The sequence below is a fragment of the Xenopus tropicalis genome, chromosome 2 (assembly GCF_000004195.4).
Source record: "Xenopus tropicalis strain Nigerian chromosome 2, UCB_Xtro_10.0, whole genome shotgun sequence".
Taxonomy (NCBI): domain Eukaryota; kingdom Metazoa; phylum Chordata; class Amphibia; order Anura; family Pipidae; genus Xenopus; species Xenopus tropicalis.
This window is the reverse complement of record NC_030678.2, coordinates 134,912,454-135,034,414: the sequence shown is the minus strand read 5'-3', so window position 1 is coordinate 135,034,414 and position 121,961 is coordinate 134,912,454. Positions and strand designations below refer to the sequence as shown.

General features: G+C 38.7%; 3 protein-coding genes across 3 annotated transcripts in view; 1 reads left to right on the top strand and 2 right to left on the bottom strand.

Annotated features, from left to right (window-relative positions):
• Positions 1 to 9,800: 9,800 nt before the first annotated feature.
• Positions 9,801 to 105,099, bottom strand: rb1 (retinoblastoma 1). The gene is made up of 27 exons (NM_001282525.1): positions 104,712 to 105,099; positions 101,933 to 102,050; positions 100,026 to 100,138; positions 99,723 to 99,857; positions 97,712 to 97,750; positions 96,657 to 96,718; positions 95,440 to 95,550; positions 93,477 to 93,625; positions 90,364 to 90,441; positions 90,059 to 90,168; positions 87,987 to 88,061; positions 85,809 to 85,896; positions 82,210 to 82,326; positions 80,166 to 80,222; positions 80,040 to 80,071; positions 79,702 to 79,778; positions 77,485 to 77,684; positions 27,715 to 27,833; positions 22,490 to 22,626; positions 22,005 to 22,150; positions 21,052 to 21,156; positions 20,569 to 20,682; positions 19,500 to 19,657; positions 16,823 to 16,853; positions 15,771 to 15,913; positions 15,597 to 15,646; positions 9,801 to 12,466 (listed from the first exon to the last, which is right to left on the bottom strand). The coding sequence occupies exons 1-27, from the start codon at positions 104,774 to 104,776 to the stop codon at positions 12,393 to 12,395; spliced, it is 2,703 nt and encodes a 900-aa protein (NP_001269454.1). The 5' UTR covers positions 104,777 to 105,099; the 3' UTR covers positions 9,801 to 12,392.
• lpar6 (lysophosphatidic acid receptor 6) lies at positions 45,586 to 48,229 on the top strand. Its single transcript, XM_002935103.5, has one exon. The coding sequence runs from the start codon at positions 46,280 to 46,282 to the stop codon at positions 47,309 to 47,311; it is 1,032 nt and encodes a 343-aa protein (XP_002935149.1). The 5' UTR covers positions 45,586 to 46,279; the 3' UTR covers positions 47,312 to 48,229.
• Positions 105,100 to 116,434: 11,335 nt separating the features above from the next.
• Positions 116,435 to 121,961, bottom strand: part of itm2b (integral membrane protein 2B) — an 18,150-nt gene continuing 12,623 nt past the window's right edge. Inside the window, 4 exon segments of the mRNA NM_203910.1 lie at positions 116,435 to 117,944; positions 119,587 to 119,737; positions 120,524 to 120,634; positions 121,235 to 121,435. Coding sequence (NP_989241.1) covers positions 117,856 to 117,944; positions 119,587 to 119,737; positions 120,524 to 120,634; positions 121,235 to 121,435 — 552 coding nt within the window. The 3' untranslated portion in view covers positions 116,435 to 117,855.

Here is a 121,961-nt window from a genome sequence, read left to right as displayed (position 1 = left end):
ATGTGCCCATCTGCGCCACTGCCACGCTGTGTGCTCACTAAAGTTCTCTTTTATGGGGAAACCTTGCCAGAGGCCAGAGGGCTGTTTCTCTGCAGACAGAAAGTGCAAGAATGAAACATATGAGACTCTTTAGGAATTTTAGGGAAGAATCTATAAAGCAGCAGGAATATTTTTTTTTCTGTTTGGCAGAGGTATTTACTAACTTTGCATGACACATTCTGTGATATGACCATCCCTATGTGCAAGGCAGGTTTGGGCTGCTATTGAAAGCAGCTTCTGTCTTGTTTATATTCTCTGCACTACGGGTTCTGATTCCTAAAGCAATGTAGCAGAAGCCAGCTGATTAACAAACTAGTTGAAACATACATTAGACTTGCAGCCTCCTGAGCCGATGTGGCCCCATCATTTCATTCTAATAAACTTGTTTGGCCGTCTGCTCTTTTCCTTCATTTCATGCCGACACTAAGGGGAAGTGTAAGCCAGTGGTCTGGAGTATCCGTGCAGCCAGATCTTCTGCCTTGGCAGCTGGGCTTCTTCTGTCCCCACTTCCTGCAGTCTGTGGGTGCTGTCTCTTTGGGACTAACGAAAACAATGTTTAATAATACACGTGTGAATGTTAATGAATGGTATGGGTTGTACAGACAGACATGGTTTGGGGGCTGGCGTGGGAGTTATAGGAATGGCACATTGCTGTATGTGGGTGTTACAGGGCAATAAACTGTACTGAGTACATTGGGGGTTACTTGGGGTTTATATGGGTGTTCTGGGAGTAGCTGTAATGGGGAGAGCACGTGAAAGGAAATGGGAGGTATGGGTGTGGCAAATAGATATATTTAGTTGAGGGTGACATATGGGTGTTACAGGAAAGGCATGTTTATATGTGTTATTGGGTGGCATATAGGAATACAAACAATAGGCAGCCTCACACATTACATTTTTTTTGTGCACACAACAATAGATATAGCCTAAATTTTAGAAAAATGTACCATACCAGAAGGACAGAGATACCGCAGTGCTCCATGTTTCCCGAGCTCCTCCCTCCTAATGTGATTGGTGTCATTGGACACTTCATCCAAGGAGGTGGGTGAAAGACACAGGGCTAAAGGTCCCCATACACGGGCCAATTGTAGCTGCCGTTATCGGACCCTTGGACCAATTTGGCAGCTTATTGGCCTGTGTAGGGGCAGGAACGACGGGCATGCCTGACCGATATCTGGCCTAAAATCGCCCAGATATCGATCAGGCAGGTTAAAAAATTCAGGTGGATCGGGGACCGCATCGGCTCGTTGATGCGGTCCCCAAACCGACTGCGCCTATTCCAGATGTCATAATTTGAACGTTTGGCCCCAGGGCCAAACAACCGAATTAGCCTAAATTCCCCCGATATCGCCCACCTGTAGGTGGGTATATCGGGAGATGATCCACTTGCTTGGTGACCTCGCCAGGCGAGCGAATCTTTACGTGTATGGCCACCTTAAAGGAGAAAGAAAGGTAAAAACTAAGTAAGCTTTATCAGAAAGGTCTATGTAAATACCAGGGCTGTGGAGTCGGAGTCGAGGAGTCGGATGCAATTTTGGGTACCCGGAGTCGGAGTCGGCAAAAAATTCTCTGACTCCTACTAAATTTAAATGGGAATAAAAAAAAAAAATAAAGCAAATTTAAATGTCCCAATTCACAAACAGTGATAATTAATGACTTCTCTGCTATAAGAATAAAGCCCAATGCACGCAGTGCATAAACGAACACGCTGAGTGACCATGAAGCTTTTCATTGACTGTATGCTTCACTAAATGGGACGTAACGCACAGTTACGGTGCGGCAGCTCCACTGCGTCGTGTTCCTCTGTTACAGGGAACCCAATGCCCACTGGGAACCCAGCCTAACTCTCACTCTCATGTTCCTCTGTTACAGGGAACCCAATGCCCACTGGGAACCCAGCCTAACTCTCACTCTCATGTTCCTCTGTTACAGGGAACCCAATGCCCACTGGGAACCCAGCCTAACTCTCACTCTCATGTTCCTCTGTTACAGGGAACCCAGCCTAACTCTCACTCTCATGTTCCTCTGTTACAGGGAACCCAATGCCCACTGGGAACCCAGCCTAACTCTCACTCTCATGTTCCTCTGTTACAGGGAACCCAGCCTAACTCTCACTCTCATGTTCCTCTGTTACAGGGAACCCAGCCTAACTCTCACTCTCATGTTCCTCTGTTACAGGGAACCCAGCCTAACTCTCACTCTCATGTTCCTCTGTTACAGGGAACCCAATGCCCACTGGGAACCCAGCCTAACTCTCACTCTCATGTTCCTCTGTTACAGGGAACCCAATGCCCACTGGGAACCCAGCCTAACTCTCACTCTCATGTTCCTCTGTTACAGGGAACCCAGCCTAACTCTCACTCTCATGTTCCTCTGTTACAGGGAACTCAATGCCCACTGGGAACCCAGCCTAACTCTCACTCTCATGTTCCTCTGTTACAGGGAACTCAATGCCCACTGGGAACCCAGCCTAACTCTCACTCTCATGTTCCTCTGTTACAGGGAACCCAATGCCCACTGGGAACCCAGCCTAACTCTCACTCTCATGTTCCTCTGTTACAGGGAACCCAGCCTAACTCTCACTCTCATGTTCCTCTGTTACAGGGAACTCAATGCCCACTGGGAACCCAGCCTAACTCTCACTCTCATGTTCCTCTGTTACAGGGAACCCAATGCCCACTGGGAACCCAGCCTAACTCTCACTCTCATGTTCCTCTGTTACAGGGAACCCAGCCTAACTCTCACTCTCATGTTCCTCTGTTACAGGGAACCCAGCCTAACTCTCACTCTCATGTTCCTCTGTTACAGGGAACCCAGCCTAACTCTCACTCTCATGTTCCTCTGTTACAGGGAACCCAGCCTAACTCTCACTCTCATGTTCCTCTGTTACAGGGAACCCAGCCTAACTCTCACTCTCATGTTCCTCTGTTACAGGGAACCCAGCCTAACTCTCACTCTCATGTTCCTCTGTTACAGGGAACCCAATGCCCACTGGGAACCCAGCCTAACTCTCACTCTCATGTTCCTCTGTTACAGGGAACCCAGCCTAACTCTCACTCTCATGTTCCTCTGTTACAGGGAACCCAGCCTAACTCTCACTCTCATGTTCCTCTGTTACAGGGAACCCAGCCTAACTCTCACTCTCATGTTCCTCTGTTACAGGGAACCCAATGCCCACTGGGAACCCAGCCTAACTCTCACTCTCATGTTCCTCTGTTACAGGGAACCCAATGCCCACTGGGAACCCAGCCTAACTCTCACTCTCATGTTCCTCTGTTACAGGGAACCCAGCCTAACTCTCACTCTCATGTTCCTCTGTTACAGGGAACTCAATGCCCACTGGGAACCCAGCCTAACTCTCACTCTCATGTTCCTCTGTTACAGGGAACCCAATGCCCACTGGGAACCCAGCCTAACTCTCACTCTCATGTTCCTCTGTTACAGGGAACTCAATGCCCACTGGGAACCCAGCCTAACTCTCACTCTCATGTTCCTCTGTTACAGGGAACCCAATGCCCACTGGGAACCCAGCCTAACTCTCACTCTCATGTTCCTCTGTTACAGGGAACCCAGCCTAACTCTCACTCTCATGTTCCTCTGTTACAGGGAACCCAGCCTAACTCTCACTCTCATGTTCCTCTGTTACAGGGAACTCAATGCCCACTGGGAACCCAGCCTAACTCTCACTCTCATGTTCCTCTGTTACAGGGAACCCAATGCCCACTGGGAACCCAGCCTAACTCTCACTCTCATGTTCCTCTGTTACAGGGAACCCAATGCCCACTGGGAACCCAGCCTAACTCTCACTGATAACTAATTAAGTAAAAATAAATTGCAGGACTAGAAATACTTGTATACGTGAAGGGAATGGATAGTCAATAGTTTAAGACTGAAGCTTTAAAACATTTAAAAAACTGCTGTAATTCAGCTGTAATGTTAACTTAAACTTTAAACATGACTATGGGATTCTAGGGAAATCATTAGGAGTAGGAGTATAGATACAATTGTCTATCAGTTTATTATCAGTTCAGTTGTGTTTTAAGTGAATGTATAAAATATATTAGCATATTAAAAACAGAGGAGTCGGAGTCGGAAGTATCAGAAACTGAGGAGTCGGAGTCGGAGAATTTATCTACCCACTCCACAGCCCTGGTAAATACAGCCATAAGCACTTACAGAAACGCTGCACTGACTTCTCTGTCAAAAGATTTGTTGTGTCTGTAATTCCTGTGCCAGAGACATGCAGAATTCTGTTCTCTGCTCTTTCCTCAAGAATGCTAAGAACTCACTCCCCCCCTGGTGGTGAACAAAATGCTAAATAAGTAAAAAACCGCAAATAATAAAAAATGAAAACCAATTGCAAATTGTCTCAGAATAGAACATTGTACTGAAGGTTAAATTAAAGGTGAACTACCCTTTTAAAGAGCCCAGTGAAAAGCAAAGTTGGCCAAACCATGTTATGCACACGTCTTATAAGAAGTTTTCTGTTAGTTACCGCCGCTGTCTCTAATTATTCCTTGATTCGTTTGTCTGTATCAGTGCCACTTGAACTAGAGGTTAAACACGATGGGCTGTTATACACACATCCTCTATGTAACTATATTTTGCTCTTGTACTGGGCAGTGGCACAGAAAGGGTTACAGACTGCAGGCGCTGCTGTGGGATAAAACTTGAGTTGTTTATACGAGGGGTGAAGCTGCGCCAGCAGGAAAATCCTTTCATGAACAGTTAATTAAAGCTCATGCAGTCATGGCGGTGTAAGTTTCGCGCAGGCTGCAACAGACGTAGATTTATGCTGCTAAGAAACTTACATACAAGCACATTACGGTTTAGTTACTATTCTGAAAAAGCCTTTTTGCTGTATATACCTGAGATCTGCGCCTCGTAATGCTCCTGCAGCGGGTCAGGGTCCCATGGAATACTCACAAAGCAGTCAGGACTTGGAATATCCTTGGTGCCCTGACTGTGTGGGCTGTCTGTGGGTACCCTTTGCTGTAGTGGGGTGGGCTATAGGGGGACATTTAGGGAGAACCCCCCCAACAAATGAGCTTTTTCAGTGTTTAATGATTAACATGTGATGTAACTTCCGGTTTACATGACATCACTTAAAGTTTACACAGTGCTATATACAGTGGCTTGCAAAAGTATTCGGCCCCCTTGAACTTTTCCACATTTTGTCACATTACAGCCACAAACATGAATCAATTTTATTGGAATTCCACGTGAAAGACCAATACAAAGTGGTGTACACGTGAGAAGTGGAACGAAAATCATACATGATTCCAAACATTTTTTACAAATAAATAACTGCAAAGTGGGGTGTGCGTAATTATTCAGCCCCCTTTGGTCTGAGTGCAGTCAGTTGCCCATAGACATTGCCTGATGAGTGCTAATGACTAAATAGAGTGCACCTGTGTGTAATCTAATGTCAGTACAAATACAGCTGCTCTGTGACGGCCTCAGAGGTTGTCTAAGAGAATATTGGGAGCAACAACACCATGAAGTCCAAAGAACACACCAGACAGGTCAGGGATAAAGTTATTGAGAAATTTAAAGCAGGCTTAGGCTACAAAAAGATTTCCAAAGCCTTGAACATCCCACGGAGCACTGTTCCACCGATCATTCAGAAATGGAAGGAGTATGGCACAACTGTAAACCTACCAAGACAAGGCCGTCCCCCTAAACTCACAGGCCGAACAAGGAGAGCGCTGATCAGAAATGCAGCCAAGAGGCCCATGGTGACTCTGGGGGAGCTGCAGAGATCTACAGCTCAGGTGGGGGAATCTGTCCATAGGACAACTATTAGTCGTGCACTGCACAAAGTTGGCCTTTATGGAAGAGTGGCAAGAAGAAAGCCATTGTTAACAGAAAACCATAAGAAGTCCCGTTTGCAGTTTGCCACAAGCCATGTGGGGGGACACAGCAAACATGTGGAAGAAGGTGCTCTGGTCAGATGAGACCAAAATGGAACTTTTTGACCAAAATGCAAAACGCTATGTGTGGCGGAAAACTAACACTGCACATCACTCTGAACACACCATCCCCACTGTCAAATATGGGGGGGCAGCATCATGCTCTGGGGGGGCTTCTCTTCAGCAGGGACAGGGAAGCTGGTCAGAGTTGATGGGAAGATGGATGGAGCCAAATACAGGGCAATCTTGGAAGAAAACCCCTTGGAGTCTGAAAAAGACTTGAGACTGGGGCGGAGGTTCACCTTCCAGCAGGACAACAACCCTAAACATAAAGCCAGGGCAACAATGGAATGGTTTAAAACAAAACATATCCATGTGTTAGAATGGCCCAGTCACAGTCCAGATCTAAATCCAATCGAGAATCTGTGGCAAGATCTGAAAACTGCTGTTCACAAACGCTGTCCATCTAATCTGACTGAGCTGGAGCTGTTTTGCAAAGAAGAATGGGCAAGGATTTCAGTCTGTAGATGTGCAAAGCTGGTAGAGACATACCCTAAAAGCCTGGCAGCTGGAATTGCAGCAAAAGGCGGTTCTACAAAGTATTGACTCAGGGGGCTGAATAATTACGCACACCCCACTTTGCAGTTATTTATTTGTACAAAATGTTTGGAATCATGTATGATTTTCCTTCCACTTCTCATGTGTACACCACTTTGTATTGGTCTTTACATGGAATTCCAATAAAATTGATTCATGTTTGTGGCTGTAATGTGACAAAATGTGGAAAAGTTCAAGGGGGCCAAATACTTTTGTAAGCCACTGTATATATATTGTAGCGCAAGTCTTAAAGAGCAGTTAAACCCTATATATGGAAGAGCACAATAAGTAGGTACAGTAACTCTAAGGGCTCGCGAGTCTTTTTCGGCGATTTGCGCGAAATCGCGCCGCCGCGTCTGCCATCCCGCCGGCGACTTACATGTTCGCCGGTGGGATGGCAGGGGAAGGCAACTTGGGGAGATTAGTCGCCCGCGAACAGGGAGTTTTGCCGCGGGCGACTAATCTCCCCGTGTGCCAGAGCCCTAAAGAGAGGCGGGGGGGGGGGCTGTTTATACAAGGGAAAAGGCAGTTACTTACAAAGTCTAAAACAATAAACATTATGGCTGCTGCAAGATACAGTGAGTCTTCCACTGGGAAGTGTTCATTGCTTTATTTAGCCCTTGGGATGAAAAGAAATTAGATATTTTAGCGGATATTTAGTTCTGGATCAAGTAGATTAATAGTTGCATCATGAGCTTGGACAGGAGGGAGCAAGATATTCAGTTTTCCTTGGATATTAACCTGGATTTATTACATGCAGAAATGGGAAAGGCCTGGATTGGATGGGGGGACTAGACCAGTTTGAAAGGACCCTGCCATTGCCAGAGTGCAGTGTGAGAACACTACAATAGGCAGGTTGGAGGCTGCCAGGGGGCCTGTACAGACAAGATACAGACATCAGACAGACTGTGGGTTTAGCCACTAGTCGCTGTTTATGTGAGTGTTACATGCTGTGTGCATGAATGGCGATGGGAGGCTTCTCCATACAGGTGCCAGCTGTTTGCTTAGTGAGGGATTAAAGGCTGAGGCACAGGGATGTGTATCTGCTTGTGTCAGTGATCAAATCATTTGTATTCTCTGCTCAGCACTCACTCAGCATCTGTGATCTGTGCCCAGGAACCCAAGCGCATGTAGCTTTACTAAGGTGCACTGTAATGCAGGGACTGCTGTACTGGATATACTGTGTAAGTGCTGGAGAATTACAAATATAAGGTTGAGCTGTAAAAAGTTGTCCTTTAACCCTGCTGTGTCCAGCAGTGGCAAACAAAACTAGCACCATGTGTTTTTCCCACGCAGGAAGCATGAAGAGCAGAGATTATTGCACTGAATTTGTGCCATGCTGTGTCAGTGAATGAGCGGTACAAGGGAGCTGAACTAATTCTGGGGGACAGGGGTGCCCATGGGTTGCACAGTCACCGCAATAAAACATCTCTCCCATTCAGTGCTTTTTATCTCTTTGCAGACAACATTAAAGTGGGGAGAAGTCAGAGAATTACACTCAATGTGTCCTTGGCCTCAGGGCTGTAACACACAGTGCCGCTTGTCACAGCTACTAAACACCAGAAAATCCCCTGCCATAGACAATACTGAGAATTGCCTCTGCTAGAACACACGTAGAGACATTTATCAGTTTTGTTTATTTTGTAGCTGCGACAAGTAGCTCAGTGTGTCATTGCCCTAAAGCTGCCCATACAAACACCAATATAACTGTATGAAACTAAGTGCAATGTCACTGGGTGCAGACACATCAAGAAGCTTTTAGGAGTAGGGGTGGGTTATTTATCTGCCTTTCTCTACAGGCCCAAGAATCCACCACCTGTGGCAGTAGCCTAAGATTTATCCATGCCCTTGTCCAATCCCACCAGGAATACGGCAACTTTTTACTAACTGGCCTCCCTAACTCCCATTTTTTTCCCTTGCAGTGTTTATCATGACTCCCCATTAAAGAAGAACTAAACCCTACAAATGAATATTGCTAGAAATGCCATATTTTATATACTAAACTGACTGCACTAACGAAAAGTTTCAGCATCTGCTTAGTAGTAATGATAAAGGTCTTTACAGTTGTCAGAGGAGGTCCTCATCTTGGATTCTGTTAGAAATGTCCGGGACAGTGCACATGCTCAGTGAGCTCCGAGCGGCTGTTGAGAAGCTGAGCAGAAATTGAGGCTGGCCTGTTATATAAACTGAGGCTACAGGGCTGATTTTTAAATTCTGATGCTAATTGAATTGGTTTCAGAGATGCCAAGTTATGTGAATTCAAATGCATCACTAATCGGCCTTATACTGTGACATTTATATTCTATATATACAGTATATTGTGAGTGGGTCCCTAAGCTCAGTAAGTGACAGCAGCACAGAGCATGTGCAGGGAATCAGCAGACAAGAAGGAGCTACTGGGGCACATTCAGAGGCACAGATCTTCCCTGCTAAAGGGCTGTGGTTGCCTTGGGCTGGTACAGAAGCACAAAACATAATGAATAACATTTCTAGCTTGTTTCTTTAGTTAGGCTTTAGTTCTCCTTTAAGCAAACAATAACTGCCCCTTGTATCATCTCTCCACTTGGATACAATCCACTCCCAACTACACTGAGCTCTCCTCGTCTAAAACTGGGGCTCATCTCCCAGGACACAGAGGATGTGAAAATTCAGACCTTGATAGAAACTATGCTCCTCAAAACTGTGGCAAAAACTGGGGAACCATTAGCATGCATATATATATATATTATTTATTTATTTTTTTTTTTGTTACGCAGTTATTTAAAGGAGAAGGAAAGGCAAAGTCACTTGGGGTGCCAAAATGTTAAATCACCTACCTTTTACCCCAGCCCGGGGTAGCTGCAGCGCTTCCTCCTTCCTGTTCGCTCGCACGCATGCGCAGTAGAGTGAAAAAGCGGAGCTTTAACAGAGAAGTCGGCTTTTCACTCTACTGCGCATGCGCCTGTCGTTAGTCCTTCCAAAATGAAGCAGGAAGGAGGAAGCACTGCGCTCCAGCTACCCCGGGCTGGTGCTGTTTTCTCCTAACAGGGGCACCAGCCCGGGGTACAAGGTAAGCGATTAAAGTCACTTGGGGGTGCCTAACATTTTGGCACCCCGAGTGACTTAGCCTTTCCTTCTCCTTTAAACAATTTAAAATAAGAACCTACCCATGAACAAGCAGACACCCAACGTGACTGTAGGCAATAAGGAATAATGCTAGTGACACTGGGTGCTATGTATGGTCCTGGCTTGCAACAAATCAGAGAGAAGGCAGCAACAGACTAGGCCTTTATTAAAACCATCATCCAACCAGAACCAGATGCAAATATTATTAAGGTTTTACAGAATGTGAACATAAAGCTTAAACATTTCTACAAACACAGCTGAACTTCTGTATTGTTTGCCTGGAAGTGAGCATCTTGTTTGCTTGCTGTTCCTTTGGGATCATGGCGGCACTGTGTATAAGAGTGAATGTATGAGAGTCTGGCTGTACGGCACTGGGGGATACATGTTGGCAGAGGGATGGAGAAGTTGGTGTGTGGTTTCTGTGCCAGAATGATGGAGACGTTACTGTTCTGTCAGGTGCAGAAATGGGTGCTGAGCCCTCTCCAGGAACCTGACATAACACAACCAGTAACATCACGTAACAGAGTCCTGAAAATGGAAATTCACCTTCACAAAACATTTTATTTGAATCAGAAACTACAAATAATGATTTTTTATTTTTTAATGGCTTCCTGTTTTTTTCTGGTTTTCTAAAATGTATGTTTTTAAAATAAATGAATGAAGTTTCCCAGTAGCAGGGACTCTATAAACTGTTACAATGTGATCAATATAATTCTCTCTTTTCAGCTTTACATTACTGACATAGAGCAGCAGTTATAGTTGCGTACATTAGGTTCTGGCAAAGCCTATAGGCAGAGAGTATGATAAGCAGGGGCTATTGAAATAAATTGCCAAGTTGTAGTAAGCGATATATTTTGCAGTGGTGGAAGAGGCGCCATGTTGTCTCCCAACAATACTCAAATAATATTGATAAAGAATAGATACAGGCCCATCTCCAGAAATGTGTAACTTGCAGGATGAGCAAATGTGAGAGCTGAACCTCATGTCCTATGTGCAAAAACAGATATATGTCTGTATAAAGAGAGGGGTTATGGTAAGTATGGCACGCACACCCTATTCACTAAAAGGCACAGTACAGTTGTGGGAACACTTTATGAATGAACCTGAGTGCAAGTATGCAGGACTAGAATTGGCACAAGAAATCCCACTGTGTATGTGTTATGTGCCTGTCTCTGGGACACAAGAAGGCTATCATGGGAGCTGTTAGGGCAAAGGGATATGAAGAGTCACCAACATGGCAAGAAAACAACAAACTACATTTGATTGTTTCCCAGCAATGTGATCTCACAGTGCAAATGGGTAGAACCCAATACAATACGATGCAGAATTTCCTGTTTTATATTCTCATGCCCTTTTATATTCTGCTGCATTCCTTAATTCCTATAGAGCACTACTTGTGACTCTCTCCGAACCTGGCTGGGGCTGCTGGAATGGCAGAAGCTGGATATTCCTTATGTGTCTCTGTTGTGAAGCTAGTGCAAAGGCCACATGGGGGTTCCTGAATGATTCCCCTGGAAGTGTACAATATATGAAAACTGGTTTATAAACAGCATAAACTTTTTTTTTACATGTATGTGTATTGCCACAAGCAAAACTTACCTATATTGTGGCACAGAAAAACTGCAGTGTCTGGACACAAAACAAGGCAAAGCTAAACTATTAAAAGATGTTGGAAGTTAAAAGCACAATAAAATAAAAGACTCTGTGGGGTTAAAGGTACCAATACAGGTTATTTCAGTACCTCATTAGAAATGCTTCCATCTAACAGTCAGAGTGCAGTCAGTAAAAGTGCCCTGGGCATTGCTCATGGATGCTCTTCCCAGGCCTTTTGCAATCTATATATTATTTTCTTAGATTTCATTTTATTAGGAGTTTGTTAATATCACACATGCGTGACCTAAGTACTCCCTGCCTGTAACTTAAGTATGAAGCGTCTCTTGACACTTCCCTGCTCAGTTCTATTGCTCAGTGTGACAGCAGGAGATCCTTACTGCTTCAGTAAATTCAGGTTTTGCTGTTCCGCCAGGGCCCTTGCCAGCACCAGAATACAGTGGGCACACAGGTAACACATTGATGATATAAGCAGTGTAAAAAAAAACTGCTAATATCTTGAAATCTAAAGAGCAATTTAATATTGATTTATATGGTAGGGGTTATGCCCTCTATTCAAGTTTTTGTGGATTCTTCCACTTTAGTGGACGTTCCTAAATGATTACTAATAACTCGCAGGGTACAGTGAATGCTGAGTTGTTGCATACGTAATGGATTTGTGTAACTCCCATCATACCCTTCTGTGCCAAAGGGAAGCACATACACACATATATATACATCATGAATTATAACAAGGAAAAAGGAGTATTTTGTTCAGTAGTCTGGCTGTAAGTGAAACTGACAGTTATCCTGTCTAGCTTGATAAATATGCGCACACTGCTCAGACAGTAGCTCAAGTATCAAATATCCCAAGTTCCCTTGGGAGGAATAGTGCACATCAGTTTCACCCCCTCAGAAATCTTAAATACACAAAGAATGAAAGAACTGAAACTGTGACTTATTAAACAGATTAAAAGTCTATAAAATTTTGTATAATTAAAACAAAAACTGGTAAAAAAAAAAATGAACTTGCGTTCTTTAGAAAACAATTCCAATAGAAAGCCAAAAGCTTTTCCATTAAAATCAACTGGGGTCAATTGGAGAGAAATAGGAAATTTAGGCACAATAATAAACATATCAAAAACTGCTTCACTTTTCCTCTTTTTGGGGAGATTCCAGCGATTCCTCGAGCTTTTGCTTCTGCATTCTTGTTCTCGTGGATGCTGAAGAAAGACAAATACCAGAATATCAATGTTAAAAATCAGATTTGTCGCTGCAAATTTAGAAACAGCACCCCCCTTTAATTTGTGCCCATATCCTTTTTTATTGGTGATAATTATAATTATTCTAGTTATGAAGCCAGAATCAGAAAGAGCCGGATGCGCTGCCATACGCACCTCAGTGAAACTGCACTCACAAGCCTCCTCTTGGTTTCACTGAGCCAAGCCAACTGGGGATTGGCCTGAAAATACAAAAGCTGGCAATTTCGGGCTGATTCCCTCTCTTCTCCCTTTGTGTAGCGGAGCAGAGAGGGAAGCTGTACTTGTCAGTGCAGTTATACTGAGGGATATATGGGAGCGGATCCGCATCTCTCACCCTTCCTGAGTGCAGAGGAGCCAACATCCTGTGTCCCTTCAGCGTATTCTCATTTCAGCAAATCACTAGAGCCCTTGAAAGAAATGTAACCCAAATAATCCTATAACCAGAATTAAAGTTCATCATCTTCTCAGTAACAGGCTGACAACTCCACAGCCCCCTGCCAAAGCACAACAGCCAATCTGAACTGCAAGAAGGAAAGTGTCATAAAGTAATACTGGCCCATATAATAGTGGGATAAAGACCCAGACAGGTTTAGCTACAAAATAGCAGTACATTGAAAAAGATACTTTGTCCAGTAAAGATAATAGTTCAACTATTGTACAGCACTCTGCCTGAGCTGTGGGTGCTTCCTTGAAGCTGTAGGTATGGAGTCACTGGCCAATCAGTTTTTCTTGCATTAAGGATTCCCAAGTATGAAATAATACTTTTTGTTGCTACATTTGACTTCAAGTTTGTTTGTCTAGTGAATGGGAACGAAGCCTTCCTATAGGTGCACCTCACTGTGACGTATGGCTATTGATAGCTGCTCAGTGGGAATGTGTTACAACAATACATGACCCTATGTACACACTATAGCGTTCCAGTCACAGAACTCTTTCAGTCTGCCGCTTGTTATTAGTCTGACTTGTGAATACCAGCTTAATCTGCAAATATTTACTCATCTCTAAATTCCAAAATAAACAGAGTCTGACAAATAGTGGTGAGGGTTTAACAATATTAAATGCAACAAAAAGTCACTTAGTGTTAATATTCCTGCACGCGCAAATATGAACTAAAGGAAAAAGTAAAATAAAGCACCAATGCCTTACACCGAGTTGCACCCATAAAGGCTGTGCAGCATACTGATGCAAGGCTACAGGCTGAATAACAACTGGGAGTAACTGCAATTCCTACTGGGAACACACAGATTTGTGAGGCCAGATACAAGTATGGGATTCGTTATCCTGAAACCCATTATCAAGAAAGCTCTGAATTACATAAAGGCCGTCTCCCCTAGATTCCATTTTATTCAAATAATTCAGATTTTTACAATTGATTTTCTTTTTCCCTGTAATAATAAAACAGAACCTTGTACTTGATCCCAAATAAAGTATAATTAATCCTTATTGGGTGCAAAATAATCCTATTGGGTTTAATTATTGTTTTATTCATTTTTTAGTAGACTTATGGTATGGAGATCCAAATTACGGAAACACCCCTTATCCGGAATACCCTTGGTCCCGAGCATTCTGGATAATGGGTCCTATACCTGTACTAGCTATTTGCCTCCTGCTCAGATTTCCCCCTGCGCTCACACTCTCGCACACTGCCACGATGGAGTAAGATAGTTGCAAAATTGCTTTTGCCACTTGTACCACTCATTTGCTAACCTAAGTGCTTAATTACACCAGTGCAATTTCCCATACCAACCAATGTACAAATGCACTTGTGCAATTCAGCACCTATGTTTGTAAATGAGCCCTCTGTAGCAATAACACTAAGTGCTGGTGGCATAAATACAGTGAAACTAGGTGAGCTCTCAGGGACCTGATATGGGTACTGAAAATGGACCCTTATGAACAGTGCAATGAGGATAGAACTGCTCTGTAACAAAGCACCTTTTTAAAATCCTTAGTGTTCCAGCACTTGCAGCAGGAGATTTTATGTATAGGCCTCAAAGACCCTTTTCATATGATTTTTGTTTCCAGAAGCTAGTCCCATTTATAGTGACTGTGCCACTGGAGGGGCAGCTGGTTCCCATTTAGAATGTTCCTGTGGACATGTGCTCCAGATATAGTGAGACCCTGAAAACACTATCGTTCTCACTACTGAGTCCCTGAAAGTGAAAGTTTCATGAGGGAAGATGAGCTTGTGAGAAAGAGTAATTAGAACAAAGTCCAGAAAATAAATATATAATAAGTATTTCTTTTTTTTGCCATATTACAGTAAGTGCCATGTGGAGATACACTATGGGATATATGGCTATAGTAACAAAGTGTACCATCTAAACCAAAACCCTTCCGGAATCAGTGAAGTTTAAAACGTACTCCCAGAAACTACGGGACTAAAATCCATAAACCTCTCTCATGACCTGCATTCAAACTAAAGATTCTGTCCACCACAAAGTCTACCACACTTTTTAGTGGACTAAAAAAAAACCATTAGTTGAGTTATACATGAATTCCATATGAGTTATAGAAACATCCAGAGAAACCTGCTCAGTCTAAATCCTGCTTGAGCTGTCTCCAGCACTCAGCATGTACGCCATATAATGCTAAAGTCCTACAACTGGACCCCTGAGCAGCCCATGGCCTTGTACAGTGCTGAGGAGTGTATGGCAATTCCTATAGTAGTGATATGTAACAAATGATACATCTTGAAAGCTCAGATCTTGGGCATCTATAATGAGAAAAAGTGTACTTCCACTTGCATTAAAAAGTAGGGCATCTGTAATATGGCAAACCATGTGTCAAGTCTAATATTATTTCAACGAATAAAATTAAAAAAAAAAAAAAAAAAAAAGGCCAAAGAGTTTTGTTGAAATATGTTTCTATGGAAAAGTATTCAGGGCTTTCTTTATAAAGGGTTTGCAGATAATAGATCCCATACCTGTATGACAAAAGGCAACATACTCTTGTGAGTGTGGTACTGTTTGCCGAATGCACACATCACTACATATATTTCCATCTATTTCCCAATTATGTGCCCAATACAGATAATTTTAGGGCCACCCCATGGTTGAACAAGCACACACGTGTCTCACAAAATACTTACTCATTTCTGCCAGCTTTTGGTGAAATTTGGATTCTTCAGATATATGTTTGCTAAAGAGAAAAATTTGAACTCATTAAAAATAAATTCACTGAAAACCGCAAAACAATTACAAATTGTAACTTTCGTAAAGAATGAGAATAACTTTGCCCAGACACTCCCTAGCTACCAACTAACCTTCCATCAGCTTCATCTTGTCCATCTGTATCAAAACGAAGCTTCTTCAGGGGCTTTGGAGCAGCACCAGTATCAGCGCATCTTTTTATTGGTCGCTCACAGCTGTTAAGCATTTGGTTAATTTTCTGAAACCTGTCAGGTGACTGAATGGGAGAAAACATTAGACATAATAACCACACAATGAAATCGTATAAAGTTACAGAGATCCTTAATTACAGGAGTGAAACCAAGAGGCAATATGGGCTCCTACACAACTCTGCAGTTTCTCACTTTATTCACATAGTGGGCCAATGTACCAAACGTTTAGAAGCCAAACCAACTGGGAAGTCTGGAGGCCCTCGAATCTGTTGGCTCAAGTTATACAGCTCTGTTCTACAGCATTTCATACTCTTCCTGGGTAGGACAAGAAACAAGATTTTGTTCCTGATCTGTCCCAGTTGTAACAGCGGGGGATCAAGGATTCTCTCCTGTTTCTTTTCACTGGAAATTGGGGGGAAAGTTGTCAGTTGTGTGCTTGTGTAGTGTCAGACTGGCCCACAGGGATACCAGGAAAACTCCCAGTAGGCCCAGGTGTCAGTGGGCCCTCCTGATTCTAACAATTGGGCCTAATTTATTGAAATTCCCTATTTCTTTATGGGAACAAAGAGACTAAATATTAAGAATAGATTATAGTATGTAAAGATAAAAAAAAACTATGAAAATATAGCGGTTGAGTGAGAAGTGACTGAAAAATAGTTTGGAGCGTGGGCCCATAATCTAGGATTTTCTGGTGGGCCCCTGGCATCCCAGTCCGACACTGTGCTTGTGGCACCCAAGTAATGACACCAGCACAAATGGCAAATTGTGCTGCACACAGAATGTTCTGCTCCTGACCATCTGCAATTGTGTAATTATACCATTATATAACTCACTATCCCTGCCAATGGTTAGAGAAAGCAGCAGAATCATTTTATTTGTTTCAGTACTGACAAAATTCTGACACTGGATGGACTGAACACCATACAATGCAACACAATCATTTAGATGTACTTATGTATAAAAAACATACATACCCTAAATGTTTCGCCAAGTGAAATAAGGAAACTGCAAAACACAAGTAATGGATGTAGGTAAATACAAAGTAAAAAAGAATCAATTAATTCTCAGCACAAAAATGTATAGGATAACGAAACAATTGCACTAGTTATCCAAAGATACATTACACCTTCATTAGTAGGGATATAATTTAGAACTGCTTCTGGACTGCCACCTTTTCCTATCTCTTCCACCTCTCTCTACATTAATATGCAGTTATGAAATCTAAAAATCTAAAACAAAACTATATATCCATATATATATATATATATATATATATATATATATATATATATATATATATATTTATATTTTTGTTTGTCTATATATATATTTATATATATGTGGTCTTGATAATGGTCTTAGGAGGAGACCGAAACGTTGGCCTGTTTTAACAGTATGTTTAAATAAAAGTAACGTTTTAACTTTAAAAAATATCCTGGTGTGCACCCAATTTTTGGACTTATATATATATATATATATATATATATCTATAAATAGGCAATGAAGGGAAAATATACTTGATTTACAATAAGTATTGCATTATTGTAGGCAGCATTAGATGAGGGTGTATCATTAGCAAATCCTATCTAGAAATATCTTCAGTTAGTCACAAGAGTGGGTGCTGCTTTACAACAATCACCATGGGTCTGCAAAAAGGTTCCCAAAATTAATTTGCTGTATCGTGCACAAGACAAGTGTATGTGGTCAATGAAGGCAGAATTGAAACTCTGAGGTCTAAATGCAATTTAATGTGTATCTAGTATCCATCCAGCAGTGTTAGTAAAAAACAAAACAAGCTTCACCAAAATAAACAAAAATCAAGTTAACATGAAGAAAAAGGAACATTCTCTTTTTGTTGTAAAACAAAAAATGGCTAAAACTGTCATCATACTAGAAATTAATTCAGGCGAAAGCCACATGTGCTTGAGCAATCAATATGTATAATATATAAAGTCACAGACAGTGGCACTGTACATTAAATGGTAGTATACAATGAACATACAAGGTTACATACAAAAACCAGAGCTGTGGAGTCGGAAGCAATTTTTGGGTACTGGAGTCAGCAAATATATACCAGGTTCAACACCTAATAAATTTACATTGTAATGAAAAAAAAATACGTTGTCCTATTTCACAGAGAATAGTCATAATTAAGTACTTCTCTGTTGTAAGAATAAAGCCCAGTGTGTAGTTGTTTCACTAGTGTTAAGTCCATCTCAGCTATTATAACCTTATTGTTTTCATTTTTGTCTTTTGTTTAAACTTTAGGTTTAAGGACTGTTTTTAGTTTCTTTAATAAACAAAATAAAAAGCCATGATATAGGCTTGGTTAAAGATTTAGATCCAAACTTGAACAGTATCCCTATTCGTGTTGGCAGTGCCAGGCTTGTATGGCCAATAGCTTTAAAATAGCTTTGGCAGTGATGAAATGCCATGTATGTTGTGCAGGGGTCTCAAACTCGCGGCCCGCGGGCCATTTGCGGCCCTCGGTACAATATTTTGTGGCCCGCACCAACGCCTTCTCAAAAGCAATGAATAGATCGCGATTTTTATTGCGATCCAAGGGATAATGCAAGGCATGGCGGGCGGGCGCTGCTGATTGCAGAAATGACGTTATGCCATCATAACAGTTATTATGGGAAGACGTTCTGTGTGCACAATTAGCTGCTAAGGAGCTAACTGTGCACACAGAACATCTTCCCATAATTGAAAGCCAATTTTTTGTGAAATCCCTTATGCAGCCCAGCCTCATCCTGACTTTGCCTCCTGCGGCCCCCAGGTAAATTGAGTTTGAGCCCCCTGATGTTGTGCATGTTGTGTCAATCAACATGGAAAATACATTAGTATATTAAAAACAGGGGAGTTGAAGTCAGAAGTACCATAAACTGAGGAGTCGGAGTTGAAGGATTTATGTACCCACTCAACAGTCCTGAAAAAACAACCAGTAACCAATACAAGAGCTAAAGGGGAAAGAGCACAAAGGCCCGGGCCTAGGGCAGCATGCCACCCAGCCGCATGTCAATTTGGTCGTTCTTACAGACACTCGGAGCAGCAGCGTCTGGATGCGCTTAAGATTCTGAAAGTTATTTGGATCTCCAGAGCCCTGTCTGGGTGTCTGCAGGCACGAGTGAGTGCACAATGCGTGTGCTATGGGGTGAAGGAGGCATCCTAACTTTATAATAAATCATACTTTTGCCAAATTCCATTTCAACATGTCAGTTATAGCTTCTAATGCTAACGGACTACTGCTGCACAAATATGGCAGCCCCCCCCCCCCCCCAAGAGAAAAAACATGCGGAACCAGATAGATGTTAGAAAAAAAAAAAAAAATAATTTCTGGTTTTGATTTTTCACAAGAAATCTTGGTGTTGCGTTCTTTTTTAAATAATATATAAATCATGCACTATGCATCCGAGGCATATATTGTAGTGGTGGTTGGTGTATTTTATTTATAATTGAGCACTGCCATGAATAAAGGTATTATCCCATGGCCTATTTCTCCTTTACTAGTTCCCATGTTTCTGCCAACTGCTTCATGTGCCTGAAAGTTTCCCCATTAGGTACAATATATAGGTGACCAAACACTAATATGTTCTCTTAGTTTACCAATTTGCATTCCACTTGTTCCTGACTAGTGGTGACACTACTAACCTTGTTTTTGGAGTCATCTTGCTGGGAGAAAGCAAGCCATCAGTTGTTTTGTATGGGGTTTTTAATGGTGATACATAAATATTTCCTGGAACCTTTGGAGAATTGCCAAATCTGTAAGGGCTCCTTGGGATGTGAGGAATAGGAGACAATGTTGGATGCTAGAGAACAAAAGAACAGAAACTTAGCCAAGTACATCAAGAGAATTATATAATTATACATAGCCTAAAAGGGACTATGTTACTGAAATCAGCCTAGTCATTCGTAGGGCACAGTAGTATTTGTTTATTACATTATATGGGGCCCCAAACAACCTGCTTATTTGGCCACTCATATTTCTGTAAGCAGGCATCATTTTTTAATGTGTAGATAAGTGTTGTCCTTGTAGTACGTCAATTAGATTTCATACAGCATGGGTCCCCAACCTTTCTTACTCGTGAGCCACAGTCAAATATAAAAAGACTTGGAGAGCAACAGAAGCATCATAAAATGTCATAAAGATGACAAATAAGGTTGCAAGTCACCATCATCTTTTTTACCCACAATGCCTCTTGTGTAATTAGGGATGATGTGTTTAAATGAGCTCAACTGTGTGTGCATGTTGACATAAATCAGAGACACTGAGCACAACTGAGCAGAAGTGCTACGAGCAGCGTTAGACAAACGTACCTTTAATGAATGTGTTTTTTCACAACCACTGTGCCTAAAGTTGCGTTAGTTGACTACAACTGCACTTGCTGGTCAAAAATGGGTCAGAAATTACCCCACTTATAATTGGTTATGCCAGATACTGCAAATCAATTTTTAAAGTCTAATGCCATAAACATTTGGCATATCTTGTACCATATGGCTATATCTTGTAGCCCAACTGGGTTACCTAATGCCTTTATTTCCCATCATGTATTGATTTAATGTCAGGAAGCTAAAGAGCTCTGTAGTATACATTTGTGTTTGTTCCTTATGCATTTAATCAGAGTAAGACCAAAGTCAACAAATACAAGAAGCAGTATTACAAAAAAGAGACTATTTTGAGAACCTCTGATGTATGTAAAAATGAGAAAAAACATCTTACCCGAGCTGATCCGTACTGTAGGATATGGCTTTTTAGTTTCTGCATGAAGACTAAATTATAAAAGACAATAATAGAGTCATGCTGCCCATCTCGGATCAGTACGTGTTTGAATGTCTGTCAAGCAATTATAAAGGAATTTAGGACAAATAGAAAACATAATGTTAACTCTCGCCATTCAAAATCAAAATTTACATACTACAAAACTGGATATGCTAAAATGTTTGGATATTGTTGGTGTTAATTTAGTTGCTTGGTTTTTGGAGAGTCTGTTATTACATTACAGTGATACTGACACATTGCAGTGTTGCTGTATACATCTCGCTATTTCATATTAGCTGGTGAATGTCCTCATATATTCCACACATACAGGAAGTCAATACAGACAAATATAAATTTCTTCAGCCAGCACTGCTAGAAGATGTAGTAGTATTGTTATAGATCTTTATTTTCACTGTGTAACTATTTTTGCCGTTTAAGTCTTACCTCCTGGTTTGTATTTGTGAGTCCCTTGTAAGCTGTTACAATGGTTTTAAATCTTAGATCAATGTTCTTTGCTTTGCATATCCCATACATAGAACACATCATAATCTATAATACAGAGAAAAAACTATTGCAGAATAAAAAAAATGCAGAAAACAATGCCTGTATAAAGCAGTACGTAGTTATCAAAGCAGCTAGCAATGTTACTTCCTGGAGTTGTATAATATAGTCTCATATATATACTTAAAAGGGTGAGCCCCCCCCCCCAAAGGAAAAATCTTTAGGGTGGCCCAATGCATAGAGCTCCTCACCACTAAGTGGCAGAATGGCCTGGGGTGGGGGACTACCCATTGTGCAGACCCACACTCTGAGAGCCCCCCTCCATGGTTGTTGGCTCTGTTGAAGGATAATTAAACCACTGGTTAATTGATACGTACCCTGAAAAGTGCCTTAGCACTAAGAATTTCCAATTCTCACCATTTACGTTCCTGAATGTGTAAGAATTATTGTAAAGGGGAAAGCTGTTCTGTTGTTGTTTTTTATGGTTTGGATTAGGGCCCCAGTAAAAAAACAAACCTTAGCACTATGGTATACACTCGGGAGAATTACTTGATTCCTCTTTCTGCACAAAAATTAAGAATGCTCATGTATACTAACAATACTTTTAATGGTAGACAAGTAGGTGGCAAGATCATTTTGGTAATATTGTGTATGTAGAGCATGGGCCAACTAAATAGGGCTTGTAATGAAAATGTATTCTGCTTATGGTTTTATCTAAACAATAAAAAAAAAATTATTTTATTTAATTATTGTTAGGTCTTATTATACAACTCCAGGTAGAATGCATTACCTATACTTTAACAATGAACAAGGAAACACATGCCCTTTTCTTCTCTGCAAATTAATTATAAGTAATCATGGAGTGTGACAAAACAATAAATATATTAATACAGTACCTGGTCTAAATGTCTGTCACGCATAAGTTCATATTCATGCTGTAGTGTGTGCTGTAAAAGTGTCCAGATCACCTGTTCAAGTTCCGGATGGTCAGAGAGAAGGCTGGAACAGAGACTGCTAAGCCGCTTATATGCCAAAAGATACACTAGATTAAAACAGGAACAGCAATTACCACAAAAAAATAAAGATAATACTGTCACGGCAATACAACATTTTTGGTTTATATATATATTTTGCACAAACGTGATATTCATTGGAGTGGATTGAGACTAAAGCTTTAAAATCTCAGTTGCAGAGGCCTCTCATGCTCTGTGAAAAATTCTGGGGCTTTAGGAATAAATTTATATTCCAAACAATACTTTTAATAATCATTTTGTTATCATTATCATTCTCCTTTAAAGCGATCGTTTTCAAATGTAGTACCTTCTGTAATATTCTTTACCCCAATAAGTGCCGTGCATTAAAACAAAACCAAAAATCATACCTTTTTTGTAAAAGAGTGACAGTGAGGTTGATTTCTGCTGAACTGGTTGTGAGGGTGAAACCTGCCCATTAGTAACAGATGAGGTGCGCACACTAGTTACAGGACATTGATGGGATGATCTTGAAGGTGAGAGATACCTAAACATTACAGAACAAAAAACACAAAAATATACATGGGTTCATTAATTACTTTGGGTCTTCGCCGCCCCCCCCCCACCCCAAAACAAGAAAAGTAATGCAAAACTCTAACCAATTAATACATTAATGATCACCTCATCACAAATAGACACATTTATTTTTGCATGAGCCAAGTATTGTAAACTACCCAGGCAAGTGCCAGCCAGGAGTATCAGGTATGAGATTAAAGTCTCTGGGGGTGCCTAACAACTTGTCCTTTAGGGCAATGACAGGCTGCGTTTTGTTGCCACTTACAAAGCGCCAGAAAATATTTAAAAATGCCTTTGTATGAACTTTTGAGCATTTACACAATTTGAATGTTTTAGCAGAGACAATTCCCAGTACTGTCTATGGCAGGGTTTTTGCTGGTGTTGTGTAGCTACGACAAAACACAGGCTACAAATAGCACCATGTGACATTGCCCTTAAATTTGTCTGTCTGTATGTATAAATTTGTATAAAACTGTCTGTATGTATGTATGTATGTATTTATGCAGCACTGTACATTTTGATACTATAGTGTGAGATTGGTTCTGCTGCAGTGCGGGGAAATTTGTGTGACTGTAAGCACTGGTGTATGTGCAAGCAGGCCTGAACTGGCAATCTGTGGACTCAAATTCCAGAGGGGCTGCTGTAAGATGTGGGTCTCTGTGTACTTGAAATGCCAGGGCCTATTTTGAATCCCAGTCCAGGCCTGTTTTATTGTGTTTATTTTTTTTTTATTGTAAGCTCTTTTGAGCAGAACCCTCTTTATCTCTTGAATCAGTTGTTGGTTGTTGTTGTATTTAATCTGTTACATTTTTAATATTGTGTATATTTTTTAGATTGTAAGCTCTTTTGGGCAGAATCCTCTTTACCTCTTGAATCAGTTGTTGGTATGTAATCTTGCATGTTCAATGTATACACGTATTTAATGTATGCTCAATGTATACACCCATTTACTGTACAGCACTGCAGAATATGTTAGCGTTTTATAAATATGTGTTAGTAATAATAATATTTCGCTTCTTTTCCTGCTTCCCATAAATAAAACATAAAGGACAAGGGAAGGCTAAGTCACTTGGGGGTGCCAAAATGTTAGGCACCCCCAAGTGACTTAAATCGCTTACCTTGTACCCCGGGCTGTTGCCCCTGTTAGGAGAAAACAGCACCAGCCTGGGGTAGCTGCAGCGCTTCCTCCTTCCGTCTTCGGTTGCGCACACGAAGGTCGCGAGAAGTCTGCTTTTCACTCTACTGCACATGCGTCTGTCGTTAGTCCTTCCAAAACGAAGGAGGAAGCGCACCCATACAGGTACCCTGGGCTGTTTTCTCCTAACAGGGGCACCAGCCTGGGGTACAAGGTAAGCGATTTAAGTCACTTGGGGGTGCCTAACATTTTGGCACCCCCAAGTGACTTTGCCTTTCCTTGTCCTTTAATTTATAACTGGATATCTACCATCTTGTTTACTTGCAGACACAATTTTTTTGCCAAAACACCATTGTATTAGATACTTGATGCATGTAATACTGGTATAGTATTCAAGCAAAATATATTTGTGTATTTAGGCAAAGTTATTCCATGCCGGCTTCTGAGATACAGAAGCCCAAAACATCAATGTTCAGCCTATTTTTTGAAGTTGTTCACACACTTTTAGACCAAGCGTAAGCGGCATAATGAATGTGGCCAAGATGCACCTGCATTTAGCCTCTAGGTTGGTGCCTCTTATTCAGTGCTGGTCTCACCTCTGTGGTTCATATGTAATGTTACAGCAAGCCTCACATAGTATTCGCAGTGTGTGATCATGATTTGGCATAGAGAACCTCACTGCAGTGTCCTATCTATTAGATTGTGTAGATCAGCAGGAACATTCATGGAAGCCAATAACAGAAATAGTTGGTACATGATTTAGCAGGACTAGACAAAAGAAGGACATGTCAGAATGATGCCTTAACAGTTGTAGAGCTGCATGTGTCAAAGTTTTTTTTGGACTATTTGTTAACAGAATCCCCAGTCACCAAGTCTCTTTGAAATAAGAGCAAATAGTTTGTTTTCAAAGGAAACGGAACTGCTTTTATCTCATACCACAGGCTGTAACATTAGGCATTTTTTCTCAATGTGAATGGCTGGGTGCTGTAAGATACATAAAACTGCAAAACAATCTCATGTATCTGTTTCTAATCTTCTGATTATTTCTGGAAACATTTATCCTTTAATGTATAACGTATATACTTGCAATAATATTCTCCTACTTCGATACAGGAAATATAGGGACTTCCTTTACTGTAAATACCCCCTATCTCTACATTGGGTTTACTTAAAGGAGCAGTATGTCACCATGGGTTCAATAATTAGGGCTTGTGCTGAACATACGTTTTTTCCTATTATTTTAATAAGTGCAAGAACTTAAAAAAAAAAAAAAATACAAAATCAGAATCTGAAAGTTAAGTCACATTCCACTTCCTGACTCTTATGAACACAAAACAAATCAACACTCCAACTAAGTAGCTCTTTGTACAAACAAACCCCTCCCTTCATCAGCTGCAGCCTGCTAAGCTTTGAGAGATACAGGGCAGCTCATTTTCTTAGTGGACTACTAGTTTGTTTTAATTCTTGTCATATGAATTAGGAAGTAGCATGTAGCAGTTTCAGATTTTGCCCTGTTCAGTGAACCTATTTTTTTTTTTTTTAAATTAAAGTACGTTCAGTACAAACCCTACTCATTAAACTAGTGGTGTACTTACCCATTAAAGGAGGCCTAAACCTGTGATATTCAAGAAATATACTAGAAGCATTTAAAGGGTATTTCACATTTACATACTTTGTGTTTTACAAAGGTCTTCTGTTAGAATCCATTAAGAGAGTCAAGCTTGCCATATAGATACCGTATATACTCGAGTATAAGCCGATCCGAATATAAGCCGAGGTACCTAATTTTACCTAAGAAAACTGGAAAAACCTATTGACTCGAGTATAAGCCTAGGGTGGGAAATGCAGCAGCTACTGCCAAGTTTCAATAATCAAATAAATAACAGATAAATAAGTAATAGATAACTAAATACTTCAGTTCCTGTTTGATACCTTGTTTGGGTCACCTTGGGTCATCTTGAAAAGCTGGGGAAATTGTGTCATAGTTTGCTGGTGCCATTATATCACATAATGCTGGGGTCAATGTGACGTGTTTCTGGGCCACTGAGTAAAGGAGAGTTATATTGCTGGTCTGTGCAGTGAGTGACAGTGCTTTCCAATGTGGGGCATGCTTAACTAAAAGTTAACTAAAAGGTGGCCTCTCTTTAATTCCCAGTCCAATCCTGTGCACTGTGGTTAAAGGAGAACTAAATGCAGCAGGGATGTTCAAGAAATGCTCACAAGCACAAGCTCTAAGGGTGTATGAGCCTGTGTCAAACTGCTTATTCTTTGATACTCACTTTAATTATTGTTGTTTGATAAATTACTTCTGTGGTTAAGAACAACTGAAGCCTAAACAAGTAATATATTACATCATTTGGGTTACAAAATCTTTGCACTTTGCAAAGGCCTGACTTAGGAAGGGGTGTTGAAATGTAATGACCCCCCCTATAAAGTTACAGTACTGTACTGCCTTGAACAAGTTGTAATTTCATGGTTCCCTTTGTATGTGGTGCAACTAGGCACTTCTTTCACCCATTAAATAGCCTGCATACACCAATATTGGAGCTGCATACTCTGGTTCCAATATTAATGCCACCACAACTAGCATCAGGTTTAGCGTATGGGCATATGCATGGCTTTCTGCTTGCCTTGCTTATGAGTAAGTTTGCGGGATACATTCACAGGATACTGCTTATTTATATGAACTAATTATCTTATCCTCGTGGCACAGTCCCATAAATAGATTGTTTGTCTGATGTATAACCTACATGCACAAACTAATTAATATTACTTCCAGTTTAGTTAGTAAACTGATATATTTTGTTCTCTCCCTGACACTGTCATTGAGCAAAGTTATCAGAGTATTTATCTGAGTATTTTCTCTACACAAATATATGAAATAACAATGGCAGCTCAAATGTTTAATTTGTACTCACTCTGCAAGCCTGAGGTAACGCACACTAGTACTGGAACACCCGCGCACACGCGCATTTCTCCCCAGACGCTGCTCCTTGCGTGCTACCCTCCCCGTGCCAGTGTGTAGCTGCGGTCACACGGTCGCGTATGCACGCGAACAAACGTGGCCGCGCGCGCACAGTTACACACAGGCACGGGAGCAGCATCTGGGGACAAATGCACACTAAGTACCAGGTGCCGTATATATTCGAAAAGCGCGCGCACAGTTACACACTGTGTCCGTCGGGGGGGGGGGGCTTGCGAGCGAGGAGCAGCGACTTTGGACAAAAGCACATGTATATACTCGAGTATAAGCCGAGGGTTACTTTTTGAGCCCATTTTTAGTGCTGAAAAACTCGGCTTATACTCGAGTATATACGGTATTTTATGTTCATCTATGGCTTATTTGATATAGCCTCCAGTGGCCCAACAGCATTAGGCAGCCCCAGCTCATATACCTTAGAGTTAGGGCTACCTAATGCAGCTTGGGGGTACAGAAGACTATACCTAATCAACAGTAGAAAAATAATAAATTTGCAGAATGCATCTGTTAAATGTAAACATAAATTTAAGTGATGGGTTAAAAATATAAATAAATAATACTAAACAGCATGAAGGAAAAAAGTAATAGCCTCTCTGAAGGCTGAAGGTTTGCTGTTTCTGTGCATATGATTTCATGTAAATGCAAGAATATGCAGCCCACCGGTAGTATCTGATATAAAGACAAATTCTCAGTGCAAGTAGAAGTTGAGTCAATACTGCGTTCATTCTGACACAGTTGGATCACATACCTTTCTACTGTGTATTTTTGTCTTATTAAAAAGGGAATAAATTTTGGGAGTCAATTCTTAGGTTAAAACTCCTAATAAGGAGGAAGAAAAATAATTCTAGTATTGTTAATTAAGGTTTCTAGCTTGACAATAGTTTTATTAATATACTGTTTATGTTAATGATATATATAAAGCAGACAGGTCGCATTCTACTTACAAATCTGCGGCTGTATGATTGTGCTGTACCGGCTGCTGCAATGTGCTCACCAGTTCTGGATGATCCACTAAACCCTCCCGTTCCCTTGTTTGTCTGATTAGATCAAACAGTGGTGAATCCTATATTAAGCAAAAGTTTGTAAATAGCAAATATTCACTGTTAGCCTTTTAATAACAGAATTCTATTTATATGGAAATAAATACAAATTAGTGATGATCTGCAGTTATCTATTGCACAATTCAACAAAAAGCTATCGGATTTCTGTAAAATTAAAATAATTGTAAAGCCACTTAAAAGAGAAGGAAAGACAAAGTCACTTGGGGGTGCCAAAATGTTAGGCACCCCCAAGTGACTTGAATCGCATACCTTGTACCCCGGGCTGGTGCCCCTGTTAGGAGAGAACAGCACCAGCCTGGGGTAGCTGCAGCGCTTCCTCCTTCCGTCGCGCGCACGAAGGTCGCGAGAAGTCGGCTTTTCACTCTACTGTGCATGCGTCTGTCGTTAGTCCTTCCAAAACTAAGGAGGAAGCGCTCCCCTACAGGGGGTAGCTGCAGCGCTTCCTCCTTCCTGTATTGCCGCGCGCGCATGCGCAGTAGAGTGAAAAGTCGAACTTTAACAGAGAAGTCGGCTTTTCACTCTACTGCGCATGCGCCGCTCGTGGGGTCCCGGCAAAATGCAGGCGGAAGGAGGAAGCGCTCGCTCAAAGGTACCCCGGGCTGGTGCTGTTTTCTGCAAACAGGGGCACCAGCCCAGGGTACAAGGTAAGCGATTAAAGTCACTTGGGGGTGCCTAACATTTTAGCACCCCCAAGTGACTTAGCCTTTCCTTCTCCTTTAAACAGGGTTTATTTCAAGTATACTTTTTATTAATGCCAGCTTGATTACTTACCATTTTAAGTAACAAAATGGCATAACAGGGTTTGACAACAGGGTTTGTGAAAAAATATATAATATATAATGTTAAGTTGAGAAACAATGAATAAGTGTCTAAGTACTTTTCCACTTGAGGCCAGTATTAAGAGACTAAACACTGACTAAACCACTTCTCAGAAAGGAAACTGTTTAGAATACAGACACATTTTTTAATTGCTCAACTTAGCAAATAGAGCTGATTTACTTGCATCACCTCCGTTTGTGGCTTAGCTATAAATAAAGACCATTTCCCTATTTCTCAAGTAAAGAGCCATAGCATAGAATGTGCTCTTCTAAATTGGCATAGATGGCATGTGATGACAGTATCCTATTAAGATTATGAAAACAACTTGTAAACATATGCAAACTTTATATATATTCTTTAATTGTTATTTTTATTAACAACGTTTGCATATTTTACAATCTTAATAGGATACTGTCATCACATGCCAACTATGTCACTTTCCTAGTTCAACACAAACACAACATCTCAGCACTAGCAACTAAAAATATATAAAGTAAATAATATATATTATAGAATTATAATTAAATATATATATATATATATATATATTAATTAAATTATATACTAAAAAAAATAATATTTTTTTTTTTTCCTAAAACAGAGTATTTATCTAAATGCATTCAATAACACCGAACTTTATGCCAGATATTCTTTCGTAAATGCAGGAACATATTTTACGCAATGCTTTTTTAGGGCTCTGTGTGAAATGCCGTTCTTCCTGAAAATACTTCCTGTGCAGACAACAATGGCATGCATATAGGTTCAGTTATAATGTTTTAAATCAACATTTAGGAAAACTGAAGGCTGAAAATGAAATTATATGCAAGTTAGTCAATATCTTATACAAAGTCAGTCTTAGGCCTTCTGCCTTCACTACCTGTGGGTAGGGTTTGCTTTAGTTCTAGTAACAAATCAGCATGTAGCATGCAATAGCCCACTGTATTAAAGAAGACATCTGATTAATTTCTATTGATTATCAGACCTAGACACAACTATACAGCTTTTGCTACATTACCCCTATGGCACAATGAAAAACACATCAATCTTACACAGTTACATATAGGGGCTAATCAGTCCCAATGAGCAAAAGACTTATAACCATAGCCAATTATACTGGCACTTTTTTCAAATAATTCAAGTTACTTTAATATAAATGAATCTTACAGAACGTAAGGTAGCCATACATTGGCCAATACAAGGTGCCAAATCTGTCCCTCCAAACTGCATTAGCAGCTTACTGGATTGTTATAGGTGGAAAAATTGGGAAGATTTCAATCTGACAAAAAAAAAAACAAGGAGAGCATTGGTGGGTTGATGCTGTCCTTGTCTGACAGGCCTGCGTAGGCCCCAGTGAATAAATTTATGGGATCAACCTGATTTAGCCCTGTATGCAAAAGTGGCCAATTGGCCCCAAATCTGCCTGTGACAAAAAGTTCAAGTTGCTACATATTTCATTCAAATTATATATGATAACCCAAGATGAATAAAAAATCCCATGTGCAAAATTCAGGGAGAACGTTTACATTTTAGAAATCTCCCCTATAGGATTACAAGCTTAATTAGATTATGTAAAATAAATGTTGCTCAGTTTAGTGATTCTTTTGTACTGGAAATGAATCCTGCTGGAAGCCCTTTTTTGAACTAATGTAGTTTGTAAAGACAGTATGGTAATTAAACTAACAAAGCTTTAACATAAAAAAAAGTTCTAGGCACACAAATATTAAGAAAGGCTGTAGCAGGAAATGTTTTGAAGGCAAGCTGTTTCATGTCAGTTCTTATCTGCAACAATTAGCTGTCAGCAGAAAAGTCTCCCTGGTTAGCAATTATTTCTCTAGAAGCCCATGTATTTCAGACAAAAAGTCTAGGCAGAACTAGCCTTCCTAATAATCTTCCTATTCTTTAACATAAACAAAATAAAGAGAAATATTAATTAACCTGCTAACTGACCATTTAACTACTTTACTTATTCCCTATATTCCCAAATAATGTACAATTTTCTAAGCCGAAGATCTGTATATACACATGAAAATTGGATTAAACCACCCTACCCTGTAATTATGCTAGCGAAATGCACTGCAGTTCTACCCACTTCTTCGTCTTTCTTGAGGCTCATAACTTAACAGCCAGTTGACGTCATGTCACGTTTTTGATACTCTGCACAAGATCACATTGGAAGCCGATGAAAACCAGTTGGCTTTCAGTATATAGATACCAATGGAGAAATGCACTGCCTTACTAAGTAAAGAGTTCAGGGTACACAAAGCCAGGGCCGCCATCAGAAATCACGGGGCCCCTCACAACAAGATTTTCTGGGCCCCCCCTCCTCCCACACTCCCAATGGCCCCTCCCCCAGTGACCCCTCCCATCAATACAAAGGACATACAGACATTGGTAGCCAGGGCCCCCCTAAAACATTGGTGGCCAGGGGTTACGTTTTACATTGGTGCCAGGGCAGGTACCCCCTAAATCAATGCTGGCCAGCCCAGGGCCCCCTAAAACATTGGTGCTCCCCCCAAATTACTCATACTATGGCCTGCCCTCTGCTGCTTCCTTCCGCATCCTTCGTCTCCCCCCCAGCGTCCTCCTGTTTCTTCCAAGGCCACCCAAGCATTCTCCTGCCCCCCCCCCCCCAGCATCCTCCAGCATCCTCCTGCTTCCCTCCAGGCCCCTCAAAGCATCCTCCTGCTCCCCCCAAGCATGCTCCGGCTTCCCCCCAGGGCACCCCCAGCATCCTCTGGCTCCCCCCAGCATCCTCCTGCTTCCCCCAGGGCCCCTCAAAGCATCCTCCTGCTTCCCCCAGCATCCTCTGGCTTCCCCCAGGGCCCCCCCCCCAGCATCCTCCGGCTTCCCCCAGCATCCTTCAGCTTACCCCCAGGGCCCCAAAGTATTCTTCAGCTTACCCCCAAAACCCCCCAAGTATCCTTCAGCTTACCCCCAGGGCCCCCCCAAGTATCCTTCAGCTTACCCCCAGGGCCCCCCAAGTATCCTTCAGCTTACCCCCAGGGCCCCCAAGTAACCTTCAGTTTACCCCCAGGGCCCCAAGCACCTAACATTTCCTGCCACCCAGCTCGGCGATGTCCTCCTCTCTGTGCCGCGGCTCTCTGCTACTTCCGTGCTTTTATAAGGTTGCGGCCCTGCGTGTGACGTCAGTACGCACGGGCGCAACCTTATAAAAGCAAAGATGCGGCAGCGAGCCGCGGCACAAAGAGGAGGATAAAACTAAAGACGGGGCCCGGGCTTGAGGAAAGGGGGCCCGAGCTAAGGAAACTCTAGCGTGGCCGGGCCCCCTTTAAAGCTCGGGCCCGGGACGATCGTACCCCCTGTGCCCCCCTGATGGCGGCCCTGCACAAAGCATATAGGGTGCTAAATGAGTTTGCCATGTGAACCCATGCTTAAAGGGACAGTAACACCAAAAAATGAAAGTGTATAAAAGTAATTACTATATAATGTAATGCTGCCCTGTACTGGTGCAACTGGTGTGTTTTCCTCAGAAAGACTACTATAGTTTATATAATAAAGCTTCTGTGTAGCCACGGGGGCAGCCATTTACAGGAGAAAAGGCACAGGTTACTTAGCAGATAACAGATAAAACCCCATTATATTCTACAAAGCTTATCTGTTATCTGCTATGTGCCTGTGCCTTTTCTCCTTTTTCCCAGCTTCAATGGCTGCCCCCGTGTTGACACAGCAGCTCATTTATATAAACTATAGTAGCGTTTCTGTTGCAAACTTACCAGTTTTACCAGCGCAGAAGCCTACAGTATGTTCCACAATTGTCTCTAAGGGGCATATTTATTAAGCTGTGTAAAATGAATTCCTTGAACGACGTAAAAAACTGTGTAAAGTAAACGGAGAAGATTGCTGTCCGAAGGCCAGATTTTATGCCGTTATTTCCAGCAGAAGAAAAAACACGTAAAAAAATTACGCCGTCCAAATGCCACATTTTACGCCGTTATTTTACATAAGTTCCAGCAGAAGAAAAAACGCGTACAAAAATTACGCTGATTTAACGCCGTTTTTTACACAGTAAAGCCTGGCTATTTGTGGCGAATTTTCTTGCTGTTTTTTACGCAGCATAATAAATAAGCCCCTAAGTCTTGCTCATAATACATTTGTTGACCTATAAGGGTATTAATGAAAGAATCAGCAGATGACAATTCATACAAGCCCCATGATGTGCTTATGTGTTACAGGATTTCTCCCTTAGGCTCATGCCCCACTAGTCTCTCTCTCTACTTGTCCAAATCCGTTCTATGATTGTAATAAATGATATCTTAAACATCCTCATTTCACTGCAAACGCAGCTAGCTGAATGCAGGGGCTGATAATGGTGTACAATCGCTGTAAAGTTCTGGCAATAAGTTGTCACTGTACAAAAAATAAGGAAACCCTGTTAGTAATACATGCATAAGGCAAATGTAAATTGCAGGGCCCACCTTTGTAAGCAACATTTTACATACATGTGATTTTGCACTTTGTGGTTACATTTGTAAAGGAGCCCTTATATCTGCAAGGTAAGCGAGTACAGGTATAGGACCTATTATTATTATTATTATTATTAACATTTATTTATAAAGCACCAACATATTCCACAGCGCTGTACAATAAGTGGGTTACATACATTGGACATACAGAGTAACATATAAAGCAATCAGTAACCGATACAAGAGGTGAAGAGAGCCCTGCCCAAAAGAGCTTACAATCTACAAGGAGAAAGGGTTGAGACACAAGGTGTGGGAACCTATTATCCAGAATGACCGGGACCTATTATCAAGAACGATCGGGACCTGGGGCTTTCCGGATAAGGGATCTTTCCGTAATTTGGATCTCCATACCTTAAGTCTACTAAAACAAATCCTTTAAACCCAATAGGATTGTTTCTCCTCCAATAAGGATTAATTATATCTTAGTTGGGATCAAGTACAAGGTTCTGTTTTATTATTACAGAGAAAAACTAAATCATTTTTAAAAATTCAAATTATTTGCTTATAATGGAGTCTATGGGAGATGGCCTTTCCGTAATTCGGAACTTTCTGGATAACCGGTTTACGGATAAGGGATCCTATACCTGTAATAGCTGAAAGTGACTTCTCCTTGACGAACATTCACATGGCCACAAGTAAAACACATAACTTGTGGTAATCTGGCTTAACTGAAGGAAAGTGCCCTCTTTCCCAAGATTAAGCCAGATCATCACTAGTAATGAGTTTTACTTTCAGCAAACCAAAGGATCATCCCGTTGTTTTAAGTCAGACACAGAGAACAAAAGGGCTAACACTTTTACAAATACCTTTAAAGCCACTGAAAATGTTTAATGAATAACTACTGGAAAATTATTTAAAACTATATATTCTATCATTTTGGAAAAATCAGTTTCTAAATAAACATACAGTAATCCCTTATCTGTTGGGATCCATTGGGTTTCCCACCAAGTATGTGGGTTTCCCCCAGGCACACTGTGCTTCAATTTCTCCCACACTCCAAAAATATACAGGAAGGTCAACTGGTTCCTAATAAAACAGGGCATTGATTGTAAGCTCCACTGGGGCAGGAAATAATGTAAAGATTTTAGGATGAATCAATGATGATAATAAATCCCATAGCTGTTCAAAAAATAAGCTCTATTAGGGCTATTAGGGCTCTCTATTTAGATAAAGTGGAAAAAATGCAAAATAATTTCTTCATATTGATATTTTTGCATTTTTCATTTACTTTAAGGGCAACTAATAAATAATTTCATATTATGGAATGTATGCCAGCACATCCCTTTAGATTCTTTAAAGCAAGTTGTTTACGGAGGACCTTTACCTGAACAAAGCGCTGGAACATAAATAGTTCTGTAAAGAGCTATCAACCTATTTAGAATGGTGGAGCAAAATATGGTGGAACACATAGCTTAAAAATTTAAGAGAAAATCTAAACATGTGTTTGTTTTTTTGGGGCTTCAGAGAGTACTTGCAAAGCCTATACTAGGAAGGATGGAAGTGGTCAAACCCCCATTTTACAAGGATAGTACAAGCATATACACAATCTGCTCTTCCATTAAAAAGCCAATCAATTAGTTACAGCAGCCAGAAAACAGAATGTTTTATTCCAAGACCAGGGGCACAGAGTGCAACCCACTGCCCCCTGGCACTGGCCTGTGCAGACAATAGGCATAGAAAGGGCAGAAAAAGGCATCTGCAACAAGAGCAAGAAGAGCCATTACTCAACCTACATTACCATTACTCGACCTTGAGCCAACTGTAAAAGGACCTGGGCTTGCTGACAAAGGCAATGAACAGCACAGATAACTTTTCTTATATTTGTATTTGTTTTCTGGAATATTGAATAGTAACTGGAAATTACCTAAAAGCTGGAACATAGCAGATAGTATTAGCACTACAGATGGTGTGTGGATGAGTTAACTTGCATACTTAATACTCAGGTGCAGGCCCTTTCTGTCAATAATCATGTGCCTTTTAAAGGAAAATGTAGTATCTATACAAAACCTTATAAATAATTAACTACACGGCTCAGTTAGCGATATGGTCAGCCAAGATAGCATTTTTAAACAGTACTTTAAACCTCTCCATTGCTTTCAACTAGTTATTTTCTTTGGCGTTTACAACTTTGTCTTTCTTTGGGTTTTGTTTGCATTTTTCTATCTTTAGGGTTTATTTGGATAAATCTCTCCATGGGATGTTAAATGTTTACCTGGTTAAAATAATTCCAAAGTGTAAAAATAATCTTTAATTAACACCTATGTTTACAGCCTTATGGGAAAATCAGACACAATAATGCCTAACTAATACAATACAATATTGTATTAATGCTTATAAAGTTTGAAGACGGTTATTGAAAAATTAACATAATAAATACTATTTGTCACATTTGTTTGATTAGAAAGAAAAACTTTTTTTTTGTGAAAGGGATCAGATATGATCTTTCAGTGCCTAGTGGCACTCTATGGCATATGCTCTATTCTCAATATGCTGAGCAATTCCCCCCCAAAATAACACCACCTTTCAACTGTATTAAAATCCCTGGGAATCCAATAGGCTGGTATAGAAGCATACAGCTGCCCAAATGTAGTACACTCGGGTGTCTGAAAGACTGTTATACTGTACTAATACTAGAATACTTGTACTGCACTGAAAGTCCTATTGATAACTGTATATGCAAGTTAGTATAAAAAAAATAAATACAATTAGGGTAGTACATCCCAACGGAGGTGTATGACAAGAGTCTTATTTATCCTATAACTTTCTAGAATGGTCAATATTAGAAATAGAAAATCCACCTGAAAGCATTATGGGAGGATTTAACTGAAACCTGCAGTTCCTCTGCCCAGAGTAAAATATACATGTGAAAGACTTCTGTTATGGAAGAACTGGCTGGATTTTCAGGCAAAAGATACAATGAAACTAGACTGGCTGTATAGACTCTAAATTGTAAAGCAGCCCCTTTTTCAAAGAAAATATAAAGAATGTGCAGTCCTATTCATTCATTATTTTTTCTTCTAATATATTTTGGTGAACATGGCAAACAGGATGCATATCAAAAATAACAACCAGGTCCTCACTACTGAGAATTTCTGTCTCTATTTACAATGACACATGCAGCATGAAACCACAGAATACACTAAACTCATTTTAGGCGGCAGAGTGTTAAAGGAAAACTTCACTGGGTTTGCCAGGAATCCAACAACACTACATTTACTTTGCACAGAGACATAGTTTCCTTAATATTGAAAAGCAGCTAAATGGGGCAAACTGTGTGCCCATTCCTGGGTAGGTGGGGGGGAAGTTTTTTTTTCTTCCCTTTTTTTAGAAACCCCCTTAAAATTCCAGTATGTCTATAGTGTTAAAAGTTGTGAATTCCCAAAGAACAAAAATACAAAGAAGTGTACAATAGGTACAGGATAAAATATACTACCGGTGTTTGTACATTATATATACTTTGGATGGTTTTAAACACTGAAACTTTACATGTTTAGTTGTGCATGTAACTACCATGTGTGTAAACTGCTAATGTGCAATACGTCAGAGCACCAAATCAGAGTAAAGGAGACAGAGTCAAGCTGGCCATAGCTTACTGGCCAGTGTATGGGTTCAAAATTGGTAAAATATCAAATCTGCCAGATTTGAAAATCCTTTCTGATAAGAACCACATCCATTGGCATAGATGCTGCCCTCGTTTGACAGGTCTCTGTAGGTCAGTGCTGGAACTTGGGGAGAGTCAAGTGCCTCAGGGGCAACTGTGCGAGGTGGGGCTATCCCGAATTTTTATTCCAGATTCTTATTGAAAAATCGCAAAAAAAAGATACCAAGTTTCTCGATAAGTGGGCTTCAGGCAGAGAGCCTAGAATACTCAACCCCTGCACTTAGACAGAAATGTAACTAACAAGACAAACGCGGGAACGGAGACTTACAGCTTAAAGGACAAGTCAACCCAAAATATAATTATTTGCCTAATAAATAAAACAAATTCAAAGCAATTTCGCAATATACATGCATTACAAAGTTGCAATGGTTTTTGTACAGGTACGGGATCCCTTATCCAGAAAGTTCCAAATTACAAAAAGGCCATCTCCCATTGTAAGCAAATAATTCTAATTTTTTTTTAAAAATTCCTTTTTCTCTGTAATGATAAAACAGAACCTTGTACTTGATCCCAACTAAGATATAATTAATCCTTATTGGAGGCAAAACAATCCTATTGGGTTTATTCAATATTTAAATGATTTTTAGCAGATTTAAGTTATGGAGATCCAAATTACAGAAAGAACCCCAGGTCCCGAGCATTCTGGATAACAGGTTCCACACATGTATATATAATTGCTATTAGAAGTAGAGTTTGTCTGTTCTTTTATATTCTCTGGTGGCTCTGACTGTTGAACCAATGTAACACAGGCAGCAGACTGACAGACATGCCTTGCTGGAGGAGACTGACCTTTGCAACATTCTTTAAAAAATAACAAGCAGGAAATGCTGCTTTCAATAGCAATTACATTTACAAATAATTTTTAGAGCACTAAACGTTTTTAAATAAATTCACATTGGAAAGTTGCTTAGAATTATGTTTTCTTTTATTAGGCAAAAAATATTTTTGGGGTTGACCCCAAGTAATTTCACCTTTATAAGCAAAACTGTAATAACACATAAAACAAGACTCCAAACCCCCCCAAAATGTGTTCTAACTTGACATAACCTGGTAAATTTTGTATGGGCAGTGTGGTAAAAAAAATTGCTGCGATACGTGCATTTCTTTTTGTCCCTCTTTACATTTTTCAAATGTTGGAAGGTATGGGAGTAGTGTGCACAGGATGATGGAGCAGCTGCAATTGGCATTGAGCATGGGTTGGTTGTGTCTTGGGCACAAATAGCGGATGACCCAGCACTGCCACAGGCCCTGTTATATGATCCAATCGGATCAGCCCAATTTAGTCCAGCTTGTATAAATCAGGTTAAGATCTGCTCATCTGGTAACCTCTCCAAAAAAAGGAAATCTCACATTGTATGGCCACCTGAGTTTTATGATTTAGAAAAAGGCCAATTCTATAAATGCTTCTCATCGTGAAAATTTCATAATAAATGTAAAAACAAGGTTCCTGAGATGCATAAGATGTGAATGAGCCCATTTTCTGTAAAGCTCTGCTTAAATGTGTCGGCCATATGTAAACAACATATATATAAATGAGGAATGGATAGTAAACCGATTTATTTGCAAAATAATAACACCACATTTGTTAAATCTCACACATTTAGGCTGGCATTTATAAATGTAAAACTACTTTAGTCTCATACAAAAAAATTGCATTCCATTTTCTAATTAAAGGAATGCTTGTTTGGATTTACTGAGCAATATATAATCAACTGACCGTCTGTCAGACGTGAGGAAACCTATATTTTACTCAGCAAGAAGATCCATGTGTATTGGCCTTTGCTTTCTAGTCAGTATAGTGTCCCTTGATTTAAACCATAAATATTTATCAGAAATGAGAAACAAAAGCTAAGGTGGGGTCCTTTCACGTGGGATAGCTTAGGAGTTTCGCTGAGGTGACAGTGCCTTTTGTTCTATCTTTTGAGCTTGGTGTGCATAATCAACAAGTGAGAGGGCAGGGCTCTAACCAAACTGATGCAAATTAGTATAGCATTCAAGAAAAGAGAGCTGCTAACTGCAACAAAAAGAAAGCAAGACATATTCAACTTCTTCTGTATAAGTTAAAATGCCTTCTCTAGGAAACTATACTCCTCTAAAACCAATTACACATGGCCAACACATATGGAATTTGGCTATGCATCTCAGTGGCCATACTGCATTTATCTGACTTACTGTCAGACGGACCTGCAGGCTGATGCATCATATCCATATAAAAGTGCTTCTCGTTTAGTTTTGGCAGAAATTACCGTAGTTGTTTTCTAGCACAACATATATAAAGCAAATTGGTTTGTATATAGCACAGTTCAGTTGGTGCTCTTTATTTTACAGCACCAATAGCAGCAGTATGGTAATTGTTTCACTGGTGAATAAGGTAGAAAAAACAGGAGATATGAGTGAGGTGAGATGGTGGGTGGTTATTGCGGGTTGGGGCAAAATGAATAACACAGGAAGATCCTTTAGAAATACCTTAAATTATATTTCAGAATGTAAGTGTATATTACCCAATTAAAATGAGGGCATATAAACCAGAATAACAAGTGAGACAAACCCTACTAGCCAAGTAGTAAAAAACGTTTATATGTATAGCAAGCATAAACCCTTGTCCCAGAACTAGTACAGACTAGCAGTTCTATTAAAAATGCAAGAGTATTGAGATCAACATTTGCCTTTTAATAGTTGGCTCCTCCTGAATTGTGCCAGAAGAAAGGAAATTCATTCTTCTGGTCGATTTCAGATAAAAATAATTTGCACTAAAATGCATTCAGCACTGAGAAAATGTTTGTGTATCCTTTGCCACACAATGAAAAAGGATAGAAATGTTTGTACAAACACAGGCTTAGCATATTCATGGTATATAAAACAAGCATTACCTACCAAACAGGTAGGTATTTCATGAACAATGTTTATAGGAGAAATATACAATAATGACAGGAATATGATCTCTTAATGTCTCTAGAAATATTCCCTGAAAATGATTAGCACAAGTCACTAACACTAGCATTTCCATTTGTTCTGTTAAATTAAAATGTCAACAGTGAAAAAGTGAATGAAATGAAGTCTGTTTGTGAAATCCATTATTTGGTTGTATAACAATCTGCTACATGTGCCAGTTCAAAGTTCACACAGATAATAGGTAATCATGGATATAGGAAATGTGTCAGTGCAGCATTAATGACAATGGCACAATGGGCACTGAGGGGCAGAACCGTGACATTCAAAAAGCCCATGTCTAAGGATAAAGACACAATGGGCTACTAGTAAAAGCAACATTTTCAACATAAAAAAAATCTACACACAATCTAACACTAATCTTTGCCTGCAGTCACTTCATAACTACATTGGAAGTAGTCCCAAGTATGGGGCCTGTTATCTGGAATGATCGAGATCTAATGTTTTTGAGTTAAACTTTTTTGTAATTTGGATGATCACAGCTTAATTCTTCTAAAAATCAGTTAAACATTAAAAAACCCAGAGGACTGTTTTGCCTCCAAGGATTAATTACATCTAAATTAGGATCAAGTACAAGGTGCTTGATCCTAGGACACAAGGATGAAATGGGAATTATTTGATTATTTATTTGATTATTTGAGTCAATTGGGAGATGGCCTTCCTGCAATTCAGAGCTTCTGGATAATGGATTTCTCAATAACAGATCCTATACCTGTGTTTACAAACCCTCCCTTCAAGCACAGGTTTTTCTACTAGATATTTAGTGATATGTACAGGAGTATCCTGATACAAAGTGAAATGAAATACACCAACTTAAATGAAAATAAGCTCCAAATGCTGCTACTTAAAACAGATGGTAGAATGTCTTGCCTTTACCATGGCAATGGAAGTGAGCTCTTCTCACATATGACAGTGCCTTTACTAGAGAACATACACAAATAATATATTATTTGTAAAACCCACACCTGGTCTGTATCAGGTCCCTTTTTACAGTATTTACTTACAATGCCCTCTCTAATTTCCAGGTTTCCAAAAGGAGTCTAACTTTATATTGTACCAACTATGTTAACAATATACTAGAACCTAAAAAGGTTTTACAAAGCATTTCCTCCAAAGAAAAGAATCTCTTCTATGGGCTATGCAAAATATTTATTTCCAGCTACTGAAAGGCTACCTGGCACAAAGGAAGTGGCACAATGCTCTCTTACATACAATACATACTCATGTGCATAGAAATAATGAACTGGATTACCACTCAAATCACCTGTAAACAAATCATTGTATCCTCTATTCTTATGTATTTTTCTTACATTAACATGTTTTGAAAGCAATTTCCTAGTTTTTGGACCTAGGTGATTACATGGTGTATAGGTGCAAATCACCCATGGATTGTAATCCATTTAGTTTTAGAATTCCATGTTTGCTGAAGGTAAAGTTCAAACTATAAACTAGGTGCTAAACTAGATGTTAGAAACACGGGTGGAAAGAATACAGTTTCTACTGTCCAATAACACCATTAACCAATTGTGTATCAGATTAATCCAACAGACTAGTGGTTAAAAAAACAAAAAAAAAACAGGTTCACATTTAAAGGAACATATACACACGCATTCCATACTTGTGTCCTGTATATTTTCATGAAATCATAAAGGCAAGTTTTTTTTATGCATCTTTATTTATCAACCCATTTGTACTTATTAGTATGTGTGGAAACTGCATTAACTACAGTGTCCCCACAGTGAATGGATGTATTTGCTTTTATGGATTTCACTAGCTATACTTTGAATAAGGCAGAAATCAAACATAATAACAATTTCTACAAAGTGCCACAACGTAGTGTATTGATTAATACAAATTAGTTACATATGCAAACAAAAACAAGAGCTGTGTAGTTAAATTGTATCAAAAATGTAATTTCAAATTTACAGTTGAAATAAATATGTAATAAATGTTCAAGTGAAAGATATTTAAGGATACATAGGTGTTTCCAAAGATAAAAGGGCTGTTCTATAGCCCCAGAAATTTATTTCAGGTCTTCACACCATTTTATTTTGACCTCTGCTTAGGACTCATGTAAAACAGCAGATTAGTATGTGTCTAATGGCCCTACACATTTCTGTGCAAACCAAACAAAATATCTGGCTTAGACACATTAGATCAGCAGCCTGGATGTAGATCAAGATAAACTCCCATGTACTGAAAATAGAAATACTTGAGTCAAATATCTCATACAGTTGGGTGAGACTTCCATGTGACCAAAATACACCAAGTTGTGCGGTTAGCTAAACTTTCTTTACTTAGCATCATGTATGTATAGCAGTTCCCTTTACAATGAGCTGCACTTAAAGCAGAATATAATGTACTCTTTCACAGATAAACTTCACACCTTGGGAAGCAGTGTACAATTCTGGTATATATTAACCGCTGTCAGGCTTACACTTTGCAGAAATAAATAATATACTTTATTTTAGTAGTTTGTCCATTTTAAGTTCAGTAGTTGCCCAAGTTTTAAATCTGATGCTTACCAACTTGGCATTACTAAAATTATTTTAAAGAAGTCTATGGAGCCCTTTGGCCTTAATCTTTTATAGGACTAATCAGAAACCCTAAATTTAGATATTTTAAGCCGGTGCTTCTTATTAAAATATAATAGACTAAATCTTGTTTCCAGTGGTTACAAAATCTTATGCAATCAGCTTCTTTACACATACTTGGCAACCCACACAGTGATCAAACATTAGGATATCCAATAAATCCGATCAATTAGGTTTCATATTTACTCAAAAATGGAGGGCAGTTTGATTTTGTAGCTTCAAAAATTGCGATAGGCCAAAATAATACAGAATTGTGTAAAGTCCCAGCAGTAGCCACCTGTGGATTCTGGCAAATGCCATAGGAGCTGCTGTAAAATCCCATAGATAGTGACAGTTTAGTGGGCTAATGGGGTATGGGCCCTTGTGTACTTGAAATGCCATGGCCTATTTTGACACCCAGTATAGACCTGCCACAAAGAAGTTGCAGCCAGCCAGTGACATTTTGGTGACTGTTCACATTCTGAGTATGATGATTTAATAATAGAATAAAAATCGGATCTGAGTACCATTATGTATAGATACAGATTTTGGTGCAGAATAAACTGTAGCAATAACTTGTATTTAACATATGACAAAATATTAAATCTTTCTAGTAAGATAATGTGCATATAACCTCTCATTATATACAGGGACAATTTTCCCCCATTGTTGATCAAACTAAAACAAAACCAAATCTCTATGATGAAATCAAGGTGTGAAAAGAGCTTCTATGAAACTGGCACACAGACACTTCCTCTCTAGAAATACTACATATATATCACTTGTATCTATGCTTGTGGCAGGATAATTAGATTGTAAGTGTCATGGTGTCAGACTTTTGTAAATGGTAAAGCATAATTATACTTATACAACTATTTAAGGATTCTCCGTAATGTCCAAAAAAAAGGGTTAGTGAAAAAACCCATTTTATTGTCTCACTGACAGACAATAGAGGAGTTCTGACATGCTACAGAGCAATGACTCAAGATGTAACCCAGCTGTAATGCTGGGAATTCCCTGCAGATCATACAAGACGCTACCTCACATTTCTACTCTATTAGTGACCAGATTTCCCCACAGAACATAGCTCAGCTTTTAAAGTCAGAAGTAAACAATAAAAAATAGCAAATGTAAAAAATGCATAATAAAAAAATAATAATTTTGCAATTATATAAGTTCATTTTACAGTTTATTAATGTTATTGTTATTCCATATGGCATTGTATTGCACATGCAATATTAGCAAAACATTTAATCTTTTTTTCCCACTGGTGGTCGTCGCTACATGCTCCTAAAACATTTATCAACTGTTTTTTTGGGTTGCACCTATTTTGTATCTGTTACTCTCTTTTTTTCATTCCCCCAAAAGACCATTAGTAGTTTGCTTTTCCATTTGCTGAAAATTTACTCCATTGGCGTCTCAGGTATTTTCTGTCAAATGCAAGCGCTTTGCAGTTGGCAGAAGCCAAACTCCACCGCAAATCAGGCAGAATGTTCAAGTAAAGGGTGCATTCCCCATCATTTTGATTTCCCACTTCAAAATATTAGTAGCCTGTGTTCATAAATGTTCCCCATGTCCTCCCTAGCACAGTTTTGTCAGTTTTTGCAGTTGTATCTCTAAATTCAGACAGTTTACGTAAGTGTCTACTTCTTTGTAAACAAATGTCATGGTTTGTATTAAAACTGACAAAACATTTCTACTGTGGTTTTGCTGACATATACAACTTTTGGATGTGCTATTGAAAAAGGAAAACAAGAGCCTTAAGGAGTTTAACAGAAAAACAAAATAATTAATTGGTAAAAGGATACTTTTTCATGAAATCAAGGTTTAAAACGCACACTTAAATACAGCTTTGTTCCTGAAGTTTAAGAGCCACTAACCCATCTGCAGCTAAATACAATTCGGTCTCTCAAGACAGGACAAAGAACCTGGCTGCAGTTTGTAAGCTGTAAAACATGTGGCAATGTGGTTTTTCCTATTAAAAGCTTACTTAGTCAAGTATATTATCACAGCAAATAGTTGTCAAATCACAGACATATTTCATGTTAAAAGAAAGCTGTTGTATAAATCATGGCCCTAGATTTGTGCTTCAATACATGACCCAGCTGCTTTCAAGCCAGGTGATAAGTGGACTGTTACTCAGGAAGGACACTGGGGTCAGTGTGGATCTTATCTTGTCAGGATGGTATGTCTGCTGCTTTTTTTCTCTATTTCAAAACAGCATAGCTGAAAAGAAAATACTCCCATCAGACAGTAAAGTAGCATAGCTTTAATTATGTATCTAGCTGTTTGCTATAGCTAAATTTCAGCTATATACATGAATACGTAAATTTCTCAGTAGACAAAACTTTCTCTGCTGCCCGACCTAACCATTAGGGGTGCTGTCCTGCTGCTTTATTTTAAACACCTAAAAAATGCAACAGTTCCTATATATTTTACATACATATATGTATGTATGACAAAGGCTGGCGTTGCAGCCGAAACATCACTTTTCACTTCACTTTAATAAAGTACCAAAAATGAATTCTAAGTCCTGTGTGAGCGGTACCTAACCATCGGATTCTATATATATATATATATATATATATATATATATATATATATATATATATATATATATATATACATAAAAAAAAAAAATATTTAAAAAAAAAATAGTGATCATTATTATTAATTTATTTATAAAGCACCAACTTATTCCGCAGCGCTGTACAATAAGTGGGTTTCATACATTTGACATACAGAGTAGCATATAAAGCAATCAAAAACAGATACAAGAAGTGAAAAGAGCCCTGCCCAAAAGAGCTTACAATCTTAAGAAAGTTCTGCTAAAAGAAGATGATTGGGGGACATTCTGTGCACACAAAGATAACATGCTGCTACATTTGAAAATGGCCAAGAAACAGTAGCTGTAAAATATTTTATTATATCTTTGAGAACCTTTGACAAAATATTCCTTCTCACAGACAGCCACCGTTATATGCTCTCTTGTTAATAAACTTGCATTAACCTTCAATATCCTAATAACATATATTAAAATAATGCAATTTCACTTGATAAGGGCAGTTGATTTGGCAAAATGCTGATATTAAGCTGGATATTGAACAAACTGAATGCAGTGTGGAACTTAAGAGAGTAAATTGTTTTTAACTTTATCTTCTGTAGGTCATTTGCAAGCCTCCAAGGTATATTCCCAGGAGACTTTATCAGATTGAAGGCACAGCAAGCCAACACACTGGGCTGAGTCTATTCTTTGTTGAAGGACAGCCTCTTCCTGTGTTGTTCAATTACAGTGTTTGTGTGTGTGTGTGTGAAAGCACACAGAGGCACGCACTTCTGGAACCAGAGGAGTCTGTTGCTTCAGAAGGGACAGAAAGAAAGAGAGATCACTCCTTGGATTTATATTTGTAACAAAGGACACAATTTCCTGACCCACCAACAGAAATCCAACTAAAGCTGTGCTGGCAAGGAGAAAACTTGATTATCTGGATTGCCCAGGAGTTATTACACATGCTTACATGCTGCATACCGACTAAGAATGCAAGATTCTAGCAGCTTATTCTTTCCAGACAAGGTAAATGTGGTAACGCTGCTTTGTTGCTTTGCTGGATAAAAGGTGGATTACTTTCAATTTAGCAACAACCATGCCTTACAACGGTGGATTTTGAGGAAGCAATAAAAGTGCTGTCTGCATGGGAGCAGACGTTTATTGCTGTACATTTGCAACGTGCTGTTAACCTCACTGGGAAAAAAAGGACAGAAAGGAATGCCTTGCAAGTGATGTGCCAAGCTCTCAGAAAGATCCCTGTTCCACCTCACACCTCTGAAGGACAAAGGGAAGTACTTTAGAGTCTGCAGAAAGGCACATGAATTCTACAAAGGATTTCTGATTCCCGACTCAACCCTAAATACAAACAAGAAAACCCTGTAAACTTCCTCAGCTTAACAGGAACTCTGCTATAATGGTAAGCAACAATAGCTCAGATTGCATCGTTGATGACAATTTTAAATACACCCTGTATGGGTGCATGTTTAGCATGGTGTTTGTACTTGGACTGATAGCAAACTGTGTTGCCTTATATATCTTTGGCTGCACCTTAAAGGTGCGGAATGAGACAACAACATACATGATAAATTTGGCAATATCGGACCTTCTGTTTGTATTCACGCTGCCATTCAGGATTTTCTACTTTGTGGCTAGAAACTGGCCTTTTGGAGATATACTGTGCAAGATATCCGTCACTCTGTTTTATACAAATATGTATGGAAGCATCCTGTTTCTGACTTGCATTAGTGTCGATCGGTTTTTGGCCATTGTCTACCCTTTTCAGTCAAGAACTATCAGGACGAAAAAAAATGCAAAAATTGTATGTCTGGCAGTGTGGCTCACTGTGATAGCAGGGAGTGCACCAGCAAGTTTCTTTCGTTCTACTAATACAAGCACAAGCAATAATACAGAAACCTGCTTTGAGAACTTCTCCAGCGACACATGGAAAACATACTTATCTAAGATTGTTATCTTCATTGAAATAGTGGGGTTCTTTATACCCCTCATTCTCAACGTGTTCTGTTCAACAATGGTTTTAAAGACTCTGAAAAGGCCGATCACTTTAAGCAGGAGCAAATTGAACAAAAAGAAGGTGTTGAAGATGATTGTCGTTCACTTGATGATCTTTTGTTTTTGCTTCATTCCATATAATATAAACCTGGTGCTCTATTCACTCATGAGGACTCAATCTTTCAGCAACTGCTCAGTAAAGGCAGCAGTAAGGACTATGTACCCCATCACATTATGCATAGCTGTGTCCAACTGTTGCTTTGACCCTATTGTTTACTACTTTACATCGGAAACTATTCAGAATTCAATTAAAAAACGCAACAGACCAAGTAGGAAAGATTCACGGTATTCAGACACTTTTGTTACTGAAAATTTTATCCAGCATAACCTACAGTCACTCAAGGCTAAAATATTTGACAATGAATCTACAATATGATGGGTGTGCTGCTTATGGCTTGGCGTAAAAAATGGTTGCAAATGAATCTTAACATTTAAAATGTGAATGCTGTAATGTTTACCCCTACTGATACAAAAACTTGTGTAAAGAGCATGGGGAGAACTGGAATGTGGTGATAAAAATTAATATTAGTGTTCTGGCAATCTGTGGAGTAAAATCTTGGATTATAGAGAAATATAGAGAAGCAATACCAAAATGCAGGGCACTGCCCCCCCTACCCAGTTGCCAAGAACTGCAACTCCCAGTATCTAACACCTGCAGCAGGTCTGAATGCTGGGAAATGCATCTCTTTGTTAGATTTGCTCTATTCATACAAATAAAAAGTAACTCTTAGTATTAATGGGTATTTGGTGAACAAAATGTCACCTTTTTCCAAGGAGTTGTATTTACATTTTTGTATGAAAAAAAGTAATTCCAGCTGATGAGAGAGAGAGAGAGAGAGAGAGAGAGTGAGAGAGAGAGTGTGTGTGTGTGTGTCATATGTCTCCTTTACCTTCACTTTCAAAATGATTCCACTATATCTGGCATAACATGTAACTTCACTATATTTCTAATTCCAGCCTTGGCTATGTGTTTATTTATGGCTGCTGTATGCGTGAAATACTGTAAGTGGGTTTATTTTTGGGAGGCACAAAGGTTTCCAAAGAGTACGAGCCGAATTAATTTTGAATTTCCTTCTTATAGAAGGCGCACTACCAAAGTATATTACTGAAACTAAAATGTTAAATATGCTCTTCATGAACACTGCAAATATATAGCTAACTATTGTGCTCTGTAAGGACACTTTTTTAAAACCATATGAATGTAAATGAAAGCAAATATTTTTATAAAGTTGGCACTTTATCTGAGATGCATGGGTCAACTTTTTTTATGCTATTAAAATATTGACATTGTGAATAGTTGTTGTTTATCATTATTTTGAATATTTGCTTAAGGGCGAATGCAAGTCAAAATTTAAAAAGCATACTGCCCAATAGTCCTCCTATTGTTTAGTAAAAACGCCACACTTTTGGCTCACCTAATCAAATATTTACTCAGTCACACCATCTCTAAAAAGGTATTCTCCCTTCCTTTCCCTCCTTGCTTCATACTGCCCATGTGTTTCATTCCCTCCCCCCCTCCCCTCTGGCAGATCCGCTTCTGATTGGCTGGTGGGCATGTGTAGCTCAGAACAGCAGACAGGATCAAGTTACACACATGCTCAGAGAATAGGAAGGTTGCCGCTGGCACCTACAGGAAGGACAGAGAGATTTCAGTGATGTCACTGTAGGCTTCACACTGCTGTAGGCTGCCAGCCCCATATCTCAGAGAAGCAAGCAGGGATCTGGGAATTTAGATATGCAGTAAGTACTTAAAAAGAATGCCTTTAGACTTACTTTTAATTTATATTAACCTTTCATTGTCCGTTAAGATGGTAATAAGTGAATACACGAAACATATATATTAAAACAAACTATATTAACCTATTTACCTGCATCAGTTAAGGCTGTGACAGACGGGGAGATTAGTCGCCCACCACAAATCTCCCTTGTTGCGAGTGACTAATATCCCCGAAATGCCACCCCACCGGCTAGAATGTAAATCGCTGGTGGCATGGCATACGCGGCGCGGTGATTTGCCGAAGTTGCCTTGAGAGGAAACTTCAGCGATTTCAGCGCTGCGTATGCCATCCCAACGGCGATTTACATTATAGCTGGTGGGATGGCATTTTGGGGAGATTTGTCACATGGCAACTAATCTCCCCGTCTGCCACAGCCATTAGAGTGGGAATAGCTATGGTTAATCTCAAGAGGAAAGCAAATTTAAAAATCAAATGAAATCATGCCCTCTGGTGTCAAAATAATGCTAAATTTATCAATTATCCTTTTGAATACTCAGCATGTCATACACATCAGAATAAGCCACTTAAGTAACTAAAATAATAACTCATTATTACTAAATAAACCTTATGCAATATTTACAGATTTCCTGTATGTAAGAGACTTTGCAACTACATGTTGTCCAGTGTTGTGCTAGAGGCTATGCACAATTGTCCTTCCACTATCATGGCCTCTAAGGGCTCTGGCACACGGGGGAGATTAGTCGCCCGCGATTAACTCCCTGTTCGCGGGCGACTAATCTCCCCCGTGTGCCAGAGCCCTAATAAAGGAGAAATATTCCTCCTTGATTAACATGGGATGTGCTTGACCTGAACATACCTTTGTATGGTTATTTATTGAGCTAAACAGAGAAATGGAAGATTAGTTATTGAAAGTTTGATAATTAGATCACCAATGCACAGATAATCCCCTGCATAACAGACTTCTGCTATATATGTACCGTATATACTCGAGTATAAGCCGATCCGAATATAAGCCGATGTACCTAATTTTACCTAAGAAAACTGGAAAAACGTATTGACTCGAGTATAAGCCTAGGGTAGGAAATGCAGCCGCTACTGCTAAGTTTCAATAATCAAAATAAATACCAATAAAATAACATTAATTGAGGCATCAGTGGGGTATATGTTTTTCAATATTTATTTCAAAGAAAAACAGTAAACTAGCTCTGTAAGTGGAGAAGAGGGTCAACAAAAACAATAGGCACTGGAGGGTCTGGTTGCAGGTGGCCTAATTTGCACACAAAAGAGAGAGGGTGCTAGTCTAGAGGGACCCATGGCACCCGACTCGAGTATAAGCCGAGGGTGACTTTTTCAGCACATTTTGGGTGCTGAAAAACTAGGCTTATACTCGAGTATATACAGTACTTATAGCAGGGGTCCCCAACCTTTCTTACTCGTGAGCCAAAGTCAAATATAAAAAGACTTGGAGAGCAACACAAGCATATAAAACTTCATGGAGGTGCCAAATAAGGGCTAAGATTGGCTAATATGTAGCCTCTATGCACAGTATTAGCTTACAGGGCGCTTTATTTGGTAGTAAATCTTGTTTTTATTCAACCACCAAGTCAGGAATTCAAAAATAACTACCTGGTTTGTGGGCACTGAGAGCAACAGCCACTGGTTGGGGATCACTGACTTATAGTATAGTTATTTAATTATATACCCTTCAAGAAGCCAGTGGGAAGGCATGCATGTTACTTCATTTTCCAAAGTCGCGCAAACTACCTGCAGGAAACTGTGTGTGACATTAGTTGCCCCCAGTAGCTGAGATTTAATTGTCCCCTAATCTCCCCTGTGCCCCCACCTTAAAGCAATTCTACAGGAACAAAGGGACCATAGAAACACCTCAACTTTAGACAATGATTTTCCCTTATACACTATTTGTCAGAAGAATGTACATAGAATGAAGTGATAAAAATCACCCTGAAGGACTACATAGGGATTCAGTACAACCCTACAAAAATAATTTTTATAGACGTGTTTTTTTTTACCAGATGTCTGGCTTATTCCACTGAAAGAATATGTGAAGGACAAATAAAGTTTTCTTCTATGACTATGAATAATGGTATCTAACACCAGTATTAAGCAGAATTAAAATGTGTTTTTTTAAAACTGCAAAAAAAAAAAAAAAGTTGGTCACTATGTGAATACATGTAAATAGAAAAAAAGCTTCTGATTATAATAGGTTCTTAGTAGATTTAACAGTTTCAACAGCGCATGGCATTGTATTCCTTTGTATCAGGTAATAAGGGATTCAAAGTGTTTTATCTAGTGGCACTTTTAAAAGGTATTCCATCCACACTACACTGTCTGTTGAAGTTTATGAAATTAACTGTCAGCAGTTTAGAATAAATACGTTTGTAAAGGAGGTAAAGGGTTACTCAGAGAACTTGTGCTCTGTTAAAACATGCCGAAGCTGCATTATTAGTACATTCAAGCACTCCTTGTCCTCAGGGTGAATGGGAAAGGGCTGATTGCATGTTGCTGTGATGTGCACATGCAGGTCATTGCTAAAGTGGTTTATTCAGCTGAGTTCTATTTCCTTACAATCCACCCATGTGTTTGCACTAATCAGTTCAATACTCCAGTTCTGAGAATAAAAACTGTTGCACTTTAAAACAAAAGCCTTAGTGCTTTAGGGGATTCATTTTTCCAAGGATAAAAAGACCTTGGCCTATCTGTCTTTGTGTTTTGTTGTGCCACGAAGAGTATACACAAGATTATTTTGCAATTCAAATTATTAACCAAACAGTAAAGGTCATTTATCAAGGCAATACCAGAGACATATAAAATCTGCATTAAAGATACTTAATTAGCAGCATGCGAATATTAGGGCTGTGGCAGATGGGGAGATTAGTCCCGGATATGCCATCCCACTGGCTTGAATGTAAATTGCCGGTGGGATGGCATATGCGGCGCCACGATTTCCCGAAGTTGCCTTGAGAGGAAACTTCCACAATTTTGGGAAATTGCCATGCCGTGTATGCCATCCCACCGGTGATTTACATTCAAGCTGGTGGGATGGCATTTCTGGGAGATTTGTCGCGGGTGACTAATCTCCCCATCTGCCACGACCCTTAAATGTCTAATTTTATAGGGAAACATGCACTAATAATTAACTAAACGCTTTAGTTAAATGCACATAAAGCAATAAGGACAGCTTCGGTTTCCTTTAGAAATATGGCCCTTATGATGAGATTTTCGAAAGGATATCTTCAACTTGTTATTCAACAGGGGTTGCAGCAACTCCAATGATGCTAACAGCTGACGTTCTAATACAGCAAACAGTTGGTGAGCTTCTGAGTACAAGCATTGGTTTATTAAGCAAAGTGCACTTAGGAACATAATAGCCATATAGCATGTGCATTCAGCTTCCCACAGAACAGACCTGCCCTTACTCACGCTTCTCCATATAATTAAAAATATGTCACCTAGTAATTATAGATTCTAGAAAGACAAGTCTAAAGGCATATACACACACAACTTTCACAGCGCATTTGCCATGAGATCAGCATTAAACACAATAAAACGTGAATTGAATTTATTAGTGCCTGGGGTGGATAAACAGCCACCATACATAAATGAACACCAGCCTAATCAAGGCAGGAGAAATTACTAAAAAAAAAAAAAAAAAATCCCACGCCCTAAAATTCATAAATGTTAATTGTACTGTTTAAATCTAAAATAAGTGGCTGGCCAGCCTACTTACTACCTAATACCCACAATCCATAAATTACAGACTAAGCCCCAAATATCAGTTCCAGAGTTCAAGCATAGTTAAACCATAAATATGGCTGTGCACAGAAACAATGAACCAAACAACTGTCCCAATGCACACTGGGGAACAGGATTTGATGGTGCAGTGGTACTCAGAAGATTAGGCACAAACCTTTTTTTTTTTTTTTTTTTTTACAATGAATGATGTCTGTTTACGAATTAATATACGGTTCTAACATCTGTTGTTTATTTATTATTATGTAGTAGGCCGTCAGCCCCTTTTTAGATTTACACAATAAAATACATATTTATGAATTTTAGGGTGTGAGTTTTGTATGCTTTTTCAAATAAAACATCAGAAAAGTTAAAGCCTCAGGTAAGTGACAGAGAGAAAATAATATTTCTGTAAAAAGACTAAGACCAAAGAAAAACATCTCTATTGGGGGTTGTATAGAAATATCAGCACAGTTGCTTTTTTGATGGAGTATGTTAAAGAGTGTTAAGGCACGTACGTGTGCTGTATGTTGGTGGCCAAAGAAATGTATTTAAATATGTGCAAAGTCCAAGCTACTAATAGATTTTAAATCAAATATCAGAGTAGTTTTTCCATTAGTAAATGTATCTGAAAGCATTATACAGTAAACTAAACAGAAATATTTCAGCCCCCTCAATACCTCAAATAGTTTGCATTCTTACTCTGTAAAAGTAAGAAAACCTAAATTTGCATAACTGGTGTAAGTTTTAGAATACTTTAAGGAGATGGAGGTCAAGGCAGTGCTAGCTAACGGGGCTTCAAATTTGAATTCTGATAAATGCGCCTCAAAATGTATTATTAGTGGTTAAAGCAGAAACAGCTGTACCAATGGTCTTTGGACAAATGATCTGATATTCTAGGTTACAGGCTTAAAATGACTCTACTTCCATTTTAATATAAATTAACATTTAAGCAAGCTACTAAAAGTTATACAAATGGATACCACTTCTAAAGCTTCACCTTGTACAGTATATGAGCCATAACAATCTTGTTTGTACTTGAACAGAAAAACACTAGGATAACCACACCTTTAGTTAGGTTGAACACAAATGAGTCAGTGCTATGGCAAAAAGTGCAAGTTGAAACAACTTAATATTCTGTAGGTTGGTTATTTTGACAAAACAATATTATTCAGAGATAATGATTAACACTAACCAGTAGTGGATAGAAGAGATACAAAAACAAGGGGACTGATTGGCACATTCCCCCTATGTTCAATTTTTTATGTTTGATTAGGTATTTTTTTTTTCTGTGCCCAAAAAAAATCAATTGGAAGAATAAAATTAAGTTGAACTAACGTTCTTATCACCTAGCATTTTAATATAAAGTGCCAATGTCATGGCGAATTACACTGGTTAGGAAAATATACCAAATTTTAACTTTTGCCAGTAAGCAAACTGACTGCATCCTCTGTCTTTTAGAGAGCCGGACCATCCCAATTTGGTCTTTATGTGGGTTGCCAAAATCATGGAAAACCTGCTCGCTTGGTGACCCTGCCAAATAAGTGAATCTGTACTTGTGTACCCTAGTTTAACCTATGCTGAAATCTTTTAAGTAGATGTGTGTGTGCTGGGATAACTGCAGAATTAAGCAGATATCTTCTAACGGCCAAATTTTATATGTGGAAGCTAATTGTTTTATTAATATTTATAATGTTTTTACCAATACTCATTATTTATATAGCCTGTCTTAAACGCATACCCCTTCCACAATTTACTGCACAGAACCAGTATTTTCCTACATACTTTCCTATTAGAAACCTTCTAATATCAGAGAAATAGGCACATGTAAAAAAAAAAAATAAAAAAAAATCCCCATCTCTATATATTGTCTGATTGTTCCATGAACTTGAGTATTTTTAAGGGATATAATGCCCCCCTTGTTCCACATATTGCAATGAATAGAGTTAATGCCAAAGATAAAAACAAAAAAAACCTAGGGTTTTTAGTTATTGTTTGAGCTAAACATAAAAAAATAGGGTAACTGACTGAAGCTACTCCATGTTTGGTTTGTGTACAGCAGGGGGTCCACAAACTTTCTGACCCGTGAGCCACATTTAAATGGAAAAAGAGTTGGAAGCAACATAAGCATTCAAAAAAATTCCTGGGGGTGTCAAATAAGGGCTGTGATTGGCTATTTGGCAGCCTCTATTTTGTAGCCTATAGGAGGCTTTGTTTGGCAGTACACCTGGTTTCATGCAACCAAAATTGGCCCCAAGCCAGGAATTTAAAAATAAGCTCCTGCGGCACTGGGAGCAACATCCAAGGGGGTGGTAAGCAACATATTGTTTGTGAGCCACTGGTTGGGGACCACTGGACACCAGAGAAACCTCCTGCATAATGGACTCCAGCTAAAAATACAGTAACAAAAGACGGACAGTGATAGAAGGGTGGCTGTAAAATTGTAATCTATCTACCTTACAAGAATCAAACAATGGAGAGCTATAATTTTCCTTAAATAACAAAACGTATGTTTGGAACATGCCCTATTTAGTGAACTAATGTTAAACAAGTGGGGGTATACTGCCCCTTTAATAACCCAGTTGAGAGCAAAAAATTGAACGACTGGAAACATGTCATTTTAACTAAGGAATTTGTTAAAGGACAGTCTCAAACAAGGTATACTGTCAGTTCCTAGTGACCCTAAATGCCCTGACTGTTGTAAAACACTATTTATCTCAGTAATCCCAAGGTGAGTACAGTATGTAAATATTCCTATTTGCTTTAAATGTTGCATATTGTGCTAGTTCACTATGTGATAAACAGGGCTACTGACTAATAGAGCCGGTGTAGATAGTTTTTTGAACTGTTCGTTATTGCAGAATTTTAAGTGGGTTCACACTGAGGTTGTAAATACTCTATTTTAGTAAAATAAAGAATTCAGTCAAGCGCTTTTGCAAATGGGTAAAAAATATTTGCACAGCATGATTAGAATAAGCCCCACCCTTAGCCAAATTGCCAAGTAATCCTGCACTGATTATACAATAATAAGAGCACTGATATTAACACTGCACCCATGGCACACCCACATCTAAATAATTACTAGTTATGCCCTTGTAACTGTTGTGTCTTTACACTTTAAATCAGGGATATATAAATGTTGCAGTTATCAAGGTTTATTCAGGCATCCCCAACCAGCTATTTGGGAAATTATGTTTTTCAAAAACCATATGAAAAGCAAGGTTGAAATAAATGCTGCACAGTAAAATAAAGCAGTTTAGCTCCAATGTACATAAATGCCTTGCTATTTTAGGATGAAGACACATGGGGCTACTAGTAGCTACAGTAGTCACTACTTGTCATGGCTACAGAAATAGACAATACTGATTACTGATAAGAGAAGAGAAACATGTGGGACAATACCAAAGGGTATAGCAAAACATGATGTGATATGGTTAAAAAGGCCCCAAAAGACCTCTGTATGACAGGAATTTTAATAATAGATTTAATTTTACTTATTATACAAGAAAGTAAAACAACAGGATACATTTTAGATTTGCAGCAGAATATGATGGACTTGAAATGTTGTCAGCCTACAAATACAGCAAAGCAAATAAGTTTTTTTTTTTAATGACAGGACATGTCTGCACTGTGTAGGAATAAATACATTTAGGTAAGGGGCACATGGGGTGCCATGGACTGCTCCCAGTTGCCATCAATTGTAAGCACCTATGTGTTCCCTGACAGTCACAGCTTTCAATGTTAATCTGTGAAAAGTACCTTGTCTGACGTGTGTTTTGACCTCTGTTGTTTTCAGCCCCATGGCGTTAAAGTCAATACATGGTATTAGCCTTTTAGTATCAGTTTTATCAGTAGAAACGTGTAATACATTTTGAAACCTCACAAAAAGGCACTTATGATAAGCGTCCTTTACAGTAAGGGGTATATTAGATAGATATAGGTAAAAGAATCATGGCTCTATAAAGCTTACTAAACATGATGAACTTTGAAGTACTTCAATAAATGGAACAGAGGTGTTTATAAACTAATATGGCAGATCCTCAGACTGTAAAGGTCCCCATACACCGTAAGATCCGCTCCCTTGGCGATGTCGCCAAGCGAGCGGATCTTCTCCCGATATCCCCTACCTACGGATGGGCGATATCAGGAGAATCAAGGCTAATTCGATCGATTACAATGATGGGCATAGGAAAAGTCGGCCCGGGGACCGCATCAACAAGCCGATGTGGTCCCTGATCCGACTAGATTTTTAAACCTGCCCGATCGAGATCTGGCAGATTTCAGGCCAGATATCGGTCAGGCAGTCCCGTTGGTACTGTCCATACATGGGCCATTTAACTGCTGAATCGGTCTAAGGGACCGATATCGGCAGCTAGAATCGGCCCGTGTATGGGGACCATAACTCTCGGTAAAAATACAATTTGCTTTGGGAAGATAAGTCTAAAAAACAGAGGTGTCTAGTCTGTCAGCACCACCCAGGTAAAAAAAGACCAGACCAGACCACGGTGCTTTGCTTCAGAGTGAGGCAGAGCCATCTTCCAGGCAGTCTCAGGCCTCCACTGCAGTGACTTTTTTTTTTGCAACACCCTTATCCTTCCACATGTACTGTATAAGCACGTGCCCAACACAAGAATCCACAGGAAATTTGCCATAGCTAACTTTGGTCAACTTTGGACAGCCCCCCCCCCTAGAGTTTATGGCTTTACTTGTCCTTTAATGCGCCTGTTTTGCAAAAAGTCAGTGGACCCCTCCACTTAATTTATCTGCTGCAAGATCAAATTGCTTTTCGCAACAGTAAGATTTGGAGATCATTTAGTGAATAAATGGTGCCCCCAGCTGCCCCAAGGGACATACCATCAATATACCTAGATAATATATATTTTGGCAGAAAAGGGTTAATTTCCTAAACTGTACCCTAATCACTCACAGTGAATACAACCAAACAAGTTCTAAAGATATAAATGCACCATTAAGGCAACCCTATAAAACATCCCTGGAGCAGGGAAAAAGTCAACAAAATTCTGGCAGCACATTTTAGTAGTCTACCTTTGTGTCTGAAACAGTAGCCTTTCCGTGCATATGACAGACACATCAAAGCAAAATCTTATGTACACTCACCTACACACTGTGCACAATGCCATTCAATCAGGCAAAGCGTAAGGATTATAGTCACTCACAATTAGTATAGATCAGTCACTAACAATTAGCAGAAAGCAGACTATGTATATATCCTTTCACTGTAAAGTTGGCTAAATTGACAATATTCTTGTAACTGAGATATATTTCTGTCAGGTGAATTGTATCCGTAAACAATATAAAATACTCCCAAAGCATAACTGTGGTATAATTAAGAGGAATGGCAGAGGAGGAATGCACACATGCCAAAGCTTGCACTGCATTCCAGCAATGAGAGGAAATGGGGGTGGGGGCTTCTGGCAAGTTAGTATCATGCATGTTTTCTTAGCAATGAAAATCAATATACAGACAGACAACAGATATTCTTTCCTCCATGTGTGTTGTAACTAGTCAATATCAACAAAATGTAAAATTCATGACAGTAAAAAAAGTAATCAAGAATGCTATAATAATATAAGTTCCATGTCCATATAAAACCACAAGCCTAGGGTCTATATCCTATTATTTTTTAAGGGGGGTATATTATTCATTGTAATACACAAGTTTCAGTAAGTGATGTGACAAATTACATCACTAAGCACCAACTATAACTGATGACACCACTAAGCATCCTTTATAAAGATATCATTTACAAGATATTCATGGCTCTTGTGTATTTTATATATTATTTCATATAAATAAAATTGGTGTCCAAGGCAAAGGGAGCAGATTTCTAATCTACCACACAAAACAGTTAGTGAAATTATTTTCTGGTTTGTTATGAGTGCTGGTACTGTCAAGCAAGCTAATAACACATGTACTATTTACAGAGAAGCCTTTGCAGGAACTGTTGGAAACATCTTAAGCAATGTGTTTCTCTTAGATGCAGTAGAACTGGCAGGAAATTAATACAATGGGGAGGACAGGCCCTGGCCTGAAAAGGATGTCTCCTGTTTGTGTAAAACAAGCTACGGAATTAACCTTGTGCTCTTTTATTGAAAATTACCATAGATGCAAAAAACAAATATATCTGACTATAGCTATTGTCTAACTAAAGATCCGTGGCTTTGGCATTGCATCAGTACTACATGGGCCTACAATAAAAATATGGTAGAACATTTTACAAAATTTATGAAAACGCAAGTTTCAGGTACTGTATTTTAGACTGCCACAGGGCATCTTAGCTTATTATGCCACAATCAATAAGACATGCATACACACTCGCCCCTTTAGATCAGTGTGAGCCTGTGAGTATATGTGTGTATAGATAGATAGATAATTCACTGTAAAATTTAAAATTTTATTCTTGAACCAACAAATGTATTTTTTTAAGCTGTAATATTGTTGTGTAGGCAGCCATCTCAGTGCATTGTGCCTTGTGAGGGGGGGGTGATATCACTCCAACTTGCAGTTCGGCTGTAAAGTGTGACTGAAGTTTAACAGCGCACAGGTCACATGGCTGTGGCACCCTGGGAAATGAAGAATATGGCTAGCCCCATGTGAAATTTGCAGGATTCTGCTGGAGAAGCTCTATTAACTGATGTGTTTTGAACATGTTTTCCCATGACAGTATTCCTTTAAGAATACAGAAAATGATAATATACGTCCCTTTATGCTTTCATTCTTTTTTTTATATGTTGTATATGAAAGAGGTGATTTCCATTTTTATACAGGGTAGCGGGCAGTTACCAGGAGCAGCAAAAAGCCGCCTCTGGTAGCTTTAAGAGCCAAAATTTCATTTTTTTTTTTTTTTTAATGAAGATTTGGCTCTACTAGTGCAGAGAGAGCATAAAAGTGCTCTCTACACTAGCGATGCAGCCCTCTCTGGACTCACTCCAACACTAGTTGTAAGCCTGGAGTTGGAGAGAGGGGGTGGCATCGGGGCTGCTCCTTATGGTCAAATTGTTGATCCAGAACACTTTGTGAACCTGGGGAGGTACAACTTACACCAATCTTACCAGTCTACTTTTTTGGAAATATTAACTCCATCTTGCTAAATGATACAGGTAAACTAAAGAAACTGTTTTACTCCATCTTTTTGACATTGAAAAAAAACAAAACAATTTAGAGTGGTAAATGTCATATAATGATTTCCTGCCGTAACTGTAAAAGAGGTGTTTGTCCAATATATGGATAAAAAGAATTTCACATTAATGGCTCAATATTGTTTATTGAATTTACACAACAGAAATAAGCATTTCATATTGCATTTACTCAAAATTACTTTGATCAGACTGTGAGTAAGCCACTTGAAATAGATAAACATAAGTTGATCTTGTTCTCACAATAGCCATGTTTTTCCCCAAAGAAATCAGTTACCGCTAGGGCAGTGGGTGGAGATTCTGCTACAGGATGCTAGTGTTGCTATTTTAGAAACACATTTCCCAATGACAATTTATACATAACATCAAAAAGCTAAATAAATGCCCAATGGGAGAATGTAAGATTGTTCAAGTGAAACATCCACATAGCATACAGTAAATAAAGTATTTTACTACCTAATAAACAGTGTTGTCTAAAGGTATGGGAAAAAAAAATTAAAACTGTGAATAGAAATTAATCAGACATGTAAATCACCCCATTACTAGCATGCGTGTCTAGATTGTGGTCAAATGAGACTTATATTTCTGTCTACTCCCTATTTACTCATCTTCTGATGTAAGGGGATTACTAATAATCACTGAAAGGTACGTGTAGACGACTTGCTGTGTTGTGAAACAATTGACTAGCAACATGACATAGAATGGGAGGTTAAAAATCTAAAGTACGAAGTAACTATACTAATTAGCAGAAAGATGGATTGCTCAGAGGCACTGAAAAGCTGCAAGACTTGCTCCATTTTGAGGGATCACTGATATGTAACTGCTGCTATAATTGTAGTGGCATTTTAAAATATGTGGCATTTCATGAAAAGTTTGTAGATTCTACAGATATTTGTTGCTTTAACATAATTCTGTTTTCCTACCCAATGCAACAAAATTGCCAATACAGCAAACACAGAGCCAGCAACATGGTTAGCCACCTTTCCTTTCAAACCACTGACACCTGTGGTAACAGCTCTATTTACACCCCACCTCTGTCACTACTACTACAAACAGGGTAGAACAGGGGGGTTGTAGGGCCCACTAAACTGCCACCCCAGGGGCCCCCGCTGCAGACTTACCACCAAGTGAGCGTTCAATGGGTAAGGGAGATCATTGGCCTGGGGAGCGGGAGCGTTGGTTGGGTCTGGGCTGCCGGGCCCACCAGGTTTTTTCCCGGTGCCCCATCAGCCCAGTCTGACCCTGACTACAAAACAAATGCTGTGGTTCTACTCCCTCCCCCATATTAGGTAAATCATGTTATGTAAATTTGTCCCAAGGCAACAAATTACTCTCTACTTCTAGGTTTAAAAATATGGCATAAATGTGCATTAGTGGTGTCTGAATAAAAAATTTGGTGCAGGTTTAAGAATACTGCATTTCATTTCAGGGTAAACTTTGAGCTTAATTTCTTTTGTATTAAAGTGATACTGACACTAAATAAAAACTACTCTTCATGGTACCCCCCGTATTTCCTGGGAGAGGCTAACAGCAACTGTCGAAAATGGAGGCTTAGCCTTGCCACACTTCTACTACTTAGCCTCCCAAATCTACTACATACACTGGTGCCTTGCTCCCAATCCATATAATCCCAATACACAACTTCAAGCGTCCATCCTCCACTCAATAGAAGGCCTAAGCACCTATCCTTATAGACACCACACAGATATGACCAACCTACCACATACGCTACTGACTCCAAATAAAGCATGGACCACAGCCTTGAAAAATATGCACCATCCTTGGCCACTCCTCTCACCCCAACTTCCACTCTGGGCCAACTCGCTCCTACCCGACCTACAGGAACTACAGGACTACACCTATTGGCCACGACTGGGTTTTAAGAAACTTGGAGACCTAACACTTGGTCCTGAGTTTCCCACATACCAAGACCTACAAGACAGAGCTCTGGGAAAGCAGATACAATTTTATAGATACCTCCAACTTAGGCACGCCTTTCACGCACAATTCCACACCCTTCCTCCCACAATAACCACAGTAACCCTAGAGGACATCCTGCTCTCTCCATCTCCAGCCAAACTACTATCTAGGCTATACAAAGAGATTATGACAACAATTAAGCCACCCTTTGATCGAGCCTACCGTCTTTGGACGCAAGACATCCCAGAACTAGCACAAGACCAATGGGAGGAAGCCACAGAAAATGCCTATGATTTCCTAATCCCAATAAAGGATAGGCTCATACAGTACAAATTTCTGCACCAAACCTACATAACACCCCTCAAACTGATGAGATTTGGGAGAAGACAGGATGACCTCTGCCCAAGATGTAAATCCCCCGGAGCCAATTTCTTCCACATGATTTGGTCCTGTCCCCCCATACACAAATTCTGGTCCAAAATAATGGAAACACTAGCAAGTGAACTGGGTACACCGCAGATAGTAGACCCAATAACTTGCCTATTAGGAGTCATAGATGGAATAATATGCACTAACGTGGCCAGAGTCAGACTGCGTACGCTCATGTTCTACGCCAAAAAAACAATAATTATGCACTGGATGGGAGACACCCTCCCCTCCCAAACATTCTGGAGAAGGCTGGTGGATGGAGCTCTCCCCCTTATCAAATTAACCTATGAAACAAGGGGTGCTTATGACAAGTTTGACAAGATCTGGGAAAATTGGTATAATCAAGACAATCTGGACACATAACCTACCCCTTCACACTAAATGTGACTGATCCGACTAAACACACTCACCTACACTGTGATAACTACAACGCCTAGTAATAGCACCCTTGACTGTATTGGCCTAAACCTGACTCGACACCATTTCAATCTTAATGTCAATATATTATACACTGTTTTGTATTTTTGTTTTGTGATGTTGTAAAACCAATAAAAAAATTTACCTTTAAAAAAAAAAAACTACTCTTCAAAATATTAACATTCAGATTGAAACCGTAGGAATAAAGTCCTTAAAATACAAATTGGAGTATGTTCTGAACATGAAATAGTTGGCAGATACCAGTCATCAAAAGTGACTTCCACTGTAGGTCCCCCCCAATACACAATACATGCACAGATTTTATTGATATCCGACCAAAATTTTCTAACCTGTCTGATTAACTAAACGGCCGTTCGCCATAGTACAAAAATAATTGGCATGATATATCGGAGCCCACACAAGCTCCAAAAACCGTACAAAATGTTACTGGTACGTGTACGCCCAGCTTAAGTAATTGTTAGTTGAAGTTCTTAAACCTGACTGTTTTGTTGTTTAATATCTTTATATTTTACAATAGGGCAGTATAATAACCTATATACCTTATGAACAGGAGTACACACTAATCAGCATGTTGTTAGTTATCGTGTTCTAAATAGAACTTTTTTGTTGCTAGTGTCATTGAGTGACCCCAAAAACCAGACAGCATTTTCAGCTGAAGGCTGAAAATAGGAAGAGCACAAGTGGTAATAATTTACACTGACCAGACAAGCCTTTTAACTGGGACACATAAAAATGGTGTAAGCATATATTAAAATCACTACAGCACTGAAGGTAGCTCCCATTTAATTAGAAGCTGGTATTTCTACGTCAATGCTTGAGGCTAATGGCACACTGGGTGTTTAACCATTGTTATCTTATGGTGCATATAAGCAGATGCTAGCTCTGTGAGATACATTTACCAGCCACAAGAATGTGAAGAATGTTTGAAATACTGCAATTCTCCATGAAAGCACCTAAGCATAAGGTGCGAGGGAGAGGCAATAGTATAGGAATCTTTAGGAAGCAAACAAGTCATTAAAACATATGAGGTGTAAGGCAAACACAGGTATGAAACATTATCCAAAATATGTGGGACCTGTGGGATTAGGTTAATCTTTAATAACATCAACAAATACACAATAGTAAATAGTCTAGGTAAGGAGTAAGAAAAGATATAAGTATTAAAATGCTGGTCCATATTTATGTTACAAACAGATACGTTTTCTTCATTATTTTATTTCTTTTAATACATTTGCACAAACAATACATGATATTACAGTATTTAGAAAATAATACATCTATGCCCTATCATGCAATAAGCCAGTGCTGTCATAACTGAAGCTACATCATCAAGCTCACACATGCAGAAAGCCACACCAAGCTGTCACTGGATAATCTGTAAATCTCACACAGCCTCTCTTTTTGTTTTGAGACAGTGTTTTATCCTGCTGGGCCCACATGATGATATGATTCTCTGGCTGGAAAAAGCAGCAGCCCACTACTAGGTGACTCATACAGCATGAGGTGTTTATTACACCACGGAAATCATTGACTCAATCTTCCTCACCCAGACAATCTTTATGGTTACAACAAAGTGACGCACATTTTTAGGATGGACAGTTTAACATTGCTATCATTAGAATTGAGCAGAACATTATATGTTTCCCTCAAACATTCATTAGGTGCCCCCTGCTGAAAATAAAAATTTGGTCTAGTTTACCAGCTTCAGCAGATTTATCTTAATCATCTGGACCCTCTCTGCTGCTCACAAACTGCACATGCAATGATGTACAGGACTATCATGTGACCTAAACGTCATTGCTCGATACACAGGAAAGAGAAATGTATTGCGCACACACAGACTCAGAGAAGACTTTATTGCGCATGTGCATGCCCTGATCTACAGTATTTAGTGAAGCAGAAAAATTCCCTGACTGTTGTTACAGGTATGGGACCTGTTATCCAGAATGCTCGGGACCTGGGGTTTTCCAGATAAGGGGTCTTTCCGTAATTTGAATCTCCATACTTTTAGTCTACTAAAAAAATAATTTAAACATTGAATAAACCTAATAGGATTGTTTTACCTTCAATATAGATTAATTATGTCTTAGTTGGGATCAAGTACAAGGTACCGTTTTATTATTACAGAGAAAAATTAAGTCATCTATAAAGATTTTAATTATTTGAATAAAATGAAGTCTATGGGAGATGTCCTTCCCATAATTCTGAGCTTTCTGCATAACGGACTCATACCTGTAATAATTTATTCCCATTCTGGATTTTATTGAACTAAGATTTCCATGATAGGCATGCTGATAGTATGTACTTGCAATGATAATGGCCTTTTCATTGAGCTGGCAGTGTATTTAGAATTTCATTCTCCTTTAAAAAATATTAAAATGAACATTTTAGCGCAATACAAAAAATATTTCTGTTTATTTATATTTGAGCTGATATAACTTGCAATCTCAGCTCCTTGTCCACATCCTGTATAAATGAGAAATAAAACTAACTTGCGAGTCAAGGATTTTAATAAGTGATTCATTTTATAATTACTCAAGTTTTGCCAAACCCATGAACACTGGGAATTTTGCATAATGAGTCATGTGACTGCTTTATCTTGACAAGCTTCATAGAGATAAACTACTTTCGCAATTGTCTACACAAAGAGCAGATTCAGCTAGCATGGCTGTGCATCACGAAGGAAATGACAGAGGTGAAAAGTCTCCCTAATTTGCACTATTAACATACAGAAACAAGTACATTACATAAGAAAGTGGCAACAGTCGTTTTGTACATAAAGCTTTAAGGGCTCTGGCACACAGGGAGATTAGTCGCCCGCGACAAATCTCCCCAAACTACCATCCCACCGGGATGGCACACGCTGCGCATGCGATTTCGGAAAATCGCCGAAAATGCCTTGCGACCCCTTTGGGGGTCAAACGACCCTTTCACAGGGTCTTAGGAATAATTTTATGGTTGGGGGTCACCACAACATAAGGAACTGTATTAAAGGGTTGCGCCATTAGGAAGGTTGAGAACCACTGCTTTAAACAGTGCAGCACTTCTGAATGGGTCAATAATTTAGTGGCACTGTTTTACCTATATAGTGAATGAAGGTCCTAAACAAGGAGTGAAGGCGAGGTGTTTTAGTGTAGAAGCTTATTTGCTATGTTTTGCTGGTTATACTAGGAGAAGCATAAGTACTTTTAGTCTCCTAAAATCTGACAAACTGTTTCACCATACTACCTGGATGCAGTTTATTGTGAGGAAATCGAAGGCAATGTTTGTTCTGAGGGGAGTGCACAACTCTTCCCACACAAATCAAGGTTCTGCTGCTGCTATGTGAGGTAATGCAAAACATTAGTTTTGTAGTCACAAAGTTAAACCTTTACAGTTTGATAAAAGTGTTGGAGTTGAGGTTGGTAAAAAAAAAAAAAAACGAAAAAAAAAAAAACAAAAGAAAAAAAAACGTGCTTTTCAAGGCATTCAAGTTAGCGGAGACAGCTGAAACATTTATTAGGTACAAGGAGGCCAATAAAGCATGAACATACAGCTATGAGACAAGCTAAAACAGATGGAGGCGGCTATTGCAGAAAGGAATTAAATGAATCCAAAATTGTATTTTAAATATGTAAATAGTAAAAAATAAATACATATAAAGGACATGTAAACAGCACAAACAAAAATTTCATCAGTGAACAGCCTCTTTGAAATCTGTCTGTTTTCCTCTGTCAGAGACATGCAGCTCTCTCCTCTCTCCTGCTCCCTCACAAATGCTAAGAACTCCCTCCCCCCTTAGGAATGTGAATCTGAGCCAATTAGCAGGAAGCTTCCTCATAGCCTTAAAAACTGAGCATGTATACCGGTCTTGGTCTCTCTGAGAAGCAGAGAATTTTCAGTTATTTTACCCCACAGAGATGGGCTGGTTAAATTTTTGGAACTCTCTACCCTGAGAGACTATAAAACTTTGTAAAAGGTTGTCTTTTAAAAAAAAGACTGCGGAGCCCCCACCTCACTACAACTTCTACCTCACCCGCCTTTTCAGGTGGGACTCACTGCCTTATCTCCATTCCTACAGAGTGCGTGCAGGGTAGTCACAAACACTGGGTTAGGGTGGAGGAGGATGGACTTAATTAAGTTGGCTTGGGTGGGGCCATGCAATTGCAGTAAAGAGTTAACTGAATATTGCACTAACGTTTCCTTTACAGTCACGCAAGTGCCTGGGATACCTGAATGCAGGCAGGATTTTCCCATGTTTCCTTAAAGGAACAGTAACACCAAAAAATTTAAGTGTTTTAAAGTATTGGATACGTAACATACTGCGGCCCTGCAATGGTAAAACTGGGGTATTTGCTTCAGGAACATTACTATAGTTTATATAAATAAGCTGCTGTGTAGCCATGGGGGTAGCCATTCAAGCTGGAAAAAAGGCACAGGTTACATAGCAGATTACAGATAAGACACCATTGTATTCTACAGGGTTTATCTGTTAGCTGCTATATAACCTGTGCCTTTTCTTCTTTTGAATGGCTGCCCCCATGGCTACACACCAGGGTTTATATAAACTCTCGTAATGTTTCTGAAGCAAACACAAAACTTTTACCAGTGCAGGGCAGCAGTGCATTATAGTTTAATTTCTTTAAAATAAATACATTTTTTGGTGTTACTGTTCCTTTAAGTGTGTCCGGGTGGTGCCTCATGGTTCTACAAGTATTTGCCTGTTATACCCCTGTATGTAGGGGTAGCTGCTATGTAGCCTTTAAACCAATGAATCACTTTCACGTGTGTGCTAATGAGCTGGGGCTTAAAAGCTCCCTGCTTTTCCACTAGAGCCTTTTTGAGCTAAAAGGTAGGTGCAATAGGTCTTACTACTCAGTCACATTGTTTTCTGGGGGACTTTATTTTAATTGCATCACAGACTCAAAGTCATTAGACAGTGTAGGACTCACGTACAATGAGGGGCCTTGACGTGGCACGTGAGCTTACATATTTTGGCCAAAGTGTGGTACTAACACCTCATTTTTTGTAAAAATTATTTTTAAAGGCAAACTAAGCGCTGGCAAACTTTCTTTCTCTTTGTGTATAATTAATGGCTTTTTATAGTTTATAGCAGCTGGTCAACTCCAGATTGTGGGTTAGACAGAGCGCTGGCACAATAGTGTGTTTCTAGCAGCTGGTCAACACTACAGCGTGGGTTAGACCGAGCGCTGGCGATTTCTTTCTGTGTTATACCCCTGTAGCAAGGTCCGGGTGTGATTTCAAGAACTTCTTTAAGTAAAGTGCCTGAGTGACCCACAGTGACACTCAAGAGGTGTAAATGGTTAACAGTAACAGAGTAACGTAACAGTTAAATGTTCTGTGCCTTAACTTTTTCTTCCGCAGCAACCATTGTACCTGGTAATTCCTCAGGAGAGGATACCTGAAATGGATGTGATGGTACTGTATTTATTTGCACTTATTATAGCATTATTATTGCATAAATTGTGTATATATTTTGAACCATTGTCGGGTCGGAATGGGTTTTCCCCCAGGTGAACGTAGGGACCCATCAGGCTAAGCTGCCGTAAGGCTTTAAACTCTACCTCTTCCTGATTTGTACTGTTACTGGGCAGAAGACCCATGTATCTACAGTCGTGGCCAAAAGTTTTGAGAATTACATAAATATTGGAAATTGGAAAAGTTGCTGCTTAAGTTTTTATAATAGCAATTTGCATATACTCCAGAATGTTATGAAGAGTGATCAGATGAATTGCATAGTCCTTCTTTGCCATGAAAATTAACTAAATCCCAAAAAAACCTTTCCACTGCATTTCATTGCTGTCATTAAAGGACCTGCTGAAATCATTTCAGTAATCGTCTTGTTAACTCAGGTGAGAATGTTGACGAGCACAAGGCTGGCGATCATTATGTCAGGCTGATTGGGTTAGAATGGCAGACTTGAGGCTAATGCCACACGAGGCGTAGGGCTGAAATTTTCGACAAGCGGATAAACGCTTGCCGAAAATTCAGCCCTACGCCTCCTACTTGTGCCTGCACCCGAATGAATGGGATACGCTCGGGTGCAGGCACATGTAGCTGATATACGCACGAAAACGCGAGACTTTGCATTCTCTCGTGTTTTCATGCGTATATCGGCTACATGTGCCTGCACACGAGTGTATCCCATTCATTCGGGTGCAGGCACAAGTAGCAGGCGTAGGGCTGATTTTTCGGCAAGCGTTTTTCCGCTTGCCGAAAAAATCAGCCCTACGCCGCGTGTGGCATCAGCCTAACATGTTAAAAGGAGGGTGATGCTTGAAATCATTGTTCTTCCATTGTTAACCATGGTGACATGCAAAGAAACGCGTGCAGCCATCATTGCGTTGCATAAAAATGGCTTCACAGGCAAGGATATTGTGGCTACTAAGATTGCACCTAAATCAACAATTTATAGGATCATCAAGAACTTCAAGGAAAGAGGTTCCTTGAAGGCTTCAGGGCGTCCAAGAAAGTGCCAGGATCGTCTCCTAAAGAGGATTCAGCTGCGGGATCGGAGTGCCACCAGTGCAGAGCTTGCTCAGGAATGGCAGCAGGCAGGTGTGATCGCATCTGCACGCACAGTGAGGCGAAGACTTTTGGAAGATGGCCTGGTGTCAAGAAGGGCAGCAAAGAAGCCACTTCTCTCCAAAAAAACATCAGGGACAGATTGATCTTCTGCAGAAAGTATGGTGAATGGACTGCTGAGGACTGGGGGCAAAGTCATATTCTCAGATGAAGCCGCTTTCCGATTGTTTGGGGCATCTGGAAAAAGGCTTGTCTGGAGAAGAAAAGGTGAGCGCTACCATCAGTCCTGTGTCATGCCAACAGTAAAGCATCCTGTGTGGGGTTGCTTCTCATCCAAGGGAGTGGGCTCACTCACAATTTTGACCAAAAACACAGCCATGAATAAAGAATGGTACCAAAACACCCTCCAACAGGAACTTCTTCCAACAATCCAACAACAGTTTGGTGAAGAACTATGCATTTTCCAGCATGATGGAGCACCGTGCCATAAGGCAAAAGTGATAACTAAGTGGCTCGGGGACCAAAACGTTGAAATTTTGGGTCCATGGCCTGGAAACTCCCCAGATCTTAATCCCATTGAGAACTTGTGGTCAATCCTCAAGAGGCGGGTGGACAAACAAAAACCCACAAATTCTGACAAACTCCAAGAAGTGATTATGAAAGAATGGGTTGCTATCAGTCAGGATTTGGACCAGAAGTTGATCGAGAGCATGCTCAGTCGAATTGCAGAGGTCCTGAAAAAGAAGGGCCAACACTGCAAATACTGACTCTTTGCATAAATGTTATGTAATTGTCGATAAAAGCCTTTGAAACGTATGAAGTGCTTGTAATTATATTTCAGTACATCACAGAAACAACGGAAACAAAGATCTAAAAGCAAGTTTAGCAGCAAACTTTGTGAAAGTTAATACTTGTGTCATTCTCAAAACTTTTGCCCACGACTGTAGTTTATCCTTTGCACCTATAGCTTATTGGTTTAGTTGGTTGGCCACACCTCTTTTAGCAAGGAGGTGTGGCTTCCTCTTTGGCTGCCTCTGAGTCTCAGGACAAAGCTCCACTGAGCCTGGGATCAGAATAGGCCCCAGTAAAGCCAAGTCATTGCCCCAGAGTTAACATCCACTCTGGTAAAGTAGCGGACAGGGACCCCGTGAATGAGGACTAGATTAGCAGAATCTTGTAAAAGCACTCTCAAGGGGGGTGAGATAGATAACTATAGATAGTAAGAGCAGTTCAGGCACCAACCAGGAGGTTAGCTGGGAGTTCCCTTCCATACAGGCAATGTTGCCTTAGCCTAAGGCCACGGTTAAGACGCAGGATACAGGTCAGTGTTCTAATCCATAGTCGGCTGTAGGACCCACACAAGCTAAAGGTATTCAACCTGAGGATTGGAGTATCTATCCAGACAGCCCTCCATAGTGGTGCTGTGCTGGCAGGTTCTTTACCCTGCCCAGTCTCCCAAAGAGGTGGGATAAACCGGGTGCATCATCTCTTATTATACTCAAAGGTGTCTGCTATTTCTACATTTGTGAGTATATTGATCTATCCCTGCACTACTACAACGTGTCTTGGACAATAATGGCTCTGGCGCTGTTGTCGCGGGCGACTAATCTCCCCATGTACCAGAGACCTAAAGAGTTAAAGTTTGATTGCTCCTGGCGTCCATCTTATCATTTGACTTAAGCAATTACTCATCACAGTGGCAGTGGGAGGTATATAGTTTAACAAGATCCTCCAGTAGTTCCTTCCACATAGCGAAGGCCATCCTGTTTAAGAGAGTTGCAATGTACCCAATGCTCTACCAATAGCTGGTGTTTAACTGGTTTACAGCCAAATACATAATTAAATATGAATACTTTTTGGTCAGGCTTATCGTATGTAACTGAATGCCTGCAATAACCTACTAAAAGGACTGCTTGGAATTGTACAGTATTTCTTTTGTTTTTGGTTGGCAAAATAAATAAGTAATAATGTACCCAGAAGCCCTTTCACACAGCTCTTGTATGTCTAAAGTGATCTTAAGATTATATTTTACAATGGGGTGCATTTTTTGTATAATACATCTGCTTTAATTAGTGATTCAATGCAAGTGACATCACAAAATCCAGGTAATAAAAACAAACAAGATTACTAAGCACTGTTTATAAGGATAAAATTCTACAAGAGATTGAAGGCTCATGTTATTATATGTAAATAAACTGAAAAAGTGAAATGCTTTATTCAAGATTCCAGAGGATATACACAGCATAAGTTATGTATAGCAGAAAGGTCTACATGAATGTTAAGCAAAGGCTAAATATTTATACCACGATAATTGCTGTTTACTTATGTTACTAAAAATGTGTGTTTCCTGTAAGGGTGTGAGAAGGTAATAATTATGACTAATATATACTTGTAATTATGGCCATTCAGAGGCTCTAGTAATAGCAGGAGTAAGACATATATTGTGCTGGATTGAAACCTATAAAAAACATCAATACCCTCAGTGAAAATCTTCCACAGAAGATTTTGGGAGTAAGGCAAGAACATTTAAAATTGAAACTTTTCAATGCTGGACATAGCACTGGACATCCTAATCGTTACTTCGGACCTGGAACAGATGCTGCCCACACCACCTAACCCCGCGGCGACAACTTAATATCAGTCGCCACCTGGTCAGGTCATTTATCCCTCCAGAGGGATTTTCTACTGCAAAACATAATATGTTGACAAATCTGCAACTATTTTTTTTGCTTGTTTAGTTTCAATGTTATGCTTATATTAGTTAAAGTTCAAAAGTCTATAAAGCGCTCTAGGTCAAGTAAGACTGTATGGTACACTAATGTCAAATGTATGCATGTCTCTCCCTATCCGCACTCCCACTGTGAGGAATGCAGATACGGACCCTGTTATTATAAAACTCAAGGTACACCATGCCCACCCGGCTGCAGACGATCATACAGCATAACAAATAAAAAGCAATGGCATTAAAAGTAATAACCCACAACGCTAGGGGACTGAACTCCCCTAGAAAATGTAGACAAGCTTTCCAATGGTATGAACGTCTGCACCCGGGTGTTATCTGCATTCAAGAAACCCACTTCACTAAGACCTTGCATCCACAATTCCTCCACAGACAATACTCTAGACACTTTCTATCATCTGCCCCCCAGAAAAAACATAGGGGAGTTGCTATATTAATACACAATAACCTACCGTTAATAATTACTGAAACAGAACTAGATAAGGAAGGACAATATATCTCTATTATGGGCACCCTATACGAAAGAACCATACGGATAACTGCTACCTATGCACCAAACGACAAACCTAAGGCCTTCTTTAACCGGCTAGCCAGGAAACTTACCCAAACCCCAGTTAATATCGATATATGGTGTGGGGACTTTAATTTCCCGTTTAACCCAGTAATGGACAAATCCAACTCAACACACTCAACTAAAGATAATAAGGCCGCAAGGGCAACCCAGGACATACTCAACACAACCCATTTTGTAGATACATGGAGAGAGCTACACCCTAAGACAAGGGAATACACATACTACTCTGCCCCACACAAACAATACTCTAGAATAGACACAATTCTACTAAATACACTAGCAACACCTAATCTAAAAGAATCATGCATAAAGCCATGCCCATGGTCTGACCACGACCTCGTTGCCACACTTTTAGTGGTACTAGATACCCCAATAAAACACACACGGTGGCGACTCAACGAAAGCCTCCTTAGCGACCCTCAATTAGTCATAGACTCAAAAACCACCCTGACTAATTACTTTAAAGAAAACAATACCCCAGAAGTAACACCAGATATCATCTGGGCTGCCCATAAGGCAACTATAAGAGGATACTTCATCCAACAAGCAGCAATAAAACAAAAAAAAGAACGAGAAACAAATAATAAGCTAGAAAAATCCCTACAAATACTAGAAAAACAAAACCAAACAAAATATTCCCATCAAATAACCAAACAAATCAAGGCTATCAAACAAGAACTGAATACACTGCAAAAGCACAAGGTAGACAAAGCAATAAGATGGACAGACTTTAAATACTATAAATACTGCAACAAACCAGACAGATTTTTAGCAAAACTACTAAAGGACAAAACCCAGATTAATCAAATACCACGAATTAAGACCCCTCAAGGAGATATCACCTCCAACCCAGAGAAAATACGAGACACATTTCTTGAATACTACAGAAAACTATACGCCCAACCCCATAAACCTAACAGAAACGCTACACATAGATTCCTCGCACAGCATCCAACCCCAACCCTTACAATAGCAGAAGTGGAAAGATTAAACGAAAGCATTACACTAGAGGACATAGGCGATGCAATCAAAAACCTTAAACTAGGGAAGGCTCCAGGACCGGATGGTCTATCGGCTGGCTACTACAAAAAATTCTCAGAAATCCTAATACCACAATTGAAAACCCTATACGATTATATTGCCCAAGGCAAAAAAATAGCCCCAGAACTACTAGCAGCACACATCACACTAATACCAAAGCCAAACAAAGACCCTTTACATCCCAAACACTACCGCCCCATTTCGCTCCTGAACTTGGACCTCAAGATACTAACCTCAATCCTCTCCAAGAGACTAGCAGCACAACTCCCCAAACTCATACACAAAGACCAGGTAGGATTTATACCCTTTAGACAAGCAGGAGACAATATTAGGAAAATACTAAATATCATTCACCAAACCAAAAAAGCAGGCACACAAATGGGAATTCTGACATTAGATATAGAAAAAGCCTTCGACTCCCTTGATTGGGATTACCTAGAAACTGTCCTACAATCAATAGGAATAAAAGGCTCTTTCATAAATATCCTACAAACATACTATTCCACACCCACAGCCACATTAAAACTCCCTGCATCCATACAAAACAAAACATAAAAATACAAAAAGGCACAAGACAGGGATGCCCACTGTCCCCAGCACTCTTCGCCCTAGCAATGGAACCCCTAGCTATAGCGATTAGGCAACACCAAGACATTAAAGGTGTAAAAATTGCGGGGACAGAACATAAAATCTCCTTGTTTGCAGACGACCTATTGCTTACCATCACAAACCCACTCACTACTCTCCCTAATTTACTGAAACTGATTCAGGACTTCTCCCAAGTGTCAGGGCTTAAACTGAATCAAGACAAAAGCGAATTTATGCCATGTAATATCCCCAAAAACACGGTAAAACTTATTAAACTCAACTTTGAGTTCCAGATTAGGGAGAAGTACCTACCATACCTAGGCATAAGTTTAACCCCCACCCTAGACACTATGTACACACGCAACTACCCCCAACTATATAGAAGTTTAACACAGGAAATGCAGGGCTGGAATAAGAAACAAATTTCTTGGATGGGGAGGGTTAACTGTATTAAAATGACGACTTTACCAAAACTGCTGTACTATTTTAGGGTCCTACCCATAGCAATCTCACAGAGAGACTTGCAAAGCTTCCAGAGAACTGTTATGATGTTTATTTGGAACAATAAAAGACCAAGGATTAATAAAAGAACAATGTGCCTACATAAATCAAAAGGAGGACTCGGAGTCCCAAATCTACAACAATATTACAGGGCAGCAAGATGTGCCCAAATTGCCCCACTACATGGAGAAACACTAGCCCCACTCTGGGTCGAAATTGAATCTGCCCTAATACAACCGACTTCTCTAACGAGCCTAATCTGGAATCCGACTCAAGATCTTAAAATGCTCAAAGACATATCACCAATAACTCGCCAAATGCTGCAACTATGGAACACACTTAAATACAAATATGAGCTAGCATCAAAGCCCTCAAGGCTGACACCAATATGGAGAAACAACCTTTTCACCCCAGGATACAATAAGGACTCAAATGGTGGACGGAGCAAGGAATATCCTTTGCTTACCAACTCACAGACGGATCCAAACCTTTACAACTAACCCAAATAATGCAAAAATTCAAGGTACCCCCAACTGAACACTTCCATGCACTACAAATAACCCATTTTATACAACAACTATGGGGAAAAACAAACATGCATAAAACAGCAATGGAAACCATCTGCGAGGCCTCACCAATGGGCCGGAAAACGCTATCTCTACTATACCACCACCTAAATCATATACATACAAAAAATAAACTGCAACATATGCTAGACTGGGAATAAGACCGAAAAACAGAAATACCCCAAGAAACATGGCTTAAAAACTACCAAAATATATTCAAAGGTAGCTACAACGTAACTATAATGGAAACCTCACTCAAACTATTCCATAGGACATACTATGTCCCCGAACGACTTTCCCGAATTTACCCCACATCGTCACCACTTTGCTTCAGGAACTGCACCACACGAGGCACTATGTGGCATATATGGTGGACCTGCCCAACAGTGCAAGAACTCTGGACAAAAGTAGCCACTATCCTTTCTAAAATGTTCCATACGGACATCCAACCATGCCCTAAGACAATGCTCCTAGGACACAAACTACAAGGCCTCAATAACTCTGCACAACGCTTAACACAACATATATGCAAGGCAACTAGAATCCACATCGCAGCCCAATGGAAATCAAATCTACTATCCATAGAAAAAGTCCTGGACAAAATAGAATATATACACGCCAACGAAGCTCTCAAATATCAATTGGACAACGAAACTGACCTATACCTAAAGATATGGGACACCTGGATACTAAATAAGGACAATCTCTCTCGAACACACTGCAATGGGTAGGACCCCCTCTAAATAAAACGGATAAAAGTAAAAAATAAGTGAAGGTGAAATTGAAATGCTAGTAAGGGACGATAAGTACCAGCTTAGAGACCTAGAGCGCAAAATGTTAAAATGTTTTTTGACCCTTATACCCTCCCCGTTCCCCCCTCTTCCCATCTCCCCTAACCTTTTCATTTTTCTCTATAATAAACAAAATGATATACATGTAACATGTGAAATAAATGTACCAACGAAACATGTAAAAAAACAATAAAAACAAAGTTTACAAAAAAAATTTAAACTTTTCTTGGAACAAAGAAAGCCCCATGGGGCTGGGATCTCATCCACTTAGCTCTTACTCTTTAAATTAACTTTTAGAATGATGTAGACATTGATATTCTAAGAAAATTTGCAACTGGTCTTCATTTTTTTTATGGGTTTTCAGTTATTTGGCTTTTTGTTCAGCAGCTTTCCAGATGGGTATTGCAACAGCTATCTGGTTACTTGGGTCTTATTTACCCTAGCAACCAGGCTGTTTAAACAGGAGCAGGGAATATGAATAGGAGAAGATCTGCATAGAAGAGAAGATCGGCATAGAAAGATATGTAATACAAAGTAACAATAACAATACAATTGTAGCCTCTTTGAGAAATAGTTTTTTGACTGCCGGGGTCAATGACCTCCATTTGAAAGCTGGAAATAGTCAGAAGAGGAAGGCAAACAATTCAATCTATTAGAAATAAATAATGAAGACCAACTGCAAAGTTGCTAGGAACAGGCGATTTTATAACATACTAAAAGTTAACTTAAAGGTGAACCGCTGCTTTAATGTAACTGTACCTTGCACACTTTGTACAGGTATAGGACCTGTTATCCAGAATGCTCGGGACCACGGGTATTCCGGATAAGAAGTCTTTCTGTAATTTGGATCTCCATATCTTAAGTCTACTAAAAAATCAATAAAAAATTAATTAAACCCAATAGGATTGTTTTGCATTCAATAAGGATTATTTATATCTTAGTTGGGATCATGTACAAGGTACTGTTTTACTATTACAGAGAAAAAGGAAATCAGTTTTAAAATTAATGAATTATTTGATTAAAATGGAGTCTGTGGGAGACAGGCTTTCCGTAATTTGGAGCATTCTGGATAACGGGTTTCCATACCTGTACTAATTTTTATTTCAAAATACCTATAGTTTTTTTCTGATAGGCTTTGAGGGTAAATTATAATAAACAAATATATAAAACATTATGTAGGTCAAATTAATATTTATATCTTGGGTATCCTGGTTGAAAAGGAAAGGACACTTTTTGAAACGAGCTCATTTGGGCTTATGTAGAATATTTTATAAACACCATCAGAACCCCCAAAAATAAATATAGCTGACATATACAAGCCAAATAAATCCTCCTATCCAGTCATAAATGGATTTTAATATACAAAGAAGGTAATTGAGGCAACAGAATGGGCCAGGTTTTACTACATAATAAAGAGCAAAGATATGAAACATCAATAGGTTCAAAACCTATCCTAGAGTGGATACTGCATTTCTAAATTAAGATTCCCCAAATTTGTGTTGACTGTGATCAAAAAAATGAATTTTATGCAGAGTTTTTAAAATTGTGTTTGTAGCATGATGAGTGGGACTGTGCACCCCTACAAAGTCCATGCACCCTAATTTGTGCTTAGTTCAAAAGCTTTGTGCTGAAGAACGAGAGCACAGTTTAGCAGGAACATTACTCTGTGAATTTGTGAATTATAGATAAAAAAGTGGATTTAAAAATTCAGTAAAGATTTATAAAACGGTTTCACGTTGCTTAATAATGTACAATGCTGGACAAGTCAATGGAAAAAAAGCTTTACTTACTGATTGCCAAGCCAGGCTCTCCATAATTTGATGCTCACAGCGCTCTAAGTACTTGATCATATCGCTTGTTAAACTTGGCTCTGCTTTGATAAAGCATTCAATTACTTTGTAAAAGTCAAAAGCTTTAATTTCAAATACCCGAAGGATCCATGGAAATGACAGATTGGTTCTTGAACTAAAATATGCCTGAGCAGTATTTCCTAAAATAAAAATAAATAAGTAAATAAACATTAGAAACACTGTTTATATAACCAACAAATGTTCACAAGTAGGAAGATATAAGTTAAGCACTGAATTTTTCTCTATTAAGTTTAAGATTCATACGGAGGGCCGAAAGTCTATTTAAGGGGGATGTCTACCTTTTGCTAATCTAAAGTCATAGAACTTTGCAAAAGAAACAATTTTTCCCAAATGCAATACTTAAACAAAAATCACTACTTCTTATACTGCAATGTAAAGTATGCCAATAAGTCTTCCCCTCTGGAGGTAGAAGGTTATCGACCCTCTCCTGAACTATGTAAGTTCATACTTTTGTAATATACTATTATTACTATAATGTCAAAACAAGGAGCAATTTGCAGTGGTGGGAAAAGGTTTAGGGAGAGCAAAATCTTAACATGGCCACCTTAAGCAAGTGTATCTCTTCTGCCTACTCCTTGTTCTGGCCCGTTACCAGTTTGGTAGTAAAAGATGCTTTAAACTTTTGCAAACTTCTTTTTATTGGTAGGTACAAAGGCAGTACATTTGCGAAGATTGGTAATAAAACAAATTATCATTGAATGCAGTGGTACCAAATTCTTTAACCATGTTCTCAGAATAAAGCCTTACTTTCTTCATGTGCTCTTGGAACACTCGCACAGCACCTGATCTGGGAACTAGCACTTACTGTATATTGCAGTTTCACCCACTGCAACCTACAGCACTTATATTTGCCTATTTGAGTAAGTTACCCTCCCATCTAGATTGTAAACTCTAAGGGGCAGGGACCTCCTTCCTCTTGTCTCTTTGACTCTTAACTTATTGCAACTGTACTTCTATACTTTGTATTTATCTATTATATTAATAACCCCGTTTGTATTAACCTATTATTACATAAGTAGCACTTTATAAATAAAGATGTACGTATGTACATACATAAGTCACCACATATAGTGTAACACATACACAGCGCAAAATTTCAGATGGCTGTCTATTTTTTTCAGGCTGGGCTTTTTTGGACCTTTTTTGGGATTTGTTTCCAGAAAAAAACATGTGCAATAGGTTAACTGTAAAGCGTCAGAGCAGTATTTCAGATTGACCGCCAGTTAAATAAGAATGTAATATAAATGTAGCAATTCGGTACAGCTGGGGGTATGCTATTAAATACTTAAAACATATTGTAATGTATTTCCTTGTCCTTTAAGTCTACAAAAATCATTTAGACAAACTTTAATATTAATGCATCAAACACTTATATTACCACACACTTAAATATTATTTTGCCTGCAAATGCGGCAAACTGTAATTCTTCGCTTATTTCTTGTTTGCAATTTACAGCCTTTTTTCACTGTACAGTACATAGGCAAAATGTTCTAACTTTGAATGTCTGGCATTCTCAAAATTGTAGACTCCTGAATTTATGTTAAATGAGCATCACTACTTTAGTAAATGCACTATCATGTCACATGGCATGTAAGGCCAAGTGTCTTACTTATAACCAGAGTTAGTTATACACTGAAAATAGATAGCTTTCTGTCCTACATGGTCTCACTGGTGCTTCGTCTTCTACACCACGTAATCCAACTGGTAATGATTAGTAATGAGAGACTGGAGGACAAATGCAGATTCACTGCTATGGGGTAACCCACACAACATGTTTCGGGCATCACAGGCCCTTTTGTCACACTTGAAAAAGGGCCTGTGATGCCCGAAACATGTAAGGCCAAGTGACATGATTGTGCTATTGTAACATTGTGCTAATGGTAAAAACTCCATTTCTGCCACTGATAGTAGCCTAGACAACTAACCACACTCTGCAATCTTTTTGGCTTTCCCTCCCAGTGACTATGGTAAGGAGTGTTGAATTTTACAGCTAATACCTAACTATTCCAAGAATTTTTAACACTTGTATTGTTGCACTTCAAGATTCTAGCAAAATCAGTAAAGCTTTAACCACAAAACCAGCATTGCATAGCTTATTTCAAGGTAATTAGTTTATTTTGAGAACATAATACTTACTTGTATAAGAATCTATGACAACTTCAACAGCACAGGCCAACAAACACATATGAAAGATGTCATTATTCAACAGCTTGCTAGAAAAAAAGATAGAAAAACAAAGTCTGTACATTAACTGCTACACTGGCCAAAGCTTATATAAATGAAAAAAGTGTTTTTTTAATGTTCATCTATTAGTGGATTTTTAAATATTGGATCCATTAGGAATGATTGATTACATAGTAAAAAAACACACAAAGTAGAAGAAATTAGTTATATAACAGGAGGCAGGTTTTCAGTGTAATTTTGAATGACTCTACTGTACAAAAGAGTCACTACAAATACATGTGCTAACAAACCTGAAATTGTGAACAGACAAGCGCTCTTCCTCCTAAAATGTAATGGAAAAAAAAGGACAGTTAAAAATGCACTGTTTAGTTCTTACATACCTACTTGTGCACTTAGTACCTACATCTAATGCTTACCGTTTTTAAAATAGCTTCCATCACTCGATAATATAAGCGCACTCCAAGTTTATACCTCTATAAGAAACATATAAATACATTTAAAATACAGAGATGCAAACATCTTTTTTTTTTAAAATGGAGGTATAATAAAAAAATATTTAAGCAAATAAGAGTTTAAGAATCTAAGAGGGAAATGCATTTTGTATCATTATTTGTCTGGGCAGTAACAATTCCTCTGCAAAGAAATATCCCTTTAATGGCTTACTACATTAGAATTATTACCTATCCATCATTTCAGTTACAGGTAGATATTTCAGGCAAGTTATTCTTACTTGTAGAAAAGTAAAAAAGTAAAAGTACTGAAAAATAATACCTTGTCACAAGTTCTCACAAATTGTGATCACTGCAAATAACATACCTTAGTTTGTTTTTAGCTTGGCTTACAATTGCAAATAGGGTGCTAGGTATTGGATACCAACTTCATGCAGTGCATTGATCTCCAACAAGCAGCCCTACTGAATAATGTCATGCATCATTGATTGCTAGGGGTTGAAGGGATTTCTTGCACAGCTAAAAAGCTCTATGTACAATATTCCTGCTCTTACATTAATCTTCTTATTCGCAAAATGCAGTATGCTTTTGAAATAAGATGACAAAGAAGTTGACTGCTGGGAGTGAGGAATGAATTTGACTATACAAGCAAATACTTTAGGGATGCCTGAAATACGTTTATCTTAAATTGGCTCCTGAAGGGTGTCTTGAGGAAAAAGAACAGAGTGGATCAAATTTTTCCACCCTGGGCAATTGGCGAGATGACGGATATCCAAAGCTTTTGGCGATATCGGTCTCCTCGTCAACCCTCCACACATGCACTGAATATCGTACAAAATAATATTGGTGCATGTATGGGCACTTTTACAGTGGCTGACAGTCACACTCTCCACTTACAATTGTTATAGACATCTTTTGTAAAACATTCTAGATGTGGGTACTTACTGGCAACGAAAAACATCAGCTGACCAGTATATAGCTCTAAAGGCTGCCAGCCTGGTAATAAAAAGGTCCACCCAACACCCAAGGTAAGCTTGTTTATGATTCTCTTTACTTTACATTAAATGACTAAGGGAGATGTTAGGAGGTAACCCTTAGTTTGTGCAATGAGAAAGACAACTTTCTATTTTAAAAAAATTACTAGAAGAATCAAAACGAAAAAATATAATAAAGAGGTCTGAAATGTTGATCACCAAATCTTTGCAATTATTTAATCATAAGGCCACATAAGAGTGTTATTAAAAAGTATTGAGGCAACAATGTACACAAGATAGTAATTTTATCTTCTGATGATGTAATGTACGCTTGTATGGAAGTATCCATTCTGTTGTACGCTTGTATGGAAGTATCCCTTCTGTATGAGAGTTTTCTGTTACCTTTCTGGAAATGATGAAATCCTGTGGTTTTATTTTTTTTTTTTTCAGGAGAAATTCTCCCACACTCTCAGTATCAAAGCTTGTCTCCCACAACACAAATTAGTATTAATTACCCTTTACCTAAGGTGCTTGTCAGTGTACGTTGCATTGCTGCTTGAACAGAATGCAGCTAATTAAAGAGTTACAATAGCTTAGCAGAGTCAATGTAAACAAAAACAAGTTTTAAAGTATTTTGCTACATGTAATCCAAATTGATCTGAACCCCACTATCCAAGTCTCCCATTCAAGTGAATTTGAGTTAAGTAAGGTGATCAGAGGTGCTTTTTAGCAAGACTACTTTATGGCACTCAGTGGCTTCGCTACTGGGGGAGCAAGGGGTGTGAATGCAGCTTGGTCCAACCCAACCAGCGGGGCCTAATTCGGCCAGAAATTCCTCCAACGCACCATGATCTCCAAAGCACTACAATGCTTGTGGCAGGTAGCTGATAATATCAGGGCCCAGTGCACACCAATGCAATGTAGCGGGGACAGGTTTAGTCCTACATATTTTCATACATTTATATCTAAGAAAACAATCCAGAACGCAATGCTATTAGAACGTAATAGCTTTAAAACATTGTCTAATTTTTTATTACCTTGTATCCAATTTCTGCGCACGCTTGACCAACAGAACTAGCAAACTTTTCTTTGAAAACATGCCCAAAATGTTCAACTCTCTCAGTAACCTTGGTCTTTGGATTAACAGTGCAGTTCTGTAAATATTTAAGACAAAGTAATTAGTTTTATTTTTCCCCAAAATTAAGGGGCACATTTATCAAAGTACGACAGGTCTGATTACAAAAAATTCGTATTTTTTCTTAAGTTTTGGGTATTTTCTGTGATATTTTCGTTAATTTGCGCAACTTTTTCGTACCTTGTGACAAAATCGTATTTGTCGCAACGAGTACGAAAGTTTGGGATTCATTCAAGCTTCAGTATTCTGACTTTCCTTTGGCCAGGTTGGAGCTGCAGAGTGCTATGGGAGGCTTCCAAAATCATGCACTGAAGGTTCAAAGTCAGAAAGGTTTTCCAACCTTTTACAATCGTTCGGATACGAACATTGCGTAATTTTCGGATCGTACCACAATATTTTCGGACAAGAGCAACGTGACTTTTCATATTTAACGCAAATTTTCGCAAATCGTACTCATAATTCATAATTTAATGAATGTGCCCCGGTGCACATTGAAATTTTTTTTTTTGCCTTGGTGTGTAGACAGCTATCTAGGTCATTTATACACAATCCTTTGCTTTTAGAAACAGCCAACACAATGCAAGTCATTTCAGGCAGCTGTTGCCTCACCTATTCAGTTCTCCTCTCCCAGATTCTGCTTTTGCTCCTATTACTCCTGCTTGGGTGCTATTCTAATATCAATCACTAGGTGGAACATTGGAGCATTTAAAAAAATGCAGACTGTTTCTGAATTTATTTTGATCTATACAATGCAGCCTTTAGGTGACATGCTTTTTCTAGATGATACAGGAAGTCTGGGGTGCCGGGTTCCATTGCCTCTTGCTAATTAGTGTATAGGCTAATTCAAAGAGCCTTAATTTAATGGCACATGGGGTAGTTTTCACCTGATCAGTCAGGTTTCTTGTCCCAAAAACACAGAGTATTTTAAAAACAGCCTGCACTACCAGCGTGAGTTATTAGGTCTATAGCACAAAGGGCAATTTGTTCTCCAGTGGTCAGGGCATCTAAGATGCCATTGGCACTCATGATAATATTACATGAAAAGTATCTGAAGTGACAAACATGGAGCAGTGAAAGGCGGACCTCCACCTGCTACCTGTTTATGTAAATCAGCCAGTGCTTTTCATATTATCAGAACTTGTGACAGGCAGGAATACAGGGCCATTTTTACCGATTGCAGTAGTCAAACCCACATTCACCCCCACCACATGCTGCACCCTTAGGAATATGGCAGATGGAGTGCATTGTTTGCCCACACTCCCTGGTAACAAAGCACTTAAAATACTGTTAAATTCACCAAATACTGAATTTACAAGGAGTGCACACCCCCACCCTACCAAAACCAAGGTCCCAGCCTCTACAGCTGTGTTTTCTGTTTTTACTTGTTATTGTCCTTTTTTATATTTCTTTCTTTTCTATATATTTTCATTTATAATTTCACTTAACAATTGTTTTGCTGAAGCAGAAAACGCCACCAAGCAGTCTGCCAAAGGTGAAATGTAAAATGACTAATAAAACCAATAAAAATTGTCAGAAAAAAAAAAACTGTGAAATTGCTTTGTATGTGAATCAGTGTGGGTAAAACTTGCTTTCTGCACAATTGCAGTTACATGAGTAGTCAATTTTTCCCACAGTAATTCACGTAGGAAACAATTTAAAGGTATTTTCAAGCAATGTTACTTACAGTGAGAGATTTTTTTTATGAAGTGACAAAGTGCCCCGTCTGCCATTACCCTGAAAGTGAATGGGAAGCAGTATTGGCAGTTTTGTCCCTTATACCACTCACTACCAGCATATGCCATTAGAGAATAAGGGATTTGTTGCCTGCAGCAAATCTGTGCTACACCCAGGCTCTCGAAAATACATTTTTATAAACTAACATTGAGATTGGTGCATGTAAAACACTTTATACTTTTTCTGATGTTACTGCAGGAAAATGCCTTCTTCCTGTGTGACAAATCTCCTTGTGTGTCATTTTTTTTTAGCCCAGAGTAAAGCAGTGGTATCAGCACAAAAACATTTAGGTCCTATCATGTCAGGTAACTGAATCCCTCGGGGAGGGCTGCTATCTTGTTACATGTGTATTGTTCTGTCGACAGGCTACTGGGAGAGATTGGAAGTTTGATATCGCTCCAAGCAATAAAGAGACACTAAAGCTTATCATTGCAAATGTCACAAAATGAGGACACTTAGGGCTCTGGCACACGAGGGAGATTAGTACATATCTCCCTGTTCGCGGGCGACTAATCTCCCCGAAATGCCATCCCACCGGCGAAAATGTAAATCCTCTCAAGGCAACTTCCGCAATTTCACTGAAATAGCGCCACCGCGTATGCCATCCCACTGGCGATTTACATTTTCGCCGGTGGGATGGCATTTCGGGGATATTAGTCGCCCGCGAACTAATCTCCCTTGTTGCGGGCGACTAATCTCCCCAATATGACATCCCACCGGCGATGTAAATGTAAATCGCCGGTGGGATGTTATTTAGGGGAGATTAGTCGCCCGCAACAAGGGAGATTTGTCGTGGGCGACTAATCTCCCTCGTATGCCAGAGCCCTTAAGGGTAAGAACCCACGTAGCAGTTCAGTCGCCCGTGATAGATCTCTGCTATCGCAGGGTAACGAGCCGCTTTGAAAAGGCTCTCCACCGGCAACAATAGCAGTCGCCGGTGGAAAGCCCTTTGCATCGCTTCGTTAAACCTAAGTCGCGCAAAGTTTCCTCCTGCAGGCAACTTTGGAAAATGAAGCAATGAAAATAGCTTTCCACTGGCAACTCCTATTGTTGCTGGTGCAAAGCCTTTTTTAGAATGGTTTGTCACCCCGTGATAGCAGAGATCTATTGCAGGCGACTAAACCGCTTCATGGATTCTTACCCCAAGAAAGTAAGGCAATATCATGTGTCATGTCAAAATTTGAAATTATATATAAAGAAAAAAAAATACGCTGCTGCTCTTTTGAAAAATGGATTTAGGCATAAAATTCACAATGAGTGCTATCAAATGATGAAAAAACCCTTTCATGGTCCTTTCGTTGGTAAAGGGATGTATAAGATACTGGCTGCTAATCCCTCCTTGAGCAAGTTCTATAATCTGGGAAAAGCAAATTACATTTGCTCGGTTCATAGAATCGCTAGTATGACTGTGGTATATTAAATTAAAGCAAGTGTTTCCAAGGGATTTGTTGCTGTTTTTGTCCTTATAAAAATACAGATTTTCATACTTTGTCAAGTACAGAGGACATGCTGTTACAGAGAGTGACAAATACTGTATTCATTTACTGCAACAATCAACATTACTACGAAAGTATGGCTGTGCTTGTACTGGCACATTAGGTCTATGAAACTGTAAATGTTTGTGCTCAATGTTACCAGCCAAATGATTAAGATTCAAATATTTTGGGTGTCAAATTTCTAACTATACACATAGTATTTTACTAATAATTACCGTTTATAAACCGAACTTTTATGTTTGGTAGTCACAAGATACATTAAGTCACTTACATTGAAGTAAGAGTTGAGTTTATCAGATGGGTTGTCGCTTGCAGAGTTTAATGTAACCGTTAGCTGATGTATTGTGTTCATTGCAGCTCTACAGAAACAAATGCACAATGTTTTGTTTTTTTTATTTAATAATACTATAATCAGTAGAACTGTAGAAGAGAGTTAAAGTACATCAAGCATTACAAATAAAAATTCTGTAAACAGTAAAAAAAAGTTTAAAAAATTGCATTTATTTTTTTATTTATTAAGCAAATACCCACTTGTGCCTCCTCCCATTCTTATGAAGAGAAACTCTGTCGGTTTTTTATTTTGTTGTTTAAGTTTGCCCATGACGCAGTGAGAAAATACCAGTTATTGTTACAAGGCATTTATCTCTACACTCCACAAAAATAATAATACAAAGGGTAAGGAGTAAAAGACAATTGTTACCACTGTTTGGTATGCCTTGTATATAGGAATAGTTAATCAACTAAATGTACAAAGTAAAATAGTGATAGAGGCACTTTCACTTTTGGGTGAACATACCTTGAGAAAATATATGTTTTAAAATTTTTGGATAATGGATTCCACACCAGTATTAGTGTGCCAAAGACACATGGAGCTATTTATTAGCAAATACTTGCAATTAACTAAACGCTATAAAATTCCCTGCAATAGACAATACTGAGAATTGCCCCTGCTAAAAACACACGTAGAGACAATTATTAGCATTGTGTATTTTTACAGCTATGACAAGTAGCTGCTACTATTAGCTTCGTGTGTTTTCATCCTTAATGCTGTCAAATAGAAGTAGGCTTTGTGCTTGCCAAAGTTAAACTTGCACCTTAACCTGAACTTACCATTCCCAGACTACAGTTATGTGCAGACGTCATCAATAAGAAGAAAGACCTCCAGATAGATTCAGCCAGTTTTTACACATACAGCAAGGTGATTTTGGGTTATTTCCATAACTAATCAATTCTATGTTTATGTGAATAACAGGGTACAGTAAATCCGTCAAACAGACCTGAACAGTGGCATTATGGGTCATCTAAATAAAATCTAGCTAACAACGGCTCACAATCTGTCTCAGCTTCCAAGCTTTCAAGTACATCATGGTTCTCAGGACCTCCATTCCTTCACCGCCAAAAAATGCAAATACCATAACACAATGGGTTTCACCTTACCAATTCAGAAAGTGATACTGAAATCTGATCTCCAGTAAAGACCCTATCCACTCAAAACAGGAAAACTTACAAAGAATGCCCTCAATGGGTAATGTATGGACATTACCCATTAAGGTAATCTTTGTAAGTTATCCTGTTTTGAATCTTTGAGAAATGAAAATGTTATTCTTGGGTTTATGGGGGTTTTTTTGTGCATCCAGCTAGTTAGATGTTGCTTATAGTGTATAATCCATGACCTTAGTACTGCTGTTATTCTTATTTGTATTTGGTACTGGCATGCTCGGGAGACACTGGGGGATTCCCAAAGTTGTATTTTTCAGCATATAACAAAATGTTTCTCATACATATGTTTGTGGGTTGGTTTTTTTTTTTTTAGGTATTTAGAGTTATATATATATTGTTATGGAAGTGAATTACACAAACTGTCGGGCAGATTTAGAAATCTTATGTAGTCCTGAAAATATACATACTGCTTTCCTACTTCAACTAAAAGTTCCCCCAGAAAACGCCTTTAAAGTCAAAAGAGGCCCCCACTGTTGTGCTGATCAGCTGCTGGGGGGGGGGGGGGGAAGAGATATCACTCCAACTTGCTGTACAGCAGTAAAGTGTAACTGAAGTTTATCAGAGCACAAGTCACATGACTAGGGGTACCTGGGAAACTAAGATTATGTCTAGCCCCATGTCAAATTTCAAAATTAAATATAAAAAAATCAGTTTGCTTTTTTGAAAAATGTGTTTTTTTCTGTGACAGAATCCCTTTTTAAATAAAACATCTTATTAGTTGCTATGTGTTACTGCACCTGGGAAAACCTTGTGCCTTTTATTAAAATTTGGATAAAGAACACAAAATATTTTAGCTATGTTTAAAGCAAATGAAGAGCAAAATTAGACTGCCAGAGAAAGGTTTAGGTATTATTTTCTAGAAGAGAAATAAAAGGCCACTAAACACAGAGCAGTGATTAAAAATCCAATTATGTCACATTAATAATCATGTGACATCACATATCCTCACCTAAATGGTGTCTGTGGAGGGACTATAGAAACTTCTTCAGATTCATCTTTCCGAGGTGTCCTCTCAAGGTCCAAGCTTCAAAAATATAAACACATATTAAAATACACTGTTGCAATAGCTGTAAAAAAACATGCTGTTCGCTGATCCTTTCAAATTTATTTTATTGGGTTCAACATAAAAAACAAACTATAACATATTATTTATCAACTTTTTTATTTAAAAATTATTTAAATATTTAAAATTATTTAACATTGATCTCTAACTAAAAAATTTTCAAATTCTAGAATATCCATAAAAACACTTTGTTCAAAAAGGAAAATAAAAACATAAAAATGGATAAATATAGAATATTTTAAGAGACTTAAAATTAGGGCATCAACAAATGCAGTGCCAAACCTGACTGGCACCCCAAGCAAACTATGCCAGCTGTTCACTTCTGCCTATTTTGTCTTGGCTGGGGCAGAAAGACCTGCCAATGCCTCACCCTCATCAAAAGCAGCGCTCTACACAGAAGCCTCAGCTGGGTACCCTTAATTCTGGCCCCAAAAATATGATATTAGTGAAGGGGAAGGCAGTGGGGCTTTATATTTTTGCCTGAGGAAGTCCGGCATTAATTACAGGTCTCTCCTGCGCTTTGGAATTGTTGCTCCCTTAACCTGCATTTCTCAATGACACATAAGTTGGGTTTTTTTTTCAGTAATGCTACAATTCAGCAGCAATCTATTGATAAATAGGAACAGTAAGAACCAGGGTGACAAGCAAAGTGCAACAAGCAGGGTAATTTGTGCCCATTTTCTGCACTTTGTCCCAAGCATTTAAGGTAAACAATAAGATATATGATTTGTATACTTTTACAGCATACTTGTACTTCTTTTATATCAGAGTTGCCACAGCTTACTGCAGCTCATTTATTTACACTCTATTTATGAAGCAGAAAGCACAAAATCAGCTTTCCTGGTCATGGTAGGGGGCAAAGGCCAAGCATAAATAATACAGAAATAGGGAATGACCAATAAAATAAAAAACAAAAAAAGAGCAGCACAGAGCAGTGCGAAGAGGCTTTTTTCCATGCAAGGGTCAGATTCTGACATGCTCTTAGCGCAGAAGTAACCATGTCCAATTTACACAGGATTGTGAAAAATGGTCTGAAGGACATAAAGGCACATTTTGATGAAGAATACAATTCTATAAAGACCTGAGAAATGTCACTATCCCTTTAACAAAGAAGTTGGCTAGAAATGCTGCACATTATGTTTTAAGATTCCAGCCCAAGACAACCACAGCCCTTTAGCAGTGAAGATCCATACCTCTGAAAATGCCCCAGTAGTTCCCCATCTTCTTTCTACGGATTAATAGCACATGCACTAAGCTCCTTATTTTCTGCTTGATAATTTGCAATGACCCCTAAGTTTAGCTTCTCAACAGCTGCTCAGAGCATACTGAGCAAAAAGCAATATAGTGACCCCCTGTGCACAACTTTAAAGGGGCAGATTTATCAAAATGCAAGTATAGAACTTAACAAATAAAAACTCACCCATGTTTTATACATTCCTATGGGATCTTTAGAAGCGTATTTATCAAATGGTGAGTTCTAACTTTCACCCATTGATAAATACGAATCTACAAATCCCATAGGAATGAATTGAATGTGAGGTAAGTTTTTATGTATTATGCTTTAAACTCACATTTCAATAAATCTGCCCCTAAATGTCTGATTTGGATCAACATACCTTAAATAACATACATACAGTAACAAGTGCAAACCCATTCATCTGGTCCATTTGCCTGAACCAAAGAATCCCTTGTCCCTATCCACAGAGCAAAGATACTTTTTTGATTGTGTTTAATAGAACGGTTTTAAAAATTTAATTAACAGAAAAAAACATAGTAACTGTTTTGTGCCCACACTAATGACTTATTACACAAACTAAAAAATTATACTGATTTTAAAAATTGGGGACATCCGTATTGACAAGTTAGTAACAGACTGTTACCCCAATAATAAAATGTATTGACCAATATTGTTGACTTTTGGGCTGTATACACAGTATAACATCTTGATAAATTGTTACCTGTCTTGAACATCAGCTTTCAGTGTTTCCTCATTTTCCAAAAATAACCTGGCATCTAAATCCTTGTACTTGTGATAAAGTTCTTCATATTGTTGTGATATGCTTTCAACCTAAACCAGTAAATTTCAATAGAAAATTACATTCATTTGTATAAAAATGTTTGCGTCTTAAGGTAAAAATACAGAGGTGAAGACAAATATAAATTGATCTTTACAGAATGTGTAAGAGTGAGTTAGTGAAAGCCTAATTTTGGAAAACTTTTCTTTCCCAGTATATCTTTAAAAACTTATAAGTAAAACTCTTACCTTTGGAAAACCTTCACTAGAGGATATTCCAGCAGAAGCCAAAAAATCAACAAAACTTGTGCAATAGACATTTTTCACCTAAAAAAATAAATAAATAAACAATTTAAATATACTTTCATCATTTTAAGTGCAAATGTCACATTTGCTATTTGAGGATGCTGAAACTTGTGGTTTTCCAGTCTGGGAGTAAGCGTCCACCAACTCCTTTATTTGACACCATTATATTTAAGTACCGTATATACTCGAGCATAAGCAGAGTTGAGCCGCCGGCAACCCCCCAGAGCCCCCCCTGCGTCGCCCGAGCACTCGAAATCAAACAATGCATCAACTCACCCCCCCCCCCCCGTGTCTCACCCGAGCACTCTCTCCTACCATCGTGCACATTGCCTGCATGTCACTCTCTGTCCTATGTCGCGCCTCCGGACGCTGTCCCCAGCACTCACAATCCTACCAAACCTACTAGTACCGGCGCATCAGTAGTACTAGTAGGTTCGGTAGGATTGTGAGTGCTGGGGACAGCGTCCGGAGGCGCGACATAGGACAGAGAGTGACATGCAGGCGACGTGCACGTTGGTAGGAGAGAGCGCTCTGCTCGGGTGAGATGGGGGGGGGGGGGTGTTCGGTAGGATTGTGAGTGCTGGGGACAGCGTCCGGAGGCGCGACATAGGACAGAGAGTGACATGCAGGCGACGTGCATGTTGATAGGAGAGAGTGCTCGGGTGAGACACTGGGGGTTGGTTTTGATTCCGGTGGCGCGACCTGCCTGCATGCAGTCGATAAGAGACAGTGCTCGGGTGACACACGGGCGGGGGGGGGGGGGGGCGGGGTGGTTTGCCGCCGACGCGACCTGCCTGAATGCAGTCGGTAAGAGACAGTGCTCGGGTGACACACAACAGTGTTGTATCTTACAAAATGGTGTTAGAATTTACTGAATTTATTGGCTGAGAGGGCGTGTGGTAAGATATGAGGTAACCAGAAGTTTTGATAATTGTAATTTCTTATGGTATCAGTTTTGCTTTTCGACGTGTACAAAAAAAGTCAACTGCCAATTCGTAGTGGAGTCATGTAAATGCACAAATAAGAAGTGTAAGATGCCTGTTTCTTTGCGTGTGGTTCTGTATAATTTAACATGTAAATATCTTTGTTTCTATCTTTGAGAGCTTTAATACACTGTAGAACTCTCAGTATCATTCCTGTTACTTACACACGTTTTGTGAGTGTCCTTTTATGAAATAATTTGATTATTGAAACTTAGCAGTAGCGGCTGATTTCCCACCCTAGGCTTATACTCGAGTCAATCAGTTTTTCCAGTTTTCTTAGGTAAAATTAGGTACCTCGGCTTATATTCGAGGTACCTCTCCCATGCAATTTTGCTATAAACAGCACATTAGTACTGCACACTGAAATAAAACTTCATCCAAAATGTATTATAACAACAACAACAAAAAAAAAAACCTATAGGCCCAACCCTTCATCATCAGAAATGTCTCTTTTTTTGCCACCTCACTGCATTATTTGGTGTGTATCTTCTTAGCATCTAATTCTAAGACATGAACAGAGTTAAAAGTTAATTTTAAAAAAAAACAGTACATGTACAGGATGTCCTGTCTAAAAATCATGTATTTAGAAAGCTCTGAATTATGGAAAAATCAATCTGCCATAGAATCCCTTTTTTTTTTTTTTTTTTTTTAAAAAGTATATCTTTTTTCTCTTTAACAATAAAACAGTTCCTTGTACATGAAGGTAACGGAATCACATACAGTACATCCTTACTGGAGGCAAAACAATCCTAATGGGTTCATAATAGTCCTTAAGATGTTTTTTTATAGACATCCAATGCATTCCAGATAACAGACTCCATACCTGTATTTAAATCTATAATGACCTAACTTACATATGCAGAAAGGTTATAAACATTCAAACTGCAATAAATTTGCATTTTCCCTCCGATTTCCCACTAAAATTTGGTTAGAATCAATAAAGCTTAGCAATTATTGACAGGTTGAGATCTGAACTTTTTTGGCATTTTTTCATGCCCAGTTTTACCCTGACCTGCCAGAACACTGTCTACTTTTGACCAAAGTGCCAGCGCATTATAGGTCTATGGGTCACAGATGTGATAACTATTGTACATTCTATAAGAACACAAAAGTAGATTTACAAAGACAAACATAATCCTGTTTATTTAAACACATAGCAGTACTAAATCCAAATCTCAAAGGGCCACAATTTCCAAATTTCCCACCCTTTCTGATATGATACCATCACTACCTGACCCAGAAAAAAAGCATAGCACTTTATTAAAACAGATGAATTGTTTAAGTAAGTGAAGATGAGAGAAATTTTAAGAATATCACTGCAAAACATGTTACCACTTTGTAAATACTAGTTAATAATAAATTTTAATTAAACTTTGTGACATGCCACATAGGCAGTTCTGGGCACTTCTGCAAAGAGAAACTGTCAGGTGTGGCATTAGCCTTAATGTCACTTGTTAACGTCTTATGGCAAACACTAAATAACTAGTTTAACTGCTTAAATTTTGTCTTAAAGGAACAGTAACACCCAAAAATGTATTTATTTTAAAGAAATTAAACTATAATGCACTGCTGCCCTGCACTGGTAAAAGTTTTGTGTTTGCTTCAGAAACATTACTAGAGTTTATATAAACCCTGGTGTGTAGCCATGGGGGCAGCCATTCAAAAGAAGAAAAGGCACAGGTTATATAGCAGCTAACAGATAAACCCTGTAGAATACAATGGTGTCTTATCTGTAATCTGCTATGTAACCTGTGCCTTTTCTCCTTTTTTCCAGCTTGAATGGCTGCCCCCATGGCTACACAGCAGCTTATTTATATAAACTATAGTAGTGTTCCTGAAGCAAATACCCCAGTTTTACCATTGCAGGGTCACAGTAGGTTACGTTTCAAATACTTTAAAATACTTTAAATTTTTTGGTGTTACTGTTCCTTTAATAGTTTATACCAGGGAGTGGAATTACCTCTTATCCTTATTAAGAGCACAAAAAGAACAAAAAAACCAGCAAAGTAAATGCAGTCATAAAAACAAAAAACTTCTTTGGACCAAAATGGATTAAATAGTGAAAAGTATTACCTCATCCATAGGACAATGGTTTTCTTTGCAAAGAATCTCTAGCACTTTTATGTCTGTTTCAGATTGTGGTGATGAACGTGTGTTCCTATTCTGGCTACGCCGCGAAGATCGAGGTGGGGTATTAACAGATAATGCATTCAGTGCACTTTCTAGAAATCCAGATGCCAAAATAAGGTCACATTAAATGATGTATAAGTTATTGACATGTTTTAGAACATGTTATTTTCTCTTGAAATACACAGTAGACTTATGCAGCCCATCCACAGCTATCTCTCTGTACAGAATATTTGAATTGGTCTTATTGAGCAGAAGCAGTCATTCCCCTTTCTGTTGGAAATGCCACTGTTTGATTCATTTTACTAGCAAAAAAGTGGGCATAAACAGTTCCCAGACTTCTTAAAGGGAAAATAAAGAAAGGTGGTTGACTTAAGCTTACCATAGATAAAGAAAAAAAATTGTCATCCCCCATTCAAAAGTATTTGAGAAAAAGTTATGAATATCGGCAAAACTAACAAGGTAGTGTATATGGTTGGTTTGTTAAGGTAGACAGGCAATTTGGTAAAATCACGTCTAGCAAAGCGCTATTGTTGCTAGTTTTGAGTAGAAAGCCACATTGCAATTTTCAGTTCTACAGAATATATATTTCCAAATATATTTGGTTTAACTTTTGGGGAAGCATATACAGGTTTGCGATTTGTTATCTAGGATGCTTGGGATCAGGGGCTTTCCGGATAAGGGGTCTTTCCATAACTTAGATTTTTGTACTTCTACTAAAAAGTAGTCTAGTAAAAAAACATTTAAACATGAAATAAACCAAATTGGATTGTTTGGCCTGCAATGTGGATTCATTATTGCTTAGTATCTTGAACTTGATCACAACTATTTTACAATTACAGAGAAAAAGAAAAACATTTTTAACAATTTGAATTATCTCATTAAAAATGGAATCTATGGGAGATGGCCTTCCTGTAATTTAGAACTTTCTAGATAATAGGTTTCTGGATAACAGATCCCATACCTGTAATACACTCAGGGGCACATTTATCAAAGTACAATTTCTTTCTGAATACAAACAAAAGTTTTCGTAATGTGCTTATTTTTTGCAACTTTTTTGTTAATTTGCGTAACTTTTTTTGTACTTTGAAACAATTTGCGCAACAATTTGTGAGACAAAATCTTATTTGTTGCGCCGTGTTCGAAAGTTTTGGATTCATTAAAGCTTTGTTATCGTGACTTTCCTTGGTCCAGGTTGGAGCTGTAGAGTGCCATTGAGTCCTATGGGAGACTTCCAAAAACATGCACAAAGGATCAAAGTCAGAAAGGTTTTCCCGCCGTTTACAATTGTTTGGATACGAAAATTTTGTGACTTTCGGATCGCCAATACAATATTAAAGTGACTATTACGATTTTTTCGTAAGCATATTCGTGACATTTCCGATCATCAGAAATATCGTATCTAATCCGAATTTTACCCATTTCGGGATTCGAACTCATACTTTGATGAAGTGTGATTTTGCAGGGGGTATAGTACTATTGTACTATTAAAACATGCCAATATTAAGCAAATATATACATTTTAGTATTCATATAGTATTCAAATGACCTGTTTTTGTATTTCAGAACATGCTGTAAAATGTAAAGAGTGTAAAAACCCCTTACTTTGGGGAAAATTGAGGTTGCTGCTTTTGTTTACAAAGCCATATTTATCCATTATGAACTAGGCTAGTTTGAAAAGAAGAGCTGCATAATTACATACACATCTGGTAACAAGTTGGTGAAACATAATTATGTGTAATAAATAATTTAAAAAAATAAATGTTACAAAACATAGGTTGTGCGGCCACATATTGGAACTTACGACGTGTTTTGGCCTTGTACTCTAAAGTATGCTTATTTCTGTTACAATGGTTTGATTATTTGTATTATATTTAAATAAAAAAAAACAAAAAAAAAACAAACATACTGTATGGTTCCTTGAGAACTGACGGGGGTGAAAGTTTGATGAAATAATCCAAAACACACAGTAACAACTGACATGAGATCACCAGGTCATCATCCATCTGTAATATTTTTCCTATATAAGAAAAAATAAGTTGGTCTTATTGAGGAAACAAACATCTCCAAATAGCAGTTTAGATCCTAGTCTCAATGCAGTCTATCCTTCTCATTGTACCTTTCCTCCAACATCTATAGGTGATGTTTACATTATCAATTATGCCACTCTCAATCTAATTGCTGGAACACATTTTGGACCAAAACACTTCACATTCCAGACTGATCAGATTTGTACAATTTATTTTGTTTTAATTAATAGCGTTATTTATTTTATCTTTTACAGTCCCTGCCCCAATGGAATTTATAATATCTTGTCCCTATTGCTTTCACACGTGCTCTGGTCAGTTCTATAAGAAGCTAACTTGTCTGTATGTTTTTTGGCATGTGGGAGGAAACCAGAGTACGTGAAGAAAAACATGAAAACATGGGGAAATCATACAAACACACTGAAGATAGTGGCCTGTTTAGGATAAAACCAAGGACCCTTTAAAACTGCCTCTTTAGGCAAAGGAAGACATTTGTTCTTTTTTGACCACAGCAACAAAAGAGTTTCCCCTTAAGAAAGGCTTTCTTTGCCGAAACAGCGAGGTAATTCTAACTTAGCAAGTGTATTCGCTACTTTGTGTCCCTTTTTTCTTCTTTTGTGCACAATTTTGGTTTGTATGACCATGTTAAACAATTTTAATGTGTACTGATTAAATTTGGCTATGTAACACTTTTGAAATTACTACATAAAAGATATTTTTAATAATACCAATGTGCTGATAATTATTTGTGTGCAAGCCCATATCTATATAAAATGTTAGATGCTAGTTAACCAAGATATGTGGTTGGACACATAGAGTCAATGTGATACAATCGTTTGACCTGAGGGCCACGTGGGCATATCAGGAGTAAATCTGCTTATCTGGCGATCTATCACTTTATGACCACCTTTATACACACACACAAAATGTTTTCATATTTTATTATATATTTTACCTGAAACATTGATTATGGCCCAAGAAAAATTACAAGATTAAATGTGTATGTTAAGGTCAAATGTGTGCCAAACAAAAACGTTTTATTTAACCTAATGAGTATATTAAAATATACATATTAAAATAGTCGAATACATTTTGTTACCTCTAGCTAACAGAAATGTAATCCAAGTTCCTTTCAGAATAGATGCAGTGTCAACAGAAGCCCTGTGTGCAAGACAAAAACAAAATTTACACATATGGCTGTATATAGTATGTAACACCTATCTTAAAATTAATGTGCAATCTATAAACACAAAATTTAGTGTCAACTCCTTCAAGGAAGAGTCTGTGAAATTAAGTGAATTTTTAAAGTGATAAGCTCATTGCTGCATTTATATACAGAGCCTTACCGGTAGGCTAGAGATACCATATTAGCAGATCTAATTTAAAGGCTTACAAAGGTAGAGGGTCTAGCATGGTATAACAATGAGAATCAGGAATTTCAGTATTTGCCATGGGTAGTACAAAAAAAAGCATGTTCAGCACATGCCCTCTTCAGTGAATTATTGTTGAAAAAGGGGATATATAGTCCTCCAGACTTCTTTGTACGACTGTCATTTTAATACAAACTGGCCTTTGAACAAACAATATGCCACAAAAATATACTTCTACGTGAAATAAACTGTCATATCTCAATAAACTTAAAGTACATTTAATTGCAAATTTTCTATATTATATTCATTAAAGGAGAGGTTTTCATTTTAATGAAAGGCCAATATGTTATAGACTGACCTACTCTTTCTTCTGTCTGGTTGACCCACACTACCAAAAAATAATTATCGAAGAGGCTACATTAATAAATTGTTTTTTAAAATTGCTTGTCTTTTAGTGAGCATAGCTCCTATTAATCTTCCATTCTGACTATTAATCCCTGTAACCAAAAAGTAAGCCTAGCAACCAGACAGCAATTAAAATTCCAACTGAAGAGTCTCAGAACAAAAAGTTATACATATTTAATAATTAACTGAAAATTATAAAAAAAACACATCTGCCTACCACAACACAAAAGTTCATTTTAAGGTAAACTATTCCTTTAATAAGGTTCTACATTCTGCTCCTGGGTTCTTGCAGAAATTCACCTTCAACATTAAAAAAAACTTTAAACCCTGGAGTAGATTTTCTTTTGACCTTGGGAAGTGATAAGCAGAATAAACTTACAGAGTATTGTGTTGTTCCTCAAAAATAATTTCAAATGTCCTTAAAAGAAAAGATGAAATATTAGTAACAAAAAAACAGCAACTTAAATGACAACAACCCCCATTAAAAAAACTCCTTTTCTATACAATGCCTCCAACCCAGCCACCTGAAACACAATAATTTTATTGCTCAAAATCAAAACTTTTTATTATCCCTCTTTTATCCCTGAAGCACATGTGCCCACCATCTTAGATAAGTTGGGATATGCTTCCTCTTCAGATTCTGAGTATGCACCTCTTACTAAAGCAAACCTGGAAAACTAATATTCCCCCACACGGAACAGAGAAAAATGATTGCTCACTTCCCTTGTATGTTTAAGGGATACAGTCATCAGTGCACATGAAAAAAGAAATTGCAGGCCCATGATGCACTTTCAACAGGTGTTACTGGAAGAACACAGTGTTCCCATTAAAGGTTAACAATACCACTGAACATTGCTTCATCTAAATAAAGCAATTTCATAAAAATATACTTTTCTGGTAGTATGTGTCACTGGATAATCCCAAATAGAAAGACAGACATCTTAAGTACTAAAATCACCCCCTGGCTCGTTTGAGGCATTGTGCTTACACACAAACCAAAATCACACCTACATTGTTATGTTTCATTAAGAAATGAATGGACAGAGCTTTGTCGTTTACTCCCCCACTTTTTACTGTTAAAGGAACAGTAACACCAAAAAATGAAAGTGTATAAAAGTTAAAGGAACTGTAACACCAAAAAATGAAAGTGTATAAAAGTAACTAAAATATAATGTGCTGCTGCCCTGCACTGGTAAAAGCTGTGTGTTTACTTCAGAAACTCTACTATAATTTATATAAATGAGCTGCTATGTAGCCATGGAGGCAGCCATTCAAAGGAGAAAAGGCACATAGCAGATAACATATAAAACACTATTGTATTCTACAGAACTTATCTGTTATCTGCTATGTAACCTGTGCCTTTTCTCCTTTTTTCCGGTTTGAATGGCAGCCCCCATGGCTACACAGCAGCTTATTATATAAATTATAGTAGTGTTACTGTAGCAAACACACCAGTTTTACCAGTGCAGGGCAACAGTGCATTATATTTTTATTACTTTAAAGCTCTTTCATTTTTTGGTGTTACTGTTCCTTTAAGGTGGTAGTACACAGTCAGATTTTCTCATCCTCAAATGAAAGATCCTATTATTAAACAATCATTTGACCATAAGATATGCCACTTTAACTATAATCCATGCAGAAGCGTAAGCAGCACACCATAAGTCTGAGATGATGCCTGGGTGCTCGTGCGGTAATTGTAAATGTATTTCATACGAGTGACGGCACTCACAGGAACTTTATACACATGTCCATAATTAAAGAAAAAACTTTAGGTTTATTAGATCCAACGTTTCAGTCCCATACTGGGAATTTCACAGTTCCTGTGAGTGCCGTCACTCCTATGAAATCCACTTTAACTATAAGATATGCCATCAATGGAAAACATCCATGTCATTCTGTACATCCATAATGTGATATCAGTTTATGGTGAAAGCAGTATGTACAGGAAACAGAAAGTAATGTATATTTTGTAAAGAATTTCTAAAACGAAACATTTCCTGCAATGGCTTTGTTTATGAATTCAAATAGAGATGTACTTGCTATTGTTTTCCTCAGTAAAAAAGAAAAAATAAGTAGCAAACAGTGGCTTATGAACCATGAACAGTTTCCCAGTACATAAGAAAAAGAAGTCCTGATGATTAAAAATGTGCGCAGTGCTTGCAAGTATTCTTTTCTAAAATCTTTTTTACAAAGTGTTTTTCTAAAGCTTAAAGGAAATATTGCATATTTATTTTGTATTTACATGCACTGTCCAGCACACACAAGGGATGGAGTTATGAGGGGGTCAAGCTTCAAAAAGCCAATATTTGTTTTGCATGAAGCTGAAAAAACACATGTAAGCATAATTAGAGCTTTCTTTGACCAGACCGAAATGGAACTATAATTTTTACCTTTGAAACTTCTGGTACAAAAGGCACATGGTTTCATACTTTTTCTTTAACTTTGAAATTGCATTGTCAACTTTGTTACTGAGAACATCCATGTTGATATCCATTTCTCTCAAAAGTCGAAAACATCTACTAACACTAATATAAAAAAAGGAAAAAAAAACACATTAAAACTTTAGGATACATAAAAAGTGAATATTATATGACTATATCCATACCCACTTATACAGCAAAAGATTGCTGGTCAGAGGTCTTAGGCAATTACAGTTCACACATTAAAAATACTTAGCATATCTAAAAACTTACCTTAGCGTCAAAGTTTTTAACAGTTCTGTAAATGTAAACGTCATTTCCTCACAGTCCACAGAAGCAATATAAAGGCAAAGACCCAATAACTCTGTTTTCTTGGTGGCTTCTCTCTAATATGATAAAACAAAGTATGTTCTAGTTAGCATTTTTAGAGATTGCTTGGATTATCTTTTAAACAAAGCAGATAAATATTTTGAAATACAAATCAAAAAATTAGGTAACATAACTCAAAAGGGCTTTTATGAGCCCATAGGCAACTGACAAATTTTATTTTTAGCGGTTACTGGGATATTTAGTTTAAAACTATCAATGGGCATTCAGCTCAGCTGAGCTCTTAGACTGTAAGCTGTCTTGAGCAAGGTCCTCACTCGATTGTCTACTAAATATGTAATTGTAACAGTGCATTTATTCTGGTGAAATGTTTGTCTCTAGTAAATTGCACAGTTCATATTATTTATCTAGATTTCGGTGAGGTTTTTAATGATAGGGCGATTCAGAAACTGCAACCAACACACTAATGCTGTGAGTCCCTGACAGATTTTCCCTGCTGATTTCAGCATGAGGCACTACTGACACACAGCATGGATGGCTTGTTTGTAATAGGACAAAATGTTAGGTTTTAGCAAACTAATAAAGTATTTATATCTCAGACATAAAATAATTAAACCTGTTTGTAGGGTTGCCACATTTTATTGGCTGACGGTCTTGAAAGGGGGTGGAGCATGTGACGTATGGGGCAAAACAAATGTTTAGGGGTGGACCAGTGATGTATTTTTCAGATGGGCAGTATCTCTACTATGTTTTTTTGCTTCAGTCTAATGTAGTTCCTTATATTTGCATCCCCTTATTTGGTGCACAACACAATATTAAATTCATCCAAAGTTCAAAAACATATACCATACCAAAAGTCCTTTTAGCACAAAATTTCAGAATACAAAGAGCCGCATATGGCCTCCTGTCGGCAATCAATTTATTGCTGGTGGGAAGGTATTTCTGGGAGATTAGTCACCTGTGATAGTTGAGATTTAACCGTAAATGACTAATCTCCCTATGTGCCATAGCCCTAAAGGGATACTATAACAGCGAAGTGCACAATAAAAGACAAAAACTGAGCTGTAATCAACTGGGAGATCAAAAAGGCTGAGACACAAGAACTGAATAGGTGAGACAATAGCTGCCTGAAAGGACTTGCATTGTGCTTTGCTGGCTGTTTCTGAAAGTACTACATCATGCATAATGAACTGAGAAAGCTGACTACACACCATTATTTAAACAGAAAAAAAAAAATGTATTGGTCTGTGAAAAAAGGTATCTTATACCTGATCCCAACTAAGGTATAATGAATCCACATAGTAAGCAAAACAAACCTATTGAGTTTAATTAATACATAAATGATTTTGTAGTACGCAGAACCAAATTACAGAAAGATCCCTTATCTGGAACACCCCAGATCCTGAGCATTCTGGATAACAGGTCCCATACCTGTATTATAATCTACACCATAAAACTCTGGTATCCCTTTAAAAAAATTGAAAATCTTACCACCTAAAACCTGTTGAGATGCTAAAGGAGTCAGTGGGTAGTTTGGTTTCAACATTTAAGCAAATTTGCAGCTTGGGTAAATGACTAGGACAGACAGGTAACTTTCCAGCACTATTAAACCACCAGACAAATGTGTCCATAATTAGATGGATAGTCCAGTATTAAAGATGTTTAAATGTGTCAATATGTGCACCTATCACCCAAAAATTCTTCAGCATGACCCCATCAGAACTGGTGCAACAGACTGCCCAGATGTGCTACATGCAAAGCTAAATTACTGTCAAAAAAGATCTGTCATACAGATCATAAGCTTTCATTACTAGAAGTTAGATCTCATACACAATCATATTAATAATACTTACCATCATATAGCCGGAGGAAAATATTTTCTCATATGTCTTCCAAGCTTTATCTCTAACATTGTTAGAAATCTTCAAAGTTTCACACAAAACATTAAAGTCTGGATCTTGAAAATCAGGCCTGAAAGATGTAATAAGAATGTGTGTGAATGTAAGAGGGAACTCACATTGCAAGCTATATCCCCTATGCCCAAGGCCTGTAAATGACTCTGGAACATGTAAATAAATGATTAACTATATAATGAAGTTTGTCAGGTTCTAAAAGGAAAATTTTAATCTCATAAATATTTTAAAAATAAGAATTACTCGTTAGCTTTATTTATTACTGTTGACTCACAGGAATTCCACTTTACTCTCTATCTCTACTTCAGGCTGTTAAAGGTATAGCAACAAAAACAATGAAAATGTATCGAAGTAATTAAAGGGGATTTAAGGGATTTAAAGGTAAAAAATAATAATATATTCTTTTGATTTGATCACTAATGTGAGTTTTTATTTTGTACTATTAAAGGTTATATTTTAACTTGTAATCGCCTAATATTAATAGGTTAACCAATTAACCAATTAATCGCCTAATATTAATAGGTTAACCAATTAACCTATTAATGTAATTAGATATCGGTGCATGTATTGAAGTCTATTGGGGAACACACGCTTGGGAGTTTCTTATGTGTCTTTTTCTGTATATGTAAATACTTCTTTTGCACGTTATCTGGAGACTCCTTCTCCCCTTCTATCTTGTTTATATATTATCATTAACATTTGGTGGAGCCTTATACCTAATTGTGGAAGGTGCAGCTATTTCCTTTTTTGTTCTGTGAAAAAATAATATTGCATGTACTGCTTGTAAACCTAAAAAGAAGCACATTTGCAATGTACTTCAATTATAATTTTTTTACTGAATCAAAATAACTGAATCAGTGCAGCTGAATTTACTTGTTAATCTCCTCTACCTCCTGAAGCCATGCATTAAAATCCTTTCAAGGCCGGCGGGCCAGAAATGAATAGTGCTGCTCTGCATTCCGAATGGCAGGGAAGCAGAGCAGAGTTGTTTCATTTGTTCATTTATTGTTAAAGGAGAAAGAAAGGTAAAGTCACTAGGCACCCCCAAGTGACTTAAATCGCTTCCTCCTTCCGGGTTCCCTGCGCGCGCATGCGCAGTAGAGTGAAAAGCCGCACTTTTAACAGAAAAGTCGGCTTTTAACTCTACTGCGCATGCGCCAACCGCTGGCATTTTCAGAAAGGAAGCCGGAAGGAGGAAGTGCTGCGCTTCAGGTACCCCGGGCTGGTGCTGTTTTCTCCGTACAGGGGCACCAGCCCGGGGTACGAGGTAAGCGATTAAAGTCACTTGGGGGGCGCCTAACATTTTGGTACCCCCAAGTGACTTTTGCCTTTCCTTGTCCTTTAAGGCTAATCTCATTAGGCCAAGGGTGTTACGGGTAATCCTTGGTATACAAAGGGAAGAGTAGCCATACTCTTCCTTTTTGGACTCCAGCCAAATGAAAGGGTGCATGTCATAAGACGTGACATGATAACTATGTATAAATATATAATAACCTCTCTAATGCTTTATTTACTAGTAGGTCCTTCAAACGGACGCGAGGGCACCCAGTCCGTTTAGAAGAAAGTAGGTTCCGTTTAAATATTCGGAAAGGAGTTGTGGAATTCCCTCCTCGAATCAGTTGTGCTGGCTGATACATTATATAGCTTTAAGAAGGGGTGGGACACTTCTTAGCAAGTGAGGGAATACAGGGGTATGGGAGATAGCTCTCAGTACAAGTGAGGGAATACAGGGGTAGGGGAGATAGCTCTTAGTACAAGTGAGGGAATACAGGGGTAGGGGAGATAGCTCTTAGTACAAGTGAGGGAATACAGGGGTAGGGGAGATAGCTCTCAGTACAAGTGAGGGAATACAGGGGTATGGGAGATAGCTCTCAGTACAAGTGAGGGAATACAGGGGTATGGGAGATAGCTCTCAGTACAAGTTGATCCAGGGATTGGTCAGACTGCCATCTTGGAATCAGAAAGGAATTTTTTTCCCCTCTGTGGCAAATTAGAGAGGCTTCAGATGGGGGTTTTTTTGGCCAGGTTATATATTGGCATTATAGTTGAATGTGATGGACATACTTCTTTTTTTCAACCCAACTTACTATGTTTTATGTTATTATGTTGGAAGAACTGAGGCAAGAGGCATCAGTAAAGAAGTAGGCAAGTGTCTAAAGTCAGACATCTTAGTGCAAGCCAAGGAAAAGGGACCTTGTAAATTAAGAATTTGTTATTGGCAGGGTAGCAGAAAGTGTTAGCTCTTAAGCGCAGTTATGTCCACCACTGAGAAGATAGCCATGCTCAGTAGTTCCACAGACCAAGAGTAGGGACACCGGTGATTAAGATCACAGATAGCTTGTGACATTGATGGAGGCTGGTACACTGGGGGCAGGCACCATGTGATGTAAATTATACCCAAGCCACACCAACGTGATGTTATGATCTGCCATAAATATTCACAGTAGTCTCAATGAGTTATACATTAGACTTGCAATCCTTTAGCTCCACTATATTGCAAGGGCCCAGCTGAGAGTGTCATGTAGAACTGTTGTGCCTAAAGATGAGCTGCACTAACATCCCACCATGTCTATAGTGCTACATTGCCCACAAAGTGACCAAGTTTTAAAATATCCAGGACTGGATCATTATCACCCTAATGACATGTGGTTAGTTGCCATCTTTGAGGGAACATAGCACCACTGACAAAAAATATTAAGAGTAAAATATCTCATCTCACCTGCTGGGACTGCGGGGTTCCCTCTGACTGCGCATCTGTGTTTTTCTAGGGCTCTTGGGCGGCATGCTGATGCACCTACAGCTGTTCAACGGCAAACAGAAAACTCCAAAGCTAACACTGGAGCTGCTGCTGCTGCTGCGGAGCCAACAGATCGAGGAGGAGCGAATGTAAGTGCGCAAGGGAGGGAATAAAGCTGGCGGCCGTGACGTCACTCTGACAAGGTGGCCTGTCCTGCGGTTATAAATTCCACTATATATCGGGAAAATGCGATTCAACAAACAAATTCCCACAGCCAAATCCGCGGCTGCGCATTTAGCAGCCGGCTTCCCAAACACAGACCTAGGGTAACCGCGGGAAAATGATTGAAAAAAAAATGACTTCCGCCACACAGTTGCTCGGCAACTTCACTACGTAACCATTAATGGGCGGAAGTGAGAGGTAGCACTGCAGCAAGTGGATCGAAGCAGCTTCCACCATATTGGAGCGTGGAAAATAAAACCATGTCTATAGGAAACTGTGTAAGGGCCGTATAGTCCGTTTTCTCGTAGGTGCCCGCGTAAGGTGGGGCGCAGTTGACAAATCGTCATGTTACAGTGTGCAGTAACGGGTTAATAAACATTATTTTTGAATGAGCATTACTTGATCACAAATATACCAAATGCGTTCTCTTTGCAAGCAAGCACAATTAGTCATTTAGTAAGACGTTTTGGACGTCTTACCAACCCGTATTAAAAATTGATTTGTATTTTGACCTGATCACTTAGTCCCTTTAGTTGTACCACCCAGCAGCACGCCAGGCCTCCCTGCAAAAATAATATCCAAAGGGGCCAAGCAAACACAGCCAGACACCTAGATGCTTGCCCAATGATGAACATTTGCTGCGGGCACATATAACTTTGGCGATTGGCGCAGCTATATACGAAGCAGACCCCACAGTCCGGGCCCTCTGGGATCAACACGGCCCAGTAAGTGTTTGCCACTTACCTAGGCATTGGACCTAAATAAGCCCCTCCGTCATGAGAAGTAATGCACAAGGTTTGCTTGAGGATGCACACATCTACGTTATGCGTTGGGGGCATTTTTTTTTTTTTAAAGGAAATTATAGGCACCCGAAGGCAGCCCCCCAAGATCTGCCATCTAATTATAAATACCCCCATGCCTAGAGGGACACACCCTAGTGAAGTTGAGGAGCAGGGACCCTGTGAACAAGGCTTTAGTCCAGCAGTTCTCAACCTGTGGGTTGGGACCCCTTTGGGGGTCGAACAACCCTTTCACGGGGGTCACCTAAGACCATCCGAAAACACATATTTCCAATGGTCTTAGGAATAATTTTATGGTTGGGGGTCACCACAACATGAGGAATTGTATTAAAGGGTCGTGACATTAGGAAGGTTGGGAACCACTGCTTTAGTCAGTCAGGTTAGCATTTGTTAAAGCACTTTCCAGCAAAGTGAGACAGATAGATCTAGCTAGTAAGACCAGCCTATGGTCCAACTAGGATTGATAGCAGGGTGTAGCTCTCCTCTAGGCTGTGCTTGCCCAAGTAAAGGGACAAGGAAATCAGTCTTCTCACTGATCCATGTCTGCTGTATGGGATCTGTACCACATAAGGAATTGAAACCCTAGAAGGTGAACCTAAAGCTTCTCTAAGATATTTCCATATGGTGTCACATTGTGTTCTCTCTGCCTTCACACTGCACTGATTATTTTATCTTTGCTGCTGCTATCTTGCCTATGTGGATTTGTGAGTATATGCTATCCCTGTTGGAAATTGTCTTGGGCAATAAATCAGTTCTGTTTGAGTTTGCTGCAAGAACCTTTATTTTCATTTCAGCACACAGCATAAGTGAGTTGTACTTTGATCCTTTCCACATTGCAAAGGCACTTCCTGGTGTGTTAAAGGAGACATATCATATAAAAATTAAGAATGTACCAGTGAATTATACGGATTGTGATTAAAATAGTTGTGTTTTGGACTGATTTATTGAAAAATTCAACCAAAACCTCACTAGTCCCGCCCATCTGTTCCTCTTCCTGTTGGCTGAATTCTCTGGATGTCCAGGGGAGCCAGCAGCTCTTAGTACAGGCACTGTACTGTAGGATACGAACCAATCAGCAGCTAAGCTGACCTGATAGGAAACTGAAGCCTGTCTTTGCTTGTGAGAGTGCAGGGCTGTGATTGGCTATCCCCCTCCCACTGTGCTTCTGGCAGGGACTGTTAGGATACGCCCACCCTTCATTTGAAACAAGGACTGAGTACTGAGAGGATCTATAGGATTTTCTTTGACAAAGGGGCCAGGGGAACGTCCGGCAGTTGCTCTCCTATTTTCCAGTTGCCGGCTCTTGAAGTTGATGGGTCTGCCCCGGTCCCGTCAGGCTCCCCTGTGCCGCTCTCCGCTGAGTCCTCTCTCTCCACTGCCAGGTGGGAGGATGCAGCGGGGGGCCGGGTAAATTACTCTGGGGGCCGGATCCAGCCCGCGGCCCGTAGTTTGGGGACAGCTGCTCTATCTAATATCTAGCTGGACAGGCATTTTCTAGCTAAGACAAGGTTACACACTTTTGTGATGTACACGCATGAGTAACCTAGGACACTCATTCTTTTTGGTAAAAGAATTCTCAATAAAAATATCCCTAATAAACAGCTCAAATGTAAAACCCTGCTTCATCTAAACCATACGCTTCACAGACAAACAAACCAAGGGCACGCATACATGCTAGGTCACATCAGCCAATCAATGGACAAAGTTCTGTCTTTTACTTCCTGTTACAGTTAGAGCTGCATTATTCTGGTCAGGTGATCTCTAAGGGAACACACAGCCCATCACAAAATTCAGTAAGCTTCAGTAAGACCAATAAAAAAAAAAAACTATGATGATGTTGCATAAACATAGATAGTGTTGGTTCTTTTGTTGCATTATGAACAGAAACAAACAGGGAGCATTAGAATTTGACATTATGTCCCATATAGTCTAACCTTCATGTGTCATGCATTAAATGAGAAGGAAAGGTAAAAACTAAGTAAGCTTTATCAGAAAGTTCTATATAAATACAGCCATAAGCACTCGCAGAAAGGTGCACAAAGTCCTCTATCAAAAGAAACAGGATTTCTTGTCTCCTTTTTGTCAACATGTTGTTTGGGTGTCTGATTTCCTCTCTCAGAAAACCCCTTAATTCCAGAAGCAAGAGTCTGTGCAGTCCTCGCCTCTCTTCCTCCCCCCTTCTATAGGAATGTGTGATCTGAGCTATTACAGCTACGCTGCAAAGAGGAAGCTATTTAAAATGGCAGCTGCTGTCTTAAGCAAATAGAGAAAGTTTCTAGGGCTCTTTACTCAGGTAAGGCAATGCTTTTTGCAGAATATATTGTTCTAGGTGGTGCTTATGTGGCAAATCTATTGGCAGTAAAATGCCAAAATGACTTTCCTTCTCCTTTAATATTCTGTCTTACACATACTTATCATTGTATACCATACACTTTCACAGTTCTTAACTATGCATTCTCTCTCTTTTACACAGGGCTGCTTTAAAGGAAAACTATTCCCATGAACACTGGGGGCATGTTTCTGTCAAATGCTTTTTCCAGATGAAGAGTCTGCTGTTGGGCCCCGGTCACTTTATTACTATACCTTAAGCACTACCAGTTTTTGAATGCCCTGTTAAAATTAAGTAGCATTTAACCAATATTCCCTTACATTTCTCAATGTATTTTAGGCATATGTACAAGTTTGTGACACCTTTAAAATCTTGTATGTATGTATGTATGTATAACTTTATTTATAAAGCACCACAAGGGTACGCAGCGCTGTAAAATCTTCTATATTTTTATATGAACGTGACCTAAAATATCATCTGATTTTTAAACAAGTCCTAAAAGTAGATGAAAACCTAGTTAAACAAATGAAACAAAAATATAATTATTTGGTCATGTATTTATTTATTTTTTTTTAAATTATCCAATACCATATCTGCGTGCTGCAAAAATAAGTGAATCCTTAGGACGAGCATTAGTGAATGTTTATGTTGATGAGTCCACCATCAGGAGAACACTGAACAACAATTGTGATGTGTGTAGCAGGGCAGCGAGGAGAAAAGCTGTGCTTTCACCTCACAATATTGGCGACTGTCTACAGTTTGCTAAAGATCATGTGGACAAACCAGAAGGATACTGGAAGAATGTTTTATGGACAGCTAAGCCAAAATAGAACTTTTTGGCTTAAATGGAGGAAGGATCACAGGATCTAACTTTTAGATTACTTACTGGTATCAGACTCATTGAACAGCCATTTGTGATGTAACAAGATAATGATCATACAGTAAGTATACAGTCGCTTGCAAAAGTATTCGGCCCCCTTGACCTTTTCCACATTTTGTCACATTACAGCCGCAAACATGAATCAATTTTATTGGAATTCCACGTAAAAGACCAATACAAAGTGGTGTACATGTGAGAAGTGGAACGAAAATCATACATGATTCCAAACATTTTTTACAAATAAATAACTGCAAAGTGGAGTGTGCGTAATTATTCAGCTCCCTGAGTCAATACTTTGTAGAACCACCTTTTGCTGCAATTACAGCTGCCAGGCTTTTAGGGTATGTCTCTACCAGCTTTGCACATCTAGAGACTGAAATCCTTGCCCATTCTTCTTTGCAAAACAGCTCCAGCTCAGTCAGATTAGATGGACAGCGTTTGGGAACAGCAGTTTTCAGATCTTGCCACAGATTCTCGATTGGATTTAGATCTGGACTTTGACTGGGCCATTCTAACACATGGATATGTTTTGTTTTAAACCATTCCATTGTTGCCCTGGCTTTATGTTTAGGGTCGTTGTCCTGCTGGAAGGTGAACCTCCAACCCAGTCTCAAGTCTTTTTCAGACTCCAAGGGGAAAATTCACAAAAGTGGTGATATTCCAACAAAATAAAAGTGGAGATAGATTTGTCAGATTTTCCACCTAATTCATAAACATCTATCTCCACTTTTGTGAATTTGTCTTTTAAACAGACAGTTTTCAGATTTTGTCATTTTCCCGACATTTTTTTTTATGAATTTGCCTTTAGCTGTTAGTAAATCTGTCGGTGCCATCAAACCTAGTCCCAAATCTTCATGAGCCTTGGGGTAAGGATTTTACCAGCAGGATTTTGCATTTCATACGCCATTTGCCATTTCACTTTGGGGCATTTTCCTGAGGGGTAATTTTAGTTTGCCCAGGGAAACTTTACATCATTTTTTCAGTACAAGCTGGGCTTTCTAATGTTTTCTATATTTCTGTGTAATTCCACTTCTGTAACAAGATTTAAGGGTCTAAATACCTTCTTCTCTAGCCCCTACTCATTACTGGTCAGCAGCAATCCGGCCCACACCAACATGCCCGGTGATAAGGAGCCCAACAGGACTAGGGCCCACTGGGTTTTTATTCATTGCCTTGTCGGGCCAGTCCAACCCTGTACCACAATATCCCAGTTTGGGTGCCAGTGTGTATGTGCCACCAAGATGGCTGCTGGGAACAGGTGGGGCCAATGCTGTTAAGCAGCTCTGTAGTTCAGGACATGCTATGGGGGCACAGATAAGTTGGGGCAATTGTCAGTGAAGTGATTACAAAGAGGGGGCACTGCTGCTAAAACTAAAAATTTGCCTGGGAGGCTTTACTTTTTCTTTTAATAAAAATGTTTACAATATATTCACACAAAATGTTATTATTGTCTCATTGATTAAGCTAAAACTAGCATAACAATGCAAATGTGAGGTAAAAACTTTTTATATATAAGATATAAATTAAACTTTTTTTAATCAGTGTTTTACTTGTTTAATGAGGCTTTTTGCACCTATTGTTCTAGGGTTAGACAGAAACTTGCCCCCTAACAATAGGCTGCTAATCCCCATTAATATGTTAACGATCCCCCAATGGGGCCCCTACCTTAGGTGTGAAATGGAGACTGGGTGAAACAAAACAAAACAGAAGAGCTTAGAATTGATCTAACAGAGTTACACTCATCTTTACTCCATTTTGAAAATGTCAGGAAAAAATGTCGTTAAAACGTCGTATAAATGTCGTTTAAACGAAAAATTCACAAAAGTGTCTGTAAACTGTCTTTCTTTCACCAAAAACAGAAAAGTGGCGGTTGAGTCGGAATTTAGGCGGATTTCTGTTTGTGAATCTGGAGAAAGTGTTTTCCACCAGTTTTTCCACCACTTTTACTCCAAAAAAGGGCTACCTCCACTTTTGTGAATTCCCCCCCATTGATGGGGGGAATTCACAAAATTTGAGAAAAATATTGAAGATAGATTTGTGGGATTTTCCACCTAATTCACAAACCTCTATCTCCACTTTTGTGAATTTGTCTTTTAAGCAGACAGTTTTCAGAGTTTGTCATTTTCCCTATGTTTTTTTTATGAATTTGCCTTTAGCTCTTAGTAAATTAGTCGGTGCCTACAAACCTAGTCCCAAATCTACATGAGCCTTGGAATCTTGGAATGAGGATTTTACCAGCAGGATTTTGCATTTCATATGCCATTTCACTTTGGGGGCATTTCCTGAGGGGTAATTTTAGTTTGAACAGGGAAACTATACATCATTTTTTTCTATATTTCTGTGTAATTTCACTTCTGTAACAAGATTTAAGGGTCTAAATACCTTCTTCTCTAGCCCCTACTCATTACTGGGCAGCAGCAATCCAGCCAGGGGGGAGGGGAGTGAGTAGAGCAGGAACTGACTGCCTGTGACATCGCTAAGCCCCGCCCACCCTATGCATATTCACTGCACTTTAAGTAGCTCTGCTGAAGTCTATCAGAGCCAGGGCCCCAGCCACATACTGAAGAGTGAAGAGTCTAAACCAGAAACTGGCATAAGGTCTGGGTAGAGCACAGTTTTCAAGCAGTTATGGACATAATTGAACCCAAAGGTATTAAAATAAAAGCACTTACTTCTATTTTACATTATTTTACATGGTTTAGTGCATTGTTAAAATTTATGGTATATGTCCCCTTTAAAGGGCATGTCAACCCCAAAAATAATTTTTTGCATAATGAAATAAAACATAATTCTAAGCAACTTTCCAATATGAAATAATTAAAAATTTGTAGCGCTTTAACGTTATTTGTAAATGTAATTGCTATTAAAAAGCAGCATTTGCTGAACTCCTGGTTGTTACATTTTAAACAATGTTGCAAAGGTCTTGCTTCTCCAGCAAGTCAGGTCTGTCAATCTGCTGCCTGTGTTACATTGTTCCAACAGTCTGAGCCCCCAGGGCAGAGAATAGAAAAGGACAGGCAAGCACTGCTTGTAATAGCAATTATATAAACAAATAACTCAAAAACCATTACAAACTTGTAATAAATGTATATTGCAAAGCTGCTTAGAATTTTGGTTTCTTTTATTAGGCAGAAAATTATATTTTGAGTTGCCTTGTCCTTTTAAGAGGGGGCACTGCTGCTAAAACTAAAATTTTGCCTGGGAGGATTTAATTTTCCTTTAAATAAAAATGAATATATTCACTCAAAATGTTATTATTGCCCCATTCATTAAGCTAAAACTAGCATAACAATGCAAATGTGAGGTAAAAACTTTTTTATATAAAACATATCAATTCAACTTTTTGTTTAATCAGTGTTTTACTTGCTTATAAAATGTCAATTTTACTTATTAAACAGTCCCCCTAGTTATATAGGTCTTGAGCAAACAGCAGGCTTCTCAGTTAGGGTACACCAACTGCCACTATGTAGCAAATAAAAAACATCCTATAAGTGGGAGGAGGTAGGATAGCCTAGTGGTAGGGAGACCGCCCTGTGACGACGGGGTTGCAGGTTCAATTCCCTCCTCCGGGGTCCGCCTCGTGACTGCCCTGGGCACGGTCACATAACCTCCCAACGTGAAGATATCAGCCTTTAGAAATGGGCTGGTGGAGCGATGTCCAGATTTTTTCAGTGGCTGCATTTACATTTTCCACAAATCCTCTCTTTGCATTTTCAAGGAATTGTGCTGTCTATGGCAGCTGAAAGCAACTGTCACAGGAAAAATCCGTTTCTTATCACTGGCAATAAGAAGCCAATTGATAGGTGAGCTGAGCTGCAGCACAGGGACAATGTGCAAGTGCATTTTAGGGTTATTTTTGGGAATTTGATTAGGATATATGGAAATAATCATAGAACAGAATCTACACTGGGGAGCTGATAGAGTAATGGAGATATTCCCTGAGCCGTATAATAGTGCCCAGCTGGTATGTAATAAAGGAGATATCCTGTGAGCGCTATCTGTTATCCCCTGCTGGTATATGGTACAGGAGATTCACCCTACTTCTATGCATTATCAGTAACTCTTCAGCCAGAATATAGTTCAGCAGGGGGTACGCTAACCATTTAGCTGTTTTGTCTAGACAACTGCCCCAGTATTGAGTATGTTGCAGGCTACACTGATTCCCAAGCAGCCACGGCTCATGTATCTAAATGGATTACTAATGAACTCTGAGCAGCGAATTGCCTTTGCATCTTTATACAAAATGAATAATAAAGTGGTCAGGTTCCATTTGCCAAAACACTGTCCAGTCAGGGGTCGCAACACAAACTGGGCAAATGTTAAATACATTTATTCCCAATAGTGCAGGGCAGCCCTGGGTATTGCAGGGTTAAATTGAGAGCAAATTAAACACATTGGGGGGAATTCACAAAAGTGGTGATATTCCGACAAAATAAAAGTGGAGATAGATTTGTCGGATTTTCCACCTAATTCACAAACATCTATCTCCACTTTTGTGAATTTGTCTTTTAAACAGTTTTCAGATTTTGTCATTTTCCCAACATTTTTTTTATGCCTTTAGCTCTTAGTAAATCTGTCGGTGCCATCAAACCCAGTCCCACAGCTACAGGAGCCTTGGGATACGAATTTTACCAGCAGGATTTTGCATTTCATATGCCATTTCACTTTGGGGCATTTCCTGAGGGGTAATTTTAGTTTGCCCAGGGAAACTATACATCATTTTTTCAGGACAATCTGGGCTTTCTAATGCTGGGAACAGGTGGGGACCAATGCTGTCAGGCAGCTCTGTAGTTCAGGACATGCTATGGGGGCACAATTAAGTTGGGGCAAATGTCAGTGAAGTGATTAAAGAGGGGGCACTGCTGCTAAAACTAAAAATTTGCCTGGGAGGCTTTACTTTTCCTTTTAATAAAAATGTTTACAATATATTCACTCAAAATGTTATTATTGCCTCATTGATTAAGCTAAAACTAGCATAACAATGCAAATGTGAGGTAAAAACTTTTTATATATAAGATATAAATTAAACTTTTTTTAATCAGTGTTTTACTTGTTTATAAAATATTAATGAGGCTTTTTGCACCTATTGTTCTAGGGTTAGACAGAAACTTGTCCCCTAACAACTGGCTGCTAATCCCCATTAATATGTTAATGATCCCCTAATGGGGCCCCTACCTTAGGTGTGAAATGGAAACTGGGGGAAACAAAACAAAACAGAAGAGCTTAGAATTGGTCTGACAGTTACACTGAGCTTTACTCCATTTTGAAAATGTCGGGGAAAATGTCGTTAAAACGTCGTATAAATGTCGTTTAAACGACAAATTCACAAAAGTGTCTGTAAACTGTCTTTCTTTCACCAAAAACGGAAAAGTGGCGGTTGAGTCGGAATTTAGGCTGATTTCTGTTTGTGAATCTGGTGAAAGTGTTTTTCACCAGTTTTTCCACCACTTTTACTCCAAAAAAGGGCTCTCTCCACTTTTGTGAATTCCCCCCCAAGAGGTTTTCTTCCAAGATTGCCCTGTATTTGGCTCCATCCATCTTCCCATCAACTCTGACCGGCTTCCCTGTCCCTGCTGAAGAGAAGCACCCCCAGAGCATGATGCTGCCACCACCATATTTGACAGTGGGGATGGTGTGTTCAGAGTGATGTGCAGTGTTAGTTTTCCGTCACACATAGCGTTTTGCATTTTGGCCAAAAAGTTCCATTTTGGTCTCGTCTGACCAGAGCACCTTCTTCCACATGTTTGCTGTGTCCCCCACATGGCTTGTGGCAAACTGCAAATGGGACTTCTTATGGTTTTCTGTTAACAATGGCTTTCTTCTTGCCACTCTTCCATAAAGGCCAACTTTGTGCAGTGCACGACTAATAGTTGTCCTATGGACAGATTCCCCCACCTGAGCTGTAGATCTCTGCAGCTCGTCCAGAGTCACCATGGGCCTCTTGGCTGCATTTCTGATCAGCGCTCTTCACAGAGCTGTTCGGCCTGTGAGTTTAGGTGGACGGCCTTGTCTTGGTAGGTTTACAGTTGTGCCATACTCCTTCCATTTCTGAATGATCGCTTGAACAGTGCTCCGTGGGATGTTCAAGGCTTTGGAAATCTTTTTGTAGCCTAAGTCTGCTTTAAATTTCTCAATAACTTTATCCCTGACCTGTCTGGTGTGTTCTTTGGACTTCATGGTGTTGTTGCTCCCAATATTCTCTTAGACAACCTCTGAGGCCGTCGCAGAGCAGCTGTATTTGTAGATAGATTACACACAGGTGCACTCAATTTAGTCATTAGCACTCATCAGGCAATGTCTATGGGCAACTGACTGCACTCAGACCAAAGGGGGCTGAATAATTACGCACACCCCACTTTGCAGTTATTTATTTGTAAAAAATGTTTGGAATCATGTATGATTTTCGTTCCACTTCTCACGTGTACACCACTTTGTATTGGTCTTTCACGTGGAATTCCAATAAAATCGATTCATGTTTGTGGCTGTAATGTGACAAAATGTAGAAAAGTTCAAGGGGGCAGAATACTTTTGCAAGCCACTGTATGTTTAAGCTCTGTCACAAATATATGAAGATGAAAAGCTGAAAATTACCTTAACCCCACTGGGCTGATTTGGGATGAACTGGACAGAAAGGTAAAGGCTAAACAGCCATTTGTGGGCACTTCTGCAGCAGTGTCGGACTGAATTTTCAGACCTTGCATCTTTGCAAGTACAAAAGGTGGCCCTTTTTTTTTTTTCTTACTCGTGATATTTGTCATATGTTCATTTCCAACAATCTATAACAGACTTTGTACTTCTTTTAAAACCCATTTCTTCTTGTTTTCTTACGTCTTTGCACCTGAAAGTGCGGTAGTTGGTGGACAAGAGTAGCTAGACTGTCACTTCGGACACTGTCATATTTTTTAGGGCAAGAGAATGAAGGGAATAAAGACCTGGCTCTTGTGTCTACAGCCAACCACAGCCTAGCAAGTCTACCCCCCCTTCAGCCCACTGCATTTGAATCTCTCCTTGTTCACATCTGCCTGCATCTATCGGTTTTTTGCAGTAGGTTTAACCACCCTTCCACTAGTCCAGGATTGGTAACATAAGGGCGAAGACCCAAAACTTTTCACTATCCTATTTAAAGAGAAATTATACCCCCTTTTTGACATGAGCTCAGTTTTGTTGAGTTTATGAAAAAAGTTGCATAAACACTATCTGAACTGCCAGATATGAATGTATTGTTCCACAGTTTGAACGAAAAAGCATGATATTGAAAAGAGCTCTTTAGTATAATAAAAAATATTTGAATTCTATCAATAGGTAGAGTTATGGTAGGCTGCTTTACTGCATATTTCTCCCATGTCAAACCTTGCAAGTCTATTCCTCTCTATCTCCCCCAAATATACCCCAGTGTAAAACTTTGCCAGCCTATTCCTGTCTCCCCACAATATGTATAGAGATCTATTTTATGATAAATAAAAACAACAAACAATTAAACGAGTTGTGTAAGATTTATTCCTTTACAAGTATGATTATATACAAATTAGTACCACATTACTTCTAATTCATTTATTCTTTGCTCGTTTAAATATTGCCAGAAGAAGGGAAAAACAACCATTAAGGTTTACAAGAATTAAAAAAGTTAAACATGAAAATAAAAAACGGCACTGTTTGCTAGGTCATATAGATATTTTCAGTTTAATAGAGCTTAAAGGCAGGTCACTTGTTAAAATCTACAAATTTGCTGGGTGACATGCAAACAAAGAGTTAGCATTATTCCTTAAAGCAAATGTGCACATACAAAACCACCCCTTATTTTAACTACAAATTTGTCAATAAACTAAACCATGGCCCAGTGCCCTGTCATTTCCAAGCAACTAAAGAGACTTGGATAATTTACCTTCAAATGAGTATTCATTTTTGTAAGGAAGCAAACTAAGGAGTAAATTATTCATCCATTGCTTGGCCTTGCACACTTCTGAATAGCTTAATGGTGCATGAGCTCCATCACAGCATCTTACACTGTGTACAATCTATCGTAGAGACCATGTGAAAAATAAAAAAATTAAACGGTTTAAATTAATATGATCCAGTGTAAACTCAGCAGGTCGGGCCTGATTAAAATTATATTAAGTAAACCAGAGTTACTAGACTTTATAAATAACTGGAAATGAAAAGAATTCAATGATTCTGCTAACTTACCAGAGCAGACATACTATAATCAGCACTACTGTACTGAGAATTTCTTTTCTTCACCACAAAATGACACCTAACGTCGTACACCCACTTCCAGTTCCAAACAAACCTTAAATAAATCTAGAATCAGTGAATAGGGAATTGGGTACATGTAATTTGAAACACTACTTTTATGTTACACTAATCACTGCCTTTTTTGTTGTAGCCCTGAGCTCTTCTGAAACATCATTATATATGTTTCTAGTTTAAAATACAAAGTTGTTAAATTTAGGTCTTTTCAAGTGACTGAACATGCAATATTAAACAGACTTTAAGACGTTAATAGATGCGCACGTTTTGCTATAACTGGTGGAAGTGATGTCAGTGTCATGGAATGCAAAGTGTAATAAAAGGTGTAAATCGTGACCATTAAAAACTTTTTTTCAGTTTTAGGTCACACTTTCTTTTTTAGCAAGCTTAAACCCTTATTTTTACATTACTAATTTGTTACACTGAAAAAAAATATAATAAAACACCACACTTGAAAGCTGAAATAAGGAAGAGGAAAAACAAATACTTAAAAACCTATTCTGGATATTATACGAGATGAATGTTCAAAAATGGTTTGCAAATGCCTGTTCACTAATAATAAAACCCTTCCTTAGAAAAAATTACTGCACACAACAAAAAGGTAGGGCTATACTGTTAAAATGGTTGAAGACAGGTTCACTTATTGATTTAATGCTCGCAAATCTGTGTCTCCACAGCAAACCTATTAGCAAAGTGTCGAATTGTATGGCAGTTTTCAGCTTCCCGTTTCTGGAATCCTGTATATTTAAAAAAAAAAAAAAAAAAAGGTATTGCATAATTAAACAAAACCAAAATATAATACACAATAAAATAGCAAATCTAAATGCCTATAACCTGCAACACCCACTTCTTCAAAGCCCCCAGATACAGATTTGTTTCATGTAGAGGTTAAAGACAACCTTGGGAGTCTGTTTATCTCTATTCAGTCTTTAGTTACAGGGATCAATGAGTGCTGGAACACATCAGTGCTCCATCTAGCAGTGGTCACAAAGTTCTGTGAAATGTGAGCGCACAGATCTCAATGTGTTGGCCCTACATAAAGGTTATTAAACTGGCGATTCAGCTAGGTGTGATTTAGTTGGTGGCCAGTACTCACCACACACACACATATGGTCAATTTTAAAGGGTAAAAAAAGAAATGTTTGGTTAATAATAATGAAAGTTTTTATAAATGCAATTTCTATTTAAAAGCAGTATCTATCTGTTCTCTGCACTGGTGGTTCTGATGTTTGAAACAATACAGCAGAAGGCATTTGAATAACAGACCTGTCTTGGCTGATGGACAGCAGACTTCTGCTACATTATTTTACAAGTCAGAACAAGGAGTGCAGAAAGGGACAGATACGGTTTTCAATTGTAACATGTACAAATAACTTTAAACCAATGAAAATATTTTATCAAAGTATATTAGTTGCTTGTAATTGCATTTCATTTATTTACACTACAAATGTGTTTATTATCTATAAAGGGGATATAAACCATGTAATGACAGCAATTAAAATATTATTTTAAAACTGCTAATGGCAAAGAGCAGTCAGCCTGATACACTGCTCAGACAAATGGATCATTCTCCTGTATGAGTTCACTTCAACAAATGTATTAATTTAATGATTAGAGCTTCTCCAATAACAGGGATGCACTGAATCTCAGATTAGACTGAATCCAAGTGCCTGGCTTAGTTGAATCTGAACCACCCTTAAAGGAGACATATTGGATAAATGGGGGGCAACGCTAATTTTGTAGGCAATTATGAATAATATCCGGTGCTGGTTACACTTTGTGCTAAAAATGAATTCTCTCTGTAAAAATGGCCCCTTTATTGGAGCTCCCTATAGATCCTCTCACTTCTCCCTCCAGTGTGAAATGAAGAGTGGGCGTGTCCTAACGGTCCCTGCCAGAAGCACAGTAGGAGGGGGAGAGCCAATCACAGCCCTGCACTCACACAAGCACAGACAGGCTTCAGTTCCCTATCAGGTCAGCCTAGCTGCTGATTGGTTCCTATCCTACAGTGCAGGGTACGGAGGGCCGCCGGCTCCCCAGCTCATCCAGAGAATTCAGCCAGCAGGAAGTGGCCCAGATGGGCGGGGCTAGTGGGGTTTGGGGGAATTTCTCAATAAATCAGTCTGAAATACAACTTTTTTAGCCCAATCCTTCTATATCTATAGGAGTATAATTCCCTGGTACATTCATCATTTTCATAGGATATGTCTCCTTTAAATTCAAGGAACCTTAAACCAAGTGACAAGAAGTGCAGTTTTTACTGGGATTTTGCTAATTTGCATATTTGGTTCAGGATTCTATCCACTCCGAATTAATAATGCAGGTGAAGAAATAGTTTTGTAAATTAGTATATGTACTTAAAACATCCATTGAAAATACCTCGAATAGTCTCCTTGCGCTGGAGTTTATAAGTCTCCTTGTCACGACACAGGCGGTAGATGAAGAATCCAAGTTGGTCTACATTTTCAATACGGTCAGTAACAATCATTTGTTCATGAACTAAGTAGGACTGGGGCAAGTACGTTCCAGCCTGAGAGAATATACATTGTTACAGCCATTTCCTACTCTACTCACTACTATGACTAAAATGTACAAATATCCCTAAGCTAGTTATTAAAATCAGGCATTAGTGTTTCTGAAAAAGAAGAATATTTAGTATAAATGTACATCATGTTAATTATACTGAGTGAACAGTGCTACATAATGCAAACTCGTGATTCATTTTATAGTATCCCATAGAAAACATACTGGCAAAAGGCACACAACATTTCAGGCATTTTGTCTTCCACATATTTAGTAGCCGTAACACACCATCTATATGACAAACTGTCCTCTATTGCCCTGTGACACAATTGGCTGAAATTGCTTGTTAATGTAAATTAGATGTGCACTGCTATAATTTTTATGCATAATCTTTCTAAGTAACTGCAGACAATTGTCATATACAAGAGAAAAAGCATTTCAGTTTAAAAGGGGGGGGGGACAAAAGACAGAGTGCGAAGCATACTCATGCAGTGTTGTATAATGCTGCTTGAATCATAATTTATTACTTAACCCAAGGCAGAAAAGAGTAAAAAGAGATTAGGACTGGACTGGGATAAAAAAGGACCTGGCATTTTAGGTACACAGAGAATAAATTTTAAAACGGGACACAGTTAACAACACTGTGTTGCCTATTTATTTTGTTGATTTGTAGTCTATAACATATAAGCTAATAGAGTGTCAGAGTATATTAGTCTTTTTGTACATTGCCATTTCACACGTATGAAATACTATATAACCTAAGTATTTCAAACTAAACACTAAAGAAACAAACCTTGATGTTAAGAAGCAGTTCCAGGAAATTCTTTGGTGGCATGACGATGGATGTGTTCAGAGGAATGACATAACACTTGTTCAGATTCAGATCCAAGTATGCAGTCAGTTTCTGATAAAATAAAAATGTTTTTAAAATGATGTATATTCTTAAGTTCATTCATTTTTTTTGTAAAATTTAAATATAGAAATTGACATTTTATACAGCTTTCCAAACTACAATAGTAAAAATAATTGAAAGTGTTAAGTTAATTGCAAATGTAATTTTCAAACGTTTACAATGTCTTGCATTTTCTGAGATTAACAGATCAGAGAATAAAAAATAACAAAAGCATGCAAGGCACTGGGAATCATAGGATTTAAGAGCAAATTTCTCATACATTACTTTTGTAGTCAGGCAAACAGTTAAGAAAAGTACCAAGACAATATTTGGAAATGTAATTGCTTTTCATATAAACTTTAAAACCACTGAACATTTTTTCTGTAATGTATATAATGTATTATTTGTAATAACCTTTAAGAATGGCAAAAGGGCCATTATGTTAAAATATATGTTTTTTGGTGGTGAAGAATTTGGATACCGTAACTGTGGGCTTCCATTCTTTTGTGCAAAAGCAAAATAGCTTAGACATGTAAAGCAGATAGAAGCCTATATTCCAAATAAAAATAATGTGTATACAGCTCCAATAATTTCCAGATACATTGTGCTCACCCTGTGAAAGTCGTGAACAATGTCCACGGGGTCATTGTCAGCAAATTCTGGAACAGGCACATTGATCAGTTCAACATCTTCCTCCTCCAGGATTTGAATGCTCTCCTTAAATGAATGGTAGCGCACTGGGGTCTCTGCATAAGGTTCAGTAAGTGCTGCATCATCCTCAAGGTACCTTATTCCACAGAAGTAAACACCACGCTGAGATAATAAAAAAAAATAAAAAAAAAAAAAGCAAGAGTTCAGTGAATATATTTTGGTCCATTTTATAAGCAAGAACAAGTCATCACAGAAGGCATTAACATCACTACTATGGCTGCATATTAATGAGTATGAGCTGAGAAAGGTAGACAGTGTTAACCCTTATCTTATATAATAGCATAAAGGTTTTGTTTTTTTTGTTTTATTTTTTTCAAAGAATTTGTTTTTCTTTGCACTTTCCATTGGATATAAGGTTGATTACAACATTGTGCACGGTTTTCAAGTGGAGAAGACTTGTCTGACCAGAGACTTCCCTTCAAACTAATGTGACTTGTGGACATTTTTGAGATGTTTGAAATACAACCTAATTAGTTAATTTCTACAGTAGTTATTCCAGTCGTTTAAGAGGCCTTCCATAACAGAGATTGTTTAAGATTTTTTTTGGCTACCCATTTAATAATAAACATTGCTTTTTATAATTATAAATTGGGTACTGTATAAATAATTGGGGAATTAGTCTCTTGCT

Bases quoted from the DNA above. Each gene is read 5' to 3' on its own strand.
- lpar6 (XM_002935103.5), top strand. From the start codon at position 46,280: ATGGTAAGCAACAATAGCTCAGATTGCATCGTTGATGACAATTTTAAA.
- rb1 (NM_001282525.1), bottom strand. From the start codon at position 104,776: ATGCCGCCCAAGAGCCCTAGAAAAACACAGATGCGCAGTCAGAGGGAA. The intron at 77,685-79,701 runs GTAAGTATTATG...TTTTTATTTTAG, and splicing joins TGTCATAGATTCTTATACAA to GAAATACTGCTCAGGCATAT. The intron at 22,151-22,489 runs GTATGATTTTTG...GTTTTAATCTAG, and splicing joins GTCACTCTTTTACAAAAAAG to TGTATCTTTTGGCATATAAG.